Source organism: Wyeomyia smithii, chromosome 3 (genome assembly GCF_029784165.1).
Source record: "Wyeomyia smithii strain HCP4-BCI-WySm-NY-G18 chromosome 3, ASM2978416v1, whole genome shotgun sequence".
NCBI lineage: Eukaryota > Metazoa > Arthropoda > Insecta > Diptera > Culicidae > Wyeomyia > Wyeomyia smithii.
In genome coordinates, this window is record NC_073696.1 from 192,350,185 (window position 1) to 192,472,080 (window position 121,896).

At 37.0% G+C, this 121,896-nt stretch overlaps 6 protein-coding genes across 24 annotated transcripts; 3 read left to right on the plus strand and 3 right to left on the minus strand.

Annotated features, from left to right (window-relative positions):
- Positions 1-28,255: 28,255 nt before the first annotated feature.
- Positions 28,256-37,321, minus strand: LOC129731428 (structure-specific endonuclease subunit SLX1 homolog). The gene is made up of 4 exons (XM_055691423.1): positions 37,033-37,321; positions 30,692-30,743; positions 30,443-30,637; positions 28,256-30,339 (listed from the first exon to the last, which is right to left on the minus strand). Exons 1-4 carry the CDS (start codon positions 37,215-37,217, stop codon positions 29,653-29,655), a joined length of 1,119 nt encoding a protein of 372 aa, XP_055547398.1. The 5' UTR covers positions 37,218-37,321; the 3' UTR covers positions 28,256-29,652.
- Positions 37,322-46,315: 8,994 nt separating this feature from the next.
- On the plus strand, positions 46,316-48,621 carry LOC129727412 (DDB1- and CUL4-associated factor 12 homolog). The gene is made up of 4 exons (XM_055685237.1): positions 46,316-47,022; positions 47,086-47,745; positions 47,806-47,994; positions 48,078-48,621. The coding sequence occupies exons 1-4, from the start codon at positions 46,642-46,644 to the stop codon at positions 48,234-48,236; spliced, it is 1,389 nt and encodes a 462-aa protein (XP_055541212.1). The 5' UTR covers positions 46,316-46,641; the 3' UTR covers positions 48,237-48,621.
- A 9,982-nt stretch (positions 48,622-58,603) lies between these two features.
- On the minus strand, positions 58,604-73,275 carry LOC129729719 (SH2B adapter protein 2). 4 transcript variants are annotated; one of them, XM_055688498.1, is made up of 6 exons: positions 72,912-73,275; positions 63,979-64,477; positions 63,782-63,913; positions 63,475-63,711; positions 62,446-63,396; positions 58,604-59,671 (listed from the first exon to the last, which is right to left on the minus strand). In XM_055688498.1, exons 2-6 carry the CDS (start codon positions 64,354-64,356, stop codon positions 59,444-59,446), a joined length of 1,926 nt encoding a protein of 641 aa, XP_055544473.1. In that variant the 5' UTR covers positions 64,357-64,477; positions 72,912-73,275; the 3' UTR covers positions 58,604-59,443. The 4 variants fall into 4 exon arrangements, with proteins under 4 accessions (XP_055544473.1, XP_055544476.1, XP_055544474.1 ...); XM_055688501.1 differs by having other exon boundaries at positions 63,791-63,913; positions 72,912-73,269; XM_055688499.1 differs by having other exon boundaries at positions 72,839-73,269.
- Positions 73,276-75,549: 2,274 nt separating this feature from the next.
- On the minus strand, positions 75,550-121,575 carry LOC129726585 (signal peptide peptidase-like 3). 8 transcript variants are annotated; one of them, XM_055683469.1, is made up of 8 exons: positions 121,350-121,575; positions 121,056-121,152; positions 119,639-119,968; positions 77,878-78,391; positions 77,672-77,794; positions 76,967-77,615; positions 76,778-76,898; positions 75,550-76,652 (listed from the first exon to the last, which is right to left on the minus strand). In XM_055683469.1, exons 4-8 carry the CDS (start codon positions 78,134-78,136, stop codon positions 76,584-76,586), a joined length of 1,221 nt encoding a protein of 406 aa, XP_055539444.1. In that variant the 5' UTR covers positions 78,137-78,391; positions 119,639-119,968; positions 121,056-121,152; positions 121,350-121,575; the 3' UTR covers positions 75,550-76,583. The 8 variants fall into 8 exon arrangements, with proteins under 8 accessions (XP_055539444.1, XP_055539443.1, XP_055539439.1 ...); XM_055683468.1 differs by having other exon boundaries at positions 121,274-121,575; XM_055683464.1 differs by lacking the exon at positions 121,056-121,152.
- On the plus strand, positions 80,284-83,196 carry LOC129726587 (solute carrier family 25 member 44). 3 transcript variants are annotated; one of them, XM_055683474.1, is made up of 4 exons: positions 80,284-80,588; positions 80,727-80,854; positions 80,937-81,127; positions 81,457-83,196. In XM_055683474.1, the coding sequence occupies exons 3-4, from the start codon at positions 80,984-80,986 to the stop codon at positions 82,273-82,275; spliced, it is 963 nt and encodes a 320-aa protein (XP_055539449.1). In that variant the 5' UTR covers positions 80,284-80,588; positions 80,727-80,854; positions 80,937-80,983; the 3' UTR covers positions 82,276-83,196. The 3 variants fall into 3 exon arrangements, with proteins under 3 accessions (XP_055539449.1, XP_055539448.1, XP_055539450.1); XM_055683473.1 differs by having other exon boundaries at positions 80,727-81,127; XM_055683475.1 differs by having other exon boundaries at positions 80,284-80,549; positions 80,727-81,127.
- LOC129726588 (fatty acid hydroxylase domain-containing protein 2-like) lies at positions 88,058-110,524 on the plus strand. 7 transcript variants are annotated; one of them, XM_055683479.1, is made up of 5 exons: positions 88,058-88,501; positions 90,560-90,651; positions 107,463-107,638; positions 107,698-108,152; positions 108,221-110,524. In XM_055683479.1, exons 3-5 carry the CDS (start codon positions 107,549-107,551, stop codon positions 108,363-108,365), a joined length of 690 nt encoding a protein of 229 aa, XP_055539454.1. In that variant the 5' UTR covers positions 88,058-88,501; positions 90,560-90,651; positions 107,463-107,548; the 3' UTR covers positions 108,366-110,524. The 7 variants fall into 7 exon arrangements, with proteins under 7 accessions (XP_055539454.1, XP_055539455.1, XP_055539451.1 ...); XM_055683480.1 differs by having other exon boundaries at positions 90,567-90,651; XM_055683482.1 differs by lacking the exons at positions 107,463-107,638; positions 107,698-108,152; positions 108,221-110,524 and adding exons at positions 95,329-95,504; positions 95,564-96,015; positions 96,083-96,308 and having other exon boundaries at positions 88,070-88,501; positions 90,567-90,651.
- Positions 121,576-121,896: the final 321 nt, after the last annotated feature.

Below are 121,896 nucleotides of genomic sequence, written 5' to 3' on the forward strand. Positions count from 1 at the left end.
GACAGTGAAAACGGATGAAAATACATACAGTTGAAATTTAGGAATTGTAGAAATTCATCTCATATATTTCTGCTAATTTAAGCTGTTTTTTGAAAATTTGAGGTGAATGTTTCAAAGAATAAAATATATTTAGTGTAGTAAGTGATTTTGTTTATTGATTAAAATAAAAAATGGTCCGCTAGTGATGAGAAAAACTTTGGTTGGCTGCTGAACGAGTCCCGTTGTAGCCGTACAGAACAATGCGCGGATTTTGGTTTCTGAGGTAGGGGATTGAAATAAATGAGTTTTCGAGTGCAGATGCCTGTCTATTATATCAAATTTAGAGCTTTTAAGTGGAGTGCGTCTTGAACTGTCCTACAGATCAGACGTTTTTTCGGTTGCTTGTGGACTGGTCTTTGACTGCCTAGCTTCAAAGTTTGTGTTTTGTCAGTGTGTCTTTTAAAGGCTACCTGAAAGTTATTTCCCATCAGTCTTTCTCAAGACTACCTACTTTTGAATTTAACATTTGTTTTAACTTTTTTCGTATCACCTGAAATGGCTGGACGGAAAAAGAAACCTCGCATCGCTGCGGGGAGGAAAAGAGAGGCATCTCTTTCTGACACTTCGAGTGTCTGTAGTGACAATCCTTTTGATATTTTGCCTGATCAAGAAGCTGGTGAAATGGAAGTTATTAATAATGAAACTATACAAAATATAAAATCTTTAAAAAAGGAGAAAGTTCCCCCTATTGTGGTAACTATTTCTTCTGAATTTAATATATTCAAAAAGGAACTTTCAACGTTTGTTTCTGACGTTAAAGTTACCTAGCAAATTGGCCGTAGAGGTGAATGCCGCTTATTAGCCGACTCAGTAAAGGGTCGTGATCGTCTTGTTCAGTATTTAACTGACAAGATGGACAAATTTTTTACATATGACACCAAGAACGCCAAGCCGTTCAAGGTTGTCTTGAAAGGTCTCACCAACGATCAAACCGTTGATGAGATCAAACTTACTTTAACAGAATTACTTGGCATAGCCCCTACCCAAGTAATTCTAATGAAACAAAAATCACGAGGCGAAAACAGTCAGAGAACTGGAATTTCCCTTGTTAATTATTTAATTCATTTTAACCGCAATGAGGTTAACAACTTAAAATTTTTTGAAAAAGCACATGCTTTGTATAATGTACGTGTAAAGTGGGAAATTTATAGGAAGTATGGCGGAGGTGAAAAGCATATCACCCAATGCCGTACTTGCCAACGTTATGGCCATGGTTCCAAATTCTGTAACATGGACCAAAAATGTCTTAATTGTGGAGACTCTTCTCACAAAAAGGACACATGTCCTGTGAAAGAGAGTAAAAATTTTCGCTGTGCGAATTGTAACGGCAACCATATGTCAAATTTTTATCAATGCCCAGTCCGTTTAGCAATTGTTAAGGGAAGGCAAGGTAAACAAAATTCAATTTCTCAATTAAAACCAACTTCAAAACAAAATTCTCCAAGCGTACCAGTGACGCATAGTTTACCTACTCCTTTGCATACCCGTTTAACTTATGCACAGGTTACAGGTAGTTCGAACATTATACCGCCTAGTGTTGGTAGTTCGAAAATGACCGTTAATATGGGTAAGCAAAACACGCTAGAAAATAATTGTACACCTATCACTCCAGCTAATATTGCTGCCGAAAATATTTTTTCTAATGTCAACTGTCTGGGGCCTATTACGGCAGGTAAACTTTCTTTTTTTGCAACAGGCAATGTTCGATCTTATGAACGCCATGTTGCAGGCAAAATCAATGTTTGAAGCCATTCAAATAGACACAAATTTTACTATTAACATTGTTTCTAATTTAAAATTTAGCAATGATTTTAAATAAAACAATTAAAATATTAAATTGGAATGCTCGCTCATTGAAGGCCAATGAGAATGAGCTTTTTAATTTTTTAACAGTAAATAATGTGCATATTGCAATTATTACTGAAACATTTTTGAAACCTAACATAAAATTAAAATATGATCCCAATTACGTGGTTCATAGATATGATAGGATTCAGGGTTCCGGCGGTGGAGTTGCAATTGTTATTCATCGCCGAATCAAACATCGTGCTCTTCCCCATCTTGAGACGAAAGTTATTGAAACTTTGGGAATTGAAGTTCAAACTGAACTTGGGATTTTATTTATTGCCGCAGCATATTCACCATTTCAATGCACACGCGGGCTCGAAAATTATTTTAAAGGTGATTTACAAAAACTCACCAGAAATCGTTCGAAATTTTTCATAATCGGCGATTTTAACGCTAAACATCGTTCATGGAATAATTCTCAAAGTAATTCCAATGGCAAAATTTTATTCAATGATTGTTCTTCAGGATACTATTCTATTTTGTCTCCGAATAGTCCTACATGCTTTTCTTCTGTAAGAAACCCTTCAACAATTGATTTGGTGCTAACAGATCAAAGTCATGTATGTAGTGATTTGATCACACATGCTGACTTTGATTCTGACCATCTTCCAATAACTTTTTCTTTATCACATGAATCAGTTTTAAACGTTATGAGCTCTGTTTTTAATTATAACAAGGCTAATTGGGAAAGATACAAAACTCATATTGAGAGAAATTTCAATAATGAGCTTGATTTGCAAAACTAAGTGAATATTGATTCCGCTTTGGAAGCATTAAAATGTGCAATTGTTGATGCCAGGAATTATTCTGTTCCAAAGGCTCAAGTGAAATTTGATTCATCAATAATTGACGAAAACCTTCAACTTCTAATTCGTTTGAAAAATGTCCGCAGACGTCAATATCAACGTTCTCGTGACCCTGTTTTTAAAACTATTTATAAAGATTTACAGAAAGAGATTAAACATAGATTTACTCTTCTGAGAAATCAAAATTTCGAGACTAAAGTTGAAAAATTGAAACCATATTCAAAACCTTTTTGGAAGCTGTCGAAGATTCTTAAGAAACCTTCAAAGCCTATTCCAGTTTTAAAAGATGGTGAACGTTTTCTTGTATCCAATGAACAAAAGGCTCAAAGACTTGCTCAGCAGTTTGAGAGTGTTCATAACTCAAATTTGAATTTTGTGAGTCCAATTGAAAATGAAGTCACACGTCAATTTGATTTAATTTCTTCCCAGAATTTTTTACCTGCAGAAATAATTGAAACTAACTTGAATGAGATTAAATCAATTATTAAAAACTTCAAAAATATGAAAGCACCTGGTGACGATGGAATCTTTAATATACTAATCAAACATCTCCCTGAGAGCACAATGGAATTTTTAGTGAAAATTTTCAATTGCTGCTTCAAAATTGCATATTTTCCCAAATTATGGAAAAATGCAAAAATTACTCCCATTTTAAAACCGGATAAGAACCCAGCTGAAGTTTCAAGTTATCGACCAATCAGTTTGCTTTCTTCAATAAGTAAACTGTTTGAGAGAATTATTCTTAACAGAATGATGTCACACATCAACGAAAATTCAATTTTTGCAAATGAACAGTTTGGATTTCGCCATGGGCATTCCACAACTCATCAATTGCTCAGAGTTACTTTACGAACCAATTCCTTTTTTTTTTTTTGTCATATGACTTACATTTTAAGTTTTAGTAAAGCGGGCAATGTATGCAGTTTGCGAAGATGCGAAAATGAACGGGAATAGAAGGTGTGACTTTTAGGCTTAGAAAAAATTTTCTAAGCCTAAAAGTCACACCTTCTATTCCCGTTCATTTTCGCATCCTCGCAAACTGCTCAGAGTTACTAATATGATACGAGCTAACAAATCGGAAGGTTATTCCACTGGAGCTGCTCTTTTAGACATAGAAAAAGCATTCGACAGTGTTTGGCATAAAGGTTTGATTGCGAAATTGCAAACTTTTAATTTTCCAATTTTCCTAATCAAAATTTTAAAAAAATATCTTACTGATCGAACTTTGCAGGTTGTCTATCAGAATTCAAAATCTGATAGATTTCCTGTCAGAGCAGGTGTACCTCAAGGTTCAGTCTTGGGTCCAGTCCTGTACAACATATTCACTTCAGATCTTCCTGATTTGCCTCCAGGATGCACAAAGTCATTGTTCTGCGATGACACAAGCATTTCCGTAAAAGGAAAAAGCCTTCGTGTCATATGCAGTCGATTGCAGAAAAGTTTAGATATTTTTTCTTCCTACTTGCAAAAGTGGAAAATCTCTCCCAATGCTTCTAAAACTCAAATGATAATTTTTCCGCATAAGCCTAGGGCTTCTTTCCTCAAGCCAAACAATAATCACGTTGTCAAGATGAATGGGGTTATTTTAAGTTGGTCCGACAAGTTTAAGTACTTGGGACTAATTTATGATAAAAAACTTATTTTCAAAGAGCACATTGAGAGTATACAAGCCAAGTGCATCAAATATACGAGATGTTTATATCCTCTCATTAACAGGAATTCTAAACTTTGTTAAAAGAACAAACTTTTGATTTACAAACAAATTTTCAGACCAGCAATGCTTTATGCTGTACCGATCTGGTCAAGTTGCTGTTCAACAAGGAAGAAAACGCTCCAAAGGATTCAGAATAAAATTCTGAAAATGATTTTGAAGCGTCCTCCTTGGTTTGGTACACTCGAATTACATAGACTTACTGGTGTTGAACCATTAGAAGCTATGTCAAATAAAATTATTGTCAATTTTCGACAAAAATCGTTGCAATCCTCAATTGCTACGATAAGCTCTCTTTATAGCCAATAAGTTAGCAATTAAGTTAGTTGTAAGGTTACCTCCCCTTTTTCTGACAAGTAGGTTTAAATCCCTACGAATGATAAGTCCTAATTGCGAAAGCAAACAAATCCTAACAATTAGAATTACAAATTTCTAACAGTGTTGAGAAGTCACCATTTGTGATTGGACACACATACTCATTATTTACTAATATTTATCATAAATACTTAAGCTACTAACAAATCCCCCCTTAAAAAAAAAAATAGAGCTTTTGAGTGAGTTTTGACGTAGAATTACGTCTTACGGCAACATAGACAGGGGACCAGTTTCATTACAGGGATCCAATTTCAAAAACCAAAAACATCGAGAGCGTCACAAAAATTGTCCATTTTCAACCGTTTTAAGCTCAGTCAGTTTTCAACCGATTTTCGTCATTTTTGCAGTAATCGATTGGAAAACCAAGCACCCGTCCAAATGCAGAAAGTTGTAATCTGATTGTTCGAACGATTGTACTATTGAAAATTGTCAAGCCTTGTCGAAACGCAAATGTCGACCTCTGATTGGTCACACAATGCTTCTTTCCCTAACAAGGTCGACAGAATATACCTAGTTGACTAAGAATGCGCGCTTTGTGTATTATGTATAATTAATTCCATGATTGTGCCGATACCACACGGACGTTGGTTGCTGATCTTGAAGAAGAAAGAAAAGCCGGGTTTCAATTTCTGGCTGATCACGCTGGGCGCGTTGATACTTAAGCACCTGACTATCTGGCGGCTGTTATGGAGTTTTCGGTAACTGCAGAATTATTGGAAATGGCAGGCAATTCTACTGAAGAAAACGGGAGAACTAGAATCATCGGCGAATGGTTATCCGAAATGATGATAATTGAACAAACTTGCCAGTTTGTTACTGTTGTCAAAATTAATAGCACCTGTTGGTGCTCCACAATTATGTGATTGAAGTAGTTAAGATTTTTCATCATGTGTAATAGACGGAAAACCGCAAATTTCAGCATTCGCAAGACAAGAAAAATTCAACATTGCCTCAAGAATGTGTTGGTGGCCGGTTGTAATATATACTTGTTCTAGTGCTGGATGGCAGCAGATAACGGAAATGCAGCACTTACGCTATTACATCTTAAAACGAAACGGTCATAGTTCGACATCACAGCAGAATTTCCACCTTCATACTCATGTTTACCGTCGGCAGTATCAAACACGCAACAATCTGCTTCCATGCGACTTTAGCCATACCTATTTTTTCAGTTATCCCATTCCACAACGTGCGTAAAAAATCTTTGTCAGAGCGGATATCGCGCGCTATAGGGACCATGAAGCATTTATGCGATAATTGAATGAAATTTGCAACTGCAGCAACCAGCCTTTTACAAGGCTGCTAAATATATTTGGAAGAGCATAATGAATGGTTATTACTAAATTGCAACTTTGATTGCAGTTTAATGCTGCTGCAATTGCGCAGCAGTGTGATGTATATTACGATTCATTAACACTGTCACGAATATTGCCCGCTTTCAAGAGTTCTGAACTCAGCTAGTTTCCAACGCATTCCGTTTTTTTTAAAGCAAAAATAATATACGAAACAAATACGGAAAAATATATCGCTTTACACCAGTAAAATGATTAACCCTAATCGAGTGTATTTTCAAAGCTATTGCAAAAAATTATTGACATAAGACAGGCTGTCGTAATTCTACGTTAACCTTGCGGTCGTTTCTTATAAACAACCTCTTCCACTTTTTGAGGATTCAACTTAATGAGAAATCTAAAGTGAACTAAGATGAATCCATTCCATGGATTAGCAGATCGATTTAGTTAGAAAATATGCGTTTTTTCTGTATTCAATTGTGTTTTCATGTTGTATGAGATGAATATATGGGCTGAGATGAATAATGGAGCAGTTCCCCTATAACAGAACGAATGTTTGAACGTACTTTTAATTCCATTTCTTTCGAAACAACATAACGATGAAAAGTATGTGTTTTGGCCAGATAAAATATCATCACATTCATCACATAATCGGAAGGCCGGCAACGGACCGTTCTCAAATGTTCAATATTTTTTTAGTTCATAATTAATGTATCTTCATGAGAAATAAATCAGTTACCAAAAAAAAATTTCTAAATTTTCAGTTGCCACCCGTTACAGTAATTACAGTAATTAATACAGCTATTTTAGAAATAGCTAGCTTTACTCAACATAGGCGTAGCCAGTGGGAGGCAGGGGGGCCGTTGCCCCCTCTGTCCCCCCTAGTTGATGATATTGGTGCAAATTTTTTTTCCAATAACACTTATAGCACAAAACGAAATCTTTAGCCCATAGAAACATCTGTGTAAACTATCAGCCAGGTCAAAAATAATTGATTGGAATGCTTGCCCTATGTTGCGTGGAATTGCACAGGCTTTTCAGTTGATCCACCAAGGACAGTGCAGGGCAAAAGTACCGGGCAAATCCGCCTGCATCAACTAGCTTGGAGTATTGGAACCGAGCTGTGACCTTGATTCTCTTGTAGCCTCACTGGAAACACGGTTTGGTGAAGATAGTGCACCTGCCTACGCGTTGTCCTTGCTGCATCCCGCTAACGTAATACGCATGTCGTTGGAAGAATTCAAGCGCAACCCGACCTGAGTTCAAGCGCAAAAAACACCTGCTAGCTGAACCTGCGTTCTTTTTTTCCTTGCGACTGAGAAAGTAATTAAAATTGCCTACCATGTGAAACATGCACGACGCTCGTTCAGCACATTACGTCGGGGAAAAACCTGGCGCTGGCTGAGGACAACAATGGTTGAACAGCGGTTGAGAGCTCTCTGCTTGCTGAGTGTTCATCGATTAACAGCAATCGTGAAAAGATACATGAACCGTTTCCGGAACGTTGACGTTTAATGCCCGAAGATATTATTGAGAAACTTGACTGTGTCTTCAAACTTCACGTCCTTGGGAAGCTTTGACAGGATGTAGTTGAGATAGCGGCTGTGTGAACGGGTGTCCAGCTTCCGGAGAAGTAGACGTACCTTCGCCGCACCATTCAACTGGCCTGCATCGTTCTCGAAGAGGTACTGGTAGCGGTTAAACCAGCGTCCGAACGTAACTACGTTTTCTTCGTCGAAGACAAACTCGGTGTAGTTCGATGAGAGGGACTCCAAAATCTGCTCCGAGGTTTAATATTTAGGCTGCTGCTGCTGAACCGACATCTGCTGTTAAAGTTGGGCCATCTTGAAGATCATATCTTGAATTCCCGGTTGCAGCTGCTGATCAACTTTATCTTCTGCCATATTCGTGGATTCTTGTCGTCATCCTCGTCGAAAGAATGATATGTCCGAAGGTTTAAATGTACTCAAGAGTTTTTACTGAAGATCATCTTGGTATTTATATTCGAGGTTGGACGAAGAATAATCAAATTTTCCACTCTGATGTCAAGGACAACTTTTCACTGGTTGCCTTGATGTAACAATCACTATATTTATTTCTATTTTTCAAAATACAATTTTTTCTCATTCTAAAATTTTGAAGAACTTGAACAACACCCCCCACTCTATTTGAAATTCTAGCTACGCCCATGCTACTCAACGCTTCGAAGCTCCACCCTGAAACCTGCTATTTTGAGCATCTCTGTTGTTTCTTTCTTCCAGTTAATATTTATCTGGTAGGCAGTGTGACTTTGCCCTCGTATCCAAGTGAGTTTTAAAACTTGCTTGCACAATTATGTTCGGTTTGCACGTAAACCCTACTAACAGTGCATTACACTTGAGTTAGATTTGAGTTTTAATCCTGCATAACAACAATTGCATAAAAATCGAAATGCGATGAAATTCGCGCCGCGTCTGCTGCAACAGTTTGTTGCATTATCCTTTGAAAGCATAAATTCGATTTAAAAACAAAACTCATCGCGTTACATCATCGCCTGCATCGCTGGATACATCGTGCACTGCATGCATAGCACGCATTTAAACTCAATCGATCAGAGTATGCGGTGCAAAAAAACTCAAACTATCGAGAGGAAGCAGATTCAAGTTGGATTCAAATCTGGAAAAGTGTTACTCAGTTCAACTTTGCACGAGTTCATGCCATCACTGCTGGTAGGTATTTCTTGTGCGAAAACATCGTAACTTATGTCGTTTTCGTTTTTGCGGTGTAGCTACCCCACGGACTACACTTTGTCCTATAGCTTTTTTTTCATTTTCCGGACTATCGCGGACTACCCTTTTTCTGTTCCGGATAGTCCGCGAAAGAAACAGAGTGCAGTTTTGAAGACACAAACATTTGCGAAATGGAGGAAATTTTTAAGCTTTTGGAATCATCATCATCCGAATCCGTACAGTAGCCAAACGTGACAAAAAGACAATGGCGATAAGGACCAAAACAAAACAAAGTGACAGCTACCTCTGGTATTACGCACACCATTGCAACTGCTCGGGAAGTGTTTTTTTTTCAGCTGCAAAGTGTAGTCCGGGACGGTCCTGCCGTAAAAACGAATTCGACATTAGAAAATTTGAAGCACTTCCTTATGTCGGTTGCACAAATTTAGGGCGATGCATGATGAGTAGAACATGGTGTAACGTTTTGATCAAATAGTAGGCGCGGGGTGAAGTAGCGTTTTTTTTTACTTATGTCGAATTCGTTTTTATGGCAGGACTATCCCGTTCCGGACTACGCTTTGCAGCTGAAAAAAAACACTTTCCGAGCAGTTGCAATGGTGTGCGTAATACCAGAAGTAACTGTCACTTTTGTTTTGGTCATTATCGCCATTGTCTTTTATCGCATTTGTGCTACTGTACGAAAAATTTGCCAATTTACTGAAAAATGACAAAATAACAAAATAAAATAAATAAAACTCAACCCGATGTTTGACACGCGAAGAACGATAATCAAAGAAAACCGATTTTGACACATTTTTTTTTATTTGACACATACGTGTGAATGTGTTGGTGTCTTCAAAACTGCACTCTGTTTCTTGCGCGGACTGTCCGGGACAGAAAAAGGGTAGTCCGGGATAGTCCGGAAAATATAAAAAAAAAAGTGATAGGACAAAGTATAGTCCACGGGGTAGCAACACCGCAAAAACGAAAACGACATTAGAAAGGTTGGAGACGAAGTATCACTATGCAACAGGAAGAAAATTTTGTTTATTTATGTTTCCTTGCTCACTGTCATAATTTACAGTATTTAACCATGTGAGGCGCTTTTGAGAAGCACAAATATCGATAGCATGGTATGTAGCATTGTTATATTTACAATTTAAATGTATCTGAATGATATGACGGGTGACAACTAAAAATTTAGAATTATTTCTACTGCTGTCAAAGAAAAGGTGGATGAACTTAAAGAAAAACTAATTTATTTCTTATGGAGATACATTCATATTTCATTGTTGACTAACAAAAAAAATTGAACATTTGAGAAAGGTCCGTTACCGGCCTCCCGACGAAGCTTTCTTATGATTTGCACCACAGGAATTAAAAATCCCAAAGAACTTTTCGTTTGGACGCCACTGAGGTGGATTCGTCAGGTTGCGTATTTGGAGAACGTTTGTTTGTTTGTTTTTTGACGGAATGTGATGATATTTTACTTGGCCAAAACACATACTTTGCATCAGTATGGTGTTTTGAAGGAAATAGAATCATAATTCTTCAAACGTTTGTTCTGGTATACATTTGAATCAGCATAACAAAATCACAATTTTCCGCATCTTGGTGGACGCATAGCTATTTTCCAAGGGACTGCTTCAAGAATAAAGAAAATCCTTTGGAAACTTACTTGCCGTAAGACGTAATTCTACGTCAAAATGCCAGAAATATCAAACTTTATTGATGGTTAATGATGGTTTTCCTTACTGATAACTATCAGTAGTTACTGATAGTTTTCCCATCCCTACTGGCCGGAAAATAGTGACCAAGTCACTAAAAAGTGACCGATTTTTAGTTTCCACCCGTTATTTCACGATGCGAATGGCTGTTTATAAATAAACTTCTTCGCAATTGAATCTGTTTTCAATATGGCTGATTCTTTTTTTGACATACCATTACGCATCTTACATCATTGTGCGATGTTTTGCTCCACTATGCGATTCCGATTGCTTTCATTTTTACGAAAACCGCTAAAAGTTTCCAAAGAACTTTTGTCCCGTTCGAACCTTTGTCCCTCACTCACTCGTCTCTGAATCTATCTCCGTATTTTCAAATCTTCAAATCTATCTATACATATAAAAATGCAGTTATGTCTGTCTGTCTGTCTGGTCCACAAAGACTTGAAAACTACTGAACCGATCGTCATTAAAATTTGTATGTGGGGGTTTTTGGGTCCGGGGAAGGTTCATATAAATTTTTAAGGCCCCTCCCTCCTCTGGAAGGGAGGGCCACATAGAAATAAAACACAATTTTTTGCACAACTCGAGAACTTATCGAGTGAATGAGGCCAAACTTGGCACGTTAATGTATTAAGAAGCTAGAAACATTTCTGTGATAGTTCAACACCTCTTTCTGCTCTGGAAGGGAGGGCTCCCATACAAACGAAATACAAATATCTGTATAACTCGAGATTTATTCAATCAAATAGAACCAAATTTGGCGTGTGGTGGTTCACAAGAGCAAAAAATATTTCTGTGGTTGATCGACACCCCTCCCTTTCCTAAAAAAGGGTGGAATCCCATACAAATGAAACACAAATTTTTGCATAATTCGAAAACTAATCAAGTAAATGGAACCAAATTTGGCATGTGGAGGTTTTCGGGGGTAAGAAATGTTTTTATGGTGGTTTGATACCCCTCCTTTATCTGGAAAGAGGAGCTTCTAGACAAATGAAACAAAAATTTTTGCATGACTCCAGAATTAATCAAGCAAATGGAACCAAATTTGGCATGTGAAAATTTTTGGGGGAAATTTTTTCCTCTTGTGGAAGAGAAGGGTCCCAACAAATAAAACACAAATTTCTGCATAACTCAAGCACTAATCAAGCATATGGAACCAAATTTGGCATAAAGTTTTTGAGGGTAAAAAATATTTCCTTGATGGTTTGACACCCCTCCCTCTTCAGAAAGAGTAGGGTACCATACATATGAATCACATATTTCTGCAAAATCCGAGAACTAATCGAGCAAATGGAACCAAATTTGGCATGTGAAGGTTTTTGGGGGCAACAAATGATGGTTTGACCTCCCTTGGAATCACGCTTAACAAACATCACAATGCTTTCTTGACGCCTTCTTCGTTTCTCGCTTGGCTCACAAAATCGATAGATATGGAACAAATATATTTTAAATGCTTTTCTCGAATGCATTTAGTTGAAAAAAGATTACTGACAAATGCTTAAACGAAAACATTATTCTTTCAATCAAGTAGGAGCCGGTAAGTGTGCACACGTCCGTAATCACATCAAATCGAGCGGTATGTTTAAATAAAAAACAGCATGATTAGTAAAAACTAGCTCAGGCCAGCATAACGGGTTGCAAACACAATGAATATTTTCTTTGATATGCTCCTGCAGTAATTTCATTAAAATAATAGAGAGAGAAAAAAAAGAGAAGTAAAAGCGAAACGTGCCCATCATTGCCTAAAACAAAATGAATAGAGAAGAAGCCAATGGCATAATCGGTAAAAGTTATTACACAGCATGACGATTGTGGAAAAAGTGAGGTATTGGGTCAGATTGACTACCATAGGCAAATAGAATAGACTCATTTATAATGGTTCGATGATGGTAGATCAGACGATACAATGATTTGATCCAAACTATAAAAGGGAAAATAAGGCATTGCAGACTTGTTGCAATTATCTTGCTCGTGAATTAACGACTGGTCATTAAATGGCCAAAGGTATTTGTTAATTGAATTCGACTGCCACAAGATAGTCTTCATGAACTAGCATTAGAGAATCAGGAAACATTAAACAGTTTCTATTCTCAATTCAAAGCAAAGAATATGACCATTCGTGTACCACAGCTTAGTATATTGCGTATTATTGAAATTATTCTCAATAACTGTTAGACTGATTTTTATCAACGTCCAAATCAAACTTCTACGAAAGTATCTAAAATAATAATCGCAGGTGCATATATTAATAAATTCCAAAAATTTATATATATTTTTACTAGAGCACCTTTACTTATTTTTTTCCACATGCCTTGCTATTCCAATGTTCCAAAATCATTTAATAAACGTTCACATGTGACTGTTGTTTATATGCATAACTATATCTCGAAATTATGATTTAGACTATATATGTTTCAAAATTTTGTTGGCATATGACTGATATGAACAAAATGTTTAAATATCAATAGGTTCATATAGAAAAAACATCTCACCCGATTTCTCTGTCTGTCTGCTGCTCCTCTTTTCCTAGAATAATAATTTTGGATCCCCCTATAGACAGCACACATCAACGAATGACGGAGTAATAAAAGCGGACGAAGATAGTTTGGGCTAGGTCAGGGTAATTCGTCGCGACGCTTTCTTAGGGCCGTGTCTAGGTAAGCAGCGAGTATAATCGGATGTGAGAAATAGTTCGCCGATTGATTAGCCACATTGTATTTCAGTAAACTAGTGATTCAATCGATGTAACACGAAAATGAGATCATCGATTGTTATCCCGAAAAACGCGTTTAGTGAAGTAAGTGGGTACACATTTGGAAAAGACTTGACCCTAAATCTAGTCAACCCAAAAAATTATAATCACATCAAATTATAAATCTTGCGAACGCATTGAACAAATATAAACTGACACAACACTTTAATAAGAGCTACTTCAAGCTTACCCTTTAAGAAATGAAACCGAAAAACGTACTTCCGCACCTAGACATAAGAGTACTTAATTCCCCTGTATATAAAACACAAAATGTGGACCAGTGGCCCACAATAGCCCTCCATGCTGAAGAGTCCATCTAAATGGCTGCTAAGCCACATTCAGTCATTCAGTATAACACGAGCTATGCGGAAAGAGGAACACTCACAAATGATATGTTCTTCTCACGCAAGTCGTTTTTCCCATTATCACTTATTTCTCAACGGCGGCGTCACGCGCACCTCGAGGGCTTCAGGAATAGACGCTCGACCCGGCTCGACATGACAGCATTTCGCGCCAACCTTGGCACGCTTTCCCACCAAATCGGAACCATTGCGACAAGAGTTTCGTCCGTTTCCGCGGAACAATAACTCTTCTATTATGCACTAGCCAACGACTTCATTTCAATGTGCAATACGCTTCTATTGTCCTCTTTTCCTTTATATAATAGAGTTGTTCAGTGTCTAGCATTTCTAACAGTACAGTTGGGATTTATGAACTGTTTTCATATCAGCACCTAATGCTTGTGAACTAGATACTACTATTAAGTGATAATAGTATAAGTGCCAAGTGCATGAAACTGATTTCAGTAAGACCTAAAGATTGGGGTGTTGGACACCGTAGAATAAATAGCCTTTTCAGTTCAACAATGCGTTGTTCTGTTTTTATGCACCTGATAGGTTGTTTGACAGCAAACAATATATTAACATTTTTTGGATTTTGGAACAGTATATTTTTTAGTGTACAAAAACCGATTCATTTGTGGAGTAGATAAACAGCAGGTAACACGGACATAGCGGGTCAGATGAACCGTTGCGGGTATGAGATGAAACTTTTGAAAATTAAAAAAAAATACTCACACCAGTCATATGCCAGAGATCTTCGAGATGCCATATGGAACGAAGCACATTTAAAAAATAATCAAAATAAAGTAGTAAATTATAAAAATAATGTCCATCTGTTGAGCGAAACGCAAACGATTTGGTGAAATATTCAATGTGTATCCGTCGTCTTGCTGGCACTGCCGGTTTGTTCAACATGTTTGGTAAAAGTTATGTTTTTGGAAAATATTTGCCTTTTTTTTTGGAAATCACCATTCAATGACCACGATGATTGGAATTATTTTTTCTAGGCACAACAATCAATGGTTTGTTTAGGGTATCTGCGGTCCCTCTACGGTATTGTATTCGTGCCAATCGCGACGTGTATCGAAACCTTTTTCATCCACAATTTACTATGATAGATGCATAATTATTTATTTCGTAAATCTCACACATAAATTACCACACTTTCACTATCTCGACTGCTTGTAAAAAGAATAATAAACAGAAAGTTTTTGACATGTTTAAATAACAGCTATTTATTTTGTCGGTTTGTTATCGGGAAGCTATCCTATTATTAATTCGACCTTTTCTAATTTGAATGAAATATTGCTGTTATATAAACCAAACATATCAGCATATTAGGCTGGCTTTATATCTAATCATAGGTTTATATCTCGAGAGTGACCATTCAGAAAGGTGTTTTGACTATTTCTTGCCGTAAATGTCATACTTTAATATATATTGAATTAGTTTCAACCGAGGTCTTAATTAATAAAATTTACAATGCCAAGGTATAAACCATCACTATGATAAAGACATCCTTTTCTTCAAATTTAAATTGCATCGTTTTTCGAATTTTAGTTTTAAATTATACATACCTTTTGAAAGGGTGTGGTAAAAAACACAACTTGTCTTTTCGCACATTTTATTGAGTTTACGTTTCAAGATCGATTTTATACCTTCGTTGTTAGTACATTAAAGTGAAAACATTTCTCGACATATGCTCCTAGCTCGTACACTTTTGGATTTTTGAAACTTGTCGCAAAATGGAGTAGAAGTTATATTTTTAAGTTTTCAAACTCAACCTTTTCTATGATAATAATACGTTTTGATGATTAAACCGTAGACCTACATTAAAAAAAATCGACTAAACTTTCATTGGCGGGTCGTTTTCGACCCGTTTATAATTAGAATGACAATTGATGAATTAATCGAATACACATATAATTCGAATCGTCTGTCAGGTGAAACTCCACAGGTTCATGATTTTTTATTGCAACTTTGGGAACATATTCGTTATTACTACCAGCTGAAAAGACTTCAACAATCGAACTTTCCGAGAAACGACTAATATCTTAATACACTTTTTTTCTAAATTGTTTCTTCGTTTGAAACAGTGGTAATAATAATTCTACGTTTGTAAACAACAAAATCACAACGAACTATGGAATGACATATTCATGAAAATCGCACTTCAATATGACGGGTCAAAAAGGACCCAGTCTAACCGAAAAGTCCCAAAATCATGTATCACTACTGCCATCAAGCGGGAAACATCTGAAAAGGGTTTTTTTCGACTAAGTAGGTTGTCGCCAAGGTAAGTCGAATACGTATGAACCAATGAGTATACAATAGATGTGAGGAGAAAACCTCCTAACACTTGCACGCGCCCCTCTGCTTGCCCCCTCCTGCCAAGAGATGATGCCAAATAGTGACTTAGCTATTTGAGTTTACCATTGAGTTCGTCTAGTTGTTTACATTTGAAGCATTTACTAATACTAGGAAAATGCGCTCTCCTCCTCACCTCTCTTTTATGCTCATTGCGTATGAACCTTTGTCCACGTGAACATTTTTTTTACAAAAAAAAAAATTTAAAAACGTTTATCTTTGTAGTTTATTTAGGGATTAGACCAGGGTTGTTAACACGATAGATTATCGTCGATAATCGTCATCCTCTAAAACTAGATCTCGAGCTCGGCAAAAAAACATCCGAGTTCACTAGATTCAACCGATATTTCAACAAAAAAATGCCGGTTGCCAAATGGCGTCAGACCATTTTGCCGAGACTACGTCCAAAAAACTAAGCTTGACGAATCTCGTCTTAATTTTTTTTCCGAATTTATCGTTAAACACTGTTGATGCCGAGGTCAGCAAAAACATTACTGGTATCTCAGCACAAATTTTACTCGTTTGCGTGTTTCGGCAATACAGCTGTCATTCTCAGAAACGAGTTGCCGCCATTTTTCTTAGTGCAAATTTATGCGTGTTATTTATGAGCAAACAGGAATTAGATACAAGTTTGGCTAAAATTTGAGCATATCACAAGTGTTTACAATCCGGTCGTGTGAATACAATATTGTATTTGTTTTAAGGATGAGCATAAGATGTAGTTTTAGACTAGATGTTTTGCTCAACTGGCGAGCAAGATAAAGATAAGTATTCAAGATTTAGCATGAATAAATTTCTTTACTTAATAAAACTCATCGAGCTTATAATTTATAATTTGAAAGAAAACTGCGGAATTCACAGAAAAACTATTCTCTGCGATTGGATTCCACTGAAAAAAACGGCTCTTTACATTCAGCTTATATAACCGAAAGGTCGTTAGACTGGTTTGCCGCTTCTCGGCTGGATTTGCCGAGAGCACAGTCAACTGTGTACCGCGATTCTCGGCATAAATTGACATCTGTCAAATATTGGTTTTCCGAGGTTCTCGGCAAAAGAGTCTCAGCCGAGATGGTTTCCGAGCACTCGGCTGTCCAAATCTCGGCTCAAACAATGCCGAGATTCGGCGAAATTTTTTAAGTGTGTATACTATCGTTGTTGACGATGACGATAGCATCTTTAAACATTAACGTTATCGGCGATGACGATAGTCATCAGACGTTATCAGCTCACTAACGACTAAAAAAGACAAAGAATGAGATTTGACAGTGGTCGCGGGTTTGTAAAATGTTCGGCTCGAGTGAAAATGCGGAAGTGTGTTGTTGAATACTGCTCTACTGCCTGGTAGTAACGAGTTCGCATAGGCGGAAAGTTGTCGATCTTTTTCCTACTCGAATCATTCATTTTCACGCCCATCACTGAACGGTGAATGGAAAAAAATTCTAACACCTTGTAAACAAACCCGTGGGAAATGTCAAAAAAGTGAGGTTAATTTTTTTATGCAATGATCTATAGATCATTGCACGATGACGTCACAAAAAAGAAGAAAGAGATTTGACAGTTGTCGCGGGTTTGTTTACATAGTAAAATTTCGGCTCGAATAAAAGTGTCTTGTTAAAAATTGCGTTTCCAAGAATAAACCAGTGTCAGAAAAGTGAGGTTATTTTGCGTGTGCATTGATCAATTGTTATGTCAGAGCAAGTGCGCTAGTGGCGAACGAAACGACCACACCGAGCGTTATTATTAACTTTTGTGATATAACAACCCATGAAAGTGAAAATTCTCGGGTAGCAACAAGTTCATATGTTTGGCAATATATCAACAACGAGCCAATCCGTTGCTATTGGACCAAATACAGCTTTGTTTGTGTTGCTATCCAAGACAGCAACCAAAGTGAAATCAAATGGTGAATTCGTTTATCAGACGTTATTGACTCGATACCGTCGATACGATAGCTACATCGTCCTTCCTTGGCAATGACGCTAATATCTGAAGACGTTAACGTCATCGTCGATTACGATAACAGACAGTATGGTAATCGACGTTTACGATAGGTTATCGATTAACAACCTTGGATTAGACATAAATAATCCCAGAAAAAAAACAACTAGAATAATTTTAGATTCAGCTTTAAACACCCTAGACCAGAAAAGACATGAATGAAATATATTTAGTCAAAATTTTGAGCTGAGAAACGCACCAGAAGAAACACATTATAAATTTCGCTGTATAGATGGTTCCGAAGTTGGAAGGAAATATAAACAACAATAATTTCCAATGGTGCTGAAAATTTTTGTTAAATAAAAGAACTGAAATATAGATCTCATATTGGGTGATGCAAGGATGTAAATTATAACTCGCGCTCAATTTTTTCGAAAGCTCATTTAATAACGACAATTCTGAACCACTTTGTAGTAGTACTACAATATTGTCGAAGAGAGTATTGCTCGTACTGAAACACCGGAACTGTGACCGCACATCACGTTCGCAATAATCATCGTGATAATTTTCTTAAGTGTGTTCTCACAGCTCCAGTGTTTGAGTACAAAGTAATACTCTCTTGGACAAAGTAGTAGTAGGGGCCGTTCCTAAACCACGTGGTCATATTTTGATCACTTTTTATACCCCCCGTACCCCCTCGTGGTCTTTCATGGTCTTGACCAACCTCCCCCCACCCTTGCGACTTTAACCACGTGGTCTTTTCATTTGTCAAGTGCCAAATATTCGCTAGAATTTTTTACATTTTTATTATTAAACTTTCAGTACATTCTTTATTTCTAAAATGCAAAAGCTTCATTCTTGACTTGGTGGCAACAATAAATTATGAGTCAAGAAAAAAAGACCACGTGGTCATTTCGCTAAACCCCCCCCCCCCCCCGTGCGTGGTCTTCCGTGGTCTTTTGGCAAACCCCTCCGTCCCCCTCTTTCTGACCACGTGGTTTAAGAACGGCCCCAGTACTACTTCAGGACTTCAAGTTAATCATACAAAGTTGTTCAAAAATGTGCTTATTAAATGAGCTATCGGCTTGCGAAAAAAACGTGGGGGTGAGTGATAATTTACATCCTTGGGTTGATGCAAAAAAATTGATAACTTCTCTTCAAATCAGCGAAGCAATCGAAATACTTTCAAACGCCATTATAGTCTAGAAGAAACTAAAAGAAATATAATAACAATTTATGCCTTGAATGATTGATAACACTTCTAACACTATTGAAGTCAATTGAAGGCCCTATGCATGAGGTTTCCATGTTATACTCGCAATAACTGTGTGAGTCGAAAGTATGAGTGGTTGTGTAAAAGTACACTGGGGTCGCTTTTTACGCGGGTTGTTTTTATGCGTTTTTTTAAACGGGATATTTTTACAATTACGCGGATTATTTTTACTCGATTTGGAAGATCATTTGTAAGCGGTATCAAATAAGTTTAGTATAAGTATATCTAATCTGATCTTTTAAATGCGGTTCAACCAACCGCGTAAAAAGCGACTCCAGTGTAGACCATTTGAAATGTTCACGTAGGTAAGATAAGAATATTCATGGAGGTGTATCTAAATATTCCCAAACATATTTCAATGAATTACATTACTCCATTATAACAAAAAAGCGATCCTTTTCATATTACCTTTCCTACTAACGCCATAGCCTTAAGAACGAACCAACGCAAAATGTCTGTTTATGTTTGAGGTTACGATAACAATTGCAGAAAATGACCTTACGAAACGGTACCAAAATGTACTACTGATAGCATAAACTGTGTCCGCAGAGAATTTAAAACTATAAACTTACTAATTAATTATTCTAGTTTGATTTTGGGTAATTCTTGCTTCTTCTTATTCTTTCATAGTGAAATTATAAGAACGGTCCATACATTTTTTTTTAGGATTTATGTGGGTACTTATCCACGAAGGGGGAACTGGGGTCAAAATTGTTAGAAATCTGTCCATGTGTAACAGAGATGCTCCAAACCAGCTCCAAACTGTTGTGTTCATAAAAACTTCAAAAATTAAACCCTAGAATGACTGACACGATCGAGTAGTTTTTCCCGAATATTTACCCACTCTGAAAGAACAGACGTTTGATTAACGTGAACGTTTTGCTCTATCAATATTAAATGAGTTAGTTTGCTCCCTTTTTCAAGACCAAGGTCTGATCCAGTTTCGCAGTTAACTTTGAAACGGTTCATGCCCCCCGAGATAAAACAGAAAACAAATCAAAACTACTGAGATTTCCTGTCATCACCACCCCACAGTAAGCTAAAATATTGCAGCATGCCGTTTCACCGTAATATTTTCAATTAAATAATCGGAGCGCGATAAACAAGTTCACTGTCAGGAGAGTGTGCGAAGAAGCCGAACGTGTTGCACCGGCAACTTGGAAGCTCGCAAATCGCACGTATCCGCAGGCGACGAACCCGATTATTTACTCGATTGGCTTCGCCAACCGTCACCGTCAACCGCCAGCGTCTTTTTTTCTTTCTTTTTTGCATAAATTAACACGGATCAATTTCACCTTGCCTTTAAAGGTGCACAGAGTCGCTGAGGTTTTGTCGCTGATGTCCTATGCTTCTCGATTTGCATCAATGTTGATTGCTACCCTCAGCACTGCATGACATCAGACGGGTTGTGATTCCTTTCTCTACCTATAGGTTGTATGTTGGCGAATCGTTGAAAAACTAAATACAAACAAAGCTTTCATAGATGATTTTTTTTTTCTAACCTTAAAAGGACATTTTTTATCCTATGCGAAATTCACGCTGAACAGAAATTTTTTTCGCATCAATCGTTCAGCGAACGACAGCTTCTTTGAAAGTTTGAACTACATTTCGTAAAAAATAAAATCCAACATATTTCGCATTATTCGATTACTAACTGTATTTTTTTTTAAAGAGGCTTTGCCTAATTTGGCATTCGCCTCGTGAACTGTATTATTTTATTTTTCTGCTGATTAATGCTGTTGTTTCCTACGTTAACCATACTAATATTTTAGAAGTGATACGTGACCAATTCATATCACTAAATGTAAACCAAATATCGAGAATTAATGAAACACAACTTTTCAATTTAAAATGCAACTGAACTTTACCTGAGCCTGTTACACAAAATGAATAACACACCTCCGATTTCCCTTACCTTCTATCAATATTGCATATCTGGTATACCTTATTTATACTTTCATCGCAAATATTGTAATTGCCTCATGACAGTTATTTGGTCCCATTTTCAGGCGTTTACAGTCCATACTCGTGTATCCAAAGCTGGTATAAATATCTTGTTCCGATTTTATTGTGGTTCCGGTTCGGATCGATTTGTAACAATACGCGACGTTCGGTAACGATCATAAACAGGTAAATAAAGACAATCGAAAATTTCCATTCGCAGCTGGATTCGACAGAATGGATCGTTTTCACTTTCGGTCCAACGAAAGTTTGGCTCTCAATAAGGAACGAAGAGCGACCCCACTCTGGCATCCTGAACGAATATAATTTTACGCCACAGTTAGCCTCATTCACCTGGCAAATGCTTCCTCCGGTAAGCATTAAATTTTACGAAAAAAAATGCGGATGGGAGGTGCCTCTGCTACGGTTATCCGGTTCCAATCGATTCATCGTTAGTGCGGTATGAGCGAACAGCGAGTTATAATTTCGCAACAATGTACACGCGTTAGCATAACGAATAACCGTTTACTGACACACTGCGATGATTTTGATTAGCAGTTGTAATTTGCTATGCTTACACAATTAAATCATCGAATAGAGTTTATAGCGTTTCGGTTTAAGTAAACAAAAAATTCCCGTCTGTTGTGAAAGAATAAACGATTGAAGGTTTGTGAAGCGTTTCCGAGCTAACGGTCAGTTCTTAATGAAGGGTGCTACATAGTGCATAAAATTGGTTCTTCTGTTCAAACTTGATGATATTAAAAAATCTGATGTTGATATACATAAGAGAGTATTGAACTAGTTGCCATTAAAACTTTTTCCAATTACAAATTTTAATGGTTTCATTCAAACACAATCGAGAAATTTTAGCTATCGAAAGACCCGCTATACAATCACAATTTACGCCAATATATACAGTATATATAAAAGGTTTAATTCTGGATTCAGAATTTTCAAATCTAAAACTGTTCGTTTTCAAAAGGAGGAATTCTGAATTTGGGGTTTTGAAATTAATAGAACAATTTGGATTTTTTATCTTAATTAGGCATTACGAATTTTTACATTCAAATGTTGAATTCATGAATTTCATTTGAACATTTTTTAGTTCCTTTCAGCATTTCAATTCCTTTTCTAATTTTATTTCAGACACCGCCAGTATGTACCAGAAAAAAAAACAAACAAAATAAAAACGAAAAACAATATGACAGCTGGATTTGACTTGAGTTCAAAATTTAAGCGGTTTGAAACCAGTTGCAATACTTGACCCCTTTTTTTTATACATCTACGAAGGAACAATAAATAATTTGGAAAAAAGAAAGATACATCTGGACATAAAAAGTCATTCCACTAATCACAAAATGTTTCACCTCAATATCACCAACTCTTCTATAACAATACGCGGTGAAAACTCAATCATTAGTTTATCCCATTATGCATAATCCCATTTTCTGTCTGGGCGCGACAACATTATACCTAACGGAAGATTTTTCTGCGGTTCTTCGTTTTCGCACCGAACGATTGGCGCCTTACCTGTACGTTATAGTGCTCAAGCAACGCTTTAAACGGCGCGCAACAGTCCATTGTCGTGCACTTTTATGTGGAGTGTCCCCGTTTTCTATAAATTTCGTAGAAGCTGGGATGAACGTTTGCCAGTCGAATGGTGTGGGTGATTCAATTGCAGAAAAGCGGGGTCGGTACTTGGCTACATTTCGGTGAGAGTACGTTTGTCAATTTATGCAACGTTATATTTAGGCATTGAGTACAAATACCCTCTTGATAAGTAATTTAATATATCGGAGAGCATCTGGAGAGTCGATATATATTCCAATATCTAGGAAACTTTCAGGGAGTTAAATTAAGTCGCATACGGAATCAAATCCGTTCAACAATTTTTGTGTGAAATTCATTCAACAGAACGACAAGTGGGTTGGGTGGAAAATTAGCCTTTATACTGAAGAGCTAATTAGAAACCCTGATGTTCAAAACCATTCATCGTACTTTCCACTAAAAAATAATTAGATCTAGCTGCACGTAACTGTTAACAAATATAATTCCGCACTGGTAACACAGTGGATGCCTAGATTGTTTAGAAAATGCAACAAAGCAGGGCGTAAAAATAAACTCACATGACCACGCTTAACTACATAACGGCTAGACATGGTTGGCAGACAGACTGCGCCGAATTCACGCACGGAGCAGAGCCAGCAGGAGCCGTCTTCGCAACAACTTGCCGGCTTCAATTGAAACAGTATGCTATCATGATAAAAAAAAGTTTGGCTTCTGCGCTCATATTGTACTGTGCCGCGTCGAATAAACTACCGATTATACACCGCACTAGTATGTCCAGACGTTTGCGGAACGGTACTGTGCATTATTTGCAACCCTGGTGGCAATTTATGCGAATGTAGTTATTTAGCTCCGTGATTCTGAAGTTAAAAATTATGGTATAACTGACGATGATGATGATTAATCAACTCATATATTTTGTTTTTGGTCATATAATTTATTTTCATTAGGTGATAATATTTGTTATCGCTGACACTTCGATTCTAAATTCGGAAAAAAATTATCTGTGTCTTTGTTTGTCCTGTTAGTTTCGACTAATGACATTTCACTAACGAAGACAAGTTCTTTTTTCTGAGATTGTTTTTGTTGAAACCAAACAATTTAAAAGTAGAGAAAGTCTGAATCACATTATTCCCAAAATTAACTCCAGTGTCGAGAACCGGATTTCCTATAACGTTACCGACAGGATATGTACGAGAACAGGGTTTTGTGCCGATAACGGTGCAATAAATAGGTACTAATGAAACCGGTAACACAAAAAGTTCCAACCTGTTCCCCGTTGAGTGGAATCAGTGTTCAAATAAAAAACTAGTCAAACAAAATTGGCACAAACTGTGTTTCGAACGGTGGATCAATCTAACTTTTTTTGATAGTCAAATGTTTAGCAGTTTCATGTTTAGTCATTTTATAGGAAATGAGTTAAGCAACAGGGTATTTGATCAAGTTGCAGACTAGTGAAAAATTTATCAGCTAAAGGTATAATTTTATGCAACTAGTATTTTTTTGAATCACGACTATCTTTTTGAAGGGTTTTCGTGTAGAAGGTATTGAAGATTTTCTAAACATATAAAAATGCAATCCTGTCTATCTGTCTGTCTGATCCAAATAGACTTGAAAACTACTGAACCGATCGACGTAAAAACTTGTATGTAGGGGTTCTTGTGGCAGGGAATGGTTCTTATGGTGGTTTGAGACCCCTCCCTCCTATGGAAGGTAGAGGTCCCATACAAATGAACTACAAAGTTCTGCAAGCAAACTCAAGAAATAATCAAGCAAATGGAGTCCAATTTGGAAAGTGGAGGTTTTTGGGAGCAAAAAATATATTTCTGTAATAGATTGGCATCCCTCTTTACTTTGGAAGGGAGAAGCCAATACAAATGAAGACCAATTTCTGCATAACTCGAGGACTAATCAAACAAATAGAACCCAATTTGTAAAATGTAGGTTTTTGAGAGCCAAAAATATTTCTGTGGTAGTTTAACACCCCTCCCTCCTCTAGAAGGGAGGACTCTCATACAAATGAAACACAAGTTCTCGCATTACACCAAAATTAATAAAGCAAATGGAACTAAATTTGGCGTGTGGATAACTCAAGAACTAATCAAGCAAATAAAATTAAATTTGACATGTAAAAGTTTTAGGAACAGGAAGTATTTTTATGGTGGTTCGTTTCTCTTTGGAAGGGCTCCTATATAATTTCTGCATAACTCGGGAGTTTATTATTATTATTATTTCCCATACAAATAAAACAGATATTTCAACCAATTTTCCTGGAAACAGTCTAAAATGGTCGGGATGATGTACTGCAGCCAAATATCGACTACAGATGACTATAATTTAAAGATGGCGACTTCCGGTTTAAAAAACAATCCGAAATGGCCGATTTCCATCTCATTTGGGTTTTTTTGGAATCAGAATGATACACTGAAGTAAAAAATCGACCAGAAATACCATTTTGTATTCTTAAATAGCGACCTCGGGTTTCTGGAAAACAGTCCAAAATAACTGAATGTCACCCAATATGGATATTTCTGGAATTTCTTGTATAGTCATATAGGCATCATTTCGATAGAACCAATAATTGAAAATGATTTTTCTTTTTAGTTTAAATGTATGCAATAGCTGATTCGTCATGCATTTGCAGACTATAAACGTCAATTCAAAGTGTTTGGAATTATTAAAATAAAGAAAAAATGGGCGAGACGAAGATTGCCGGGTCAGCTAGTTACAAATATTTTAGAGCCAGAACGGTTTGTTTGATCGGGATGACGGTTTCGGCAAAATTGTAGATAATAATTTTGTCTTTCCAAAAAAATATGCACCGTGAAAAAAATTTTGCTTCAGCAAAAAAAAAATCAATTTATTGCCTGATCAGGGAGAAATAAGAGAAAAAGTTAAAACTTTCCAAAAACAAAAATCAAAGCTACACATCTAATTTATCTCGGCAAACTTTCTAACAGCAATACATTTCGATGAACATTCAGCAAATATATCGATCTACCGTAAACCACGTTTCGTTTACCGAAGTTCTAGAAAATTCCACTGAAAACTTGGAGAACATTTTGCTGAATTTATCAGCTGTTGAGTTACTCCCCAGCTGGTCTCGAGGTACGATGCTGGCCTAACAAGCCAGTCGTCGTAGGTTCGAGGCCTGACTCGGGAGAGACTGTTAGTGTCAGTAGGATCGTAGCGCTGGCCCGCAATTGTCCTGTACACTTAACGGTTGGCTGCGAAGTCTGTGTATAGTAAACAAAAGGTCAAGTTCCGAATCGGAATGTAGCACCAAGGCTTTGCTTTGCTTATCAGCTGTTGAGTTCTCGGCAATAAAATCTAAGTGTTTAAAGCGTTTTGTTTGATTGGTATAATGTCTTCGGCAAAATTGTAGACAGTAATTTCATTCTCCCAGAATAAATATATGTCGTAATACAAAAAGAAAAAATAAGAAAAACACACAAAATTATAAAGTTTTTTTTTTTTTTGCAGTATATAATTTTTTACAAGGATACAATTAATATTTAGAGTTTTGCCGAAATGCCGCAAACACTATACTGATTAAACAAACCATTTTGGCTTTAGAAATATTTTTATCAACAATAGGCATTCGGCTCAGTAAAGTTGATTCACATTTTCTTTGTGCTACCAGGAGAACCAACTTTCTGAGCCGCGTGCATACTATTGATAAAAATATTTTTAGAGCCAGCGCGATTTGTTTGGTCGGTATGGTGTCTTTAACAAAGCTGTGGGCTGTAGGTGATAATTTTGTCCTTCCAAACATTATAAATACATGAAAAAAAAATTCCATTGAAACTTTTATATTTTTTATTTTTTCAAGTTTAAACAAGTGTCAATCTTTAGCTAACATTGGGCAGTTTTCGTAGATAATAAAATAAGATTTTAAAAAGTTTGTTTTTTGAGATATTTATTTTATAATTAATATTTTTGTGATTTTTTTTTTCATTTTTTTTCTAATTTTTTTTACCGTATATATTTTTTCGGATAAACAAAATTACTGTCTATAACTTTGCTAAAGATGTCACCCCGGTTAAACAAGCCGTTCTGGCTCTAAAATTTTACCACATTTTCACAAACTCTTATAAAAAATACTAATAGCACAAAATGACACCTTCATCTCGTAGGAACATCTGTGCAAAGTTTCAGCCAAAAGACAAAATTCAGTCAAGAATGGCAGTTTAAAAAATAATAATAATAAAATCGGGATCATTTTCCATGAAATGCGGGAATCTCGTGATTGCGAAAAAAGTATTTCAAAATTGATTGACACACACAACCAACCAAACCGGCCTAGGGGCAATCCTAGCCAACACCAGCAAGTTTTCTGGGGCCAAAGACCTCTGCGATTGTCACGCCTTCCAACGCATGAAGAAAATAAAGACGTTGACGGTCCCGGCCCATTAGTCAACAAGTCGTTATTCGGAGTCCTATGATGGAATCGCCTCCCCGGGCGTTGGTTAATGTGCACAATTAGTGGCGGATTTGGGCCGTCAAAAATAAAATAAACTAGAGAAAATGATTATCTCCCAGACGGTCTCGTGGTACGACGCAGGCTTAACAAGCCAGTCGTCGTGAGTTCCAGTCTCGGCTCGGGAAGGACTGTTAGTGTCAGTAGGATCGTAGCGTTAGCCCCGCAAGTGTCCTGTACACTAAACAATTGGCGAAGAAGTCTGTGTGATTATGAAACAGAAGGTCGAGTTCCGAATCGGAATGTAGCATCAAGGCTTTAAAGAAAATGGTTACACTATACATAGTCACAAAATCGAAGAAATTTCTATTCGTGACACGGTAAAACCCATTTTGCAAGACAGTGCGTTCAATTCAACTGACCAATTGTTGGCCAAATTGTAACCTCCAAAATTTTGAAAAGGTTTCTCTGGCCCAAAATAAAATCCTTGCAAACGTGTTCTTTCAGAGGTGAATGACCACTTCTCCAACCACGGCCTAATCCGGTTCCTTAACGCATCAAAATTTGAGATTAAGTGACTATCTTACTATCTCAATTTCACTCTTTGTGTCTGTTATATTATCAAGAATTAAATCACGGAATTATCTTTGATTTGCATTAACCTCTCAAAGAAAAACGGCAAAAGTATTCAAACTAGACTAGGTGAACAATATAGGCTTAACTTTGCGTTAACCTCGCCATGGAGTTAATAACCATGAATGACCCAATAACATTATTTGGCATAAAATCAACTATTGGGACAGTTGTTCAAATCGTTTTGAAATTAAAAAACCTTATTGGTGAAGTTACTAGTATATGCTTTTAGTGCATTTAGTTTTGTTCGAACAAGTTAGATCAAATGTGCAGACTTACCGAATATTCCACGCGAAATCTCGTGGGGAATGAATCTAATCCGATTGATCTACAGGCCGTAATCGCCATCTCCCTCGTCGCTGAAGATATCCAAATAATCATCACTTTCTTCGCCCGCATTTGGCGGCACGAATGCTCCACCGAACGCATCGTCCAGACGATCTTCGACGCCCATTTGTGTTGCTATTCCGTAGATTAACCGCATCAGCACCAACCGGACAAAGTTTGGCGTGTTAGTTTCCCGAGCCTCATACTCCAGTTGCTTCAGAGTTTTCCGAGCCGGATGATGCTGGTGTTTCCGCCGTTGGTTGTATTTCCGCCGAGCATCACATACGCTGGCTACCACGACAACCAATAGCAGCACGATGGCTATGTTTTTTCGCATCCTGACACTGATCATGGTCTTTGTACCGCACTCCAAATTTCGAATACGGGAAAACGCGATTTTCGGGGTGTTCCCAATCGTTTCGGGAAGCGATGTTAATTGACCAAAATGAATGCACTCGGGCACTTCGAAATCTCCTTTCCAGAAATCAACCACCGATTTACCACCGTTGTGCTAATTACTTCAATTACTTGCTAGCTTGCAGTTTTCTTTCTTACCGCGGTCAGGGCCAGAGAACGCAATCAGGTGTATCAGATGGCGCAAATGGTTTCTGCACGAAGAATTTGTTTCCGGCTAAAATATTCACTTTACTTTGTTCGCAGAAACACACAAACTTAGTTCGCGATGTCGGAAACAAGATATGAACAAACTTGTTCCGTGAATATCCCTGTTAATCGCACGCACTACACTTTCAATTAACTACAGCCAACCAGGTTCGACCGATGCACACACGACGAATGCTGAAGATTGAATAAACTACGATTTGATCGTGCGTTGGATCTTGAAATCAGCGGCGCTGCATAGCTGTGAGTTATAAGGTTGGCGCTGAGCTGCTTGTCTGTTTGTTGAGAGAAATGCTTGCTGGAAATGTAAAACTCCGCGAAAAGCGGAGAAGCTTTTTTTGCTCATCCTGCCTCGTTTTTTAAACTTGTGGTTCAACGTCTCTCTTAAAATCATTTCGATGTATATTTCCGAGGGTGTCGTATTCGTAGTGTGAGCGGACATAAACATAATGTAAATATCAATTATACCACTCTATGGTGCCATACAATTGAAGAGTGCATAAACAAAATTTAAATAAACGGAAATAAGGTTGTATATTGGTTACATATTGGTTCAGTGAGAACTACTTAATAAAATTAAACAGGTTGGATTGCTTGAACTTTTTATTCACATCATATATTGATTGAAAATAAAAAGTATACCAGTCGAAAAAATCGTATTAACGCATTTTATTCGTCATTTCTAGTTCTAAACAACTTTTATTCTTATGTTTTAAATATTGCAATAAGCATGGTAAACAGTATGTTTAATGTGTTAAATACTGTCCTGTCTTTCATTCTCTAAAACTCTAATTGAATTTTACTAGTAAATGTGAACCTAAAAAATCACCAATATTGCAAACACTTGAGCTTACAATAAAATGCAAAATTTGCTTTACAAAATTTATTGTTGCACTGCATAATACAATACGTATCACGATAATATATATAATTATAATTTGCAAAAATAATTAATCATCAACTCAGTTTATTCTCCTTCGCTTTCCGAAACATCAGCCACCTCGAACACATCGGTGCTGTTTAAGTCCTCCACCAGATCGCTGCAACCGTTGGCCTTCCTGATCAGATCACCCCACATAAAGTGAGCATCACATATGGGGCATTCACCCTCCACTGGAACATATTGACCCGGCTCCAGGCAGCGACCAGCTAGGCATTCGACATGGCAAAGCAGCTTACAATGAGGACGAATGCAACGTAACGCAAAAACGGTCTCGCCAGAACCGGGACAAATTACTGCATTACAAATTACACAATTGGAAGCGGTTTGCTCTTCTAAATCTTCCTCGGGGAGAGGCTCGTTGCTTTTCATATTTTCGTCATTATCTGAATAGATGACGGTTATGTCACCGTCGTGGTTGCCGTGATCCTCATTAGAATCTGATTGTGTGGGTTTCTGCGAGGAAAAAGCTTCAATCGGATCTGCCTCATTCCTTTTTCCCTCAGTCCCCATCACAATTAGGTCATATTCATCAACGTCGTAATCGTAATTAACGGTAATTTTCTTACTTTTACCATTGATGTTCTTCAGCTCCGCAGTTTCAGCTTTCCGTTTGCGTTTTTGCTTACTCTGGTTGATCACTTTTCCATTATTCGGCACTTTATTCACACGTCCGAAGCAAATCGGCATATGTATTGGAGGTGCCTTTCCAACCTGTGAACATATGAATGTGCTCAAACGGAACCCCATTTTCAAACTTTCCGATTCTTCTGCCGCCAGAAATACGCGGGAATAAGAGCCATTTAATCACAATTACCTCAAACTCGCGGTGATAGTCTTCCACCAACCAGCGTACAGTAAGTGGTAAGCGATTCCATGGTCCGATTCGTAGCATCTCAGTTAGAATGCGAAAGTTATACTCGAAACTGCTTTCTTTTCGCTGCTTTTTCTGCAATTCGGGTATTTGTTTCAAACGCCGGGACACCTTCGGCTGTTGCCATGCCCATTCAAACTAGCAAGAAAAATATGTCTATTGGGTTGCGTGAATGATTCGAAGAGCACTTACCCTCAGGGCAGAAATATTGTTAGGGAATCCGTGTATTATCATAACCATGATCCTGTAATGTCGACAACGCAAAGGAGAAATAACATCATGTGCAGAAGATTCAACTGTTGTTTCGTTATATTAAGTGATATATTTGTAATACATATTTTACCTGCCCATTAAAGTATTTAACTGAGATTTAAAGATTACAGAGGCTTCATGAGATAATTATTACGTTGTTAACGAAACTTTGTTCTTTTTATGATTTTTCCTTCGATTTATGATACATAGGGTAATCGCTCCTATATCCATCTCAGTACCTAAATTCATCTCATCACGCCTTTTTGATCAATTTATCGTCAAATTTAACCATATTTTCAACGTAAAATTTTCAACCACTTGACAAAATCAAGAACAAAAAGGATTTACTTTTAAAATTTGTAGGAATTTGACGGTAAATTGTACAAATGAGAGAAATAGGATGAAAATAGGTGCACCTAGCTGTTGAGATAAATAATGGAGTGATTACCCTACTACAGGATGACGATGACTGTATGAAAAAAAAATTTGGCTTCGAATTTCAAAAACCAAGTACATTTTGTTTACTTTACTTTTACTTTTTTGGCTAACGGACCATTCACCGGTCTAGGGCCGAACGAATTAGAGATGTCCAGCTTCTTCTGTCTTGGGCAGCCGTTCTCCAGTCTCCCGTACATCAGCAGATCGTGCATCTTCTTCCACCGCGCACATCCACCGCGTGCGAGGCCTACCACGGAGTCAACGGCCTCTTCCTGGTTCTCTACTGAAGATAGTTTTGGCGGCTCTCTCGTCAGGCATCCTGGCTACATGTCCAGCCCACTGAAGACTGCCCCGCTGTATTACCTTCACTATATCAGCATGTTTGTATACCTGGTACACTCGTGATTCATGCGTCTGCGCCACACTCCATCTTCCAGTTTACCGCCAAGTATCGATCGCAGAACTTTACGCTCAAAAACTCCGAGCACTAGTCGATCAGATTCCTTCAGCGTCCATGCTTCATGTCCGTAAAGGGCCACCGGGAGTATCAGCGTCCTATACAGCGCTAGTTTTGTGCGAGTTTGCAAACTACGGAACCTTAGCTGGTTACGCAGACCGTAGAAAGCCCTGTTCGCAGCTGCAACTCGTCGTTTCACTTCACGGCTCATATCGTTGTCACATGTCACAAGCGTACCAAGATAAACGAATTCATCAACCACTTCAAATCGTTCCCCATTTATCTCCACCTCAGCACCAACACCACGGGGACTCCCACGCTCTCTGCCAGCTACCATATACTTCGTTTTGGCAGAGTTAATGACAAGTCCCAATCTCGCTGCTTCTCTCTTAAAAGGTACGAAGGCCTCCTCCACGGCCTTACGGTTGATACCGATGTCGTCCGCAAAGCCAAGAAGCATGTGAGATTTCGTGATAATCGTACCGTTTCTTTCGACGTTCGCTCTTCGTACTGCACCCTCAAGAGCGATGTTAAACAGTAGGTTGGAGAGCGCATCCCCCTGCTTCAGTCCATCCAACGTTACGAACGCGGCTGATGTCTCGCCAGCTATCCGCACGCACGATTTTGATCCCTCCAGTATCATACGACTTAGCTTTATTAGTTTCGTAGGAAAACCGCGTTCCAGCATGATCTGCCACAACTCGTTTCTTTTCACTGAGTCGTATGCCGCCCTGAAGTCCACAAACAGATGGTGAGTCGGTAAGTTGTACTCCCGGAACTTATCGAGCATCTGTCGCAGGGTGAAGATTTGATCCGTCATGGAACGCCCTTGTCGAAAACCAGCCTGGTATTCGCCAACAAAGTTTCCGTTAACGGTCTCAATCTGAAGAACAGGATACGGGAGAGCACTTTATATGCGGAGTTGAGCAACGTTATCCCTCGATAGTTGCCACAATCCAATCGATGGCCCTTCTTATAGATAGGGCATATGAGGCCTTCCAACCAGTCGTTCGGCATTTGTTCATCCACCCAGATCCTTAGTATTATCTGGTGGATCGCATAGTACAGCCGCTCGCTTCCCGCTTTTAGAAATTCGGCCGGGATACCGTCCTTCCCAGCGGCCTTGCCGTTTTTCAGCTCACTAATCGCCTTTTTCACCTCCTCCTGTGTTGGTGGCTCCACAGCTTGTTCGTCACTCATAATCGTCATCCTGTTCCTGCTCTGCTCATCCGGCTCCTCACCGTTCAGTAGCGCCTGAAAATGCTCCTTCCACCTGGCTGCAACCGTCGGTTTATCAGTAAGCAGGTTGCCGTCCTTGTCATTACACATGACCGGCACCGGAAAATTCCTGCTTCTGACTCTGTTGACAGTTCTATAGAATCTCCGCACGTCGTTTTGAGCATAGCTGTCCTCTGCGCTGGCGAGCACCTGCTCCTCGTACTCGCGCTTCTTCCGACGGTGGGTTCTATTTTCAGCAGCTCTTGCCACCCTGTACCTATCTCTGTTCTGACGCGTAGCCGCAGTGAGCATGCAGCTCCTGGCACGGTTCTTCTCATCTGTCGCTCTCTGGCACTCGACATCGAACCAGCCGTTAGGCTGTCTTCCACGCGTCGTACATACCACCTCTCTCTCAGTCGTTTCGATGGCGCCGTGAATACTGCTCCACAGCCCATTCATGTCTTCCACTCCTTCCTCCTGCTGTTCTGCGTTCCGTTGATCCAGCTCTCTGGCGTATTCTGCTGCCACGCCATCAGCTTTCAACCGCTGAATGTTGAAACGCGTCGTCCTCTCTGTGCGAGATTTCAGCACGTTCGACAACCGTGCGCGGATCTTACAAACGACGAGATAATGGTCAGAATCAATGTTTGGTCCCCGAAAAGACCAAACATCAGTTACATCCGAAAAGTGCCGACCGTGAATTAGTACGTGATCGATCTGGGAGCAGGCTTCTCCATTTGGATGCCTCCAGGTGTGTTTCCGAATATTCAAACGTGGAAAATAGGAGCTACATATGGCATATGGCTACATATCCCAGCACTACGAAACCGACGCCCCGTTCCGCTGCTTTGCCGCCACTGTAGTAGATGCGGTACTTGAAAGAAGTGCGTGCAATAGGGTCTACTGCACGGAATTCCAATCGTTTACCTTAATCTTTTTCCGTGTTCGTAGCCTAGGTCTTTGCCGATTGATCCGTTCCGTATTTCTAAATTCGTTGTTCGTGGTTGATGAAAGGTTTCGGTATGCTACCTTACCAGGGTCGCGATACCTACATCCTGCTGATGGCGCTGCCATCTTAGGTGTAGCTGGCGAGATACAGCATTCCATAATTCAGCCGCCCGCTCCGGGTCAGACGCTGTTGTACGCCGCCCCTATGGGGATACAGCCGCGTACGACCCCCTTCCCAGTCAGCATACGACCATAGTTTCCATCGGGGTTGGTTACCCGATCTCCGCTAAGGTTACTTGTATTCCGGTCGGCACCACGTGGAGGTTGGGATAGGAGTTGCTGGACAGAGGTGAATGGCCACATTAGGGTCTCAAGTTACACGTGTCCAGCCATTTGCCAACATTTTGTTTATTGGCCCAAAAACATGACCTCTGCAAAATTTCAGCTCAATCGGACATGATTTAGAGGTGCCTCAAAACGTTCAAAGTAGTGATTTTTTTATTCTCGAACATCTACCAAGGGCGGAATACCGTCAGCTGGGGTGAGATTATACCATCTAACCCGTGACTTGTCTGCCATTCCTTCCGGGTCAGAAAATTAGTCTTTCTTGGTTAAGTATTCGAGGAAACTTATTAAAGGATGTTTGGTCTTGTGACCGCCATGAGATGGGTGACAAACAGTGGGGTTGTAAGTCTCACCCCGGCTTACGGTACATGAAATTGGGAAAATCGATTTTTTTTTTTGTTTTTGATGCCCATTACTTGAAAACACATGGAAGGTTGACATTTTGTGTTCTTGAAAAAAAAAATTCGGCTGTAAATCGATTTCCTGGACTTAGTCGTTTATTGGGCAACCGAGAGCCTAATATGGTATATTTTAGAATGGACTTTTAAAATGACTCACAACTCGCTCCAAACCACATGTAAATTATTCTAATGTTTTTAATCTTAAACTTGGTTTTCATCAGGGAGGTTCATTTGAGTGGTCCCAATAACAGTTAAAATGAAATTTATTGTTATTGAACAGAAAACAGCAATCTTAGGAAAACTTATCTCTTCAACATTTCGTTACTCACACTTGCGTTCGCATTGCGTAAATCAATTATTGGCATTACTTCAGATTTATTACGACAAATAGAAGTGGTTGGTTAATGACTGGACCAAAGGCGCATAACAGTTCCCACTAGTGAACCTCAGCCTTCCAGCTACCGTACCCCTACCTTCTCAATAACTTTCTCAACAATAATTTCTCATTTTTCCGGTTTGAGCTTTTGGAGTGCACCTGTGTTGGCCAGTGATTATCAAAGAATTGTATATTATTTCATCCTATTGTTGACACTGGCCCATCTGTTTGCTACTTTTTTTATTTTGCACAAGTACCTAAACTGATTTGCCTTTGCGTTGGTTAAAAAACGAAATGACAAATCGATTTTTTTAAATTTAAAAAATATAGACATCGGTATACTGCCGCTCTTCGTATATCCGTCCCATATCGATTTTTGATGTTTTTGACTTTTATGTAGGAATCTGTTTAAAATCATCTCAAGCTTTTGAAAAAATGATAAAATAGTAAAATTTGTTCTCGAAATATGGAAAATCAAAACTCGTTTGTGCTGTCCCACGTCGAAAATATTCGCATAACAGTCACGTTCATCTAATTGATCGTGGGGGGCTAACTGATGTCCTAAAGTGTTATTTTTTTAACCTATGCAATGGAAATGCTTATTGTTCTGAATTAAACTCTTATCATACTCGTTTTCACAATAAATTTAATAATTTACTTGCATGTCGCGCTATTTGCATATTACTAACTCGTTTTATCACATATGTTTGAAACTTCTCCCTTCTCTCAAAAATGTGTACGTAATTTTTCAACAAATCTATACTACCTCTATCCTCTTGTTACACATTTTTTTATAAATGTGTAATCAGTTTTTACCTCGAATCAGTTTTTACCTCGAAAAAAGACCCACAAACTCTCATTACTCTCCAATTGTGAGGCATATTAAAGATCGATCTGTTCTCTAACCCTATTTAATAGTTTCATCGTTCATAGTTTCAAGTATACTTGATGAATTGTAATTAAAGTTTAGATGTCTGGTGATACAATATGGCATCACCCGCGGGGAAAGGGGTAATAAATAGTTGATAATTATGACAAAAAATGGGAAAAGTAGGGTATCGGACTATTTCGGTAGCAGTTTCCTTGACGGGTTGTGCATAAGAATGCTGTAGAAAACCTGCCAAAGAGAACTGCTGCCGAAGTTGTCGGATACCATGAAGCAACACTTTATGTTAGGAGACGGTTATGCAAAGTTTCAGCTGATCAGATCGAAAATTATTCGCATGTCAGTCACATTGCTGTTATGTTGATAGAAAAATATAATTTATGTCATTTCAAGTCAATTGACTTGAACATACTTAATTTAACCAGTTGATAACAATTTCTTACTAGGACAAGCTATGCGAACACAAAATAAGCGAAAATTGCTTAAATGACTCAATCGACGGGACCGACATGCAAAGAGCGGCAGTATACAAATTCTCTGAAAATGTTTAAAAACTTTATTTGGCATATTCTAACATTCGTTCTGATTTTCAAAAGATATTTAATTTTGTAGTATGGTAATAATTTGCAGAATTTTTGAAAATCAGTAACGTTTTTTAATTTCAGTCACAACGGTCACTACGGACGATTTTGTTTTTGGTTGAATCTTAGTGAAGTGACGAGAGAAATCTTCTAGGCATTGTAACCATTAAACATCTGGCTTAACAGTTAGTTCAATTTGAAACAGTTTACGTGTGCTGAATATCTGCCTATTAATTCAAAACTGGTTAATAATATTGGATCGTCTGAGAAGTATGTTGAACAAATAAATATTTTGGTTTTTGAGTGCAAATTACATATAACGTGGTATATTTAAACCCCGAAGAATAGAAATAGCTCATATAAAATTTGTGCCGAAAAGAAGTGTCCTGATTTATAACTTCGACCAAATGACATTCCTAATCCTAGAGCCCCACGACTCGATGGCTTGAGGGATGTAAATTTTATAGACTTTGGGCTTAGACTTGGGCCAACAAGTGTTTTTTTTTTTTTTTTGAATCGGTTTGGCAATACATATTCATTTATAATTCAGCATTATTAAGAATATTATCCCTAACCAGTGAAAATATCTTTCTACGAATTACTTGAGAGAACCCTATTCCAAAGTGCTTACCATGGTCCTCTGTTAGAAGTTCGTTTGGCGCCTCCAGCTTCCTGACCAGAGTTGTGCTGTTTGATACGACGATTTGGATCAACAGTGTATCCGATATATGTTCGGCCAGCGAATTTGGGGTTAGAACTTTTACTGACTAGTAAATAAACTCCAAAAAAATCTTCGATTTCCTGCATTGCATTCATATTAATTTTAAATGTTTTACAATCGCAAGACCTATAGTTCACAGGTTATGGTACAATGTATACAAAGAATGAAAATAATAACAAATAATAACCCTTCTCCTTCTTCTTCTTTTCTCTGTGTAAACTGTCTTCTGACAGTTCACAAGATTTAGGGCTAGTGACTAGCGACTATATGCCCTCTTATAAATTCCAAATTCCAAATCACAGTTCCAACTTACAGACTTTTATAAATTCACACACTTCTTTGTACAAATGAACATCTCTATTTTGAAAAAGTACAACTAACGTCCTGAATCGACCTTCGAAAGAGTATTTTGTCCGTTCGTGATCATATTTTACACAGTTTAGAATAATGTGTTCAGCAGTATTTTCTTCGTCACAAATTTCACAGGAGCCTTGATGCACAATTTTCATTATCGCCAGCCAGTGTGGGGAGAAATCGTGCCCTGCAACCAATCTATTCAACAGTCTTGTTTCCGCGTTGTTAAATCCTTTTCCATAGTGCCACGGTGTCTCGCCTAGTTCTTGCTGTATCTGATATTTTTTTCCTTTCTCCTCTGCATACGTTTTATACCATTCTGTAGCTGTTTGTTTTCTCCAGTGTTTAAATAATAGAAATGCATCTTTTTCAAAAATTTGATTGTTTCTTCTCTCTGCTATATCACTGATTCCAGACTTTGCCAAAAAGTCGGCCAGCTCATTTCCTGTTATCCTTGCATGTCTAGGAATCCACTGGAAGCTTACACTCCATTTTTCAGCCTTTTCCAGGATTCCGTTCAGTACTGCTGGCCTATTTTTCGTTTCCATAGCTATAGATAGCATTTCACATGCAGATCTTGAATCCGTTAATATTATATAATCTTGTTTTTCCTGCAGGTCTATCACGTCTAAAACTGTTTCAATGGCACTTATTTCCGCCGAGGTGATGCTTGATTCCATTTCCAGTCTGTAACAATATCTGGCTCCTGTTCCTTCGTCGTATACACCGATTCCGCAGAGTCCTTCCATTTTTGAAGCGTCAGTGTACATTTTAGGCCTGTTTTCCCATTTTCCGTTGATAGTCTGAATAGCGAGTTGCCTAAGTTGTAGAGGATTACAATTTCTTTTGGCTGTATCCATTCCATCCATGGTAGATTGCACTTCGACCTGAATTTGTCCTCCACTTACATTTGTCATTACCTTTTCAATTATTTTCTTGTGCTTCAGGTAGACTTTTTCCATATATGACAGCTTCTCCTCATCAGCCTCCTGGTTTATTTGCTTCAGCTGGTTCGCTATCAGGTTATTGTTGGTAAAACATTTCGTAATGAACTTTGCTGTCAAATACTTCTGGCGTGTTTCAAGTGGTTCTTGTCTGGCTAATGCAATTAACGTATTCAGCGGTGTAGATTTGGTACATCCGGTTATCTTCCTAAGTCACTGGTTATTTGATACCACCAGTCTCTTTTTGTTCGTTTTGCAAGCATTATTGGTGACAGTACATCCGTATTCTATGACACTTCGAATAAGAGCCTGGTATACATCTATTAGAGTCTCCGGAGTCACTCCATTTCTGGTGCCACTAATAACCTTCAACATGTTGAGCCGATCCTTTATCTTTCCCGTCATTTCTCTAGTGTGTTTGCCGAATCCTAGCGTTCTGTCTAGCGTTACCCCTAGATATTTGTGTGCACGAACTGTTTCTATCACTGAACCATTAATCCTGACATTCAATTGCTTGTCGCTGTTCGTGAAAATTATTGCCTTGGTTTTCTCCGCGTTGACTTTCATGCTCAATTCATTAGAGCACTGCACGAAGCTGTCCATAAATTGTTGCCCTCTTGTTCTCAGCTCGTCCTCATTCCTTCCCGTTATGATCACCACAAAATCGTCCGCATACTGATTCAAAACTACTCCATCTTGCTCGATCTCGTGGAGGCCCGATGTATACACATTGAACAGTGTGGGGGACAGCACATCTCCCTGTGGTAGCCCATCACTGATGAATCGTATCATATTTTCTCCGTTGACCTGAAAACTAATCCGTCGATTGCGTAGAAATTCCACAATCCAGTTGACTATTTCGTAAGGAAGCTCTTTCCGATACATTATTTCTTCCAGGGTGTCCAGTTTCACTGTGTTGAATGCATTTGACAGGTCCACGAAAATAGTCGCCACCATTTGTTTGTTTCTTTTGGCACTTTTGATTTCATTGATGACATACGAGAGGCACGTCGTTGTAGAAAACCCTCTGCGAAATCCGAGCGAGTTATCCGGAACTATTTTATGTTCTTCCAGATGTAGCTGCAAATCTTCAAGTACCGCTGAGTTCAGTATTTTTGTTAGAGTAGGCACTAAAGAAATGGGACGTTTTCCCTATATGGTATTTTGATCCTTCCCCGGCTTGGGGATTGCTACGACTTTGATGGTTTTGAGCTCTGCTGGTAAGTAGGTTGTGCGCCACATGTGATTCAAGTCTCTAACAACGTTGTTGACAACAGCTGCATTCAATGTTTTTAGGTTTTCATATGATATTCTATCCTCTCCTGGAGAAGTATTCTTTTTTCGGCTTATTATTTTCCTCCATCTTTCTTCCGATAGTTGTCGTAGTTGGGAAAGATCATATTAGGTTCACTGTATCTGGGGTCATGGCCACCGAAGGGTATATCTAAAAATTCTGTTGCCATTTGCGGGTCCTCGTGTACAATATTATTCTCTTTAGTGTAACGCGATTTGCCCACTAATCTGTTCACTTTCGTCCAGAACTCTTTTGAGGATAAGAAAGGCGTGATTTGTTCTCTAAATCCTTTAAATTTTTTCTTCTGTTCATTTCTCTTCAGCCACTGAAACTTTGCAGCTTTTCTTTTATACTCTATTGAATTTTCATCGATGACTGCTTGTTAAACTTTTTCCTGGCTTCACATTTCTTTTTACACGCTTCTTCAACTTCATTTGTCCACCAAAACGTCAGTGTGTGTACGTCTTTTTTACTGCTATCCTCATAAATTCTACTCACTGACTTCTGTAGATCGCTTATATTCCCAATTTCATGCTCGTTTAATTCACTCAACTTTTCTCTCACTTTTTTCATGTTATATATTCTTTTTCCTCTAATTTTTCGTTCGTTCTGCAATTCAATTTCGATGGCTATATGATGGCCACCTCCAATGTTAAATCCTAGCGTGCTCCATTTGGTCCCCATCAGTTGCGGTGAACATAGCGTAATATCGACTGCAGATGGCTGTTTATCCAATTCAGCTGGTACAAAAGTCATCGATCCATCGTTGATGACTATGACATCGTTGATTGCAATTTGATCCATGAGTATGCTGCCTTTTACGTCATTCGATTATTACCCCAGATCTCATGGTGTGCATTAAAATCTCCACCGATTATAACTCTTCTACAGTTTCTCAATCCATTGATAATCTTTTCCACGTCTTCTTCAAAGTTTTTCGCTGTAACCGTCGGACTTAGGTACACTGATGCAACCGTTAGGTTTAGTTTTGGTATGGTAATTGCAACCGCTTGTGAGTACTGACTCAGCTGCGCTAACTGTACGATCTGATAACTATAATCATTGCGGAGGTATATTGCAGCTCCACCATAATTGTCATTACGTGAGCATAAGATTTTATGATACTTAGGAACATTGTATTTTTTCGTGTCTTCATGTTCAATGGCCGTCCATGTTTCAGATAGTATAGCAACCACATAATTATCTTCTCTTAGCACTCTTAATAATTCTTCCTTGTTTTTACTTAATGATTGAGTATTACACTGTAACAATTTTATTTGTTCTTCCATTTTAAACGTTTGATTGGGACTTCTTACAATCAGGAAAAAATACATCACTCAAGTCAACATGTTCCTTAAAGCACATCTGGAATTTTCTCTTCACTTTTTCATTGACTTCTGGTTGACTAATGAATTTCGTGTAACTATTGATTACTCCTTCCGTAACTTTTTGTCTCGCAGACTTCGCCGCGGTGTCTCTGATGATACCTTCCCATTTTTCTTGTTCGGTCACTTTCTCTTTGTTGTTCAGGCCAACTCCATTTTTCATTTCCGTTTTCTCCATAATTACAATTGAATCCTGCTTGTTTGGGCCTTGTGCACCCATATCCGATTTGCTTCGCTTAACGCCTTTTCCCGATGGTTTTTTGATTTCTGGATACGTTTTTACAGCTGCAGTTACCACTTCTCTTGGTTTGTTTGCTTTTCTCCACTGAAAACTGAGTGGTTCCGTAGAGGTATGAGCTAACTGGTCCGCGTTGCTCTTTTCTATTCCCGGATACTCCTTTGTTGTGCCCAACAGCTCGAATTGGTTGCGCGTTCTGATCGGGCATATTTCGTTGGCTTCTGCATACGTCAGGTTCTGAACAGCCATTATTTTCTTTATTTTATTTTGTCGCTCCCTTTCTGGGCATTTATTGCTTCCAGTACGATGGTCTCCATTCCTGCAGTGTAGACAGTACGTGGGTTGCTGACAGCTTCCGAACTGATCCTCCTCCTCATGTTTCTCTGTGCATACTGCGCACCTTTGTTGGCCTCTGCATTTGTTTGTGGCGTGACTGTAACTCATGCAGTTCTGGCAGAAAACTGCTTTTTGAATAAATGGCTGTATCTTGCTAAGGCAGCAAAATATCTTTACGTTCTCTGGCAGTGTCTTTGCGCGAAATACTACACTAACACGATTGATTGGTATTTTTTCCTTACCTTCCCAGTGGTGCAGTCGATACACACCAAGCACTGGAACGTCGCAAACCATATCATTCATTATCTCTTCCGTCGGAATATCTGCTGGAATTCCAGCCACAACGCCAGAGATGCTAATAAGCCGTCTCGGTACATAACATTTATAAGTGTCGCTAGTTGTGTTGATCAATTTTATCAGTTCATTTGTCTTCTGATAACTGCTAATCATGACGATGATTGTATGACGCCCGTTGTACTTCATGTCGACAATAAACTTTTTTACTGTATCCATCTTCCGCAGGGTGTTTCCGAGGGAAAAGTTGTTAATTTTCGCATCTGGCTTCTTTTCTTTGAGCTCAAACAGCAATCGATACGGTCCTTCATCCTCATACGTGTATTCGTAGTTCATCGGAGGGTTCCTTCTATCCTGCACGCTCGTTTTGGGGGTTGTTCCTGAATTTGTTGCTCCCGAAGCCACAGCTCCAAAGGAGATGGTATTTGTTGTTCCTTGGCCACTGTCTATTCGTTCATTGCCCTCCGGGGGATCTTCATCCCCATCCATCTTTTCTTCTCACGTTACTAACTTTTCTTTTCCCTAAATGCCAATATGGCGTCCACTACTTGAGGGCCACAAGATTAATCCCAGCGTCCTCTCGCTTTTACACGACTACACCAGCTTTTTTCACAATTTCACAGTAAATTATTATTATTCAGACAAGCTAATCTGTTCAACAAGTATTTTTTCACTCAAAACCGATAATTAAAATAACGAAAAATTCTTCCACAAAAAAATCACGTGCTATCTCAAATGACTTCTTGACGCGAATGCGATGAAATGATAATAACCCTTCAAATGCAACAGAATATTGAAATGTTTCCGTGCACGACTAACGTCACTAACCCAACATCAGGGAAAATTAACCTACTTTTTCAGGGTTGATACATTTTTTATGCATCGCTCCAATTCGCGACTATTTACAAAGAAAATGGAAACACGCAAATACTAGGGGCTAGACAACTTTATTTTAAAAAGAAATATTTCGGTAATATTATTTTAAATTGGTGAATATTGTATTTATCTGTCACATTCATATCACTCCGACAAACTCCGACAATAATGTGCTGTCAAGAAGTTGTGATATAGGTAGACTAGTGCCTAAAAATGCAACGATAAATACTTTGTAATACCGAATATTGGAAATATCGATCAATTATGTCTTGCCTCTAAGTGCAAGCTGATTTTTTTCAGACCTGTATTTATTTATTATGGTATGAACCGCTCTGCTTGTGTCAGTTTTGAGGTTTCTAAAGAATTGGCAACATTAATGTATCCAGATAAATTTTTCCTCCGATAGGATATATGTAGACTTCAAACTGATGTAAGTAAAGTTGTGAAAAGGGTGAATAATTTATTACAAAATTTGTAATATACTGCCCCTGTTTACATAGTTGACGTAACAACCAACACCATCATTGCAAGAAAAATGCGTTTTTGTTATTTTAGCCCAAATAATTATATTGAGATACAATTTCAACAAAATAGTCTGTCAATTTTATGAAGATTGATGTTTGAATAGAGGCCCCATGAATTATACGAGTTTGCCCATGATAATTAATCCAGAAAAACCTCTACGCCAGTTTATGCGAATAAACATGCATTTTTCTCGTAGATTGTTCGCATAGCTTGGCGGAAAATCTTGACTACTTCCTACTCTGCCTCGCAGTTTAATTAGTTTTATCAATCGTGTTTCGATCAAACGTCAATCATTGTCCATCGGCAGTTTCAATTAAACAAATACGCACAAACACACATACAAACCCACACACATACACACACAAACACATGCACAAAAACATTTACGCTAAGGTGGGTAATCGTTACAAGGAAAAATGCAAACTTGACAGCACAGAGCCAGAACAAACTGTTTTTTTGTTCAATTTAGGCCCCCATACAATACTAAACCTGCCGAATATGGATTACTCGTGCCTCTGATTGGTGCGTTACATATGCATGTACATGAATTTGTATGAAAATTAGTATAGGAAAACTTTTTCGCATATTTTTTCTTAGAGAGCTATCGATTAATCCACTTTAGGTAGTGTCAGGATTGTTTGGGGCCCCAAATAGAACCATAAAAACGTTCTGGCAAATCGATTAAATTTACCCACCGTAATATACACATACGTTTTAATTATTTCATCTGATGCAAATATCCACTAGTAGGAGAAAAGGACACGGTGACTTTAGACCTTCCTTAGGCTAAGTGTTTGTAAAAATATTAATATACAATACAAGAATTCAATCCCCCTTTCCCCTTTTCCCCTTTCCATGGGATATTTGTCGAATTAAACGACTTAACTTTGACAAACAGACAGTAGTTAAACAGTCGAGTAAAACGACTTAACATAGACAATTGCACCTTGTATGGAGTGACGCCAGTTCTTGCAACCAATTGGCAGTTACGCCAAAACGTTTTTCCAATATTTCTCAAAAGTTTTAGAGCAAAATAGTTTTCTTTTCATTTGTAGTGTATGTGTCTTAGGGAAAGAAAGCTGAATCAACGAAAAAGTGCATTTTGGTCATTTTGACTCTTACGTCAACTATGTAAACAGGGGCAGTATAGCACTCGCCATTACGGTGCTTTAAAAGCTAGATACTCTCCACTACTCCCTTGTAACGCAATTCTGCTTGGTGGTCTTACGCTGTGTAGCGCTTCGCTGAATACCCCCTCTCCCCTGAGCGCATTCATAACATACAAATGTTCCCTTATCTTACAAACCTATTTACGTTAGTGCCGCGCGTTGAAGAAAACATAAACACATTTTTGTTTTGTTTGTAATGCTACGTTTTGAGAAGCAGGGCAAATATTCAGTTGGACACCTACTATATGTTTTAAGCTCGGTTGTGAACATACTTTTCATCCGTGTTCAAAACTCGAGAAAAGCTGCTGGACACAATGAGCAAAAATATCAAAAAGTGGTAAAAAGTAGAAACAACGATATGCAATCTTTTACAGTTTGGAGAAAACCAGCTAGCTGGCATCCCGCCATGTTTCGAGCTATGACAGGATGTGATAAGAGAAACCAAAAATCACACAAAGTTCTGTCAAAGTAAAAGCCCTCCCCAACAAACAATTTTGTTGAATAACAGCCTATTCAGCAATAGTTCACCCAAAATCCACTCAACAATAGTTTTATAAGCTGTAAATCAACAAAATTGTTTGCCGGGTCTCTGATTGGTCGATTTTATTGAACGCACTGTTGAGTTTTATTATTCGTCGATATGGTTGGCCGTGCTGCAAAAACTTTCGATATTTTTGGTTTACACTGTTTCTGCATAACAAGTGGATGAACTGTGTTTCGTTCAACAACTTTTCGAAGGATTTTCATACACCGGATCTGTAAAAATTAATATTCGAAATATTAATCATGTTTTTTAAACTAGTTATGATGAACGATTGCAGATTTAATTCAAGAAAAGCAAAAGGAATAAGTTGAAATTATGACTAGGTCAAATAAATCCAAAATATATCTTCAAATCAATTCAAGATCCATTTAGTAACCTTTATCAAGTAATTAATTATAATTGTAACCCAGAACTTGAAAAATCTTAGGTATTGAAATTTCCTTTATTAAAAATTTTTGGCTACACTGGCAAGCGTCGTGCCGAAAAATCAAAATGTTTTATGAGGGCTATTTTGAGCGAAAAGAAGAATAACTAGAAGCCACTTGTCACGCCCTGTCCTAGGTTTCGAGGACTAACATCTCAGCGTGTGTGTAAACGAGATAACATTTCACCGCCACATTTCATACGCATAACAATGTCAATGGGGCCCGCAAATCACGGATCCGTTGCGATGCAACTGCTGTCAAAATGTGTGCGTTATCGCAGATCAACTCTGGTCCATGAAGTTTGTTGGTCCATGACGTTTGATAGATTACCTGTGTGGCAATGAAACTTCATCACTTCTAGGCAAATACAGGTTGCTGCCACAAAATTTCACTACGCAACGCATTCATAATAAAAGTTTTTCGCGATTTCTCGAGTTTTGTTAAAAAAGAACTTTCCAATTCTACTAAATTTAACTTCGATCAAAACGACAAAAACCAAAACAACCGGACGCCTTGTTGCCAAATATGTTGGTTACGGTTACACGATATTTGACAGATAAATTCCCTCTGGATGAAACAAGTCAAATAAGATAGAGATGCCAGCTAGCTGGAGAAAACAAAAGCAACTTTCAACAGATTTACACGTTTCGTTTGCTAGTCCGCGTAGGTGAAAAGTCACTTATCTCTATAGCGCAGCCCCTCGTCATGCTTACCATTCACATAGCCCCAGCCCTGATATTCCTGATATAAACCGACTTTATTCGGTGTATTTGTTTTTCGTTACAAAGAACAATCCCTTTTAGCCAAATTGTCAAAAATCAGAAATATTTTTTGATGGTCAAGCTTTCTCGAGAATTTTACGTGTTCGTAGTTTATCGTAAAAGCTAAACTGAAAACGAGTTTATATGCGATAAAACGAGTGAAACGGCAATTCTTTTTTCTGCTGATATCAGTAAACCTCAATTAATTCGCAAAATGTTTTGATATTAAACAGCTTTTGCGAGACAAAGAAGCTTCCCTAAATCAATACTGCTGCGTACTTGGAACAGGAATAGCCAAGGTTCCATTGTCGGTGGCGAAGCTCCCCTGTCGGAATAATACATTTACTTTGTAACTATTCAAAGTTGAATATAAGATGTCTAAAACAGTGAAACGGCCAACAGCAGGAATTCGTCCTAGTTGTTATATTCCTGCACGTTTAGAAGAGCGCCGCACAAGAGCACGGATCTTGCGACAGGAACGTCGACGAAAACCAGATAAACCAGACGATTTTGTAACGTATGAAGATAGTGATAGCGAGGAGGAAACTCCAGCCCAACAGCACCAGGTTCTTAGTACATCCTTTAATTTCGTGGATTATGTACGGAGCCGGGAATCGGATTTAAGAGAAGAACGCAGTGTCGATCCAGCGTATGCCAGTAGGCATATTTTGACACATGATATGTTCAAAGAAACACCGATCTCGCTAGGAAATATAAATAAGGTATTTTGTTCACAATGGCTCAGTAATCGACAGGTAATATTATGGTTTTATTTCTGTTGCAAATGATGACCTACTTTTGTGCATATCATCTTGTAGGTAGTATTCGGTACCAAATGCAATAAGCTGATGGTGTATGATGTGAACACCCGTAAGGTGGATGCGATTCCTACGTTGCCAAATAATCGTGGGGCAAGTCCGGATACACAATGTGGCATTCACGCGTGTCAGATAAACCCAAGCCACAGCCTATTAGCCACAGGTGCTCGACATTCGGCAGATATTGCAATCTATCGACTTCCAACACTTGACCCGCTATGTATTGGTGAAAACGGCCACCGTGACTGGGTGTTTGATATGTGTTGGCTAGATGACCAATTTTTAGTGTCGTGCTCAAGAGACACCAAGGTTGCGCTATGGCGGATTAATGAAGAGACGATGGAATTTCCAACAGCGAGTAAAGAAGGTGAAGAGCAAGAAGCAGTTCCCACTTACGCGCATGTTAGTCCTGTATCAGTAAAAGAGTGCCGAGGAGCACAAAAAATCAGGGCACTCTGTTTCAATAAAGAATACCGGGAGATAGCATTGCTATCGCTTAACGGATACATGCATCTGTTCAACGCAGAAACATTTGCGCAAAAATTATCCAGAAAGCTACCCAATTGTCAGGAAAATGTTTGTATTGCCTGTCAAACAAATGGCTTGTATGCTGTAGGGTGTCGTTCGTACACTTTGCTTCTAGATCCCAGAACATTACAGGTTAGTGTATTTTGTGCGTGCGTGTTTTTTCAAATAAATAAACGCAAACTAATTCTACAGGCGGTGAAAAAAGTCGCTTCGCGTTACAGTGGCTGCGGCATACGATCAGCCAGTTTTCAGGGCAACATTCTGACCATCGGAACAGGACTCGGAATGCTGATGTTCTACGACATTCGCGCAGGCAAATATCTCGAATCACAAACAAGTGCATCTCGGACTGTTGTGTTAAAAGCCAGTCGAGGTTATGTAGTGAGTATACTGTTATGTTATTTGAAGAAAATTGGATTTGTCAGATAACGTGTATGTTAACGGATCATCATTCTTTATTATAGGCGCAATTTCCCGAGGAAGAAATGGATAACTTCCAGCAAATTAAATACGTTCCGGCTATCTATACACATTGCTATGATAGCAGCGGCATCAGACTGTTCACGGCGGGAGGACCCCTGCCGGCCACACTCATAGGTAACTATGCGGGAATTTGGCAATAGATAATACAACTGTCAACCCAGTTGGACTAGTAGGAGAACTTAGTAGACAATGGAGTACACATAATTTATTTTGCAGTAATCTTGCGTCAACGATTAGATCAGTTTAATAATCACAAAAAAAACACGTTTTGCGTCGACATGAGTAGTGTGTGATTAATTTGAATGTGCGGGTAATAACTAGTATTCTGTTATAGATTCGTTTGTCTTCAATTATGAACGATTTCAGCAGACATTGTATGTCAGCTCGAATCATGTTCAATGGATAAATGTAGCTACGATGATCATAGCTACGTGCTATGGCTTTTTTTTATCTTAATTTCAATTGATGCTTTTAGTATGATTGAAAGAGAAAATTAAATAAATTTTCTTTTTTCTCAAAATGTAAGATATGATGTTTTTCATATAAGATTGAGCTATCCTCGTTATGTACGAAAAGTATATTTTCCCCGTGTCTTTTCACGATCGCTCACGAGAAAAACAAACCACAATACAAGTATATCAATGAAGCAGTCCTTGAACTAATTCATTTAATAAAACATAATTGGGGGTTAGCAGGTAAACATGTTCATGCCTCCAAAGAGCGATACTGTAAAATAATCATTTGTTCTTACTGGTATCGTTGAGTTTCGTAGCCTCGTAAATCGTAAATTTTTATCATATTTGTAGCTGCCTTATACGCTATTCTTTTAAGCAGAAATGCTTAAAACAAAAATTATCCTATTTTCATAACATAATATTATTACTTCTTATGTAACTGCCGTAAATTCTAATGAAAAATTAATAACACTGTTACATAAATTATATTATGATATTGATTAATTATTAGGATTTATAAATTATAGCTTCGCAAACTTTTGGTTCTTTTACTTGTGATATTTCATGTCTAATAACAACTTCTCTACGTAGTATTTTAACAAAAACTCGTGAAGTGCATGAAGATATGTTAATGATTACAAACACTGCTGAACCTGATATAATATCGAGTACACTTCTCGAGTAGCTCAATCCTATGCGAAAGTTTTTCAAAGAGAAGCTTGGGAATGCAGTCTGTATAATGCAAATATAAACTTTAATGTTCGCTTGGTTACCACTAAACTATATCTTGCGAACAGTATTACTAAAAATAGACTAAAAAAGGAGCGTATTCGAGCGGGCATTGAATAGAAATTTAACATTTCGCAAAAAAATCGAATAGGTATTGCTAAAAGCATTCAAAAAGATTTTTCTCATGTTTGGTCGCAGCGGACAACATCGCGATTTTTAAATATATTACATTAGCTTCTACAATTTTTCGATTGAAGAGGCTGATTGATATCACTAAACTAACATAAACAATCTATAACAGCAGTGAAACATACCGTACTTTCTCTCGAACACCGGAGACTTCTAGCAGTGCGATGAGAGACGTGTGTAAGTGTAGGTTAGATTTTTTTATAAGAACTGAAACAAACGCGAGCAAAAATACACGAATAAATGCAGTAGGTTTAGAAGATATGAATATGCGTTTCTACCGAAAAATTATAGAGACAATGAATGAAGAATTTTTGAGCTTGCAAATGCGCTGTTCATGCTTAGTAGTGTAGTATCACGTCCTTTTCAAGCGGATATACTTTTCATCATCCTTTTTCAAGAACTCAACAAAAAATTGCGCTGGTTGCTCTTCATTTCGTGTCAATTACTATTTCTGTTTTATAAAGATGAAACCGTTAAATTTGAGTCTTGAAGTTTAAGCTTTTTGAACCATTGAAGTAGGTAATTCGTTCAAATAAAAAAAAAACACAGGGGTTGCATGCAAAGTCACGACCGCAAGGTTGGCATAGAACTATGTAAGGTTTTTCGTTACATTACTTGTATCGAATATGTTAAAAAGTTTGTGCAGAAGAGGACTGGAACAAACACTTTACAACGCAAACAAGTTTCAGCAGTTAGAGTGCATGCAGATTGAAATATTTTACTTTGAATGCTAGCGCAAAACGAGAAAATATCAACTTTTCAATAATGTATTTGTTATCCTTATAAGAAAAATTGTTTTTTTTTTCTTCATATATAAAAAAATTGTTGTTCAATTTAACATAGAATATAATGTTGATCGCATCTGTGTGCTACCCCGACAGTGAGTGTCATTTTCTGAAACACACTGGAAAGCTGTTTTCACACTGAAAATTTGACGACCCACATATTTTAAATGGCTGCATCCGAAAACGTTTATGTGTTGTCAAAATACGGCAACTTTTCATCAGAGGAAGTGCCGGCTGATGTATCCACTACTGATGCTGCCCGCTAGCGCACAAAGGCAGCTTTTTACTAGAGTAAGTGACTGTTACCCGCTGCCACTGCTGCTGCTGCTAAGTAAGGACTGTTTTGGTCGCTGTACAGAACTAATATGACTAGTGTAGGCTGAAACTACAGTACATTTCCGATTTACTAGGTCTTTAATTCTGTCGACCGTGTCTATCGACCGTAAAAGTAAGCATTACGCAAATTTTGCGTTTCAACAAGGCATGACAATTTTATTTAATACAACAGTTCGAATAAGCAAATTACAATTTTCTACATTAAGGCAGATGTATAGAAAATTTTTCAATCGATTGTCGCAAGAACGACGGAAATCCATAAAAAAATAACCGACTTATTGGCATTTGAAATTTGACATACTTTTCACTTCTCCTGTTTTTAGATTTTCCGTTTTACATCCCTAGGTAACCGAACTTCCTGAGAGACTTAGTTCACGTCGAAAATGCATTTTTGTACTTAAAGTTGGTTTATTATTCATATAATAAAACACAAAATTTTTTTTCGAGGTTTTTGGCAAGCTTAGGCCTTCAAATAGTGAGTTAAATACTACAATGTATACAGCCCTAGGGTTGTATGAAATGGTGACGTGGGACTAAACACTGTAATTAGGGGATTTTTTGTTACAAAATATACAGAGTCTGCAGACAGAATCAAGGTGTTTGCTCAGCGACTGTACGTATTTTTATTTTCAGCCTCCCCAGGAAATCAGTTTTTGAAATATATTCAACAACACTCGAAAGAATATCGTTTATATTTGGCGATACTATGCCTGTAGTATTTTTTAGTGCAAACAACATGTATTTGACAAGGCACAAGCGTATCGTGCTTGTTGAAGAAGAACCAAGAATTTCTCGTAATGCGTCAAAGTCAGAAAACCAAATCCAATAATACTTACGTTATCATAATGAATGGTTTTGTCTTATTTAACTCTGATTAAATCAAATCTATAATATGGATCTTCCTTTCAAAATAATATGGAAACCCTTACAAAGGTTTATTAATTGGCAAACATAAGAAGGTATTTTAAACAAAAAAATTAACAAGTTTCAGCAAAAAAATCGTAGCAATCCACAATTACATTTTTGTTTTTTGCTTGACAATTTTTTCATTTGCCTATAACTATATTCGCTGTATTACGAAGACAGCTAATATACGTTTATTATGGTGAAGCTTAGAATAATAATATATCATCTAACAATTTTGAAATGTAAAAATAGATTCTGTATGAATCTTAGTAAATAAACAAAAAAATCACAAGCATTCGCCGGCTCTTACTCTTATAAAAATGTATATATTTACGAATTAACTCTCTCGATACTATCCGGTCACGATTATTTAGTGAAAATCGAAGATAAAATCAAATGAATATCTGTTGCAAAAATTTACAATTCTTATTGAGTAATTTATGGTAATCATATTTATGAGATAAACTTTCAATCACCATCAACAGCAGCATTGCAGTTTTTCCTCGATTGCACACGTATAGAAATGTACGAACAAAAGTGTACCATTGCAATACGAATAGTACCGCTGCAGTACGAATAGAAGTGTACCGCTGAAATGTACGAATAGATGAGTACCGCTGCAATCATAGAGATCACGAGAGACCTGCGGTTCATTACTCCACTGGTACTGTTTCTTTTACCGGCATGTTTTCTTTCAAGACATTAGTTTTTATTAGGTTCTGAAAGCAGGTTCAGAAGTTGTTCAAGAATGGGGATCGTTTCAAACTTTTTGGAAAACTTTTACCTTCGAGACATCATATTAGTTTAAGCTCATGGAAGCAAAAACAAATCGACCTATTGGGACGGGGAGACTCTGTCAATTTTTATTTTGATATTGATACAGGAATATCAGGGAACGGATGGTGTCCATTCACGTCGTCTGTGCTAGGAATGCTCGCATGTAATTGGTTCATTATTCGCGTAAATTTATTACTGAAACTTTTTATCAATTTTACCGCTTAGCAATGAAATTAGAGTGATAACTAGCATATTACAAAATTGTTATACATTTTATCTATCCAACAACATATTGGTTATTGTTATCCATCATGTGGTTATGCTGTTATTTGCGTTTTAAATCTGACGCAACATTTGCCAGTTTCATTTCTAATTTTACAGAATGCATCCCAGTATAGTAAACAAAGACGTAGTCCCACGTCAAAATCTGGAAAGAGCGTCAAACATGGCTTCGGCCCTCACAAGTTTCAATCACACACCCCCACAAGTCATATGATTACAATACACTGCCAGCGTAAACATGAACACAGCTGATTGGCGTATCCTTGACAATGTTGTCAATCCGGGAATCGCTGACTGAAAGGGTGCGACGCGATCATTGGCGCGTTAACCAAATTTCGGCGGAAGAGAAAGTGCTTCGCCAACCCGAGCGTCTGTTCACCAAGATGGTGGGGATCAAAACAGCGTTAGTTCCCCATGTTAAGCGCGGCTGATAAACGTCCTGGTGCCAGCTTGGGACTGTAAAGAGTGCTGTCTCGATGGTCCTCCTGCTAGACAGGGGGTTGATGCATGTTTCACAAGCCAGCCGTAGAAACATCAATACAGGAAACAATACGGACCGTAACAATCGGCATAGACCCAGGTACGGACTAACGATTAGAAACTCGGATCATGGAACTGTAAACCACTATATTTTTTTGGGAAGTACCCCCATTCTCCCTGATTTATTGTTCACAAGTTCGACATTTTAGCGCTGCAGGGGCTAGGCTGAAAGAGAGTATTGGTTCATACGTATAGAGATGGTTACACCATCTACCAGAGCTGCGGCAACATACGAGTTGACCAAAGCTTTCATTGTGATGAGCAAAATGCAGAAGCGTGTAATTGGGTGATTGCCAATCAACAACAGAATGTGCAAGTTAAAGATTGGAGGCCGTTTCATCAATGTTAGCATCATTAACGTGCACAGCCCTCATCTAGGAAAAAACGATGCCTCTCAGAACATGACCATACGTAGCATCTACTTCCAGCATACTTTCCCATATCGGTACACCTGAAGAGAACTCCACAACAGACCGTATCGCAAATCGATCACGTTTTAACTAACGGAAGGCATTTCTCGGATATTATCGACGTCCGAACCTATCGTGGCCCAAACGTCAATTTTGACTACCTACCATCTTATAATGTTCAAAATGCAACAAAGACTTTCGGTAGTCAACAACATTCGCTACTGTAACCTGCCGCGTTAAAATCTGGAGCGATTTAAACTCCCTGAATTCGTCACTGAGTACGTGCAAAGCTTTGAGGCAGCGTTGCCAGATGAGGGAGAGCTCATCGGAGCTCCTCTAGGAAACTGCTGGAGTAATGTAAAAGCCGTCATTAACCACGCAGCGGAAGGTGCTATTGGGTTCGCCGAGTGGAATCGACGTAACGGCTGGTTAGACGAGAGTGGAATTGATGCGGCAGCAAAGGACCCGTCAAAACGTGATACGTTATGAATAGAAACGATGACAGCAGAGCCATCTTTTCCGAAACAAAATGCGCCGCTTGGTAGAGCTGGAAATGTGTCGGGTTAATAGTGAAGGAACCTTGACAGATGAACGTGAGGTGATCGACAGGTGGAAGCAGCACTACAATGAACACCTAAATGGCACAGAGGCAGAGGACCAAGCCGGTAGGAGGAACGTCTTTGTCAGCAGAGCGGACGCGAGAGACACTGCTCCCACGATAAGTGAAGTTAAGGTTGCGATCAAACAGCTCAAAAACAACAAATCAGCTGGAAAAGATGGCATCGCAGCGGAGCTTATTAAACTGGGCCCAGATACGCGATAAACCCGATGAAGAGAAGGAGGAGTTCTATACGTATAATAAGTGCCCAGTACACAACATCAAGATCGTCATCGGGAAAAATGCGCAGGACGGGCAGGAGCACTTCTTCCGCCCCGTGGTTGGTAGAGAAAGCCTCCACTCTACTACGAACGACAACGGCCTGAGGCTTGTCAATTTCGCTGCAGCCAGAGGTATGGCTATCTGTAGCCATAGGCGTAGCCAGATGGTGGCAGGGGTGGAGGTCGGTGCAACCGACCAAACCGTGCTTAGCGAAGATGGACGAACATGTCGGGAAGCAGTCCCGTTCACTAATCTCGGAGCTGCGAGCAATGACGCAGCGGCAGCGCCTAAATAAGATGGTCAAATCGAATTTCCCGGCAATTCACGACGTGCCGATGGTGATGGACGAGGAGACCTGGCTCAGCCTTGATGGCAACGACTGGTAGGGCACTTTGAATTTTACTTCCCCCACAAATGAAGTAAGCACTAAGGTAAAATTTCTTTCAAAGCTGCTCTTCTTTCGCTCCGGACTGGCCGTGAACGGGTAAATTTATAGTACGAAGTACCTGCCGGAAGTTGCGTTATTCACCAAAAAATACCATAAGACCGAAGACACGGTGTTTTGGCCGGATCTGGAGTCGGCTCACTATTCGAGGCGATGGAACGGATAAATGTCGATGTGGTACCCAAGTTGCGTCTCATCGAGGATTTCTGACAAGCCTGAAGATCTGCTACAACAATTTAGTCGCGAAATTTGAGAAGGAATTGATAAATAAAGCGAAAAAAGAATAAAAAAACATGCCTACACGCATGTTTTCGTCCGCCAGATCATGGATTTTTTCCTGCAAGTAAGCTAGCATAATTACTTTTCATAGGAAATTTATCAAACCTGATTATTTGTCTTATTCTTTTTTTTTTGTAAGGACCGTGGACATTACACAACGCCCCTCCCCCCCCCCCTCCCCCCCTAAGCTGTCCACGTGGTATGTGGATGTCCCCTTTGTTATTTTTTTACCACCAACCGAAAAAAGTTAATTTTTTCTACGCATACGATACGATAGCGCAAAACGACATTTTTAGCCCATTGAAACATCTGTGTAAAGTATCAGTCAGATCAAAAATAATTGATTGCAATGCTTGCCCTATGTTGCGTGGAATTGCACAGGTTTTTCAGTTGAGCCACTAAGGATATTGCAGTGGTAAAAGTACCGGGCAAATCCGCCTGCATCAACTAGCTTGGAGTATTGAAACCGAGCTGTGACAATTCCTTACCTTGATTCTCTAATAACCTCACTGGAAACACGGTTCGGTGAAGATAGTGCATCTGCCTACGCGGTATCCTTGCTGCATGCTGCTAACGTAATACGCATGTCGTTGGAAGAGTTAAAGCGCAAACCCGGAGCTTTCGTATTATTTTAGGAAATTGACAATTTTTTTGGAGATGTGGTAGTCTGGTATCAACATTGCAACAGCATGAGAGCAGACGGTAAGAACTTGGAAGACCGGGATCTTATAGACCTGCTTGCTGAAGCCCGTTCTTTCTTCCCTGCGACTGAGAAAGCAATTAAAATTGCACTTGCTCTACAATGTATAACATGCACGATTGAACTCTCGTTCAGCATATTACGTCGGGTGAAAACCTGGCTGAGGTCAACAATATAGTCACTGTATGTTTTACTAGTCTGGCGGAGTGGATTCAGGAACCGATTTTAACTGTTATAACGGGAACCTGTCGTATAAGTTATAACTGGTTCTCGTTATAACAGTTTAAATTGGTACCCGAATCCACTCCGCTAGACTGTAAATATAGGGACTGTAGTCAACAATGGTTGAGTGCTCTCTGCTTGCTAAGTGTTCATCGGCAGATGGGTCACAACAATCGTGGAAAATTTACTGAATCAGCGCGAGAGCGATTTGCAGAGGATAAAAAGAAGATGGTTTTTAATTAACGACGTTGTTATTGTCATCTTTCTACGGTTACTCTTACTAAAAAATGGACCAAACGTTATCTCGTGATATCCAAGATTCGCGCCCGGTTGTCCAACGTGTCAAAATCCAGGACGACGAGGAGAATACAGTTGAACATACAGCGGCTATCAACTGGAGAAGTGGCTTTAAACTGCCTGCAAAAGGTTGATAAGCGGATCGAGGATCAAGTTGGAGGTAACCTGAATGTACAGTGGAGGCATATCCACAATACAATCAGCACCACAGCGGGAGAAGTGTTGGGTACATCTGCGAAAGCCACATCCAATGAGTGGTTTGACGCTGAGTGCCAGCGAGCGATGGATGAAAAGAACCGCGCCAGAGTACACATGTTAGCCACGGCTGTGACTCGTTAGAACGTAGAAAGATACGGGGAAGCAAGAGCAGCTGAAAAAAGAGTTCATCTCCGTAAGAAACGACAGCATTGGGAGCGTACTCTTACGGCGGCGGAAGGTTGCTTCTCCAGACACGATGCGAGAAGCTTCTACAAGAAGATTGATGAAATCAGGAACCGAAACGTGTCAGCCCCTGTCATGTGCAACGATAGGAAGGGGGACCTGATTACCGATAGAACGGAGGTAGCCAGGCGTTGGAAGGAACGTTTTAGTGTGCTGTTGAATGAGTAAGAAAACAGCGTAGTCTAAAGATGCAGAGATAAAGATTGAGGATGATAGCAAAGCTACCCACCATCCATAGACGAGAAGAAAACAGTGAAAGAGCTGAAAAACTGCAAAAGGCAGCTGGTAAGGACGGCACTCCAGCCGAACTTTTCAAAGTCGGGTGCGAACAGTTGTATCGTTCTTTACATCGGATCATGCTGAGAGTGTGATCCGATGTAAAGAACCGATGTAACGGTGCCCGCGCAGGTGTTAGGGCACATTGGATCTGGAAGGGCACAATGGGCGGGACATGATGTAAGGATACCGGACAACAATCCCACAAAAAAGGGGCCGTGTTCGTCTTGAATCCGGCCAGTATAAAACGTAGAGGCACGCAACTAGCTGAATGGTTGGAGTCAAATCTTGGAAATGTAATATGTACGCTTAAGAAACTGGAGACCAGCTGCCTTGGACCAAATTTGTTGGCGTAACATTGTGACGCAGGTGAAATTTTGAGGAATGTTTCACCAGGAAAGTTAATATTTGGAATATTCGTTTCTGGTTAGTCATTCTATCGGAGGTATTCAAAATGATGATGGGGTAAAATAGGAGAAGCATTCCCTGTAATAAGCGATGCAATCAGATATTTGCATGCATTTTGAAAATTTTGAGAACTTTTGGTAGTCTTATAATAGGGCTAGGTTGCCTGTTTACAATACACAGACACGTGATAATAGTGGGGCTAGGCGTTACGATCCTACTGACACTAACAGTCTTTCCCAAGCTGGGATTTAAACATACAAATAAAGACTTGCTAAGACCAGTGTTAAGTTATTCTGACATTTTCTAAACTAATTTAAGGATTTGTCATTGGGGCTTATTACGGATGTCACCTCACGGTGAGAACGAAGTGAAAAAATCTCACGGTGAAAAAAGACGCGTGCAAATCAAATGGGAATCACTTTCACCGTGCATATTACGGTTGTCATCTCACCGTGAAGTGACTCCCGTAATAAGCTCCATTGTTCATTCGTCAGATCGTACCGCACCGAGAACGTAGCTTGGACTTAACTTTTCGTTCCGATCATTTTCCTACGTTAACAAATTTCAGTTTTTTGAAAACGAAATGATTGATGAAACGGTTCTCGAGTTGTCGCATACACCGCAAGCAATGCGAATAATCGATGTTTTGCGGGAAATGCTATAATTTTATTATTTTTCCTAAAAATATTTTGTTTTTTTTTTAACCACATGAAAACATACTTTAGAATGCAATGTAGTATGTTCGAAAATTTCTGTTATGCTTTTGTATGCAACAACTGTTTCAGGTTTTGTCGATGTGGAATTTCAGGCACAAATTTTCGACACACTTGTTCATTCTTTAAATTTATTACATTAATTTACCATGATGATTTTTACAGGCTCTTTATAGCGGAAATCACTGCTCATTGAGTTTACGTAAACAAGCTCACTAATTGCTCAACCGAAAAAGCTACTCGTACATACTGAAGCATTGTCGCCTTGGCCCTATACTTCGAGTCACAAGGTCCCACGAATCTGAAATGATCATTTTTATTACGAAAGTGAAAGAGTAACTTTTTGAAGAGTTTCAAAAGTGTTCTTTGAAACTGGCTTCTCAACTTAGAGCAATTTTCTGCAAAAAAATATATTAATCAAATAAACATTAACAAAATTAACACGTATTCGTCAGGTTTATTGTTTCAGCATTTGTTTCCTTCTCCTTAAAATTTTACATACTACAGCAGCATATTACCATTTTTACATACATTAAATGATTTTTATCGATTTTTCCCTATTAGCACTAGTTTCGTTTATGCCAAATTTGTCTCTATTGTTCATTTCACCGGCATGATCACAAAAAGCATGCATATTACCTGGTAACTAAACCTTTGCTATATACAAGTGTTTACTGCAAGCGCGTTTTTCGGTTTGTTGATCGCATATATGAAGATTTGCAATACCACAGTGGTGATGATTTGATCTGCTGTTTCTTTTTTTTTTTTTTGCTAATCAAAAAGATCATGTATATCTATTCCACGTGTATACAGTTATAAATATATGACAATAAACGTTTCAGTTACGGATTTGTCAGCCTGTAGGCTTTTAGTCACACTCTGTAAAAAACGTTTTTTTAATCAAGCTGAACGATTTGTTTCTATACTTTGTAAGACGTTGTTCATAAATGCAGTTTTAAACTGTCTGAGATTTGCTAAGCACTAGCTAAAAAATTAAAGAACATTCTTCTAAACCAATTATAAAACAGTAAGTATAAGTGTTTGATTTTTTCGAAGCACTAGTATTTACAAATAGGAGAGGCTATTGTTTTGTTCTACAGATGTGAACACTTGCCCGCTCGTTTGTTCGCTACATCTGCTTTCTTAGTGTTAGTTTTTGGTTTTGGCAAAATGTTGTCCAATTCCGGTAACCCGGTCGAATGAAGATGTCCCAATGTGCCAGTGGGGAATGTACTCAATTCCTCAATTTCCCTGCTGTTGGGGCTAACGGCATCGTTTCAGACATAGCTGTATTGATTATCAACGGCCCGTTGGCCATCTTCTCCAGACGCTGTGGAGGGTGCTGTCTGCTGTCCTCCACTGGGCACTGTTCCTTGGCCTGCTGTGCCGACACCACCGGTTCCCTGTCCACCAGCAATTTCATGAGCCGGAATCGTCTGTTGAGACAACTCTAGGTCGCACGTTTTGATGCGCACACTTCCGTTCATAGTGATTACTTGCAAGGGCTATACGTGGCGCAACCACCATTAGAGCGCGGATGCGAAAGGAGAAAGTTGTACATTTGAGGAGAGTTTTGATCAAATTTAGGGGAAAAGTGTTACACAAATTTAGAATCAGGAAAACCAAAGGATTTGATTTTAGTAACAAGCAGCTGAGCGAATTTTACAGGAAGTGACGATAAATAGTATTACTTACCCACAAAGTAAATACACATCGGTAATTGAAATCAGAATTTTGAACAAGTGTAGTAGTGAAAATCAAAGCGGATTTGCATCAGTTGTATGTGCTAGAGTCTCAAGTCGTTCCTCAAAGACAATTTTATTTGATTTGAAGTTTCTAACAAACTATTCGATGTACCTACATTGAAACATTATTGGCTGTGGGTCATAGGCACAGCTAAAAATCTATCTAAAAATGTGTTTGGCAGTTAAACTATAACGCTATCGTGTTAATGACAAATACATGAGATCGGCCAAAACAATTTATCAACAATTAAACTAAAAAAAACATTATTTTTCGCATTTTCTGTCGAGCATTTCAAGCACTGTTATCCTTGCTTTCACATGTTCCAGTTCATATCTGAATGAACCAAGTTTTCGAATAGCATTTCGGATGACTTTGATACAATTTTAAAACCGATTGTCGAGAAACCGCAAATAGTGCTGCGTATGTGACTTATTCAATGCTGGTTAGTTACTTTGGAAGCACAAAGCGCAGAAAAAGTGCAAATTTTGCAGGCCCTTAACAGATTTGAGTTGCTGGTACGTTAACTAACAGGCATTTGTTCATTTATCATGATTTCTCTCTCTGAAACACACTCCATCTTCCTAAACAGTGGCTGCGTGTCTAGCTCGCACCTCATTGTATTTTGTATTGTTGAAACTTCATAATGTAGACTGTAGAATTTTGATATTTTCTAAATCAAAACCCTACCCCATTAATTACGTAACGAACAAATCCAGTTTTTTACCCTAATGCTGATCTTATCTTTCCCTTTTCCTTACCCTCGCCAATGCCTTGCGTGTTTTGGCAAATCTGTCCTCAAGAAGAGAAATCACGACTAATCAAAAGCGCTACCTGATGTAGTAGTCAACATATCAGCAAAGTTTCTATTAGGCTCAGAGACCGCCGCGTACAACTGATTTAATGAAGAACATACAGTAGTTACATAGCTGGATATTGCATTTTTTTCGATTTCTAAGACAGGCTTTTGGTGCTCAGAACGCAGAAAATAACCAGCTCAGTTATAAGGTAACATTTGCCAGAAATGCTCCAATTATCTCAAGAGTAACTTTTCAAATTAGCATATCAACAAACTATTTAATATACTAATCATTCTATTGAAATAATGTTAAAATTGTAGAAGGGAAATTTTTTTTTTTTTTTAAATATTCTGAAATGCGGTTTGTAGGAAACTGAAATTGATTTTCGAATGAAAAGATAAAGTGTTATGGCCTTACTTTCCTAATAATCTTTAAACTATCAAAAACATTTTCTATAGATGAATAGACGTGTGCTTTTTGAAATCCTTAGCAAGTTATTGATACCGTAACTTTCTTCAGGGTAACATCAAATTAATTGAGTATAAGATATATACGTTTGTCGAAACATCTTGATCAAAATTATTTCTACAATGCTGCATTTGAACAGATTGAAACGACACGGCAGACCCCGCGATTAGCGTACGAAGATTCTAGCACACAACTGGACACAGAAGAACTAGACATCAAGTAAACGGATGTTCTCTCTGGCAATATGATAAACAAAACGATAAAAATTATAAATAATAATGCTCATGCCTGTTTTTTAATTGTTGCTGTCCATAATAGTTTGTTCACTGCTTTTTACGTTACGTCACGTCATTTGTTATAGCCTACACATCGATGGCTCAACGTTGTGTATTATACCGTTTACTGAAAGTAATGCATAGGTTACAATTTAATCTACTTCGCTGCACCGCAGACTTGTTTCCGAAAAAAATGTTCAGTTATTTCGTTGGCATCATTGTGAGCCGGTTCAGTAGTGCATGACACTGTTGTAATCTCAAGTTGTGTATTGTGATAGTATATACTTGTATGCTTTGCGTACGTATTCTTACATGTGTAGGTGAATGTTTCCTTTCTTTTCGGACCGCTACCCAAATGGCATGTTATTACGTGTTTGAAGGTTCTTGCTTTTTTATATGTTAAACACATCGAAAAAACAATGTTTCATACATTAACTAAAACGTATGTGTTTCCGGTAGCCTTTCCATTGAGAGCTACAATATTACTGTATAGTGTTTTTTTTTGCATGGCTCAAACAATATTAAAATAGTAAACAAATATAAGTAAAAAAGAAACAGGAGCGTTTGTAGCATTGACTCTTTTTTGATCAAAGATGATTTCCCGAAAATATTTTAAAATCATAAGCAAATATACATTAACCTGTTACGATTTGATGAAATGTATAAAAAGCTGCTTGAATTTTTGCGTCATCTTTTCTACACTTTGAACCTACATAGTTTCAATATATTAACACAAATAAAGCGTGAGTGAATCTCATGTTTAACATGGTACCCTTCGTATAGGAGGTTTCACCGTTAGATTCGTCCCAGTCGAATTTAAAGTCTTGTGATGCGCGCCGGTCTCTGTTTGCTGTAGGTTTCCCTATCTTGTTTGTGGTTAATAGTTAATGTTTTGTTGTAGCTCATTTCATTAAACTTAAAAGAGGCGCAACAGAAAACTTAAAACACAGAGCTAGAAGATGTAAAGACACAAAAAGATGTCAACTATCTCACATGTCGTGGACTCGTATTGGGGTTGCCACTAGCACCGGACCCAGCTCCTGTACCACCTCCTCCGCCTCCACCTCCGCCAATAGTTGTTGTGGAATAATTGTTACTATTCGACTGATTAGTGGCCATTGCATGTGACGGTAGTACAACAAAATTTGTCAACGTGACATCTGCTGTCCCGCCAGACTCGAGTGGAATCGGATGTTGTCGAAAGTGTTCCAGCATTTCCGTAATAGATGGAAACCACAGGTGTTGAACACGACACTGACCCAAATCATTCAGCGTCATGCGTAGATGTTTGGCTTTGCCTTGGAAATTAAATGTCAGCACATATTCACCCTTTCGAGTTTCACTTTGCCGCACTAGGAACACACCGTGACTAGAGATACCATTGTGCAGCACCAGTTGAGCTGCCTCGGACCGTGGTAGTGTATTATGAAACCAAGGATACTCGCGCATCATTGATGTCAGATCAGTATCAGTTTCAAGGTCCAGGTCACCTTCAGTCAGTTCGAAGTTTGACGAAGATGATATCCTATCGTCTGGGCGTCGTGGTGGTAGTTCTGGGGCCATCATCGTTGGCACCGCGTTTAATGCGGACTGATTCAAGCTAAGATTATTTACATCGTGCACCAAACTATTAGACAAAGTTCCTCCACCTCCCACAGCGGTTCCCCCACCACCGGGCGCACCACCGCCACCACCGTGTGATATTGAGGTATTCATAGTAACATTCAAGTCGGATATTGGCGGTAATTGCGACGTTGGAGTACTACGCATGCAATAGCGTATCGTCGCCAACCAGCTTCGCATATCGTCGGTATCACGCGCTTCGATCACGTATTCCATGTTGTTATCTGCCTTCAGTACGAATGTATTCTCGTGGTCCGGCATTTCTAGGGCCGTCGTTTCGCGGGCTTCCGTTATCAGGAAGCAAAATACTCCACTGCGGGGCTGCAAAAAACGACAAGTAATGATTATCTCGATAACTTTCCAAAACAAATTGATTTAAAAATAGTTCTAAAATCATACCTTTTGTGACTTTGGTGGCGAGTAGAATTCAAGCATATACCCGCCCACCGTTTTGACAAGCACAAGTTTACATTTTTCCCATTTGTGCGAATTACTGGGCTGTTCTAGACTTTCCGGGGTCAAATAGTTGACCGTACCTTCTTTCCTGCATTCGACCACTATTTTGGCCAGTTTGGTTTTGTTCACCCGACTTCCTGATAGTTCTACCTCATCCGAGTGTTGTTTGTGGAATAGTGCCTGAAAGAAATCCGGCTTTAATTTCTCCCATTCTTTACATCAATATGGTTACTTTAGGATTGATGCTCACATGGATTACCTTTCCCTTGCGCAGTCCTTTGAACGACAACCTTCGAAAAAAAGGTTTGTGGTTTGTTTTGGGTGAATCTGTGTCCTCGGAGTAATCACTCTCTTCCAATACCATCGCCGTGCCATTGCCCGTCTGAAGATAAAAGGCAAGAGTTCAATTTCACAAGTTTTTGAACATAATCATCGGTGAACACTCACTTTGTTTTGCATGCGTCTCCGGTAGAAGTCATGCTCAAAGTGCTCCTGAAAGCATTCGATAAATCGCCGCATGAAATCTCGATGAGAGACAGTATGCCGGGCTGATTCCGGTAAGTTGTTGGTAACATAGTTAACACAGGACCGCGCAAAATCTGCCGAGGCTGCGCGAGCGTGGCGTTCACAAAATTCTGCCCACACGCTTCCACTTCCTGCAGTTAGAACCGACGATGTACCGCCACTCGTGGGAGTAACACCGGTAGACCCAGTAGTTACTGTCCCTGTAGTAGAACTAGGCACAGTAGCACCTGTTGTGCCAGTTCCTGTCGGTGTTGGCGTCGTATTGCAAAAAGTTTGATCTCCGTCAGTCAAGTTAGCCATAATGCCGGCTTGCAAAGTATAAAGTTTGGATTCTTTTTTGTTTTTTTTTTTTTTGTTTGGCGATAGACAGACGAATTTAGCAGCAGGATCTAAGTTCAGTGTTTAAATCATCATAAAGTGCCTAAAAACCGATAACAGAATATTAATGTTACTCAAGTATTAGCAACAATACGTATTTTAAATTATGTAAATGCAGACTAAACACACACACACATGCAACCATTTTTCCTTAAGAATCATAACGAATACCTGGGAGTGTTCTAATTCATCTAGATCCAAACACTCTACAACATTGATTTATGTTATTTTTTTATATTTTTAATTATATCAAAGCTGGTTGGTAAGCGACTGGGCAGGGGTTACCAGCAGTAGAAGAGGGGGGGGGGGGAGGAAGTTGTTCTCCTTGGAGAGCATCTAACCTGAGCGTCTGTTCCTCAGGCTAATAATCGTTTAAAATCTGTCCACGTGGTATGTGGATGGCCTCTTATCCTGGGGGTATAGTCTTGTGAACAACTACCTACGGACTGGTTGGAAGGACTCATATGTCCTATCTACACGAAGATACATGGATTCGACTGTGTTAATTGTCAAGGCATAACCCTCCTCAGTTCCGCTTATGAATTCTCTCCCGTATCCTATTCCAGCGACTGAGGCCGTTGCAGGAAGCCTTTGTTGGAGAATTCCAATGCGGTTTTCGAGCGGGATGATCTACTACGGACCAGATGTTTACCTTGAGACAGATCCTCGACAAGTTTCGAGAACACAACTTGCAGACATATCATCTGTTTATTGACTTTAAGGCGGCGCACAGAGGAGTAACTCGAGTGAAAACCTGGCCAAAATTATTTTCGCTGCTATTTAGCAATATTTTAGGAAATATTTAAGTGAGAAGTGGAAGTGGTTGGTTCGAGAATTATATCAAAAAGTAACTCTAAATATCACACACACAACTTAATGTTTACATTCACATAGCCTATGTGTCTTCATTAATGTTAGTGAGCAGATGAAGTAATACGCTCGAATGATTTGTTTTCGCAATACGGGCAGCGAAACAAATTGTAGAATTTACCAAAAAAATGATATAGCAAAATATCTTCATTTAGAACTATCAATTTGATGCTCACAAATTATATGATGCCTCGTGGAACCTGCGTAGGTTGGAAAAAGCCTTTTGTACAGAGTGTTATTTACCTGGATTATTGTTTCTGTGTATCAAGTTATTTTTAAGTTAACTTAAATTAGTTGAAATTCATTCACTAAACTAATCTCATTTCTTCTTTGTTGAGCTGAAACACTGTATTAAGCGTAAGGCAGGCACCCATCAGGTTTTTTTTTTAATTTCCCGTGTACGCGTGAACACTTAACGTCAAAATTCGTCATAAACAACATTTTTCAAACGGGTCACAAATGCTAATCCGGACGTTACCGGATGAGATATTTGCGAGGATGTGTTCGTGATGTTATGAACTTCCATTTCTCCGATGATTATATGATCGGATTCCGCGAGATTTGATAACTTTTTTAATATTGAAAATGCTCGAAAATACGTAAAAATCACTAATTTCTAAAACTTCTTAAGAGTAACTATAATTTTGAAATTTCGGAATTTCTATCAACCGGTTTATTAGCATTGAACATAAAGAACTCATTTGCTGCAAAATATTGATCAATTTTCATTTTTGTGATGCCTGGCACAACTTGTTACTATAAATGGTTCGATTCCCAAAAAAAAGCTTGAAAATTTGTCAATGTTTTCAGCGCTCCCAGCATATGATAATACCGTTTAACGTTCATCGAGTGAAGGCATTTTGTGGAGTATTTATTTAAGCTGCAGGAAAAAATATAGCGGAACCAAAAGCGACAAAAAACTTTTTTCTTATTTTGGCCAGCTTTTTGTTCTAGGTACTCCTCTGTGCGGCGTACGATACAATAAAACGCAACAAGCTCGATCGGTTAGCCAGATTCCGGGTGACTAAAATCTTAGAAACTCCGAGTCGATATCTTTCATGAGGTCATATTAATTATAGATAGATCAACAACATGCACAACATACAACATATTCCAGTTTGTCTCAATTTGACCATAGCACAGTGGTACGAGAGTTAAAAAACGTGAACTTAATTCATTTGCGCTCCAAATAATGGTTTTATTGACATACTATATTCCGAAGATATTTAGTATATAAAAAGGCTCAAGTCATGACAAAAAATTTTTAGTTCGAAACTCAACCGCTAGTGGCGCTGCAAAATCTAACTTTTTAGCCTTACACTTTAGAGAAATGGTGTCTTCAGCAAAGTTATAGATAAAATTCTTACAAAAAACTTTGTCGATGACACTTTTCTTCTAACTCTTCTTGTTTTGGATATATAACGTTTTTTATTAGACTTGTTTTTAAAATTAGTTTTTTTCAAATATACAAAAAACTGTAATATTTAGAAGGTTATAATGTTCAACATATATTTGTATATCATTAAAATACACAACTTTGTAGAAGACTCGAAATGGATAGCTTCCACACAAATCTAGTTATTGCCAAAGAATATTAAATAAGCATCATTTTTTGTACATACCAAGAGCACAAAATAGCAAAACTAGCAGACAGAACCTGCATAGAATGAAATATCATCATAATCACTCTACGAAATCACTTTGAACGTTTGTCCCTTCCAGTATCTTCATTGCCTAAGTTTTGTTTCAAAAACAGCCCTATTCAACGTTTTCGATGACAATACACGTCAAAACGTTGGCCAGATTACTGATCAATTCATACCTTTTCCAAATTAAAAATGGTGTGTCATCTATTGCCATATTCTAATAATTAAATTATATTTTCATGTACTAATTTTGCTAATATAAATGAATAAAAAATATAAAGTTGAAAAATCATCCCCATCAGATTTAGCATTATCCTCCTAACTAATATCTAGCCTGTAATTTGCATCACCGCAGAGCTCATTAGGTGGCTTGTCTCGCAAACTGCTTATAATTGGATCTGTTGATTCCAGAAAACGGTGTAGTAAATCAACATTTAAAGCTGTTCTAGAAAACTTTTTGGTTTGGTCTAATCTGTATCTGTGAAGGTAATAACTATTTTTCGTTTTCAAATATTTCAGCAAGTTCACCATACCTCTCGATGATTTTGTTCCGGCTTTCTTGTGCCTTCTCGAATAGCTGGCCAATAGGGACTAGGAAATGCCTACTAGATTTACAGTACTAAAAACAGATCGATACAGTGAGATCGATCTTTGCGTGAATTTGTCCAATGCTATTACTAGTTAAAGTTTATGACATATTCGCCCTGTAATTGCACTATGAACTGTCTTTTTGAATTTCATATCAGGCAATGAAGATACTGGAAGGGACAAACGATAAAAGTGATTTCGAAGAGTGATTATGATAATATTTCATTCTATGCAGGTTTCGTCTGCTAGTTTTTGCTTTTTTGTGTTCTTGGTTTGTACAAAAAATGATGATTTTTTAACATTTTTTGGTAATAACTCGGTTTGTGTGGAAGCTATCTATTTTGTGTCTTCTACAAAGCTGTTTGTTTTAAGGGGGGACCCTACTCTAGAAAGTCGAAGAAATCGAAATTTTTTTTTTGCTTTTTTGGAATGCTTACACATGCAGAAATGTTGTGCCAAAAGAATTTTTTTGATATCTGATCGCGTTCAAAAGTTACAGCTAAAAGTATGGGGTCACCTAGAGAGAAATAGCGGAGACGTTTTATGTTGCTCTGTTCGAACAATGCACGCGCATTTTCTGACCAAATATATACAATAAGTAACGTTTAGTCGGACCTAAACTCACAAATATATTTACACCGACATATTGGAACTCACACATACATACATGTACACACACACACACACACACACACACACACACACACACACACACACACACACACACACACACACACACACACACACACACACACACAAAGTGTGATAAATCGAAGAGGATTAATCAGTAGTTTTATCGAATGGTGAAAGACAGCAACCCATTGTTCCTCCTGTACATAGGGGGAATAGGGGCATAATGAGCACCCTAACTTGGTTGCTGATTTAAGCATGGAAAACGACAAAATTTTTAAAATGTCTACAGTGCAAAACTTGCATTAACTATCTATAATTAAAGGTACACTATTCACAAATTAAAAAGTTTATCATATAATGGTGAAAAACACAAATTAGATTCATGCATCAAAAACAAGCAATCAGTCGATGTGTGGGGCACAATGAGCACCCCACTGGGGCATAATGAGCACCCACGGGGTATAATGAGCTGAGCACTGCACTGCAGATAACTCCCTGGAAGCTGAAGGAGAAGTCTATGGAGCAGGAAAAGCTGACTAAAAAATATGATACAAATACATTATTTTTTTACTCAAATACCTTTTTTAAATTTTTGTTCCACCATATTGCAGCCGCCATTTTGTTTTTTTTTTTTTTAATATTGTACCGGATACATCTTCTGCGTCCAAGGAAATAGTAAGTAACACATTTCTAAAAATTTACTTCATTGATTACAGTATCATCGTTGTTTAAAACTTTAAACGCGTTTTTCTCGAAACCATGTTTTTTCAACTGGTGGTAAATTTTTCTCAGCATCTACTGAACCGATTTCGCTGAAATTTTTTAACATGTAAAAATGGATTATCTAACTTGTTACGTAGCCGTTTTTTGATATCTGAGTTTTTCAATGTTCTATGATTTTTTAAATAGTGATTTTTCATTGAAAAAACAATTTTTTTACTAAAATGGCCGCCATTTTGGCAACTTTTGGAATTTTCAAAAACGGCTACGTAACAAGATAGATAATATGTTTCTATATACTGAAAAAAAATTTCAGCCCGATCGGTCGACTAGAAGCTGAGAAAAACTTACCACCAGTTAGGTACTGATTTAGAGAGAGCATCCACGTTCCCAGCTGCCAACAGTGTAATACTCACTATATTTACATTCACGACATGGAAAATACATCTTCAAATATACCTTAATCAATAGCCAAAATAGCCAAACACTTCACTTTACTCTAGACAGCCAAAAAAAATATGAAAATTCATGATTTTTCGACCTTCTAGAGTAGGATCCCCCCTTGATGATATACAAATATATGTTGAGCATTATAACCTTCTAAATGTTACAATTTTTTGTATATTTAAAAAAAACTAATTTTAAAAACAAGTCTAATAAGAAACGTTATATATCTAAAACAAGAAGAGTTAGAAGAAAACTGTCCTCGACAGTTTTTTGTAAGAAGTTTCTTGTAAGAAGTTTTTTACCATGATTTGAGCCTTTTAATATACTAAATATCTTCGGAAGATAGTATGTCAGTAAAACCACTATTTGGAGAGTAAATGAATTGAGTTCACGTTTTTGAGCTCTCGTACCACTGTGCATAGGTCCGATATTCTCACGTGCGCTTTACTTGCGGTGATACATAATCAAACTGAATGAGTTCGGATCGCGTAACGACTTTCATGGTGGATATAATGAACTCAAAGGCGCGACATTTGTTAATATGAAAGTTAAATAATGTTGGGCTCTAGTGAAATAAGCCACACACCCTTGTGGGTGGCTCCAACAGCGCCTCTACTGCCTGTTGGTCAAAATCGATGCCAAATATAACCGATGTAGGGTGGGGCAAAGTGATTGGTTTTCCAGAACCAACTTTTTTTGGTTTCTTTTGGGGCCCAAACAATCCTAAACTTACCGGAAGTCGATTGGTTTTGTCTCCGCTTGGCGCATTGCATTTCAAATTTGTATGAAAATTTGTATGGGAAAACCTGCTTTTTGGCATTGATCATTCTAGAGAGCTCAGTAATGCTCTGATAATGCACTGCAGAAAACATTGAAAAGTTAGAATGTCCCTAGGAAGAACTATAGCCGTTCAAAGTTGAGTATGTCGAATTAAAGGCTGAAAATCTTGTTTTCTGCCAACACTACCAATGTACCGGCGTCAGTAAGATTCCCATCAGAAGTAACCGGTCGTAATGAGTTTATACACTTAGTTGGATCAAGCAAACAAGTTTAGGTCAATATTCTAGGCGTAGGAAGAATCCACAATGTGTTTCAGAGGTTACTTCTGATGGAAACTTGACTGACGCCGGTACACTGGCAGTGTTGGCAGAGAAAAATGATTTTCAACATAAATTTCGACATAATCAACTTTGAACAGCTCTAGTATTTTTTAGGACACCCTTTAGTATCTTCGGCCAAGTTGTTAGGCATCAAAAACCTACCATTTGAAGTCATGAAACCTATAGTTTGAGCCATTTTGAGTTCTTTAGAATGGAAAATGCGAACAAAGTTGGTTGTTTCATACGGATCTTCATACAAATTTGAAATGCAATGCGCCAAGCGGAAACAAAGCCAATCTCCCCACTGTGTTGTCGGAGGGCTTCAATCTCCACTGTCTGGGTAGCACAGGGATGCGATCAGCATCATATCCGATATCAAATTGAACGACAATTGTCCTTATAAGGACAACAAACAAAAAATTTAAGATTTAATATTTTCTCAGTTCGCGCTATAATCAAAGTAAATTGTAGTCTTAATTTGCATGCAAACTCCTGTTAAACTAAAATTAAAAATACTTAATATTTCATTCGAAAGGTCAAACAAGGGAAAATTTCAGCATTTGTTTTGTTTGTTAAACACTGATTTCGCAAGTTGAGACAATTGCAGCTGCCAAACTACTGACTCGGTAGAATCCTCTAAGCGGCCTTTGCGGCTACATTTTGTGTAACATGTAGAAGAAGCATTCCTTGTTGCTAATCAGGATTATATCAACACCATCTAGGTTAATTAAATAATTCCAGCGAGAACACCTACCTATTGAAATCAATCCCATCTGTATTTAATTCTTTGTTGCTGCTTGAGCATTTCAAACCAGTGTTTACCTATTAGTAATAGTAAAAACTAAGTAATAAAGTTTTTTCAGAGTAACAGTTCTTGCTTTTGGATGGAACTGATTGTAAAATTCTAAGCATTATTTGCTTCTACATTGTACCCAGCACCGATCGCCTAAAACGCTGTTTCATATTAGAAGCAACAAACTTTCTTATCAAGGCTTTAACTTACTACCACATGTCATTATATCAGTGTTGGACTTTTGATTGATGTCATGCTATTTCGACAAAAAATCTATGTTCTATTAACTTCTACGATATTTATATTAAAATATATTCCTTAAGTACAGTTAAGACAACAAGCTTCCATCAAAATTCTACTACAAGCTTAACATACTTTTTTGATATTCGTAACAGTTTCGTCATGCGCTGCCAGTAAGTGTGTGCCTCACAATCCTTATCATCTAACAGGAAAGTATAAATAAAACATTTGGATCTGCTATAGTGGGAAACAAAAAAAAATCCAAATCACTGTTACTGAATCATCTAACATTCCACTTAGATTTCGAATCGATACCGCAAATATTATACCGCGGCAATTTTATATTGATTGATCATTGCGGTATAGAAAACACATTCATTTGTAATCACTTCTGTAGAATTGTCATTTAGATCTTTGTTCACTTGGCATTTTCGTACTTTTATCAATGACAATAACAACACCAGCTGAGATGCGACAACAATCGAGGACAATTCAATCAATTTTATTCCCGTACGCTGCTTTTGTATGTGTCATAAATTGAGCACAGCTTTGCACATAAAATCGAGCAGATTAATTCGAGTTACGGTAAAACCAAAAGAAATCTGTAGAATAACTCGAAAATAAGCTTCTTTATTGTTGGTCACGCACATAAAATGCACTGCGCAAAACATGCAATTAAAAAAATTGTTATAAATAAGTAAATTGTAAAAAGTTCCGCAATATGTCATATGTAAAGAACATGAAAACGGACCATAAGTTAATCATTATTTATTATTTGTTTGAAAAAATGTTTGTCATTATGATCAAATTTTTTTACAAAGTTGATAACTCTGGAACCATTAAATAGTTCGGTTAAAACATCGGCTACATTATAACTAAAAAAATTTCCCCGAGATTGATCAAGAGACGATAAAACGTTTAAGTTCAGATGGTTCAAAAGAAGCTGATAACATCTTTTTCAATACTTAGGTACCAGCGTAACTAACATGTTTATATGGTGTGATTTAGAAAATATCCAAGAATAATTGGACGACTTAAAATAAATCCACATTCTATTACGTTCTTAGGTGCCGACATTTTTTATTGGCTATGCCGTATTTTTTTCTATTTCACAAGTACTGATCTCGCTGTGTAGAATACGTAGGATACCATAACTGGAACAACGGAATTTCAACATAATTTTGAGAAAAATCGATGATTTAAAAAACGTGCATTGTTTTTATTTTTTCTAATGGCACCGATCCCAAAGCAATCTTTGTATAAAACTTTCACAAAGCATCGATTCTGAGACACAGCGCATTTAAGTTGTCCACCGAAGTGGCTACTCGAGTGGGAAACTTTCGGGATATTCCAATAATTTTTCATACCAGCATTTTCTACGGAGAAACGAAACAGCCACGCTAGCAACCAAATCTCATCCTGCGCTATCGCTATGTTCACCTTATTCCAAAAATGGTCTGTTTTCTGGTTTCACTGCGGCAGACTCCGATGTGCTCTGCCGTGGCTGCTGCTGCTGATGTTGCTGTTGATGCTCCTATAACACAATTTCTCTTCTACTTTTTGTTCCTCTTGCACGAGATGATCTTTGGCCTGAAGCAGGAAAAATTACCATCACACGCTATATAACACATACCGCGGAAAACTATCGCCACATTGACGTTCCGAATTCACTATACTATCGTTTTACACTACTTTTGTTTGATTCCGAAGCAGATTTGTGCGTGATTTTTGAAATTATTTTTGGTGAAAACGCGAAAACATCACACCGCCGCCTAGAAAGCGCAATCAAAACACGAAGGGGAGTGGTGCACTGTACCGAGTTTTGTCGGCTTCGCTGTCAGGCGAAGGCGAAATTGGCTGGCATCGAAATCAAGGGGTGGCCCAATGCAAAACAGAAGTTGGATTCTGCTTCAACAACTCACGAAATTGCTTGCAAAAAAAATATCTATTTTCAAACCATACTTTAATTATTTAAAAAGAAGCTCGAGTCGGTATAGTTATAGAAAACTGATTGGTTTGCTTCCAGGCTATCGAATAGCAAATCGTTAAATTGATTGCCAAAGCAGACTTTCTGGCGTACTTTTCAGACACACAACTATTTTGTTGTACCCGAAAAAAATAACATAAAAAAACCATAAAAGTTGTTGTGATAGTTACACAGTTATACTAGAATTTAACCATGTTTTTTATTGTAAATACATTAATTTTACATTGAATATTATTGTCCAAAACAATAAAAAACATCGTTTTTGCCATTTTTACAATGAAAAAGGGGTGTTGTTATGTATCTTAACAGCATTTTTTCTGGCATTTTTCCCATACATTCAGAAGTCACTGACAATGTTTTTCATGGTAAAATTATTGTCGGTGGAAAGTTCGACAACAAAAGACGTTGTTAAAACATGGTAATGACAATAACCGTGTGCAAGCTTACAGTAAAAATATCATGTTTTTTATGATTACAATAAAAATCATTATCCATTTACTGTTCTCACTGCAAAATATATCGTAATTTTTTTTTCGGGTACACAACCTGAGATACACAACTACACTAGTCTACTAGTCGCTTGTTACGCGGGGATACATGCCGCGTAAAAAAACCGCGTGAATTCCGGAATCCGCGTAAAAAAAACGCGTAAATTCCGGAATCCGCGTGAAAAAACCACGTGAATTCCGGAATCCACGTTAAAAAAGCCGCGTAAGAAAAACCCGCGTAAAAAAACCGCGTAAAAAAACCGCGTAAAAAGCGGCCTTAGTTTATTTCATTGTATACAAAAAACCTACGGTGAAAGTTTTTGACGTAGGACTACATTTTAACTTACCAAGTTCAGAATTTGTTCGCGTCGCACAAAACGTATTCTTATTCAAGAAAATCTCTTAAATATATATTCTTAATTATCTATAACTACCAGTTTGATATATCATTTGAAAAATATGCGTTTTCTGAGCAACATGTGATATTTAGAAAATGTTAATCGTTGTCCTTTGATTTTAAATGAAGAATATAAAACTACTCGCAATCCGTTGGATGACAGTTCATAACGCCCATGTATCATAAACTATTTTTGGTTAGTTTATAATGTGCAGTTTTTTGAAGAAAAAATCAGATTAATTAAAAGTTTTTTGAGATATTTAATTTATAATTATACAAGTATGTATTTGTTTTTTTTCTAAATTTTTTTTTGTATCGCGGTATTTTTTTCCTGAAAGGACAAAATCACTACCTTAAGGCGATATGTTAAACAAACCAAACATTCTGGCTTTGATTTTTCTTCATTCATTTTGTTTCTCATTTCTTCATGGTCGGACAGACATCAATGTTTTGTTAATCTTTTGTAGTTTTCATTAGAAAAAAGTTTTTCTTTAAAGAAGCTTTTTTAAAAAATTAATTTTAATTTTTTTTTTCCAAAAAAAAATTTTTTTGAAGTGTATATTTTTTCAGAAAGACAAAATTACTGTCCACAGCTTTGCCGAAGACGTCACTCCAATTAAAGAAACCGTTTTGGCTCTAAAAATACTTGTCATAATCAATACCTCTTTCACATAGCATTTTTACATAGCTTCTCATAGAAGCCCATACAACCATCTATGCAAAATTTCAACCTAATCAAAAACAGTCGATTAAAATGGTTGCCCGCTTTAGGAGGAACGGCTCAGTAACAAACAGTAAAAGTAGATAGTAAGTTGGGATTGGTTCCTGCTTAGATTACTTTCGATTCGATTTTTGTGCAGCAGACAGTACCCACAGTGGAGAAACGGCTGAGATAGCAACACAAGCGTAAAAAATTATCAGCAGATAAGCTAAAGTTATATTCGATCGTGTACTGACTAGCATCCTCAGAAGTAGGTTATTGAAAATATGGTGTTAATCCCTCAATACCCAAATTATTTGCAGTTTAAATATGCACATAAGGTTCATCAATTTTTCGTAAGAACTATCGTAGTCTTACGTCAGCCATGATAAATGATAAATAACTAACCACAACATTTTTCAATTCCATTGTGGATTCCGATTCCATAGAATGTACCTCAGTAGATAGAACAAGGACTTTTCGAGTTGTGTAGCTAACTAGTTAGATTGTTCAAAAACGAGTTTTATTTCACTATTTTAAACAGACTGCTCTATTCAAAATAAAGTATACATTCGAGATAGGCATGCACAGAGAGTTAAGAGATTATACAAAATTATTTATCACATTTTTATGTTTTATTTTTTTGTCATGTCGCATTTAGCTATAGGTGTGTATGAGAATCCATGACTGATGGTTGAACATTCTCTATCGCTATGTGGTTCGGATCTATTTCGAACAAATTTCGCAGAACACATGATAGCGACTATCGATCTAGTCTACTCGAAAATTGCGATCAAAAACGGTACCTGCCCTGCCTGTACACACAAAAACCTAAAGCTTTCTAATAATTTGACTTTACTGGGACATTACTTCGATTCAGTTTCACTTGCTACTTATGTATTTTTGCTTCAGTCGAACGATGACATTTAAAAACCGCGCATTTTCAATGAAAAGCTATTACAAAGCTTACTGATTTTTAAATTAGATGAAATAGCTAGAGGTACTGTATGAAGATGGTATTTGCTCTGCATGGGAGTATATAAAATAATCGTTACGTTTGATTAACGAAGTCTAACTTCTCTGGTGCACAGTGGCTACAACCGCAATTTGTTCAAGATTTAATGTAAATTAATCGTACGTATTAATTGCTATAATCTTCGAAAGAAAAAAACTAAAGATGTTAAAATTCACAAAAAATTATTCCTAACTGTAGATAATTTCTATACTAGCTTGTAATGTAGCTGTCTGTATTCACGTATAATATTTGTTCAAACTGCTTGTTCTAACTGAGAATGATCTCAATTTCTTTCTCTGGAGTATAATGACGCATGGTGACGTGTTCTTCTGCCTGTCTCCTACTTTGATCGTTTTGTTGCTAAATACATTCATAATCATATCTGAATTGTTTTATTTTTAGCTCTTATGTGTGTAGTAACTTACACTAATCATGTTCTCATTCTGAAGAATTTGTTTTACTTTACCTTTCAAGGTAATCTTAATACTATATATGTATGTCTTCGTAATAAATAGCGGTTACAGTTCATACCTCTAACTGCTTTGATGTTTGCTGAATAATGAATGGTTCACTCCACATTCGTCTCAAATCACCCTGGAATTTTATAAAATACAGGTTAGCTAAATCAACAATTGAGCAATATGATTAGCTGCAAAGGTTATCTACTTATTCAAAATTCATGGTTGGTCCATGGTTGTGCTCAATAAACGTATACATACCTTCAAATAAGCCATCGTCAGCAGAGGTAGCAATGTGAACGGAACTAGGTACAGCAATGCAGGCTGTGCTGCTTTAAAAACTTCCGAACTAACGGTTGCGGTAAGTAAACCGAGGAAATAACTGAAACATATTGATTATTCCTTGTGAATTTTTGATAAGGTTGATATAAATTTACTGTGGTAACCTACCCTAATAAGGAACAATGGAAATAAGTAAGCTTCGAGCCGACTCCTCTCGGTGGAGGAATTCCCGTTTCTGCAGTCTGCGTGCATTGGGATTTCTTGTATGCATCATAACGGAGTACAAAACATAGCAGTAATCCAGGCATTACAATATCACCTAACCCGAGCATAGAGAAGTGACCGCTGTTGTGAATACTGGGAAATACCAGCTTTCCTGGAAGGTTCAACTTGGGCGGTTCTCTTACTATTCCACCGAGATTCAACTTCCGCGCAACGATTCCAACCGGGTTATCGGCGGGTCGAGTTGCTACTTTGACCATTACGTTGGTATTGAAAATGTATGACGAAAAAAATACCCAAAATACATCATAGATCAGCAGTCCTGTGAGTAGTAAGGTGGACACTTTTAGACTAGGTAACCGAACGAAGGCAATAAATGCAACGCAAAGTCCCATGCCCATGGCATCCATCAATAGCCAATGACCTGTTAAAACCCAGATGCAGACAATCGATACCGCTAGAGAGAAGCTGAACAGCTCGGCAGCTGTAAAACGGCCACACACGCCGAAGGATATCCGATTTCCATCTGAACAGGGACGAATAATATACTGACACATCGGTAGCAACAAGAATGCTAGCGCAACAGTGGCGATGACTGTAAGAAGATAACAATGAAGCAATAGTAATGATATGTAATATCTCAAAACTTACTTGCTGTACAAACGGCGAATAACATTTGCATTGAATCAAAGAAAAAGAACATCACAAGCAGTGATATAGAAGCTCCCAGCGGAAGACACAGGGCGTGCATCGTATCTAATGTAGCAAATTTATCTGTAAAAGTTATCAGAATTAAGAGCATATAAATAAATTTCCTTTTTAGCATCGAAATATTATGTAGATATATTGTCCCTTACTTTGCTCCTGTTGTACAGGTTCACCTGTGATGAGATTGTTCATGCTTTCGCTTTGACGCTTTTTCTCCTTTTCGCGTTGCTCCTGTTCCATATTGAGGCTACGGAAGCTACCATATACAATCAGGAGCATCGAAATAAGGCAGGTTGAAACTCGGGACGAATCCATGATGGTGTATGAGGACCACTGATACTCTGCCTGCGATTGCTGCTGCTGGAGTATATCTTCTTGCTGCGCACCAGCAACAAATCCTTCCGACATTGCGCGATTGGAACGTTTCCTCGAAGGCGGATCCCTTTCGAGGAATCCGTTATGGACCACAACGGTCTTAGGTGATCGCTGGAATAAACTGCAGTCGCACCTTTACAACTGAGTATGTCTTGAAAGTTAGCCAAATGATAAGGCAGGCGTAGCCAGTTACGTACACCACCCGACCAAACGGCTACAAATCTTGAATCCTTTTGCTAGTGCATTTTTTTATTTATTCATGGTTGCTTGCTCATTGGAACACTGTCACTGAAAAAAAAAAAGAAAACGTTCAAACATTCAGAAAAACAAAACTGTGTGATATAGGACAAATAAACTTTTTACGAAATTATATTAATTCTCCCATCAAAATAATGTTAAATAATATTATTCTCTTGGTCACAGCCTAAGGAAACAACATTCATTTATTATAACAAAACTCTCCGCTTATTACATGTTCGGTAAGTTATATTCATACCACATAGCTCTGACCAGGCTCACATAATTGTACTTTTTTTCTTAGAAAGGCAGAACAATCTCTACTAAAATGATTTTTTTGGTTGAGCCCGCTCAATCGATCAAATCGATATCAACGATCTTCAAATGAATCAAAGGTTTTGTTCAGTTTCACAATAACCATAATTTTTAGTTTCAAGGTAATATGTCAAATACAAACCTCTAAGTTGGATCTAATTGGGTTCGTGGTTTAAAGGTATTTATATTTATACAGGGTGAATGGTTTCTTGTTGGGAGTATACATACTCTTCTTTAAATTAGCTCTAACTTTGAGTGTATATCGCGTAGAACAATTCATTTGAAGGCTGAGAAATTCTACAAGATACAGTCTTTACATGCCTAAACCAATGTAAAACATTTTGGAAGCAAAATTCGTTTTTTACCAACCTTTTATCTGCCTTAGTTAAAAAAAATCAAATTTTAATGCAACATGTTTGGTGGAGCACCTGCATCAACATTAACTGGCAATCAAACCACTCCAACGTAGGTCTACGGTTAAATAATTAAATAAAATATACTTATTATCTTCAGCTAATACACTTGGATAATTTCAACTTATATCTAGAAAAAAACTGTTAATCGTGTAATCGCGGTGTGGTACTCACGGTACTCACGTTGTGAGATCAGATGTGAACAGTAGAATCCATCTGCTGTTTGTCAAAAGCATGGAACAGGGAAACCAGATGTGCAGACTTGCCTGAAAACTCAGATTTTTAGGTTTCGTGTGCAGATTTTTATTGATTCGCAGATATAAGTAGATTTTCAATAGTTTCTGCAGATTTTTTTTCAGAGTCTCTTTATACTTGCGCAGATTTTTTTAAAAATGTGTTCAGATTTTCGCAGACTTTTGCCTGCGTGAGCAAAATTTTTTCGATTCACGGAGATTTTTTTCAGATTTCAAGCAGGTTTTTCCGGTTTTTCGAGCAGTTGCAAACTTTTTTTTTCAAAAATACCTGGCATCTCTGGCATGGATAGCGAACCTATACATTAGAGAAATGACAAGACACTCACCGTTAAGGCAACTGTCAACATCAAAACGGATAACGGCAATGCAAAATGATACAACTCGCCCGTTTTGATTAGTCAGCCTATACACCAGAGAGACGCCGAGACACTCACCGTTAAGGCAACTGTCAACATCAAAACGGATAACGGCAATGCAAAATGATACAACTCGCCCGTTTTGATGTTGACAGTTGCCTTAACGGTGAGTGTCTCGGCGTCTCTCTGGTGTATAGGCTGACTAGTTTTGATGTTGACAGTTGCCTTAACGGTGTCAACATCAAAACGGGCGAGTTGTATCATTTTGCATTGCCGTTATCCGTTTTGATGTTGACAGTTGCCTTAACGGTGAGTGTCTTGTCATTTCTCTAATGTATAGGTTCGCTACTCTACACTGAGTGGTATTGCTCAGCAGCTGACCACTCACCAGCAGAGTAGCCAAGTATTTACATGAAATAAAAAATTTCAGAGCACAATCTTTAGAATCACATTACAAACTCAGCGAAAAAAAATGCAATAACGGTATGAAAAATTAGTATTCTTACAATTACCAATTGCTGTGTAGAAAAAAACTCTATATACAGATATGTGTTACTATCGTTATTGTGCTCATTCTTCTAAAACTGATTCGAACAAAAAAAAAAAACTGGCAATTCTGTCACCCGTCAATATTTAGTCAACATTGCATTGCTAGTTGTAATAATCTATAAGAAAAAACCTCAATTTAAATAGAAAGCAGGGCCATAACAAAAGTTTAGATTGTGAGAGCTCGAAAACTGATCATTAGAACATAATATTCTTCAAGACGAGTGACAAACCAAAGCACCAATATGGAATAACTTGTATTTGTGGATGCTTTCCTGCAACAAACCCAGACTTCTAGTACGAATCGCACATACCTTTTCTCAAGGTGAGGGGCGATACCGTGAGAACTGCCAGAAACTCCTCGGTAGGCTGTCAAAAAGTTATATAAACATTGCTCAAATGATACAAAATTTAGTAACGTTTTCGAAGATTTTTTATTTAAATTAGATTCTTCAAGTGTAACTAAAGGGCATGAGTGACATTCATTACTTGTAATTTTCAGGGTCATCCTGTTTTGTTCAATTGCAATTGGCGTAAGACTGAATGAAATGACGACCAAAAGGTGATAAGCCATTATCAGGCAACATTAATGTGATCTAGAACACAAAGAGATCGACTTACGGGCTAAATGTAAGATGCAAGATATGAAGATGACGTCATGTCAGTGTAACAAATCACCGTAAAAATTGATAAACTGTAAATATACAAATAGCTGGAAAATCTGTATCAAGAAAGTCATCACACAAGCATCCGGTTAACATGGATACTTCAAGCGGGGCGTTCATTAAAACTATTGAGTGGGATATGATGGATAAGAAGAAATTCTTCCCGCTCTCAATGCTAAGCTCGTTCTCGGTGCGATGTGCATTATATCCGCTGACAGTCATCAAAACACAACTACAGGTAAACCAACTTTGTTTATTAAAAAAAATTGACAAAATTACACGAAATACAAAAGTATATTAAATTCTTCATTGATCATCAAACCATCATTGCAACTTCAGACTTGATTCAGAAAACATGTTCATGTCACCCAGTGATGAGAAGTTTTGTGTGTCTGATTTAGTAAATAAACACAACAGTTAAAACCTTTTCTCAAAGCAGGAACTGTCGTAACATAAATATCGTACTGACACTGTCGTAAAAAATTACAAAGCGGTCTACACACTATTACTACAATATTCAACCAGTTTAAACAAAATGTCACAAAAGAACTTTGTTTATTTTTTCAGGTTCAATACAAAAACGACATCTACAAAGGCATGATCGATGCCGGTGTCAAAATATTTCAAAATGAGGGGTTTCCCGGACTGTATCGAGGTTTCTGGATTTCCTCAGTGCAGATCGTCTCCGGGGTGTTCTACATTAGCACCTACGAGGGAGTGCGACACGTGCTGAACCAACACGGGGCTAGTCAACGAACGAAATCTCTTGTTGCCGGTGGTTGCGCTTCGCTTATTGGCCAAACTATTATAGTTCCGTTCGATGTTATATCGCAACACGCAATGGTCCTAGGTATGGGTGCAGCAGCCGGCGCAAAAGGAGGTAGTTTAAATCCACTGGGTATAAATTTCGACAAGCAAAGCAGTCGGATACGAATCACAATTGATATTGCAAAAGAAATCATGCGAAGAGATAGCTTCAAAGGTTTCTACCGAGGATACGCAGCCAGTTTAATGGCCTACGTACCGAACTCGGCAATGTGGTGGGCCTTTTACCATCTTTACCAGGACGAAATCCTAAGGATTTGTCCACCATGGGTGTCACATCTTTTTGTACAGTGTGTGGCTGGTAGTTTAGGAGGCTTCACCACTACGATTATTACAAATCCACTAGATATTGTAAGGGCTCGTCTACAAGTGCAGCGGCTAGACTCAATGCAAATAGCTTTTCGCGAGCTGTGGCATGAGGAACATTTCCACATGTTTTTCAAGGGTCTCACTGCACGGCTAGTACAATCCGCCGCATTCTCGTTTAGCATTATCTTAGGCTATGAAACGATCAAACGCGTCTCAGTAAACGAACAATACAAACATCTAATAAAGTGGTGATTTGGAAATTGTGATGTTCGGATTTCGCGCATTTCGAATCTATACAGCGCAGCCAAGGAGGAAAGAATGTAGCAGAATGAGAAAAAAGCATAATGCCAAATGACCTCAGCTGCTTGGTTTGCCTGCTTAATCTACGAGTCTTTAGTCTTTACGAATTGTCATAGACATATGTATTGTTATTTGTATATGCTAATAAATTAGTTTGAAACCGCTGCAGCTATATATACTTAACTATTAGACCATTGAAAATCTTTCGTTTTTGCAAAAGGATACCAAATGATAAAATAAAGTCATACAAATAGAACGGTGGCAGTATGCTGGTCATAACATTTCAGTTGTTTAGATTGAACTAACCATTTTTCAGTTGGAAACATAACGCGACGCACACAAGCGGAACTCAACCGAATGATGAAGTCGTTCGATTGCACATCAGTCTCTGCGGTTTACCAACCAAAAAAGATTACGCGGTGCTTGTTAATCACAGCGTAGCGACAAAACTGGAATTTTATTTACAATTATTGTCAATGTTGGAACTATATTTACAATTATTATCAATGTTGCCGCAATCGACGTTTGGTTATAAAATGTTGGAATTGTTTTTATGTTAATTTATTTTCATATGTGAATTGCAAAGCTTTGTAATTCTTAACTGACAATGGAGCAGTATAGAAGAGTGTATGACACAGTGAATGAAATAAGAATATATGTTTAAGGAAACAGTCTAGTGCATGATAATGCTTATTAGAAGCACCATTCAAAATAGTAGGTGTTTCCATTCTCTGTACAAAGATTCACAAAATAAAATCGTAATGGGAGTATGGTTTAACTGAACTGTATCATTGTTGTTATCTTCTTGGAAGAGATCTGCGAAAAATATAATCAATGACCACGAACACAATAAATATGTCTCTTGAATAAAAACTATATCTAATTGTTTGTGAAACATCCTCTGAGCTGTACGACTTGTAATCAATCGATATGCTGTACACAAAATTCCAATATCCGAGTGTTAGTGTGCAGTTTTAAATTTTGTTTTCGAGAATATTTGTACGAAAATGCCTTTTACAGTCGGTTTAGATAATTTTTCTTCTGTTATTATAGTCCACGTACTTTGCATTTATTTCAAAGGAAATAAAACAAAAGGTTGAGAAATAATAACTTTATTTCCTTATTTCAATCAGAGTTGTACTGAAAAAATAATTATCCTTCTGAATTTGTTAATTTGTTTATTTGATCGGCCACTAACACATCTCAGGGCTATCGGGCTCTTCTGAATTATGATCGAACAGTACTACTCTAAGCCAACTGATGTTTAATGTATGAAATTTATTAAATTAGACTAAGTCAACTAGAATTATGTTTTGCGATTATTTCTTTTAAACCACTAAACAACATGGTCAACACTAATGTGTTTTAATCATTATGTGATCGTTTCCAACCAAAATGATTCGAAAATACGCAGTAATATCAGAGAAATTTATCTTAGTTATAACAGGGTGGTCAGCAGATTTCCAATTCTAAATTCCCGGTTTTTTCCCGGTTACAAATCGATGTTTTTCCCGGTTTTGAAACGCATAAATATATGGGTTCAACCACGTTTATTCATTGACAAAATAAATTTGTAAAAGGATTTTGATTTTAATATCATTATTTCATTTGAAAACTTGAAAAAGAGCTAACTACTTTGGCCAACACCTCTTTGCTGTTGATTTTTCGACTTTTCATGACTGAGGAATGCAACTCGGTCCATGGTATAAATCCTAAACGAGGTATTATGTGATTGTATCTTGTGTCTAGTACAAAGAGCACACTTGGGGCTTTTCGAAACGTGTAACGTGCAGAAAATATCATTCTCTCAAAATTTTCCTTATTTCCCTCAGCTCTACTCAAGATATAATTTAGAATCAATGTGTGCTTCATGTTTCAGAATTTTTTTATTTTAAAGAATATTTTTACATCAATTATGAATAAATGGGTACATAACTTTGAAACATACTCAGACATAAATGACATCAGACGTTGATCCTGTAAAGTGGTGATTGTTTTGGTGTTTGATCGGCACTTACTGTTGAAGTCCTAATCAGTGCGAATAAGAAAGAAGACAGATTAGAGAAAAACAATTGCAGTCAACTGTTAGTGTACAGAACAATTGCCGCGCCTACCCTAGGATTCTATTGACTCTAACGGTCGTCTCTCTTAGCCGAGACTCTAACATATGACGACTGGCTTGTTACTCCAGCATCTTACTCCTTGAGTCTTCCAGTGTTTGTGAGATGACAGAAAATGTATACTAATACAACAGATCCCAAGCATGCAGTAAATGAAAATAATGTTTAAAATAAACATGATGAATTTCCCGGTTTAGTATTGAAATTCCCGGCTTTTTCCCGGTTCATTTTCGAATTCCCGGCTTTTTCCCGGTTTTCCAGGTTTGCCCGTTTCGCTGGCCACCTTGTTATAAACTTAAGTTCTAAAGCATGTTGCAAGAACAATCGCGATTCTAGATGTAGTTTTAAAATGAACCTCATAGTGATCATCTTAACGGAAGCATTCGTTTTCGGTATACAGTCAGTTTTTACGCGGATTTTCGAATTACCGCGTTTTGTCACACCCTGTGCAAAATTTCAGCTCAATCGGACTTAAAATGGGGTGGCGTAAAGTGATTGAAGTTTGGCCTTTTTGAAAACCGAAAAATCACCCACCCCATTTTAAGTCCGATTGAGCTAAAATTTTGCGCAGGGTGTTTTTTCGAGCAGGTGAACATTTTGTATAGGATTTCTTTTTGAAATTTTCTGGTCACTTTGTTTCCATACAATGATCGGCACCCTATTGCACACCTTTACTCGCAGGGGTAAAACTATCCGAACAACATTTCCTATATTTTCATACAATTCACATTTATTCGATATGTATTGTCTGTGTAATGAAATTTTTCATGATAGAAATCGTTTGACATGGAAACGATCTTTTCCAACTTCAATAAAAAATGAAATTATTTAATCAAATACAGAAACCGTCCAGTTCATGTACAATAACGATTCGCTACATGGAAATCAATACTGTTAATGTAAAATAAAAACTATATTGGAACCCGTCTATGTGCAGCGTTTACCTAATTTCACTTTCAACACACCGTATGCTTATCAAATACGAACAGTCGAGTAACTTTGTTCGTACAGTAGTCCAGCTCGTACTGAGCATCGTTCCGCATTTGGTTAAAACTAAATTGAGTATTTAGCATGTGTTGGTTTACCTTAATTTTGTTTCTTGAAACAGGCAACCGACATAGTCAGAGAATCAACGAATAATCATCATAAAAGAATGAGTACACGCCTCGCTTATGGTATATTAATTTGTTTTGAAAATGTTGGACTTTGATCCAGATTTTTTTGTTTTTTTGGAAATAGGTTTTCTAAGTTTGCGTAAGGTTACACCTAGATCACAAAATTCATCATGTTACATGTACCTACATGATGTTGAAAAAAATCGAAAACCTAAAATTGAACGGAGATAAACAAAAAAAAAACGATTATATTTTTATCTCCGAGAAACCACCGGAATCACTACAAAATACAAAACATTGATCATTAAGTAGGCTGTACAATTATAATACCTACAGGATGGAATATACATTATTTATAAAAATGGATTAAAACTTGAAGATGATTGATGCAATTATTTTAGGTTAGTTGCTAAAAACGCGTAAAACTAATCTTTAGCAAGTAATTTATAAATAGGAAAATATAAAATGTATATACCGTGAGGCGCCCTAATTCTGCGCGGCCTTCAATTCTGCGCACTTCACATCAAAATGTTGATGCCGTTGAGTAAAAAAGGAAACATGACCAGAAAGTTGACAGTTTATATATAGGAAATCACTTCAAACGACATTTTTGAAAATCTGCTTTCAATTAATATTTTTTAATCTTTTAATACGAGTGCGCATAATTAAGAGCCGCGCAGAATTAACCCAACAAACAAATTGGTCCGTATATTTCAGTTGTTGTTGAGATATAAGCACCCTTGTACAATCTGTTAAAGTTGTATATAACGTTCTATATGAGCTTATAAGTACCAAAGTGGAGGCAATATACGTACCAAATTGGTTCGCGCAGTTAAAGATATACAACTTTTTACTACATTTTTTACAATTCTACAATAATTACCTCAATAATTATTGAGGTTAGATGCGGCATTTTTCTTTATTATATTTTACACGGCTGTGTTCAGTTTCGAAACCCCAACGTTCCGATCACTGCTCTTATTCCCTATCCTCAGAGTCTCTTTACGATGCTGCATGTCAATGAATTTTATCTAGTACTGTTGAACACCTCAAATCGTATGAACCTGTAAATCGTATATAATGTCACTTATTGTCTTCAATGTTGACCCAAATCTATTTATAGACTCTGATGTCAAGATGTAACTCAATATTGCCTCATATACAAAGGAATAATAACATGCGATTTGCATTCACCTTTTTTTCTACTGTTAAGCGATTCAAGCAATTGCAATCAACAAACATTAAAAATCTTTCGAAGCGTTGCCCATGTTTATGTGAAACCCGACTATATGTGTCATTTTTTTGGGTGATTTTTCTTTTAGTCAAAACTGCGTTCATGGTTTATACCCAATTCTTTAAATCTTTTAGGAACTATGTTTTAAAAACCAGAGTTGCTAAAAGGGACATTTTAATTTAAATTAAATTTGACATAAAAATGGTATCATTCTTTACTATTCAACGATTTCGTGTTTCATAATAGACGATTTTAACTGTCACGAAAAAGTAAATTGTATAAAATTCATTAATCATATCAACGTGGATCACAAAAATTAGAAATCCTACAATTTTGCACTGCAATTAAGTTTAGCACTGTAGACAACTCTACTGCGATGAAACCTGATTTTTTGTGTGCATTTATACGAAAAACAATATGCAGTCATATATCACGAAATGTACGACCCATATATGATGAAAGATAACTTGAACTGGTTATAACATGAACTTTATAAAATTTCGATTGAAACTGGATGTTAATACGATTTTGTATTTCCATTTTTATACGATTTCTGGTTATCTGGGAAGGCGCTTTACGGTTAAAGTTTAGGCTACAAAACGTATTATGCACATCAATGAAAAATGATATATAGTTTCATAAGCTTAAAAAAAGAAACAATAGATTTCAGTTTGTTTAAATTTTCAAAAAAATTTTGAAGGTAAGTTCACATTGTCTGTTAAAAATTTATAATAAACGTTTAGAATACAGTAACGCAAACTTTTTTGGCAGTAAAAAAACCGGAGTGAGGAAATAAAAAAAAGTTCGTTCCACTGCTAGGTGGAATTAATCAGTGCGACCACGAGCTGTAATGATTTTATTTAAAATTTATGGTAATTTTATATCGAAGCATACGCAAAGTTTCATTTGGATAGAAATGATTCGAATTTAGAGTTGAAAACCGACTCCAGCTAATTTCAAAATCAAAATCAGTTCCATCTATATGAATGAAAGTAAGCTATCTATGAAAACATTTCTCTTCCTGTAACAATTTGATTCATCCTCTTTGTTTGTTTTCGGTGGAATAGAATGCCATATCTATTACCAGATGCATGACAAGACAATCCCAAATTTTCATCCTTCAAACTACTTTAGTTAGCACCTTTTTCAAAAGAGTTTGCTAATTTAGTTAACCCCGTCCATTGGCCCTAGATTGTCAATTGTTTTATACCGGGGGTTATGACAATGTTTTTGTTGCGTTGTCTAATCAGTCGTTTCACGGCGAGCCGTGTGGTAATCCATATTGTGAATTTGTCGAGTTTCCTTGTGGTGATACTCATTCTAATGAATATCGTATGCCGAGTTCTGTGCGCAGTCGATTTAATCTAAATGGTTTATGCTGTACGACGCTTTACAAACACAGTCTTCCAATACTATCGGTAAACTTCACATTAACATGCTGGCAACGTACTTGCACAGTGACAGCTTCATAAAAATAACAACCTTATCTGCGGATCGTAACCACAGTAGTCGAATCGAGTGCAAGTAATATAATATGACGCCTGTACCGTGCAGTACACTTTAGCCATCGGCACAGAATCGAGGTAAATTTTCCGGTCCGGAAGAACTGAATTGTTGATTCAACCTTGATTGCGTCGTTATGGAGTACAACATTTCCAAGAGTGATGGATACTTACAACAAAAATGGGATAACTTTTTGGACATAGTCGGTAAGTAACCTTCCGTTGAATTTTATACTTAGTTATCGGGTCATGAGTCTGATACTCACAGTTCGCATTCATCGTACGCACCGGTATCACGCATAAATTAAAATACGTTTATGATTTTGTGTAACTATAGTGATAGAGAAGCCACAAAAAATGGAGCAATGTTTTGATTTTACATTTGATGGTTCGAAATGTATGTTCCGCGAGTTCGGTGGCATTTAACGCCCCTGTATCGATGGCCCAAGTAATGAAACAAAGATGAAACGAAGTTGACCTTGACCGAATTTCAACGCCTGATTCCGGTTCATGGACAGTTCTCGACTCGTCATCCACAGACGTCGTTGCCTCATTTAGTTTCGGGCCAAAAATCTGCGATTCAAAAGTGAAGTGAGATAAGCTGGAAACTGAAGATCAGTTGATGTTAAGTGTTTTGCCTCTCCTACGTTGTTTTTCTTGCATGCAGTTATATATTTTGATATTTTTTAGAAATAAAAGAAAAGATGTTTTTAACGAGTTTCTCATACGGCTAATCACCAGTGTAACTTTACTCCGAGCCCCAGTGAACGGAGTCTGATTGACTGCGGTATATTAATACTAATAAATAATAATAATAACAACCCAATCCAATCGGTAACTGAAAAATGATTCAATCTAAAGTGAAAAAATAATAGAAGTATGTGATATAAATTGCAAGTAAAAATGATATCTATTGTAAATACTGGGTGTGTGTTCCTACAGGTATTTTGTTCGCTACACTGCCATGATACAACATTATGACGTACGCCCATTTGATCAGTTTTTCGATACGGCCCAACAACGAACGGGTTACTTGTCACTTTTGTATTGAAATGGTGCATACGTCATTTTGTTTTCTTGATTTTATGCAACGTACGAATAAGTAACAACTAAAAGAAAGATACCAGAAGATAGGTCTTCGAATAACGAACAAACTGGCATAAGAACCCCATATCTGAAAAATGGCGCTTACGTCAGTCTGCGAGATTACGGCAGTACAAGATCGGTTATATTTCAAATTCAAACATACTTGAATTGATACCAATGTTTTTCGAAGTAAAGCTAATAAAACAATAAAACTATTATGTGGATATACAGCTCACAGTTACATCCATACAACTTTAAAAATTACATTCAGCTGCTTCAGATGGTTCTATATAATGAATATAGCACACATTGTTTGTGAGCATTAGTACCACATTGACCCCAGCGCAATTTCAACCGAATTTAAACTTGATCTTTGCTCCCTGTAATCGCTGTTTGTTAACATTTTTTATTAAGACAAAAGGCTAATTACAATGAGAAAAAACATTATCAGTTACTCCAAGCCTAACGATCCATTGCGTTATCACAAATATCGCTTGGCGTTTATCATCGCTTGAAAGGTGTTAACTTCGCAACTTGTATTTCTGTGTAGAGGCACTTCTTCTATATTTATTCACCAATGCATCGAAAATTTGATTTTTTTTATTTTATCATTGGCAAGTTATATTATATCGTAATATATAATTGGAATAGTGAACTGATGGCCACTTTACTACTTGGTGGTTCAATGCCAATTTTGTAATGATAGTTTAAACACTATTTAACGAGATAAATGTATCGCAGATGTATTATTGTAGATTTGTAGTAATAACGAACTACTATAGTTAAGTGGATGTACTTGTGTATTATTGCGTAATTTAATCACGCATAGTAAAGCTTTTGTTCAAAAAGGTTATCCAACTGCATGGAAAAATCCTTATTAACAATGTTGTTTAGATTTATCTTCTTGATGCGAGTACTCGTTATATCCAATAACAGAACAGATGAAGGCGAAATTATTTGTTTGTTAGGTATATGAAATTCGAATAACAAAAAAAGTGTCACTGCGAAAATAATCGACGATATTCACGACAGCTTATCAACGTTTGAACGGTGTTATCTACATGGAAATGAAATTCGAGCTTGCGTTGCATCGAAACCTTTGGTAGTGCCTTTCGTACAATAAATTTTAGTTCTAATATATCTAATTTTTTTTCTTCAACTAAAATAAACTTATGTTAGAGTGTAGGTTTCACAACGGTTACCTTTTGTTCACACTGAACAAACTGGCAGAAGTACAGCAGTAACTCTTGTGCTAGCTTTACAGCTGCGGGGTGAGTTGACACATCTTCCCATGGTTTTTCTTGTTGTTGTGTTTAAAACATTTAAATCTACTAAACTGTTCATAATTTCACCATGTATTCTGACAAAAAATGTTGATGGGCTTACATTTGCACACAAAGTAGTAATTGGACGTTACACGAAAATGTTATTTTATTTCAACAAATATTTTATTATGTATTGCTGGAGTGGTTCAATAATTACATTAATAATAAATCGAGAGAACTATCAAAAGCATTCTATTTTCTAAAACATGGAAGGGCCTTAAAACATCTTTTATACACATCAATTTATATACTAAATTTAAACGCCTCAAATTATAAATAAATCAGATACTTTTTTATAAATTGCTACAATTAACTAACATCTTAAAACAATCTGATAAGAAATAACGAAAAGAAAATTGTTATGAACCATTATTTTAAATTGACTTCAAACGTTGTTTTCGTTTTTACGCACGGTAAAAATAAACAAAGGTACGAAATACCCTGTGGTGTTTCGATTTTCCAGTATTTTCAGTCGAGTCATTGCAGTACAGTTGACTTTACAAAGAAATTGTGCATGTATCTGTTATTTATATGTATTTATTATTAAAATCATTTGACATGAAGTGTATACATTTGAGGCATTTCAGCAACATGTTGATGAATAATGGTAGAGAATTACATTATAATTAGTAATATAAAAAGCCATTATTTTCCATTTAACTATATCTAGCTTAACCGATATGTACTCGGCAATTTTAACACACGTAAGTACTCGGCAGGGTACCCGGGTACCCACCAAAATGGAAGTATTTCATTACTTCTTCAATTCTTGACCGATTTTCGATCTTGACCCGTCAAAAGATTGGAACATTTTTCTATTTTCAGCATACGTGACCTAAAAAGTCATTCGTTCCCATATGGTTCCTGTAAATCTAGATCTTCGGGGCCATGTTTAAGATTCAAGGTAAATTTTAACAGTTAGCATTAAAAACAAACAATATTGGAATCGGAATTCATGAAATCACTCCAGAAGTTGATTTTTATACATTCTGAGTCCATCTGTCGAGTTGTCCTTGAAATGGCCACTCTGGAGCAGGTCTCGTGGGGTCCTATCCCAAGTAACAATTTAAGTCGTATTGCATTCTTTTAGCGGCTTTCATGACCAATTTCGCAAAACTGCTGTTAAAACTAGAAATACTATCAGAACCTCCTGATAACCGCTATAAGTTTGCTTTACAGCCAGGTGGCCCACCCTTGCCAAGCTTATTGAAGCAATTATAAGAATGGCAATAAAACTGCTTTAAAACCACATGAAAAGAGTACCGCATACAGTCCCCCCACGATTATGGTTCACTTAAGAAGATTTATGAATTCAAAAAATCATTTCTGGCCAATTTTATTGTTTATAAGTAATTTATACATGTTTTCTGTCACAGAAATGTGTAATCTTTCACTTGATTGAGTATTTCTTTCCATGTTTCGTAAATGTTTCTCAGAAAATATATTTATTTTATAATTCACCAAATACACAATTATGGATCACTTTTGTTAGCTGTTCGTATTATGAAACGATTTGCATCATATTATGGATCAGCATAATAAAAAAAGATTTTGGCAAAGAATTAATTCAATAAACCTTATTCAAATTATGTAATATAAAGAAATAATATGTTTGAAATCTTATTAAAGATCTTGCATGGCCTGGCCACTTTTTATGTGGCTTTTGAGGTTGCAGTAAGATCGAGAGTCCGGGTCTGTCGCTCCCGAAGGTAGCGATGATCCATTGTATATGGTACATCGTAACAGTTTGCCGCTTTGCGAAGCTTTCCTGTACCTCGTGCTTTGAAAACAGTTTTTTCCAAAGACTCAGCACTGTTTAGCTCCCGTTTAGAGCTCAATAGAAGTTGAGAGGGTGTTTTAATTGGTGAAAATTACATTTGAATCGGAGTGATCCATAATTGTAGAATTCCATCTTGTCTCGGTCCCTATTATGGAACACCTAGAAAATGACTTATTTTTACAGAAAAATCGTTTCCAACCATAAACATTTTTATGAATCGTGAAGAACTTACCTTGATCTTTGTGTATGAGTTAGTTTTTGCAAGAGAATTAGTGATTATATCACATAGAAACCTTATGAATGATGAGCGTGCTACTTACGCTGATTGAAAAAAACGATAAGTATTTTGATAGATTCTCGATGACAATATTTTGCGCTTATAAAAAACACATCTATATAGAGATAACAACGATGTTTTCTGTGTTCAAAGCTAGCAAATATGGCATATTTTGCTGCACAAATGGTAAATGTGCGGCAAAGGTTGGATGCCTGTATTATTAAGCCTAGACAACTTTATTTTTATGCAAAATCTGACATCACACCGACGATAATGAGGAATCAACGAGCTTTGATATAAATAGAGAGGTGCACGAAAAATGCAACGATACATACTTAGCTTATTTGAATATTGAATATATTTCGAAATACATCAATAGTGTCTTGCTACCTTATTTTTAAGGACGCATAACTTAGCGACATAGGAAATTATTTTCAACCGAAACAAGACAAAACTGGCGATGAAATTTCAAAAAAAAACTACCGAACAGTACTAAGTACTAATACTAAGTTTGCCGCGTTACTTTATTAGATTTTTGGAGTTCTACGTCATCAATGTTCACAAATGCGCTGCAAGATGCTCTAAAGCATTCTACACACATCTCACGGAGACTGCGACAGAATTCTGCATCACACTAAACCAACTAAGCCGCTTTTGTCTCACCTGTATGTATATCATTGCCTGCATATATTTGTTTACAAGTTTGACAGGTTAAAACTGGGCACTTATTACAATTTTATGAGATATTTTTCATAGCCAACTAGTAGTTTTTTTAGATTTTAAATGACCGCAACAAAACTGGTTTCTATGTTATATGACAGCAAGCTGGAGTGGCTTTATGGGGCAATAGAAAGTAATAATAAAACCAATAATAAAGCAAAATCGCATTAAGTCTTGCCGGTTTTATTGTAAGTTGAATTAGAGTTTTATTGACAGCTATCAGTGTTTATCACGATTTGCTATTTTTGGCAACGGGTTTAACCGCCATAAAACCGTTGGTAATATTCATTGCTGTGATAAAACCGTTAAAAAACCAAGTAGCTATAGAATTGTTACTTGGGATATGACCACGCGCATGTTTAATGAAACCCTGAATATGTATATCAAAATTCCTGAAATCACTCCAGGAATCGATTTACATCAATTTCGAGTTCAACTGATGAGTTGTCCCCGAAATAGTTGTACCGGAGCAGATTCCCGTGGGGCCCTATATAGCCACCAACATGACATGGACTTGAAAAGGATTCCAGAAGTGATTTCATTGGGTTTCTATCCAACCATGTTGGTGGCCATATAGGGCCCCACGGGAATCTGCCTCGGTACGGCCGTTTCGTAGATATGGACTAGATCGACTCGAAATGAAAGTAAATCGATTCCTGGAGTGATTCCATGAATTTTTATACTAATGTTGTTCGGTTTTATTGAACAATTGTACTAATTTGTCTCGCCGGAACATGCTCCGGATGATCCGGATTTACAGGAACTAGATGTGGTCACAAGTTCAAGTCGGTCCCGGATTCTAAATGTAGACCGATTTTTCAATTTTTGACAGGCCAAGATCGGAAATCGGCCAAGAAATGAATAAGCCGAGTATTTAGGGGTAAACAATTTCGAAGCCCTCCCCTTCGACCATCCCCCCCCCCCCCCTCTGCTGCTATGAAAAGTCTGATGTTGGAAAATGGTTCATTTCCACTAGTTAGGAGCATTCCATAAGTTTCAGCTGGCTGAGTTGAAGTTATCCTTGTTTTTTAAAGCAATAAAGTCTGAAAAGATACCCGGGTACCCTGCCGAGTACATAAGGGTTAATTACATTTTTCATTTATTGTTTGATTTTTTTGTATTGCTCTTTTTTATATTGTGCTGTCGTAATTTTGTTTTTAATTTTTATATACCAGTTATGTCCATTAACTCGATTCAAATAAAAGCTTATCTACGTATCTGGTTCAAGGGCTTCCATGTGATTGGATCGGCAGAGCACTTTTTCAAACCAAAATATTTGGTGTTTCTCATTGACTCGAAAAAAATACTGATGCCTAACTTTTTTTTTAATTTGATTTGAAAAAGTATTCCACCATTCCACCATGTACGATTTTTTTTCAAGATTGCTCTTAATTTTTTTTAGATGCTTCAGTAGCCTCAGGTGATGCTTCTTTCATATCCACGCCATTTTTATTCATCCACTTTTATTTTTCTTTTTGGAGAACTGGAACATACACAGTTTCATGTCCCTTTCCCCTACATCACAAATCGGCCCGATTCGCTTAAGCCCCTTTCTCCCTTTTATAAAATTCATCAAACTATAAGTAGGGTATCGAACGTCTTCGTCAGTGGTTTTCTTCGGCAGTTTTTCTGCAGTAATCTTATGCAAAAGGGGGCCGAAGAAAACCACTTTTATTGAATATTAAATTCAATAAAACGAAAATTTTCCAGTTCATAAATCATAAACAACGATCGCTGACAGTTATTATTTCAATATTTCGGGTCTGCAGTAGAATAGTTTGCCAAAATTATGACATCATTCTCGTTGTACTAAATTGCTGATTTTGACATGTCACAACAATCACAGGTGACGACCCAACCAACCTCTACGTCTGGGGTCAGCTTATTTGGGTATATTCTCATTACTGGTTGGGCGGTGCCATTTTCATATTTATGGACCTAACTGGCAAACCGAAGTTTTTACGCAAATACAAAACCCAGCCTGGAGCAAATGAGCCGATTACTCGGGAAAATCTTCTAAAGGTGAAAATAGCAGAAAAATTACTTAACTAAATTGGTTTATATCAAATATATTTTTGCAGGTTGTAAAAACTGTTCTGTTCAACCAGTTTGTCATCGGGATACCATTAACGTACATTGGGTTTCAAACATCCCGTGATCAAATTCCAGATGTTCGCATTCTACCGTCGCTGGGCATTTTTGTACGAGACATACTTGTGTGCATATTCCTATGGGAAGTTGGCTTCTATTATACTCATCGTTTATCGCACCACAAACTTCTATATAAGAGTATGCACAAAAAACATCACGAGTTCACTGCGCCGATATCATGGGCTGCTCTTTATGCTCATCCAGTCGAGCATGTTTTATGCAACATGATCCCACCGATGATTGGTGTGCTTGTACTGAGATGTCACGTGGTGACTTCAACTCTTTGGTTTAACTATGTGGTCCACGACACACTGACGGCTCATTCTGGATATCATTTACCGTTTTTGATGAGTTCTGAATTTCACGACTTCCATCACTTGAAGTAAGCTGGTTATATTCAACATGTAAACTGGATTATTATAATGTAATGTTAAATATTAATCTTGTAGATTCAACCAATGTTACGGAACATTTGGGTTGTTTGACTGGTTGCATGGAACCGACAGTCAATATCGCAAGACTAAACAACACCAACGTGACCACCGTCTTTGGGATTTACGTTCGGCAAGAGAGCTAATTCCGGACAAATAAGAGGCGAAAATGGAGACTACCTTTATTTATGTAAAAATGTTGTTTTCGAGCTAAAAAAACATATCTAAGTATTGAAACTATTAACTAATGGCTTTTTTTACATCTATTTAAATACGATTATCAAATATTTGTGCATATTTATTCATTTTAGAAATAAGTATTGTTGGATAGTACATCCTAGTAGTTTGATCTCCTCGTAAAAATGTAGGACTAGGGTACCCAAGATTTATTCTTTATTCGGAAACCGCGAGTTTCAATGGTACTTGGGTTTGTCTGCTTATGGGTAAAGTTGAAGTTTTTGAACGTTTCATTGCTTGTTCAAAAAATAAGGAAAGCTTAGATTTTTTCAAAGAAACTAAAAAAAAATATTGTCTCCATAAGACACACACTGTTTTAAATAGTCGCGTTGAAAATTTAGTTCATGCAAATTTAGATTAAGTTCAGAGGGGCCAAATGGGAATTTGGCTATCTATTCCACACGACCTCCAACTCCAAAAACGTGTATGTCAGTAACTTGCAAGAAACAAATCGTTTGGAAGAGACTGTTAAAGTCAGTTGGACGGTAGGACATTCGTCCTGCTCTCAATGTGCAGACAACCCTTCGGTACCAAGGCCATGTTTTAAAATAAACAGCACTCAAACTTAATCACTTGAAAATCAATGCTAAATCATTTCAACTTTAAGTGTGGTGCGATGAACTAAGTCAATTACAAGAGCACTTGTGAGATGTGACAATTGCTTACTGTGTATTGCAACCAAAATCCACACGTATGTACAGGAAGAGGGGTACTTTGGACATTTATATCAAAGTAAGTTGATATGGAAAATTTTTTGTGTGTTATTATTATTAAATTAAATTCAGTAGCCAGTTCAAGTGGCGACTAATCATTGTTTAGATTCGTTTGCTTTCACATGTAAGATTGAATATTAGTAGAAGTTGAAACCTACATGGATAGATATACATGTTTCAGACCCATTATTGGTGAGCTGTTCAATGGGTCATTCGAAAATCCGCTTCTAGAGGTCTACAAATATCGCAACCAGCTGCATTTCTAACACTGTGGAAGGGAGATAGGGTAGGGATAGTGAATATTTGAAACAAATGTATATATTTATCGTATGGAAACATTTGATCAGCATCTGATTGTATCGAAAGGTTTCTGAATCGTTTTCAGAGGAAGATATTTGTAAAAAATCGAAGCCAGCTTTTTTCAAGAGCATTTAATGAGCATTAAATTATTTTGAGCATTCTACAGCAGTTTATTGGATACAAATGCTGTTTTTGGTCATTGTTCTGGTAACTTTTTTCTTGAGCTAGCAGAGCAATATTTTTGAAAAAAAAAAATATATATTTAATGGAAAACCTTTTTATGAGGATTTTGTCATTAATTCATTATTTAGGGTAGAGCGGGGCTAGTTGGTTACGGGGTAAGTTGGTCAATGAGAATATCTTCGAATCTACGTATCTAAAAAATCGTGTTATATGGGTGATACGTAGTAGATAACCAGAGAAACTAAATGACAAAAGAAAGTACAGTTTTAATTAGGTCATATAATAAATACAGGTTGGTGCCAAATTGGCCATCAATTCTACTCGGATTTCAAGTTGAAACTTTGTGTCTAAACAAAACTAGCCAAATTAAGATAAACCTAGTTCAATGCATAATGATAGTACTTTTTGTTAGTTTTGAGTTGTGTAAAACAAATTTTCGCCAAAATTTTATTTTCATGTATTTTAAGTAATTTTCAAATTTAATACATGAGGGGCTAGTTGGTCACATACTAGCGGGGCTGGTCGGTCATATGAACATCATAAATGAATTGAAGTAACCAAGTCAATGCAATTTTAGCAACAGTGCATTTCGTGATGCAAACTTAATCCAAGCGAAAACAGCATGTGCTTTGTTTAGCAAAACCATTCATTTGAAGCTATAAACTATTTGGTAAAAGTATCTCAATTTCATTGTCATTTTGATGAATATTTTATTGCACACTATAAATGCTGAGTCATTGATCTAAGATAACTAATGCATCGACAAATGCCTTCTACCTGATGAAAATTTCGGCGAAAGCAAGCTTTTAACAAAACAAAAACTAATGTAGCTATGGTTTGTGCTTGTGATTGCAGATGCGAAACTAGAATTAGGCTCCGGTTCTCAATTTAATCCTTATTGTCTTTCATTTTGTCCCCAACCAAACTATTAGAAAGATTCCAACATATACTTCTCGTCAGGTATGAAAGAGTAACACAATTTTTTTCGTGCAATTATGAGTTACTTTTCTCATGGTTTGGGATCCCAGAAAGCAAACGTAGAAACAAAAAATCGGATGCGGTTAGACCTTCGCTGAGACGCTACAGGCTACCGCAAATGCAGTGAGGAAGGAAAACTGAATTGTCCTTCCGAAATATCAATGGTCAATTCACCACACACCCTGACCAACTTACCCCAGCTGAGGGGCTAGTTGGCCAATTTGACATCCACTCAAAAAAAACATAGAATATCCGCAAAATCATAAACTATTCTGTACAGTTTATATTTTTTCTAGATTCTATAGACTTAACACAACATATCCATGTAATGATTTTTTGCCATAATATTTCCTTTAAAAAAATTACAGAACATTTTGACCAAAAATGACCAACTATCCCCGCTTTACCCTACTAATATTCATGCTGAATTTATATTGTGTGCTCTGCCGTAAACACTATTATATATATTTGAAATTTCATAATATTAATTGATTATTAGTTGCTGTCGCAGTTAAGTGGTTAAATGGTTCCCGGGAAATTTTCAAAATACTGAGTCAAGTCATATTTGAACATGATTTTTCTTCAAATGAATCGGACAACGATGATTTATACATCAATCGAAAGCTCTAAATTTGTGGTTCACGAAAATGTAATTTTTTAAGTCATAATTACTAGTGTTTATACAAAAATTTGTGTTTTATTGTTCATGTAGTTTTATGTTTTATTTATTTGTTGACGCAGCTGGCCTCTAGTGGCGTTGCTGTGTTTGTCACTGCTACACTGAGCGTGCATGTGGGAAATATGATAAATATCGAGATTCGGGGAACTTAGCCTACACACATGCTACTTAGGAAGCCAACCAATTCTAATTACGATGCTTTTCAAAGTGAGCAAACCAAATTGGAATGATTTCTTCCAGTATTAGTGCTGCAAAGTATAACGAGCCGTTGCGGAATTCGTTGAACAGAATTTTATTTAGAGATTTTTCGAAAATTGCCTCTTCGGAAAGATTTGCTCAATGGCACATAGACCACTCTAGTATGTGTATCGAGCTAATTTTCCAGGAGAGGCAATTTTCGGAAAATCTCTAAATGAAATTCTATTCAAGGAATGGGAATACATAAAATTACCATTTTTCGCGATATGAGTGACTTGACCATAGCAATGATCATAGACCACTCTGACTTCATATAGTATAAGGAACGGCTTAAGCAGTAGCGCCTATTTTAATCAGTCGAAGAAAACAGGCCTCAAACTCCTGAATTTTGATCAATATCGACAATTTCAATGATGGAAACGGAAACTTTGATTGTCTAGTTGTCTTACGAATATAAGAAATACCGTTAATCACAAAGAAATCTGTGCACAAACAATAATCGAAACAAATCGACCTATATTGCAATCATTCAGAAGCCACTACGGGTGCTGAAAAAAAACGCCTGCAAAACAGAAGAAAACTGCTTAAAATAGGTTCGGGGTGATTGGAATAGTGTGCCTCGATTGGTAACTTTAATTGATTATTGTTAATGTTTGCTAACTTTGTTTCACAATCTGAAAACAAGTTCTGACAGAGAAAAAGATAGAGAACAGATTGATATACTTTTGTTTGAATTTCACCCAACGCATTTCGAGTATTTCGTCTCAATACACAGGCGGTTCCTAAAGCTGCTTAGAATATGTTCCCTACTTTATATGGAAAATGCACCTAATTTATCGAAACTACTTGCGTATGGAAGCAATAATTTAACATTTAATTGTATCAGAAGGTTTCTAATCTTTTGCAAGAGTAAATACACGAAGCCAGAACCAAATTAGTTGGAAGTCGATTGGTTTTGTCTACGCTTGGCGCATTGCAATTCAAATTCGTATGGAACATTTGTTCGGGAAAAGCTGCTGTTTTGCATTCTCCATGCTAGAGACATCAGAATAGCTTAAACCATGCGTTTTATGACTTTCAAAGTTTAGTTTTTTGATGCTTAACAACTTTACCGAAGACATCAAATAGCTAGGGTGTCCCAAAAAAAAGTTATAGCTGTTCAAAGTTGAGTTTGTCGATTTGAATGCAGAAAATCATTTTTTCTGTCAACACTGCCAGTGTACCGGCGTCAGTCAGATTTACATCAGAAGTTACCTCTGAAACATGGTGCAGATCCTATCTGCGCCTAGAAGATTGACCTACATCTGTTGGCTTCATCCAACTGAATGAATAAACTCGAACGACATGACAAATCTGATTGTTTTCCTTCTAGCTCTTCAATGTTTTCGGCAAAATTGTAAAGCATCTAAATTACTATACTTTAACGCAATGTATTGCATTATTCAAGCATCACTGAGCTCTCTAGAAAGAGAAAGTTTGAAATGCAATGCGCCAATCGGAGACAAAACCAATCGACTTCCGGTAAGTTGAGGATTGTTTGGGGCCCCAAATGGGAACCAAAAAAAAACCTAGTTCTCAAAAATCGATGCCTCACTTTAATAATTACATTTACGAAATTTTAAAAAAAACCACCAGTTTTGCCTTTCTCCTAGAAAGGTATAGCAATCACTGGAAAAAGGTATAAAAGTGGTCCCGAAGGCCAAATGTCATATACCACTCGACCCCTTTCGACGAACTGAGCATTTTCTGTATGTTTGTATGTATGTGTGTATGTGTGTGTGTGTGTGTGTGTGTGTGTGTGTATGTGCAACTTTTTTTTCTCACTCACTTTTCTCAGAGATGGCTGGACCGATTTTCATAAAATTATTTGCAAATGAAAGGTCTAGTTGCGCCATAGGTTGCTATTGAATTTCATTGTAATCGGATTTTTAGTTTAGAGGTTATGTATCAAAATGTAAAAATCACCAAACATCAATATCTCTGAAACCACATAACCGATTTCAATAAAACTGGTTTCAAATGATCGGGCTGTCTTCTAAACCCCTAACTTTTAAATTTCGTTATGATTGAACATATGGTTCGAAAGTTATGTAAAGAAAAGCTATCCTGAGGTTGTTTCATTTTTCTCAGAGATGGCTGGACCGATTTTTACAAAATTAGTGTCAAATGAAAGGTCTAGTTGCCCCATAGGTTGCTATTGAATTTCATTGTAATCGGATTGTAACTTTGTCCGTTGTTCATAAAAATGTGAAATCACATAATGAAAGTGAACATATTGACTTTCTCCCAACGATCACTGGCTAATTAAAAGGTAGAAAAGTGATCTAAATGATCGAATGTCATACACTACTCGACTCAGTTCAACTAATCGAGCATTTTTTGCATGTATGGTGTGGTGTGTAGGTGTGTACGTGTGTATGTGCACCTTTTTTGCCTTTCTCCTAGAAAGGTATAGCAATCACTGGAAAAACCGAAGGTATAAAAGTGGTCCCAATGGCCGAATGTCATATACCACTCGACTACTTTCGACGAACTGAGCATTTTCTGTATGTATGTATGTATGTGTGTATGTGTGTGTGTGTGTGTGTGTGTGTGTGTATATGTATGTGTAACTTATTTTTCTCACTCACTTTTCTCAGAGATGGCTGGACCGATTTTCATAAAATTAAATGCAAATGAAAGGTCTAGTTGCGCCATAGGTTGCTATTGAATTTCATTGTTATCGGATTTTTAGTTTAGACGTTATGTATCAAAATGTAAAAATCACGAAACATCAATATCTCAGAAACCGCACAACCGATTTCAATAAAATTGGTTTCAAATGATTGGGCTGTCCCCAGAACCCTTAACTTTTTAATTTCGTTATGATTGAACATATGGTTTAAAAGTTATGTAAAGAAAAGTTATCCTGAGGTTGTTTAAACTCACTCATTTTTCTCAGTGATGGCTGAACCGATTTTCACAAAATTAGTGTCAAATGAAAGGTCTAGTTGCCCCATAGGTTGCTATTGAATTTCACTGCAATCGGATTGTAACTTTGTCCGTTGTTAATAAAAATGTGAAATCACATAATGAAAGTAAATATATTGACTTTCTCCTAACGATCACTGGCTAATTAAAAGGTAGAAAAATGATTGAAATGGCCGAATGTCATATAATACTCTACTCAGTTCGACGAATCGAGCATTTTCTGCATATATGCATGTATAGGTGTTTGTGTTTGTGTTTGTGTGTGGGTGTGTACGTGTGTATGTGCACCTTTCTTTCGCATTCACTTTTCTCGGAGATGTTCTGACCGATTCTTTCTATCTTGGTGTCAAATTAAGGGTCTATTTGCCGCTTAGGTTGCTATTGAATTTCATTGTAATCAAACTTATAGTTTTGGCGCTGCGTCAGAATGTGAAAAACGCTCTTATATCTCAGAAGCTAAGAACATAGTTGAATTCAAACCCTTAAACAATGAATTTCATAATGTTTAAACATGTGGTTTGAAAGTTATAGAAAGAAACGAAACCCGCAGACTGTTTAAAACTATAGCTACGATCAAAATATGTGGCCTCAACATCATTTAAATTTAATATTGTACTATTTCAATGTTTGCGGCCTTGCTCGGGATTGAAGTTGAAATTAAAAGTCATTTCTATCATTTCACTTTTTGCCTTTCTCCTAGAAGGGTATAGCAATCACTGCAAAAACTAAAGGTATAAAAGTGCTCAAAAGGGCCGAATGTCGTATACCCAGTGTTATGAAAATGACTGCAAGACAATGACAGCAAATTTTCAACTGATCCGGCTCTCATTGTATTGCACAGCTCTCACTGCTCCCCACACGTTCGGTGAACAGTTCGACAGCAACTGACGACAGTACACATGCAACTCCATACGGACTGTTATTTTTCATCTTCATATGTGTGTTGGTATTTCCAAGCTGTCGTAAATGACAGCCTATAATCTTCCGACATCCTTCAACACGAATCCGAGCGGGATGTCAGGTGATTATGATCACGACAGTAAGGCCGATGAAAGAATGAAAGAGAGATGGTGCGAAGCACGTTTTTTCTTACGTGGGAAATAATATCAACAATGGAAACGGTTTGCTTTGTATTCAATATGCCACCGGCCTGTGAAAAAGGAGAAACGAAAAAATGCAAGTCGACGACAGCCGCAGCCGATCAGCAGGCTGTCAACAGGAACAGGACATCCTCAAAATGAGCAAACTAGGCTGTCATGTCCGAACGAACAAAATACATGCGCAAGAATGAGCTGTCGTACGCAACACAACACCGTTTCTTTGCCTTGTTTAAGCTGTAGCTGTATGTGAGCTCTCATGAATAGCGCATGCATGAGGCTGTTAGAGTGAAGAGAGGGAAAAGTCGTCAGTCGCTCTCCAGTCATTCTCCTAAGCTTGCGTATACCACTCGACTCAGTTCGACGAGCTGAGCATTTTCTGCATGTGTGTGTGTAACGCTCTCCCAATCTCACTCGTTTTTTCTCAGAGATGGCTGAATCGATTTCAATGAAATCAATTGCAAATGAAAGGTCTAGTTGCCCTTTAAGACCCTATTGAATTTTATTGTAATCTGATTTCTAGTTTAGAGGTTATGTTTCAAAATATAAAAATCACGAAACATCAATATCTCAGAAACTACACAACCGATTTGAACAAAATTGGTTTCAAATGAACGGGCTACCTAAAAACCCTCAACTTTTGAATTTTATGAAGATTGAACATATGGTTCAGAAGTTATGGAAAGAAACGTGTTCTGGAGACTGTTTAATCTCATCAGTGTCATATGGAAAGTCTTGTTGCCCCATAAGACCCTAATGATTTTTTTTGCGAACGGATTATTACTTTTCCTGTTATGTTTTAAAATGTGAAATCCAGCTATGAAATGGAACATATTCCGAAGACTACATAAACTCACTCACTTTTCTCAGAGATGGTTGAACCGATTTCTACAAAATTAGTGTCAAATGAAAGGTATAGCTGCCTCATAACACCCTATTGAATTTCACTGTAATCGGACTGTAACTTCGTCTGTAATGTATTGAAATGTGAAAATCACGAAACTTCATTATCTTAGAAACTACACAACCGATCTGAACAATATTGATATCAGATGAACGGGCTAGTGAGGGATATACTGATGAATTATGATTGAACACGTGGTTTCAAAGTTTGGCTCCCCCATACGTTCCCTTTTCATTGTAATCAAACTTAAGCAACCGTTATGTTTTAATTTGTAAAAGAACGAAAGTCTATTATCTCAAGTATTACACGACTTATTTGAACATAACTAGTGTCATACAAACGAGTCATCTCTCAAACTTACAAATAACAAACTTCATAAAAATTTGATACACTGTTCAAAAGTTTTGTAAAGAAAAGAAATTCAAAGACTATTCAACACTATAGCTGCTTGGATCAATATATATGGCCTCAACATGATTTAAATGTGGTATCGTACTATTTGAACGTTCCCGATATCGCTCGTGATTGAATGTTCAAAATTAAGAGTCATTTCTTATATTTCGCTATTTATGAAGCACTAACATTACGTCAAATTTCATATTTTATATTTTAATTACAACATCAATATTTTAGAACCCAAAGAGTGAATATACCTTTTTGGATTTAAGCATTCATGTGAATCTATTTTTACAAATAATAAGTTTGAATGAGAAAGGCTGAGTCTGACCGCTAGGTGGATTAATTTAGGTTTTCACACTCACTTTTCTCAGAGATGGTCTGACCGATTCTTTCTATCTTGGTGTCAAATGAAGGGTCTATTTGCCGCTTAGGTTGCTATTGAATTTCATTGTAATCAAACTTTTAGTTTTGGCGCTGCGTCAGAATGTGAAGATCGCTCTTAAATCTCAGAAGCTATGAACATAGTTGAATTCAAATTAATGTACTTTTATACCCTTAAACAATGAATTCCACAATGTTTAAGCATGTGGTGTGAAAGTTATAGAAATAAAAGTAACCCGGAGACAGTTTAAAACTATAGCAACGATCAAAATATGTGGCCTCAACATCATTTGAATTTGATATTGTACTATTTCAATGTTCGCGGCCTTGCTCGGGATTGAAGCTGAAATAAAAAGTCATTTTTATCATTTCACTTTTTGCCTTTCTCCTATTGCCTTTCTCCTAGAAAGGTATAGCAATCACTGCAAAAACTAAAGGTATAAAAGTGCTCAAAAGGGCCGAATGTCGTATATCACTCGACTCCGTTCGAAGAGCTGAGACCCTATTGAATTTTACTGTAATCTGATTTCTAGTTTAAAGGTTATATATCAAAATGTAAAAATCACGAAACATCAATATCTCAGAAACTACATAACCGATTTGAACAAAATTGGTTTCAAATAAACGGGCTACCTAAAAATCCCTTAACTTTTGAATTTTATGAAGATTGAACATGTGGTTCAGAAGTTATGGAAAGAAACGTGTTCTGGAGACTATTTAATCTCACTCATGTTTCTCAGAGATGGCTGGACCGATTTTCATAAAATCAGTGTCATATGGAAGATCTTGTTGCCCCATAAGACCCTATTGATTTTTTTTGCAAACGGATTATTACTTTGCCTGTTATGTTTAAAAATGTGAAATCCAGCTATGAAAAGAAACATATTCCGAAGACTACTTGGACTCACTCACTTTTCTCAGAGATGGTTGAACCGATTTCCACAGAATTAGTGTGATGATTTAAATGATAGCACTAGCTGCCTCATAACACTCGATTGAATTTTGCTGTAATCGGACTGTAACTTCGTCTGTAATGTACCGAAATGTGAAAATCCCGAAACTTCATTATCTCAGAAACTACACAACCGATTTGAACAATATTGATATCAAATGAACGGGCTAGTTAGGGGTAACTGATGGATTATGGTTGAACACGTGGTTTCAAAGTTTGGCTGCCCTATACGTTCCCTTTTCATTTGATTGTAATCAAACTTAAGCAACCGTTATGTATTAAATTGTTTAAACAACGAAAGTCTATTATCCCAAGTATTACACGACTTATTTGAACATAACTAGTGTCATACAAACGAGTCATCTCTCAAACTTACAAATAACAAACTTCATAACAATTTGATTTTTTTTTATTCTCGATTATTTTCCGTCGGTCTAGTTCCGCCACTGTTGTGGCCAATCACCGACGCCCAGGGAGGCGACTCCACACCCAGGACCCTAACTCACGACAATTTGATATGCTGTTCAAGAGTTTTGGAAAGAAAAGAAATTTAAAGACTATTCAACACTATAGCAGCTTTGATCAATATATATGGCCTCAACATGATTTAAATGTGGTATCGTACTATTTGAACATTCCCGGTATCGTTCGTGATTAAATTGTTCGAAATTAAGAGTCATTTCTTTTATTTCGCTATCTCTTAAGCACTAACGTTACGTCAAACTTTATATTTTATACTTCAATTACAACATCAATACTTTAGAACCCAAAGAGTGAATATACCTACCTTAAGCATTCATGTAAATCTATTTTTACAAATAATAAGTTTGAATGAGAAAGGCTAAGTCTGACCGCTAGGTAGATTAATTTAGGTTTTTTAAAGAAATATTTGTTGGCTAAAATTACTATTTTCGTATATTGTTCTTCTAGTCATTTTCTTTGGCTAGCAGTACAAAGCATTTTTGAAAGAAATGATGGAGCATTGAATTCGGTGTTATGATATTTGACGAGCATCGCATAAGCACTAAATTTTCATACTATAAACCATTCGTTCTGCTATTATAATTATGACCTCATAACAATAACGATGATTTGGTTTCGCAAGAAATTGTTTAAGAACGTATAACAAAGTAGTAGCACTTGCAAGCTGCCTGAAAGGTAACGCTTACAAAGAAACCACTGGTCAATTTAGGGCAAATTTAGTTCAAAGAACGAAGTGAACTATTAACATAAGGGCACAACAATGTCACAGTGTAAAATATTCCAGAGAATTTAGTTTTAACATTTCACAGTAAAAATGTATTGCAAAATATTTATAGCTTTTTTTCTATAAATATAACATTCATTCTAGTCAAGCGACATGATGCTAAATTTCTTACTTTGCTTTATCTATCTCTCTATTACTAGGAGACGATCATGAACGGCTTTACTTATGGGTTCAGACGTTATACGCGCACTCCTTTTTCTGGCTGGCGGGTTTTATTTTCATTCTGATGGATACCACTGGGCGACCGAAATTTCTCCGGAAGTACAAAACTCAACCGGGTACGAATGAACCACTGAAATGGAGCGATATGAAAAAGGTAACCTACATCAAGAGATGTTTTTAGTATCAACATTCAAACATTATTTTTTTCTACAGCTAATAAAAACTGTTCTGATAAATCAGTTCATAGTAGGTTTCCCGCTGAGCTACGCTCTGTTCCATCTAGCCGGCAGGGAGGGCTACCCAGATGTTCGAATCCTACCATCTGCCTATGAAGTCGTTCGTGATTTTTTGATTTGTCTTGTTCTACGCGAAATCGGTTTTTACTACAGCCATAGACTATTGCATCACAAATTCCTGTATAAGATCATTCATAAAAAGCACCACGAATTTACCGCACCGGTAGCTTGGGCCGCCGTCTACGCGCATCCAATTGAGCATATTTTCAGCAACATGATTCCTCCTATGCTGGGAATCGGGCTGATGAAGAGTCATTTCGTGACGTCACTCATATGGTTTACGCACATCCTTTACGATACCCTGATAACTCACTCAGGATATCATTTGCCGCTGGTGTGCAGCAGCGAACGGCACGATTACCACCATTTAAAGTAAGAAATTGAGGTCAAGATTGAACGTCGATTGTCTGTGTATAACGTGACATTTTTATTCATTGTAGGTTTAACCAGTGCTATGGCGGCTATGGCTTTCTGGACTGGCTACACGGCACCGACGCCCAGTACCGTGGGTCTAAAAACTATCAACGCGATCGGCGGCTCTGGGGGCTCAGGTCGGCTCGGGAGCTTGTACCAGATAAAGACTGAACGAATTGAAAGGATTCATATTATATACAACATGGTTTATGAACTGCAACTAGACGTAACTGCGGAAACATTGGATTCCAGGATGCTGTCTTGTAATGCAATATAATAAAGTTCAAAAGGGTTAGAAACCTCTCAGGTTGATAAGATCGCATACAATAACTTTATTCTATACAAAAATTTAATTCTGCTCATTCGTTCGACATTTGGTGGTGGCGGGCAACCAACCAATTTTATAGAAGCATTTTTCGGTGGAATTACACCAGTCAACTATGAACTGTGCAATTGTTAATTTATGAGTGGACACAAAGTGTTCGTAGCCGCAATGTACAAAGCAAACGACCACAAGGGAGTTAAAGGTCAATGAACAATATGTATTTATCTCTGTACCAACAAATTCTACACGATAAAGCCATTAATATACACACGCTGCAGTCTCTGCTGCCGAATGAATTTAGCTTGTGAAGGTTTTAGTGAGGTTATCTTCATATGGGCGAAAAAAGATTAGGACACATTTTTTCCCATTTTGATAACTGCATCGTAAATCAAAATGTACTTGAAAAAGCTAATCGAAATCGTATTTTTTATCTGTTGATAGTTGGAACTTATTTTCAAAGCTTTAAATTCTAGTTTCGCAAAAATGATTGAACGAAAGATTTTAATCTCTCGAAAACATGTTAGGCTTTTCAGTAATGGGTCACTACAATACAAAACAATTGTTAAACTAGCATACAGCCAAATGTCCACTATGGATTTTATCAGGCAGGTTTAGAAAAAAATCTCTAATATGCGTATTTAGAGAAATACTCTCTAATGTGACAATTTACAAGACCATGGAGAACTCTACAGTGTGTCTTGTACATGTCCTCTACAATCTATCAAATATGCTAGATGAAGAATTCTTTCTACTGTAGAGAAATTAAAATAAAGAGCATGTACATCAAGAATATGCAAACTGAATAAATAAAACAGTATCAACGCATAAATGTTCGAGCAGATAAAACCGAGTGCATCTGGAAGTTTGATGTTACGCCAGCCTAATGTTCATAGTTACGTGAAATAAGTTCAATATATGTTTTTGAATATTGGTGGTTGTAAAAATGGTGATTGGGTGCACTGCAAAGCAAATATGCTCAAAAACTGTGGAAATTTTTTTATAAAATAAAAAAAAAATTAAACTCAAATTTCTTGTTTCGTTTCAAAATACTGCTGAAAAGTATCATCATTTGAAAATAAAATAGACCCGATTTTGGGGATTTCGTTTTAGGAATTATGACTTCACAGATAGGTATGTTTACCTTTATTCAACAAGAAGTTTATTTTCTGAGAGACATCCTTGTTGTAAAAAAAACTCTGCAAAATCTGAAGCGCGACGGTTTCAACGGTCCGTTTCACTGAAATAGTAATTCAGCCACAGATTTGCTCGATTATATATAAACTCAATTATATACACACTCGATTACCTATATGATTCCATAAAATACAATTTTTGACTGATTTAAACAGAGCTTGATCTTTTCATTTCAAATATGACTTATCTGGAACTAAAATGCCGTAAGGGAACATATATTAAATAAGTAACGCTTAGGGTCTGTCTGATAAAGCGTTCCACAAAAGGAGAGGGCGTCGAAAATGTTTTTTTTCGCTACGTAGGAAACGGACATCTCTAATTGATTCATTAATCAGAAAATAAAAAAAATTTAATAAAAAAATTAAAAGAAAAAAAAACAAGTTGACGTTTAGGTGTAAGAGTAAACAAATCAATTCATACAACACAACATACACGATAACGACCAAAAGTTTTCTTTACGTTTGACTGCAATTGAATCTAAAATAACTAGGGTAGCGAACGGCTTCGGCAGTGGTCGACCCGACGGGAACGGGTCAGGTTCGGGTTTAAAAACCATCTCTATTTCTGTGGTATTTTGGTCAAACCCCCGTCGCCTGCGGTTTTAATCCCGTGATCTCATTTCGCCAAAAACGTACTTTTTTCACCATAACATGTACAGAAAACTATTTTGTGATTATACATTCAGTATACTCTACATTTCGATGAAAACAAATCTGTTAAGAACTAGGTACTGTTGTAATTTCTGATCAAACATAACAAAAACATGTTTTATACGAAGTAAAGTTGATTAATAGATGCGACTGAAACACTGGCGGCTGATTTTTCATTATTCATGATTTTTTTGCTTAAGCGAAAGTTAATGATCTCGAATTTTGGGAATATTGAAGTAGGTTGAGAGAGAGTAACCTAAATCAATGATTGCAGCAAAATGAGACGACAAAAATAGTAGTTTGGCGCACTCATGTTACTCGCTCTGAAACTTCACTCATTCTCAATATGGTTTGCGTTGTAGTAGAGAGTACTGGAGAATATTGGAGAGAAAATGAGGGAGCAGCGTAAAAACTGAAGTGTTTTCCTACTATAATTAGCGATACCGCTTATCCTGCAATACATGTGCTGTTAAAATGAAACATTGCGTAGTTGAGTCTTTTTTCGTCTTCTCGAAAAAATCCCCATGCAAAATTTCAGTTTATTCATGCAAGAGCCTCTTTCACAGACCATGGTATAGTCACAAAATTTCATTCCCATAGACAGAAAGACATTCGATGCATAGTCCAAAATAATATATTTTCCCGACATTATTCCTTCGCCCGAATAAAGTGCTGAACCTAACACCCCGTTTCCTATGGAAAACAACGACGGCAGTGGAATAAGTAGGCAACTGAAAAAAGAGTGGCGATAAAGTTTTCCTTTCTTAGTAACTGAAAGTGATAGGGACAACGCCAAGAATTAAAAAGCTAGAAAAGGACAGGAATAAAAATTGGAAAAGTTAATTGTTTTTTTTTGACGTTGGACTAACGTCTATATCGAAGTTAGACACCTGAATTTGAAAATCTAGTAATTCAACCGGGGAAAACCAGGGAAAAGTGGTCAGGTTTTGAGCGCTTATATATCAGTCATTTCTTTTCAGAATTTCGAGGTTTTGGCATCAACCGATCAGAAATTCTTTTACTGTTGAATTTATGTAACAAAAATAACCTATTGTTCGAGATACACTATTGAAAAATTGATAAATCACATCGATTGTCTAAATCATACCGAGCAACCAATCACCACCTCTCTTCACAAGCACAGTCGACACTAACGGATACAACCGATCTGACTTTGTAAACAGTCTCGCAGCTTTCAACCAATAACGAGCTCGCTTTCGGTAGCTGCAACAGGTGTTTCAACACCGTTTTAAATGCTTCTTTTATCATTACCACTGAACAGATTCTAAACACCAATGGCTTGATTGATAGGGGAAATATTGCGCAAGATTGTCATATAATAATTTAAATATGTTTTCGATACTAAACTAGTTAGAAGTTGTGTTAAAAGTCGTGCACATTCAACCAATCACAAGCTCGCTTCTTGTTTGCTCGCGGATGGATTTTTGCTTTGGGCTATATAATAGCCTGTGTCGTCTCATAGCAAGTGGAAGGCCTCATCAGTTAACAAGTGGAAGGCCACCAGGCCGGTCTTGTAAAATCAGCAGCGGTGGCTGATTCCAGCGGCCAAACTGAGCTGCAGCAGAACCAGAGCGGTGGTATCAGGCAGCAGCGGCGGAGGTAGTGGGCAGCTGCATTTCTTCATTCAGTTCGGTTCTCCTTCGATCTGAGTTGGACCCCACCAGCGGTAATCCAATTCAGATATCGTTAGGTGAAAACTGCACGAAACTGCCAGAACTGCCAGAAACTGCACGAGCCAGCACCGCCACTAGGAAAGCTACCGCCATTTAGTGTGTGTGCAGTGTGCACATATAGCGTATGTGCATCTGTATTGCTATGACATTTGCGATGATAGGGATGGCGCTGTTGCGTGTGTATGGCTAGCTATAGCGTGTGTAAGACACTAGCATGTGTAGCATATTATGGCTATTGCGTGTATATCTTCAGCGTGTGTACGGATAGTTATAGCTTGTGTGTGGATAGCTGCTGCGTGTGTAATGATTAGTTATAGCGTATGTATGGATAGTAATAGCACATGGTTGGATAGCTTATGCGTGTGTATAGATAGTTGTATCGGATGTATGGAAAGGAATAGCGTGTGTATGAATAGCTATAGCTACAGCGTGTGTATGAATAGTTTTAACGCGTGTTTAGATAGTTATAGCATGTGTGTGAATAACTATAGCGGGAGTTTATCGAAGATTATTATTGTCATTGAAAATATTAAAACGTCTTAACGAACACAGTTGTGAATTTGATTTTACAGCAGCGATTTTAACTTCTTCAGCCAGTCTTTATTCATCGAGGAAAAATTACTACCTATGAATGATCAACACTTATTTACTAGAAATTTGATTTAGATCAAAACGGGTTCTTTTGAGTATCATAAATTATTGGTAAAAAGAGTTGCAAGTTTTCTCAATGAGCATTCATTAAATTTTCGTTTTTGTTTCTCGGTGCGCGGTTTTGATTTTGTTTCTCGCACACAGAGAAAGAAACAAACTTGTCGCTATCGTGAAAAATAACAAAACAATTAGAAATGCTCTAAATCACAACTGAAGAAGTTAAGATATTTTCCTGTCACTCGCCCAAACCTTGATAACAACTACCGAAAAACGTGTGATTGAGCTCTTGCCATATTGAGTTATTGAACCAAACGTTTTTTTTTTCAAATACATGAAGTTATATGCTGGGCTGGAACTAACCTAGCATGAGTTTTATCGATTAAATGTCAAACAATTTTCAAATTTAAAATTTTCGATTGAATCGTTCTGGGCTCCAATTTCAGATAGTTTCGTAAAGTTTGCTTTTTGCTTAGATAGGAAAATTTTACCAATTCGCTCAAATCAATGATTGTCTTGGTAGTGCAGCAAACAAAGGGTTGATTCGAATATATATGAAATGACAGCGATTAAATAAAAGATATCCATTCTTTTAGTATATATAATTATTTATAACGTTTTAACGTCTCAGCATTCAGAAATGCACTGTTAGATAAAATTGCAGCAAATACTGGAGTTGCAATTCTCTCTATTATTTGTTTTAATGGAATATAAGAATACCGTAGTCCAACGTCATGCGGTCGTGTCTTGAATACCACCCTCCTACTTTTCTTCACGAAGCTCTAAAAGATTAACTTAGCCGTTGCAGTCGGACTTCGGGAAGTCGTGCTTTAAAAAGATCAAAGTTTTGACCGATGAAAATAAAAGAACAGGTGCCTTATGAAATTTTCGATATCGGTTTTTTTTCTGATGCTAAATGTCTAAGAAAAGCATGGAACGTTGAAACTCAATGTTACCACAACCCCCGATCTTGAAGTTTCGTGCATTTCGAAGACGTTTGATTAAAAAAATCGATTTTGACATTTTCATGAGTCTGTCTTTTTACATCGGTCAAAAAAGTGAAACTTCGACCGGTTTGAGGCACGACTTCTTGAAGTCTGATTGGCCTGACATTCTGGATGGGAGCTATACCACTAGGTGTGGCAAAAAAAAAACTACCAAAAAAAGGCTCAGGTAAACGTTCACTATAAAATTTGTAGTTGAAAAAAAATTGAGTAAGAAGTGTTTTTTTGTTCTAAAGAGCAGCTTCAAGTAACGATGTTCTCAGTTCTGAAGCATTGTAGTTTTTCTGATCTCAACAATTTTTTCTATAAAATTTCGTTTAATGACATAATTTTATCTTTATCCTCATAAACTATATCGATTTAATACACCTAGCGTTGCTTCAAAAATTTGTTTGAATTAGCTAAACAGGCAAATTATCAAACCTTGAAGCGCTCCTCAATTTTTAATGATACGATCTAACGGTAAATCGACCATGAACACATTGTTTTTCTGTAAGAGCAAAAATAACTCTTGACTTGACGAAATGGTATTTGGATAAAATACAAAAATATAAAAGTTAGCAAAAATAAAGGCCACATGGTTTGCCTTTCAACCTCCAGCCCCTAATTGGTTTTTCGTGGTCTTCCAACGACATCAAATCAACAGTAAATAGACGTAATTTTGTACGATTAAATGAGGTTTAATGACAACAATAACAATAAGAAAAGGTTTCGGTTCAATAACATATTATACTCCCGCTTTAATTCATCATCAAAATTTAACCTATTTTGACTAAATGAAAGAAAAAGTGACTTTAGTGAAATTGCTCCGAAAATAGACACTTTTTAGTGGCCAGCCTCAAAATTGTGACCAAGTCACTTAAAAGTGACTTGCCTTCAGCCCTGCTATCCTTATATTTTGCAGTGTTGTTTTAAACCTTCAAAACATTCTCTACACGCCGTCAAACCATCTTGTTGTTTATATCAGAACTCATGTGCGTATTCAACATTCGTTTGAAAAGAAAGAATGTGAATAATTGAAAAACGCTATTCACACTTATGAATTAGCTGATTTACCGTTATCAAAATTTAATGTTAAATTCATGAAAATATATTTTCTGAATGCGCGGAATATTGTTAAGTAATATGAATGATAGTAACTCTCGTCATTATCTATACAAATACTTTTAGAAACTTTTTTTGATGTTGAAAAGTTCAAATTTATGAAATGATTTAAAACCAAAAACTTTAGATTGATACTTTTACAATTCAGTTTCTTTTACCTTTCATTCAATATGCTAATAATCTAGTGAGTGAATATAAATGGTGAACCAATGAAAGTAACTAATGATAAATAAGTAAATGAAGAAAGGCTCGCATAAAGTCAGTGAGACGTACCAAAAACAGTAAACTCTATTTACACCGCGGTTCGCTTGACAGCGGTAGGTTTTCCGGCATTGGTTTTACCTATTTCGAACACCGTTTTTGTTGCAGGTGCTATTTATTATTACTCATGAAATGGGTATGTATACTAATTTTTTTTATTTGTTTTATGTCTTATTTTTGAACGAACAGATTTAGCATAAAGAAAAAACTGCTGCATTTATTTGTAATAGAATTTATCTTTTTTAACAATTGAACCAGTCGAACATCGTCTATTTACATGTGTTATCTGTTATATGTACACTAAGATCTTTTTTCACGCGGATTTTTCAGAAAAAGCATTTTTACGCGGCATATTAATAATGGTTTTCCATTTTCAAATCGTTTATTTACAGTATCCGATGAGTTTACTTAATAAAATTACTGAATACTCACTGATTTGGCCCAATCCTTTTTTATATTTTTCCTTGCCAATCTGCTGGATTCGCAGGTGGAAATAACATTGATATTGTTTCTACTTCATAGTATGTATTTAGCAGAAATGATTAAAAACCTTAAGCAATTTTGGAATTGAGGCGTTTTTACACGGACTTCGGAATTAACGTGTTTTTTTCACGCGCTGCATATCCCCATCATAAAAAAGACTCTAGTGTACATATAACCAAGAGGATGACATCATGCTATCTTTTTCTAATATGAGAGTGAAGAGTTGTTCCTGCAACCATTTCAAGTTAAATGGAATTTTTGCTGGACTTTTTTCATATCTGTCAAGGGAACCGCGGACTATCGAGATGTTGGATACGCAGCAAATATATGTAAGATGAAAATTCGCGATGATTATAATTCATTTTAGTTCATAGACTCACTAGAAACATTGCATTTAAAAAATAACATAGATTACTCCATTTGTTACCTATAGTTATCTACTATATAAAAATGAAATTCCGTAACGCTTGATCTTATTGATATTATTCCCTCAGTCTCTGTGGTGTACAGTATTCATCATCATTTTGAATCGTTCTAAATCAAAAATAATAAGCGGTGACATGTAGGTTTTTTAACATGAAAATGTTCGCTGATGTTCAGAAAAGACATTAGTTATAAAAAAAATAGTTATCTAATTACTAAAACTTGAGATATTATACACAAAACTACGTGAAACATGCACAATTATGACTTTTTATTCTTAATTTGTTTCCAAATCAAAATTCAAAGCGATGACATGTGATTCTTTTTTCATAAATATGTTCGTTGATGTTTAAGAAAGATATTTGAGAAAAAATAATAGGTAACTTATTACTAAAACTTGAGATATTATTCACGAAACTACTTAAAACACGCAAAATTATGACTTTCTATGCTAAATTTGCCTCTAAATCAAATTTTCAAGCGATGACATGTGATTTTTTTTTCATCAAAATGTTTGTTAACGTTAAGGAAAGACATTTGAAGGAAAGTAACAAGTATCTGTTTACTAAAACTTGAGATTTTATTCACAAAACTACGTAAAACTTTCAAAATTATGACTTTTTGTGCTGAATTTGCCTCTAAAACAAAATTTAAAGCCATGACATGTGATTCTTTTTTCATTAGAACGTTTGTTAATGTTCAGGAAAGACATTTGAGGAAAAATAAATAGTATATGATTACTAAAACATGAGATATTATTCACAAAACTACGTGAAACATGTAACTTTATGACTTTTTATACTGAATTTGCCTCTAAATCAAAATTTAAAGCGATGACATGTGATTTTTTTTACATTAAAATGTTTGTAAACGTTTAGGAAAGACATTTGAAGGAAAGTAACAAGTATCTGTTTACTAAAACTTGAGATTTTATTCACAAAACTACGTAAAACTTGCAAAATTATGACTTTTTATGCTGAATTTGCCTCTAAAACAAAATTCAAAGCCATGAAATGTGATTCTTTTTTCATTAAAACGTTTGCTAATGTTCAGGAAAGACATTTGAGGAAAAATAATTAGTATCTGATTACTAAAACTTGAGATATTATTCACAAAACTACGTGAAACATGCAACTTTATGACTTTTTATGCTGAATTTGCCTCTAAATCAAAATTTAAAGCGATGACATGTGATTTTTTTTACATTAAAATGTTTGTAAACGTTCAGGAAAGACATTTGAAGGAAAGTAACAAGTATCTGTTTACTAAAACTTGAGATTTTATTCACAAAACTACGTAAAACTTGCAAAATTATGACTTTTTATGCTGAATTTGACTCTAAAACAAAATTTAACATGTGATTCTTTTTTCATTAAAACGTTTGTTAATGTTCAGGAAAGACATTTGAGGAAAAAATAAATAGTATATGATTACTTAAACTTGAGATATTATTCACGAAACTACGTGAAACATGCAACTTTATGACTTTTTATGCTGAATTTGCCTCTAAATCAAAATTTAAAGCGATGACATGTGATTTTTTTTTACATTAAAATGTTTGTTAACGTTCAGGAAAGACATTTGAAGAAAAGTAACAAGTATCTGTTTACTGAAACTTGAGATTTTATTCACAAAACTACGTAAAACAAGCAAAATTATGACTTTTTATGCTGAATTCGCCTCTAAATCTAATTTCAAAGCGATGACATGTGATTCTTTTTTCATTAAAATGTTTGTCAACGTTCAGGAAAGATATGTAAGGAAAAATAATTAGTATCTGATTACTAAAACTTGAGATATTATTAACGAAACTACCGAAAACACGCAAAATTATGGCTTTCTGTGCTAAATTTGCCTCTAAATCAAAATTCAAAGCGTTGACATATGATTTTTTTTCACTAAAATGTTTGTTAACGTTCAGGAAAGACATTTGAGGAAAAATAAAGTGTATATGATTACTAAAACTTGAGATATTATTCACAAAACTGCGTGAAACATGCAAAATTATGACTTTTTATGCTGGATTTGCCTCTAAATCAAAATTCAAAGCGATGACATGTGATTATTTTTTCATTAAAATGTTTGTTTATGTTAAAATATAAAATCTATGTTTGAAGATGATTTTGTGTATACAGCACAACAATATTGCAGCCTTCTAATAGCGTGCCCCAGAGCTGAGTCGAGAAAAATTGCAATTCGAAAAAATTCTCGACCTGATCGGGGTTCGAACCCGATATCACAACCGTGTGGGAGCCAATCGACATCGCTAACCACAGAGCCACGAGGACCACATACAGCATACAGAATACAGAAAATCACCGAAAAATATTTTATTTTAATTTATACGTTTTTATACGATTACATGCGAAATTTTGACTTTTTATGCGCAATTCGCCTCTGAATCAAAATTCAATGATTTGTTTTTTTTTTGCAATAAAATGTTCGTTGTTCTTTCATCTACAATTTTTTTTTGCAGAATAACCCATGTCTCGAGCATGAACATTTTACATTTCTGATGTTTTCGTAGTTTTGTGAATAGTTACATTTTACGGCATTCGATTTACTTTTGTACTTTTGAATTTGAATTTGATTTTTATTAGAGAGCTTTTAACCAGAAGGTCATTCAGCTCTTAATCTTACTGTTTTACTTTTTTGCGTTAATCCAAACTAAAACTCACATTTAGCTGCAGGAATGGTTACTTTTCGTTTGTTTGAATATCGACTAAGAGGCAGCTTAAGCATTAAAAATCTTTTATTTTCTTATTTTCTACAAAGTTTTGTGGATTAAAAAATGGCGACTTCCGGTTGGCCAACAATTTCAATACTTCCGAAAGTGGACCTCCATACGTCATTTTATAGCGATGACACAATTTTTTTTCATTAAAATGTTTGTTAACGTTCAGAAGACCATTTGAAGAAAAATAACAAGTATCTGATTACTAAATTTGATATATTATTCACAAAACTACATGAAACATGCAAATTTATGACTTCTAAAGTGATATTTGGCCAACAATTTCAATACTTTCGAAAGTGGAACTCCATACGTCATTTTGAAATCCAAAATGGTGACTTCCAGTTTCTGTAAATCAGCCCAAAATCACAAAAAACAATCCAATATGGGTATTTCCGTTCTGCGCGTTCTCAGAATATTGAAGCAGGGTATCGAACGTCTTCGTCAGTGGTTTTCTTCGGTAGTTTTACTGGCGCAATCTTATGCAAAAAAGGTCCGAAGAAAACCACTGACGAAGACGTTCGACACCCTACTTAAAGTGATGATGGAAGTATAAGATGTAAATTATATTTTTGAAGTGAGTTGAGCTAATGCAGCAATGAAATATAAAAAAAAATCTGTCTTTGAAGCCTTTGATCCCGAGCATCGCCGGGAATGTTCAACTAGTATTTCATAATAACATACAACTGATAAAATTAAATTAGTCAACTGAACATTTGTTGTGGAAGGTATACACCTAAGCAATTAGAGGTATGTATTAGACTTTACCTGCAAGCTGATCGCTCACGAATAAAAATCAACAACTTAAATGCTGCGACAGAAAACAAAATGATTGGAGAATAAGGTCTCTGCGCGTAAAAAACAAGCTTTTTTTTATTTGGAAACCATGAGAAAGGGAAAGCGATCAGTTGGAATAAGACTTACCTTTTCAATGGGTGTTTCGATCCAGCTACCTGCGCTGGTATTTTGTATCAAGATTCGGTCAGATATCCGGGAAACATCAATTCCAAATTTATGCAAACTGTATCCAGCCACTACCAACCACAAACACTATTCACTTGTTTAATTACTACGGGTTTTCTTCTTATTTTTTGCTACTACAGACACTCCGCTTCTGACTACTGGAGCTTTTGATCCACTTTCAATTCCACGGCGCACCAAAAAAGTTGCCAGCTTTTTTTCTTACTCCTCGTCTGGTCGCATTCAACCGCTTATGGTGTAGCTTACCATCAGCGGAGATCAGCTTCTTACTCACTGCATAGCGAAAATTGGAAAAGACAGCTGATTAAATAATCACACACCAAAAAACGTCACTTCACTAGGATCTTAATATGTGCTTAATATCCGTGACGTCTGCAGGGCTTGGCTGAGTCACTTTCGTCAGTTCGGTATTATTACCGTTCGTTTTCATGCACTATTCTGCCAAGTATGCAGATAACTAGATCTAACTCTCAATAGTCATAGAGCATGCCACTGGATTTTGCCCCCCTGATCTGCGTCAAAATCTTTGCGAAACATAACTTATTGTACCAAGGAACACAACTGTTAGGCGGTTCAGAGTTGTTGCCTAAGCTTACAACTGCGGGAGTTGTGCTGTTAGCTGTGAAGTCTCTGTCCAGTGGAAGCTATTTTGGCCCAAACAATAGAGAGAGGTCGGCATGTCTCAACATGGGCTTGGAAGTATACGCATACATTTGCAAGGCAACATATTTGCGCACGGTGTTTGACTAACAGGTTTATATCTCACAAATGCCAGTATATGATAGGTGGTTAAACTCTAGTTTCAATTTACTCAATAATTCTGAAACAGACGCTCGCCCAAAGATATTATTTTAAATTGAATAGCAGTATAATTCATCCTTCCTCTAGCGCTGATTTTTAACTATCTGTCCAATCAAGACTTGACGTAGAAATATTTTGGAATCGAAGCTAAATATTTACATGTTTAAAGCAATAGGCGTTGACGCTTGATATTTAATACGAACTCGAAAAATTACATCAATCGATTTCCTAAGTTACACAATTTTAACATGTTTTAACTATGGCGAATTTATTTTAATGACAATTTGGATGCATCACAAAAGTTAGAAGTTTAGTAGTGAGACACTAAGATCATTTTTTTAAATAAATACTGCAAATATTTTATTCACAAAAAAGTTTAAATTTTGAACGCCGACAGTAAAGTGAGATTTCAATATGTTTTTGCATAATAGAACACTCACACACCTATCTATCTCCCCCAATTCTATAAAGTCTGTGCCATAAAGTCGGATGCCCTGCCTGCTAAGCTGCCATGGCATAAGAGGAACTAGGACTTGCTGCTCCAATTCATGATACTAACCATTAATTAGAGCCCTTCATTGTGTTACTCTTCATCAAAAGAAACTTTTTTGTTTTCTTGACACCCCTCCCACTAGTTTTTTTTTGTCCAGCCTTCGCTAAAATTGAAAATACGTACATACATTAACACTTGTCAATCTTCTGCTATGAAAATTTGCTGTCACGATTCAGATGCAGAATTGCATCTATTATCATTGAACCTGTCTGATAGTAGCACACCTGTATAACCAGCAAATCGCTTTTCCAATTATTTTAATTTCAACCTGAAGTTTCAGTAGCGAGAAAAAGTTTTCACCTTTCGTTATGGCACTCTTAAAACTACGAATTAGCACTTCACGATTATGACGACACCAGCGGACTACCGTACCACGGACCACTCGATTGCAATCTTTCACTACTTCACTTTACAGGTACGAGTATTCAACAAACTTTATTTGTTTCTCCACCGCCAAAGCAAAGTCGACGATCGGGAGTTCAGCTAGCTCAGTCGATGTGTGCATTATATGTTGGTGTCTGTGACATTTCAAGCATAGGTGCCATAATTATTTATAGCAAGTTGGTGACTTTTATTCACTCTTATGCTCAAACTTATGCTGCAGAGCGTTTGCCAGTTATCACACTGAGCTAGATAAAAATGTTAAAAATATGACATGTTTGTTGATGTTATATTTATTACATATAATATGACTTCAAATTAAATTTTAAATCAAAAAAACATACAATAAAAATCATCTAGACTAGATACCTTAAATGCAATTAAAATTCTTATGAAAAATTTCTAGATATTGTTTTAGGGAAACTTTGCGTTTAATTCAGAATACCGTCATAAGTTGTAGGAAACA

What these genes read in the sequence shown, in the direction of transcription:
- LOC129731428 (XM_055691423.1), bottom strand. Translation starts at nt 37,217, where the DNA reads ATGAATGCAATGCAGGAAATCGAAGATTTTTTTGGAGTTTATTTACTA. An exon ending in ACAATATTTCTGCCCTGAGG is followed by an intron (nt 30,638 to 30,691) that starts GTAAGTGCTCTT and finishes TTTTCTTGCTAG; the next exon opens with TTTGAATGGGCATGGCAACA. An exon ending in ACTATCACCGCGAGTTTGAG is followed by an intron (nt 30,340 to 30,442) that starts GTAATTGTGATT and finishes ATATGTTCACAG; the next exon opens with GTTGGAAAGGCACCTCCAAT.
- LOC129727412 (XM_055685237.1), top strand. Translation starts at nt 46,642, where the DNA reads ATGTCTAAAACAGTGAAACGGCCAACAGCAGGAATTCGTCCTAGTTGT. An exon ending in AATGGCTCAGTAATCGACAG is followed by an intron (nt 47,023 to 47,085) that starts GTAATATTATGG and finishes ATCATCTTGTAG; the next exon opens with GTAGTATTCGGTACCAAATG. An exon ending in TAGATCCCAGAACATTACAG is followed by an intron (nt 47,746 to 47,805) that starts GTTAGTGTATTT and finishes CTAATTCTACAG; the next exon opens with GCGGTGAAAAAAGTCGCTTC.
- LOC129729719 (XM_055688498.1), bottom strand. Translation starts at nt 64,356, where the DNA reads ATGGCTAACTTGACTGACGGAGATCAAACTTTTTGCAATACGACGCCA. An exon ending in GGAGACGCATGCAAAACAAA is followed by an intron (nt 63,914 to 63,978) that starts GTGAGTGTTCAC and finishes TTTTATCTTCAG; the next exon opens with ACGGGCAATGGCACGGCGAT. An exon ending in CGCCACCAAAGTCACAAAAG is followed by an intron (nt 63,397 to 63,474) that starts GTATGATTTTAG and finishes CGTTTTTTGCAG; the next exon opens with CCCCGCAGTGGAGTATTTTG.
- LOC129726585 (XM_055683464.1), bottom strand. Translation starts at nt 78,136, where the DNA reads ATGTCGGAAGGATTTGTTGCTGGTGCGCAGCAAGAAGATATACTCCAG. An exon ending in ATTCGCCGTTTGTACAGCAA is followed by an intron (nt 77,616 to 77,671) that starts GTAAGTTTTGAG and finishes ATCTTCTTACAG; the next exon opens with TCATCGCCACTGTTGCGCTA. An exon ending in TTCCATTGTTCCTTATTAGG is followed by an intron (nt 76,899 to 76,966) that starts GTAGGTTACCAC and finishes AATATGTTTCAG; the next exon opens with TTATTTCCTCGGTTTACTTA.
- LOC129726587 (XM_055683473.1), top strand. Translation starts at nt 80,984, where the DNA reads ATGGATACTTCAAGCGGGGCGTTCATTAAAACTATTGAGTGGGATATG. An exon ending in TCATCAAAACACAACTACAG is followed by an intron (nt 81,128 to 81,456) that starts GTAAACCAACTT and finishes TTATTTTTTCAG; the next exon opens with GTTCAATACAAAAACGACAT.
- LOC129726588 (XM_055683476.1), top strand. Translation starts at nt 88,432, where the DNA reads ATGGAGTACAACATTTCCAAGAGTGATGGATACTTACAACAAAAATGG. An exon ending in TAACTTTTTGGACATAGTCG is followed by an intron (nt 88,502 to 107,462) that starts GTAAGTAACCTT and finishes CTCTATTACTAG; the next exon opens with GAGACGATCATGAACGGCTT. An exon ending in AATGGAGCGATATGAAAAAG is followed by an intron (nt 107,639 to 107,697) that starts GTAACCTACATC and finishes TTTTTTCTACAG; the next exon opens with CTAATAAAAACTGTTCTGAT.